The following is a 144,179-nucleotide window of genomic DNA, read 5'->3' as shown; positions in this document are numbered from 1 at the left end:
TTTGTAATATTGTGAAGAGTTCAGTTACTACTTGAAGAAAGGCAGAAATTGGTAAATCAGGACTGAAGACTGGGAGTAAAATCCAGAATTTGGAAGTGAATTGTACCACTCAATCAAGGGCCACATTATCTAGAATATCATGTAATTTGAATATTTTCCGAATCATTAGTTCAGCAGTTTGTTCCGTAGTGGGTATTCCCTTGATTTGAATAGAATAGGCCATCTCTGTGAAACGGTCTACAACATGCAGGATTCTGTTCATTTCTTTGGTAGGAGGTAGGTCTACCAAAATCCGTAGAAACTAAGACCCAAGTGTGAGATGGAATGGAGAGTGACTGTAGCAAACTTAAAGGAGAAGAGTGTGGAGTTTTATTTTGAGCACAAACCACACATGAGGAAACATATTTTTGAATATACTACTGATAGCTTGGCCACCAAAAGTAAGGGAAATAAGTTATTGAGTCTTTTTAATGCCTAAATGTCCAACCAGCCTCGAATCTTAGACTCATTTTAGTTCATCAAGTCATCCTGTTTTTAGTACATACAATTGTTGAAGTTACATCCGAAGAGAATCCATCTTTGAAGAAGAGATTAACATTCCTTGGGGGATGACAGAGCAATGAGTCATTTTCATATCCATCCTTAAAGGGGTTGTACCAGATCAAAAAATTATCACCTATTCAATATAATAATTGTCTGATCCTTGCGTCGGGCCCAATCCTGGGACTTCCACTGATCACAAAATTGGGGTCCCGAACTTCATATTCCTCTTCACTGCTCGACTGCAGCGAGAATGACATTGAATAGAGTGGTGGTTGAGCATGCGTGTTGCTGTTCCATTCAATTTGTACAGGAAGGAGTAAAACAACCAAGCACAGCTTTTTGTACTTAACCACTATTCCGAAAAATTCTCCTAGTCTTCTGGATACCTTACCTGGTCCTGATGCAGACCTTGAAGTTAAGGAGATTCTTGATGTCAAAAGGTCTAGAGGTAAATGTTACTAACTTGTTGATTGGAAGAACTTTGGTCCTAAAGAGAGGTCCTGAAAGCTTCAGGAGAATATTTATGCTACTTCTCTGTTCTGAAAATGTTATCTATGATTTCCTCGCAAGCATAAGAAGAGGGGATACAAGTTAGGACCCTTGCCCCCATCACTCAGTGCCTGAGCATTTAAATTTTTGTGCTATCAGTACTTAGTTAATTGTATCCTTTGGATATTGATCCGACTTGTCTATTGTCTGCTGCCCATCCTGATCTCTGCCCGTCTCCTGTTATTGACACTACTCTACCTGTCCTGACCTTTTTCCCTCCCAACTACGCCTTTTGCCTACTGTCTTTCTCCGGCATCCTGGTGGCGTTCCTTTGGTTTCGTCCATTGTTGCTAACGTAGACTTATCCTGTTGGATAAGAAGAGGTTGCGAACGAGTCCACCTACCCAAGGGAGTGAAGTTAATTACACCAGTGACAGGTCCTCTTTCATTCTGAACCACTGCTTAGCTTACCTGTGTAACCCACATTTACCACAAGAAGGAAACAAATAACTGTTCATCTGAAACCTCTGGAAGAAGACACTGTAATTGAAAAGGTTCTTTCCAAGGAAGGAGATTCAGGGACAGGAAGGAGTTGTGTGAAGTATTTCCAGTCTTTGCACTTGTGAGGAAAATTGTTCCAGAGGTAGCCTGGGTGAGCTGTCTGCAGAGGAGCAGGTCGGTGAGTACCCAGAGTGGAACAAGAGCTGTAGTTGAGGAGACAAGGCAGCCAGACACCCAGAATTTGAGGCGGGGTCAGTCCAGAGTAAGGTCTCCAGGGAAACGGCAGCTGCATTTCAGAATGGCAGTAAGCATCCATCCATACAGAACGGATACCTGCAATTTTACAATGGCTAAGATGAAGGTGGAACAATATTCTGCATGGGCTAAGGCCACAAGGGAGTCCTCTATGCGTGGAGGTGGGTAGGCATCCTGTACAGTGTATGCATTCAGGCATTTATATTCCACACAGAACCGTAAGCTTCCTGTTATGTCGGGGCAGGGAGACAGACAGGTGAGCCCTAATCTACCCGCCACTCAGTCCCTGCCTACTTGCACGGCCCGTCCTAGGCGACGGCATACAACTGGGCGACGATTCCTACGCTCAATATGTGCACGACAGACAAACAGACAAGGGTACACAGAAGCTAAGGGAAATGGGGCAGTTGCCCACGGCAACACCGTGAGCAACAGGAGTAGTGAACGAGCCGAGTCGAACCAGGAGTGTACGAGGTACCAAATGCAGAGCAGGAGCGTAGTCAGTAAAGCCAGAGTCAAAATGAAGCAAGGTCAATAATAATAGCAGGAGCAGCAGAGCCAGGAAAACAGGAAAATCACAGGCAAAGGACAAGCAACAACTGAAGGTATAAATAGACCGAGGGCGGGAGCTAGAACCTTCTGGCCAGGCCGCGATAGGCTCTCCCACTCCTCAGCCTCCCAGCCTGATTGGTGGCAGATGGAGTCACTCTATCAGACCTAGGCACAGATGCAGACTGATTAACCACGGGTGTCGACACAGAAGCTGTGTCTGGCAGATCCTTTACACTTCCATCCTTATTTTTCACTAACATAATAGGGGACACCCAGTGACTCTTGCTCTGTCTGATGAGGTGACAGTCTAGCATTTGTTTCAATAGCACCTTGGCCTCTTGATAAAGCGCTGGAGAGATGTGGTAGTAGCGCTCACAAATAGGTGTGGCATCCCCCTTGTGTTCCATGGTCTGCGTCAACTCCAAATTTGTCTCATTCCAATAGAAAGCGTTCACACATCTCTCCCAGTTCACTAATGTACAACTTCCACCTTTTCCCTTGTATAGGAGCTGTTTCCCCATAGTGGTCGTTGACCCAGTGCTGACTTCGCACACTATATGGTTGTGGCGCCTGTATACGTAGGCTTAATCTGCCAGTGCTATTCTTGTTCAACCCAGTTTTCTCTTATAGGGAACACCTGCTATTAGCTACCCCGGCACAAGGGTCACTTTGTGGTTGGTGACATTTATCATCCTCAGCATCACCTATCTGGCCTCGACAGTGCACAAAGTTCTCGCCACAGTTATTCATTCTCTTTGCAGCACTGGCTCTATCAGGACAGTGGTTTCTCTTAATTCTCAGCTGGTGCTGACTGGCAGGGGCAACAACCCTTCAAGAGCAGCAGGCACTTCTAGTGGTCTGGAGGAAAGCACCATTACCCAACCTACGCTACTGCTCAAGTCAAGAAGCATATGCTGAATCCAGCACTGCTTCAGGGTTCTTTGTAGTGTTACCTGAAATATACTGAAACATACTTCCAGTACTTGGGGCCCCACTAATAGACCATGAGTCCATCTAACTCCCACAATCAATCACACTTACCACCACTACTACTCCATTCTCGCTCAATCTTCCCGTACTGAAATTTACACCTGCATCACCCCTACACTGGGGATGGGCAAGCGGTTATCGACTTTGAGGCACACCCAATTTGCGCTTCAATCTCTTTACAAGAAAGGAAAGTGGGTTTCAAAGAGTGACTTGGCCATGGTGATCATCTTGGATCCTTTGAACTTTGGTAGATTATTTAACAGATCTCCCACAGGTAGCATCGTATGTGCTTGGATGGAGGATGATATAACTCCTACTGTCGCCATATTTGCATCTATCCTGCCGACTACGCCAAGTTTTAAGGTGCAGGAGGAAGGGAGACAAAAAGGCACCCCTGTTGCCAGTCATGTGTGGAGGTGTGAAGGCACCCCTGTTGACAGTGGTTGCAGTTAACTTTCTTTACTTGGAAGAATGCAGTAAACAACTCGGAACAGTGCAACAACACTGGCACACATAATATTAACTTCAAAATGGGAGCTTAGGTAGTCTTTACATTACTGACAGCACCAGATAATAGCCCAACTTACTAGAAGAGTCTGATTGTATGGCAAGGTGTGGGACAGCTTTTGTAGTAGCTGATATATGTATGTCCCTCTACGTTAGTTGAACTGTACACCAGGTGACTTTTCTCTTTGGCGTGGTCGTCACCGACTAGCTCGGGTCTCTGCCTTCATTTTCCCCTTGTACTCACACTACTGAATGTGCACACCACCAGCCTCCTAGGTCTCCACCGCTTCTGCAGCCTGCCTGTACTTTCCTTGGAGCCTGAAAAAGGAATGACGCTCGGCCGTCACATTTCTTTGTACAGACAATTGGACGCTATGTATGTGCTGTAGGTGACGGGGTAGCATAAGGGCTTGTCTTTAGTGAGACAGGGAACCCTGCCAGGGGCACCAAGAGAGCTTGTTCAACCTCTGAGTGTGGGCACCTCCACTTTGGGAATAAGCTCAATTTTCTTTGTTAGTTTTATGAATACAATAAGCCTTCTGGACTCTGAGACTGTTGCCTGATCTATTCACTCACTGCTGTCACTTAGGGTATTGAGTTTAAATATGACCAGGAGAACATCTTCTTGGAGTTTCTTGGTCTTCTCCTGTTATTTTGGTCTTTTGTAGCTTACGCTTGTTTTCTCCAAGACATGCGTATAACAGAGACGGGGCAGTCAGATTGTGAGCCACAATGGGACAAGAACTGATGTGTGCAAAAATAAAAACATAGAAATATAAAGTCGGCCAAACATCTCCTGTTATTTGTGGTACTTAGTTTACTTTTGAGATGTGATAAATCATTATTTCTTGTGTAATCTTTATCCTGATGACTGTACTTGCCAATATTCTTTAGTAAGGTTTTTACATTAACATTGTGCATTTTGTTGTCATTAAATTGTGATTATAGTGGTAGAGGGGTCACCTGATAATTAATTTCAAAACATAAATTCACTATGACATTCAGGAGAATCAATATATAGATGTAGCAGAGTTGAATTTGCCATTTAACTGTTACTTTTATGCATCATAACTAAGTTAAGATAATGCTGTAGGTTCACCTGTAGTCCTATGTGACATTTTCAGAAGGCACATTGTGATACCATGACAGACTCAGTTCTGCTACACTTGACAAACTCATTGGAGAAAGGTGAATGCATGTAGTGTAGCCACATACGGATTTTAGATCTTTTTTGCCCTCTGCTGGTTTTGGTAATTACACATTTCTCTCTCCACACCTGCTGAGTGGGCAGGCTCTTCCAGATGTGCTCAGCCAATCAGATGTCTCCCCACTTCTGCTCTCCTTTCCCTTTTACAGTATGAGTTCTACACACACTGAGAGAGAGGGAACAAGAGTGAAACTGCAGCTGCATCCCCCTCCTACCACTACTCTTTGTCTTCTAGTTGCGGTTTTATACTAGATGGATTTTTTAGGGATTGACCAGATTAACGCATGTCTTTAAGAAGTTGACACAAAGACTACTATCATATATTTCTATTTATTTTCAACTGGATTATAGCAAGTAAATACAACAGACAAAAGTTCCGTCACCCCAACCGAGGATTTAAATCCAAGCGCACAGCCCTCTAGAGTGAGACAACCTTTTATGTTGAGATCTCGTTCTTTACCAGCTGTGAAGACAAATAAATAAATTCATGAATAAGAAAAAAAATAATGTATAAGAATATGTCATTGAGTCTCTCTTTTCATATAAGCTTCAGACAAATTTAGAAATAGGTAACGTATTCTGGGTCACAACCCGAGTGCGACTTCTATCTCTGCATCTATTATAGGTACACCCCTGCTGAATAGAATATAAACCTGCTGTATAGAGTTACATTACTTTTCCCTGCTACCCAGGCTTTGTAACACCTCTTGCACACGACTTAGTTCGGGCCGTGAAAAACGGTCCATCTGTCGGCCGCATTTCTCGGCCCGATCACGGTACAGGTGAATGGGACTCTTGCCATCATAGTCATCTTATGACGCTAGGAGTCTCTGCCTCCCCACGGAATTGCTGTTCCGTACTATATAATTTTGCTCAGTACAGAACAGCAGAGACTTCTAGCGTCATAAATGTCTATGATGGCAGGAGTCCCGTTCACCTATACCGTGGTCGTGCCAGGAAACGCAGCCGACACATGGACCGTTTCTTCATGTCCCGAACTCGTTCGTGTGCAAGAGGTGTAAGGGCACGTCCAGACGTTGCGGATTTTTTCCGCTGCAAATGTTGGTACAGATCGGGGGCAATTACGCAACGAATCTGCACCAACATTTGCATATTTGACAGGTAATTCAGATGTTGCAGAAAAGACAGCGGACTTGCCACAGATTTAAGTTTTTGCATTGCAAAGGCTGAAATCCGCAGTGAAATTCCGCTTCTTCTCCGCAACAGACAGTGCATGCTGCGGAGGGGAAATTCTGCACCGCATCCTATGGTCCGCAGTGGAGTTTTCCGCAACGTCTGAACTAACTTGCCTAAAAATGCATTGAAACAACTGTACAAAACGGCCGCTGGAGAATTCCACAGCAATTCCACCACGTCTGGACGTGCCCTAAGAGTCAGTCTTCACTGCAATATTGACATTTTATTTATGAACCAGAAAGTAGAGAATGAACACAAGTCCCATCTATATTCATTCTGCTCATTCAGCTGTCTCCAACTGTCCCATTCACACTAAACAGGAGAGACAGAAAAAGCTGAGGGAGCGCACAATGTTGTTTCCGGTTGTTTCTCTTTGAAGAGAGACGGCACATGCTCGCACTGCTCTCTGGCCGAGAATGGGTATATTAGGCCCATATTACGGTGCCGATCCCAGAGGTCAGACTTCCAACTAACTTACTTTGAAAACTTGTCTGATGGAAATCATACTAAAATAATAGTTGTGTTACCCATTTAAATGTATCCAACAGCCAAAAGAATATTATAACTAAATGAACAACATAGTTTATATATACAGAAGTTAAACATTTTAATTATTATTATTATTGTATTATTATCATCATCATCATTATTATTATTATTATTAATATTGTTATTATTATTGTCATTATTATTGTTATTAGTAGTATCTTTATATTATAATTGTTGTTATTATTATTATTACTATATTATTATATTATTATTGTTACTATGATTCTATTATTATTAATATTATCATCGTTATTATTATTATTTTATTATTATTATTAGTATATTATTATTATTATTACTATTATTATGATTTTATTATTATTATAACTATTATTTTTTATTATTTTATTATTATTATTATTATTATTATTATTATTATTATCATCATTGTTATCAGTATCATATTATTATTATTATTATTATTATTTTATTATTATTATTATTAGTATATTATTATTATTATTATTATTATTATTATTATTATTATTATTATTATATTATTATTATAACTATTATTTTTTATTATTTTATTATTATTATTATTATTATTATTATTATTATTATTATTATTATGCTTTTTGTATAATATTTTTGTATTATTATGTTATTATTTATTTTTATATGGCCGGCCCCCTGGCTCATCACTAGACATTACATCCACACTTTACATCTGAATTATAAGTACGGTGCGCCATTACCTGGATCTTCTACTTTCCCAATATATTCATAGCATTGATCTTCTTTCTCTTCACACTGGATCATCCGTTTGCTGTTACATTCCCTCAGGCCGTATCCGAGACAAGACGGACAATACTTCCCTTTAAGTTCCATCATCTCAGGAGGCGCTGAAACCAGAAATTATAGTGATAACATCTTCACTGAAATCATCACTTTGTAGAAAATCATATCTATCGCTTTTTATATAATGTGTTACACTAGACGGCCATCTCATAAAAAAAAAAAAGATGGAATGCGGGGGGTAGACATGTGACTTGTCTGGTTAAGGGTAAAATCCAGACGTGGCAGAAAAAATCTGCAGCTGATTTTTATTGCGGATTTTGCTACAAATCCGCAATTAAAATGTGTGACAAATCCATAATGTCTGAATAAACCTTAACACATCATGAAACCGCTTTAAGTGAACAGTCTGGGTAAAACTGATACAGTGGGTAAAGCCTAGTATAGGGCAAGAAGGGGCGGTGCATGACACAGATTTTCAAAGGACACCAAAAAGAGAATCCCTGTGTCATGCTCCGCCCCCTCAGGGCCTAGACTAGGCTTAACACAGTGTATCAGTTTTCAGTGGAGTGTTCCTTTAAACTAGAGCTTCACCTTAAACAGGTTGTCTCATGAAAACAACCCTGTCCTTGTACCCTATTAGCGCATATGAATGTCATAGAGGGTCTTACTCAGGACCACCCTATATGAGTCAGAACAGATACTAGTCGCTCTGGCAGACTGGAGTCGTCCATTTAATACATCTGAATGGCTGTCCATGTAATACTACACTTCCTCCGGCTGGCAAGCTTCCCCCAAAAAGCATGGGTGGCTTCCAAGTGAAAGGGGGTGTCTTTAGTAAGACAACCCTTTTAAAGTCTTTTGAAAAATTATATTTGGGATTTGCTTTACCAGCATTCCCTGTATACATATGTACAGTATTACCCATATTGCCCTGTGTATAAAATAAGGTACACCAGGTAATAGTGGAGGAGAGAAAGTCTTAAAGGTGTTGTACAAGATTACAAAAAATTATCCGATTTTTTTTCCAGAAACAGCGCATCTCTTGTCCACGAGCTGTGTCTGGTATTAGCCCAACCTATTCAAGTGAATGTGGCTAAGCTGCAGTACCATATACAACCAATGGGCAAGGGTGGCGTAGTTTCTGGAATTTTTTATTTTTTTCAAATTCGGGGCAGCCGTATAATGGTAAACTAAATGGCTCCTTCCTATAAAGGGAAAGTTCAGGGTAACAATACATATTACGAAATTGTCGATAATACAATCCCCTAATACTATCAGTCCCTGATGTGATGTCGTTCACTTACTATTATAGTTAAATGTGTTGCAGTTGTCTCCTTCACAGCAGTCTATGTGCGCTTTCATGACTAGTTCAAAATCATTAGATCCATACAGCGTCTTCCCACAAGGATACTGTTCGTTGCAGTCCTTTTTAATGCTGTGATATGTATCTTGGTCTGTGGACAAAAAATACTGTCGTTAAAGTTAAACACCAGCTGAAAATCCAGCTTTTCCACAAAATTAAGTTGCTCACCCTAAAATTATACTTACCTGACCTGTGCCATGGTCTTTTTGCACTTCAGTGCTGCAGCCTGATAGTTCGCTGACATCCCGGACAGTGGTTGTAGTGACCCACCCAGGAACCTGTATAGACAAGAACTCCATGCTTCCGGGTGTAGGAAGAGTTATTTCTTGTGCAGGTTCCTGGGTGGGTCATCACCACCACTGCCCGGCCAGAAAGAAATCCATGGTGTTTTCATCCACCTTGACATAATCCCACACAGATAGATGACATAGTATTACATGTGTGTGAATTTACTGTCTACATAGAGTAAAGAGTAAAAAAAATTGTGAACATTTCTAAATGGGTATCACATGCCGGTGGAAAGCACTAATGGGAAATATTACTTTAGGTATAGAGATGGTCCCCCAACTTTTAGACCCCAAATAACATATTAAATTCCACTAATTTTTAGCATTACATTCTTCCCAAGTACATTCTTCCTATGTGTCAGTGATCACAGTAATTCTGGCATTTTATTCATGATCTAGTCAGCTTTGTATAATCACTGCTATGGGTTTCTTCCAGGTAGGAGAGCGATTTAATGCATATTGCAGAACATAAATCCTATTTTTAATTAAAAAATACTAATTATAATCATCAGTAAGTAATATTTCATCAGGGGTCACTTCTAGAATAGTAAATATAAAAATAGATGAGATGAGTTACCACTTACCAATGTGAAACAATTCAGATATTACCATGCATTCTTTAGCTTTTCTACAAACTATAGAAAGTCCGTCACAAGAATCACTGTTTTTCCCAATACACTGTATACATTCTAACGCAAATGCTGTGAGGAGAGAAGGTCACATGGAAGAAAAATATCAGAAACCTGGAAAATAAATCAGAATGAATCATTTCATATATTTAACCTTTGTTGAGGAGCAGGGAAAAAAGCAAAAGAAGCACTGGCTATGCTAAGCAGCACCACTCAATGCCAATCAGCAGCTAAAAAGCAAGTACAATTTTACGGTATATCTATAAAAAGACAGATAAAAACCTGGAATTTTAATATAATAGTTTCTTATCTTGAATATGAGTACAATTTTGGGCTCCACACTGTGGATAAGATATGGTAGAGCTAGGGAGGGAACTAAAATGGGAAAAAGGATTTATAAATGGGATGTGACTCTAATAAGGCTCCGAAAATTGGGCTTTTTTTTAAGTTAACAACTGAGCGACTTTGCTAACTGTACATGCCCATTTTTTAGCATTTAAAAATACAAATAATTAACTCACCAGTGAATGGTAGGATACAGATGGTACCAAGAAGAGTGATGAGAAGTCTCATGATGAAGAAAGAGATCGGATGTATGGAATTGACATATATTTCTTACTGCGTGAATGATCCCCTTACTTATATACACTGAGAGACTTTGTGACAACCTATAATTAGGGCATGACCCAGTCATTCCAACAGATTTGGCAAACACAACGCCTGTAGGCATTCAGTATAATGCCAAATGTACAGCTGTTTACCCACCCTGATGTAATATTTACCCAACCAACACCAATCCAGATGGTAATATTAATATACTGTCTCCAAGAATTTTTCTAACAGTAATTTGAGGTACATTAACCCTTTCCCGCCACAGCCCTTTTTCAGATTTTCATTTTCGTTTTTTCCTCCCCACCTTCCAAAAGCCATAATGTCTTTATTTTTTCCGTCGATATAGTCCTATGAGGGCTTGATTTTTGCGGGACGAGTTGTAGTTTTTCGTAGCACCATTTTTTTGCCATACAATGTACTAGGAAACGGGAAAAATAATATTTGGGGGGTAGATAATGAAAAAAACAGTGATTCCTCCATGTTTTTTTTGCACAACGTTTTTACAGAATTCACTGTGCAATTAAAACAACATCTTAACTTTGGAAAAACTGGGGGTAAGGGACTAATACTGGTATAAGAAGGCACTCGGCTCAATTGGACTAAAAATATAAATTTATTAGTTTAGCTAAAATATATAATCTTGCATGACTGACAGACCAACAAACAAGTAAACAAACATCACAAGCCCAGCCGGGTAAATATAAACATTTCACCAAGTATGACAAACAATTTGCTCATAATGCCGAGAAAAGGGAGGGAGAGAGCGGGTTATTTCGACTCATGCGACTGTATATGTCATAATAAACACTATAGTATAATACAGCATGGTAACATAGATGAAAATCAGTACTACAAACTAACCACAGTGTCATAGACCAAGAGAAGAGTACTGGTTTAAATAATGATTATTAATTTCAAACATCTCCTGCACATGATAGTAGTAACTCATGCAAATACCACTAGGCTGCACAGATGTAGTTTACAAGTAATGACAATACGGGAACAAATTCGCCCATCAGGTAAGTATGTAATGTGATATACTTATCCAGAGGTTAAATATGCGACAGCCAGGCAGGCAATCGCAGACAGTGAGGGTCTATCGTTCCTCTTTTAGTTAGAGACCACAGTTCACTGGAACTTCCTTCCTAGTTTCAAAAGCAGGTGACGGCAGTACACCCACACCTTCACTACATTCGTCAGTCAGGGATATTCGAACTTGACTTCGGGTATCGTCCGCACAGGTCTTTGGCGGGTATGTGCAGCTGTAGCCAGTAGCTAAAAATCTCAGTTAAGTCTGCACTACATGCCAAGAATGTGTTTCAGTCTCCGGACCAAAACAGCAGGTTCCGGTATGTGAACACTGACGCGTTTCGTCACTTCCGTGACTTCTTCAGAGCGTATGAATTGGCATTAACGTAAGTCCTCTATTTCAGACAAATGCTAACCAATAGCAAGGATCAATATATATATGGAACAATTTGTTAACCCCAGTGCTTCCAAATTAGACTAAGCAAAGTAATAGCTATGTGTCATCCGCTACGGTTTTCAATGCAGATAATAAATAGATTTTAAATTTTTGAGTTTTAAATCCACTGACTGTTCACATAACAGGGACAACAAGGGGAAAGAAAAGTATAGTAAGAAAATAAAGAAAAAGAAGGAAAAAAGGGGGTAAGGGGGGAGGGGAAACCAAAAACAAGAAACGAAAAACAAACAAAAAGAAGGGGGAGGGGTGCGGACCGGGTCCCAAGAGCCAAACCACGCACTGATCACAGTGACGTAAGTAGGGTCTCAGGGCCCAGCCCGCACAGAGGGGCATATGCAACTAGACTCGTCCAATGGAACTGAAGAGAGGCTATTGAAGTTCACCCCAATCATTCCTCGAAGCATCGAGGAATAGTAATGCAGGCCAGGTCCCAGGAGTCGGACCGTGCACTGGATACAGCCGCGCGGGTCGAGTCCCGGGACCCGGGCCGCATCAAAGAAACATATAGAGCTTGAGTTCATTATTCAGTTCAAGGGGGGGGCCAGGGATTTTAGATTGTAAATCCACATGCTCTCCTTTTGTAATAGAGAGCGATCCTGATTGCCACCCTTATTGCTCTTTGGAAGTTGATATATTGCCATAAATTTAAGGCCATCAGGAGACTGTTTGTGATATTTCCTAAAGTGCATTGCTAAGGGGCTCCTTTCATCCCCATTATTTATATCCCTTATATGTTCGGAGATTCTGAGTTGCATTTCCGTTATGGTTTTCCCCACATAGAATTTGTTGCAGGGACAGAAAATCAAATACACCATCATTGATGAACGGCAATTAAGGAAGCTTCGGATATTAAATTTATGACTATTAGATGAGTCGCAAAAAACATTGTCCTTCTTGACAAATTTACACTGCGAACATGTTCCACATTTAAACATCCCTTTTAAATTATGTGTAGGCCAATTGCTGTTTATGACTCTTCTAAATTCGGACCTTATCAAGAGGTCTCGAAGACTTGGGGCTCTTCTAGATGTCATACTCGGATAGTCACCAACCATTTCCTTAATTTCCTCACATAGCGTGAGGTGTGGCCAGTTCTTTATCATTATTTCTCTTATGCCTTCCCAGTGTTGTCCAAATCTGGAGATAAACCTCACCTTATTCTCCCGTTTCACGGCCGGTGGCAATGACCTTACTGTTTTCTTAGCCCTTTCCCCTTGTTTAGTATGGTATAGAAGGGATTCCCTATTGGTACGAAGTGCTCTATTATACCCACGCTTGATACATTTTGAGGAATATCCCCGTTGTTTAAAGCTTATCTTTAGCTTTTTAGCTTCCTTTTTAAAGGCATCCAAATTGGAGCAGTTCCTGCGTAGTCGCAGGAACTGACCCACTGGTATGCCCTGTATCAGGGATTTAGAATGATGGCTCTGTGCCAGCAGTAAAGTGTTGCCAGCTGTTGGTTTCCTAAAAGTGCTTGTCTCCAAGCTGTCTCCATTTCTTGTTATCATAAGGTTCAAAAAGCTAATCTCGTGGCAACTCGATGTATATGTAAGATATATATTATAGTTATTAGTATTGAGTGAACCGACAAACACTTCTAGATCCTCCCTTGTGCCAGTCCATACCATAAAGACATCGTCGATATAGCGTAGCCAGAGAGAGACATATTTGTTGAATAATTCACAAAGATAGACACTCACCATCTCCCAGTATCCCAAGTGGAGGCATTCGTATGAGGGAGCACACGATAATCCCATGGCGGTACCGGTCATTTGTAAATAAAATTTATTATCAAAGCTAAAACAATTATGTGTTAGAACAAGTGTACAATAAATTTGTTCTGATGAGAAAATTCAGCTCTATATCGGTCAAGGTAATACTCCACTGCTTTGAGGTATACAAAGACTCAACGTCTAGTCCTACAAGTAGACTATCAGATGGAATATTAAAATTGTGTAGTTTAGTCAGTACATATGTCCAAGACGAAAGATGGTAGTAGTCTTACAAAGTTCTTGTAAGACTGTCAGTGGGTCCATCAATACCAGAAATGATTGGCCGTCCAGGTGGTGAGTGTCTATCCTTGTGAACCTTAGGTAAAGTATACATTGATGGACCCACTGACAGGGTGGGCAAATTCGTTGATCAAAAATTAAATAACTTTGTAAGAGAATCTGGAGAGGGGCTTTATACGAAAGTCTTCATCCCCGGCCGGAGCCGGGTTTTTCTTTGTCAAAAAGAAGGATGGATCCCTTCGACCCTGCATTGACTACCGGGGTCTCAATCAGATCACAGTGAAGAACAGGTACCCCTTGCCGTTGATTTCTGAGCTCTTTCATCGTTTACGGGGAGCAAAAAATTGTTCCAAGCTTGACCTGCGGGGGGCTTACAATCTAATCCGGATCTGTCAGGGAGATGAGTGGAAGACTGCATTTAACACACGTGATGGACACTACGAATATTTGATCATGCCCTTCGGCCTGTGTAACGGTCCCGCAGTATTTCAAGAATTTGTGAATGACATTTTTCGTGACCTCCTCTATGTCTGTGTTGTGGTGTATCTCGATGATATCTTGATTTTTTCCTTAGATCTTGTGACTCATCAGGGCCATGTCCGCCAGGTGTTGCTTATATTAAGAGAGAATCATCTTTACACCAAGTTGGAGAAGTGCGTGTTCCAAGAGAAGTCTCTACCCTTCCTGGGTTACATCATCTCTGATCAAGGTCTCAAGATGGACCCTGAAAAGGTCAAGGCTGACCTGGAGTGGCCACGTCCCCAAGGCTTAAGGGCCATACAACGCTTCCTGGGATTCGCCAACTTCTACAGACTGTTCATTCCCAACTTCTCTTCTCTGACAGCCCCCATCTCCACCCTCACTAAGAAGGGTATGAATGCCAAGGTATGGACTCCAAAGGCGGAAATCGCATTTGAAAACTTAAAAAAGGCCTTCACGACTGCCTCCATTCTGCACCATCCTGATGTATCCCTACAGTTTTGATTAGAGGTGGACGGCTCCTCTGTTGGTGCCGGTGCACTATTGTTCCAGAGGCGTTTGAAAGGCAAGACTGTGGTATGTGGTTACTACTCCAAGCTGTTTTCTTCTGCAGAGGGCAACTACTCGATTGGAGATCGGGAGTTACTGGCCCTCAAGCTGGCTCTGCAGGAGTGGAGACACCTACTGGAGGGCGCAGCTCATCCTATCCTGGTCTTCACGGACTACAAGAACTTGACCTACCTACAGATGGCTCAACGGCTGAACCCTCGTCAAGCCAGATGGTCATTGTTTTTTGCACGGTTCCGGTTCGAACTCCACTACCGACAAGAATGTGAGGGCTGATGCCTTGTCTAGGTCATTTGAGACAGAGGACACTGTGGAGTCCCCACAGAATATTATTGATCCTTCCTGCATCTACTCTGTTAACCCTCTGCAGGTTAGAGACATTCCTCCAGGAAAAACTTTCGTACGGCTGGCAGACAGAGGAAGAATCCTTTGCTGGGGTCACAGTTCCAAGCTGGCAGAACATGCGGGTGCCCGTAAAACCCGAGACCTAATTGCCCGTCAGTTCTAGTGGCCCACGATGCCCAAAGACATCATGGACTTTGTCTCCTCCTGTATGGTGTGTGCAGCCAACAAAGTTGCCCACTCCAAACCAGACGGTCTGCTCCAACCACTGCCTTTGCCCGATGCCCCCTGGCGGCATATTGCTATGGATTGTGTTACAGATCTTCCTCTCTCTGCGGGATGCAGTGTGATCTGGGTGGTGGTGGATCGTTTTTATAAAATGGCTCATTTTGTTCCCCTGACTGGTCTGCCTTCTGCCACTTGACTAGCTGATCTCTTCATGCAACACATTTTCCGTCTGCATGGATTACCCCTGCATATTGTCTCGGATCGAGGGCTCCAGTACACCTCTAAGTTCTGGAGAGCACTTTGCTGTCTACTCAGTGTAAAGTTGGACTTCTCCTCAGCTTACCACCCTCAGTACAATGGACAAGTTGAGAGGATTAACCAAATTATGGAGAACTACCTGCAGCACTTTGTCTCCAGATGACTGTGTGCAGCTGCTCCCGTGGGCAGAGTTCTCTTATAATAACCAAACCAGTGAGTCCACCACCTCCAGTCCGTTCTCTATAGTCTACTGCCAACATCCTGGAATACACCAGCCCAGCTCTACTATGTCTCAGGTGCCTGCAGCCGACTCTAACTTCAAGAACTTTCTGTAGATATGACAGCAGACACGATCTTCTATTCTGCTGGCGGTGGACCGCATGAAGAGAAAGGCAGACACTAGAAGACGAGTACCTCCCCAGTTTCTTCCAGGTACAAAGGTCTGGCTGTCTTCCAGGAATATCCGGCTCAGGGTGCCATCTTGTAAATTTTCTCCCAGGTTCTTTGGACCCTTCGAGATTTTACTACAGATCAATGCTGTGTCGTACAAGCTTCGACTGCCTTCTACCCTCAAGATCCCTAACTCCTTCCACGTCTCCTTGCTAAAACCTGTGGTTCTGAACTGCTACTCCAAGACTCCTAGTTCCGCACTGGCTCCTGGCGGTTCATCCAGAACTTTCGAAGTGAGGGAGTTCCTGGCCGCCAAGAAAGTAGGAGGCAGGACATTTTACCTGGTGGATTGGAGGGGATTTGGTCCAGAGGAGAGGTCTTGGGAGCCAGAGGAGAACATCGATGCCCCTGTCCTCGTGAATAAGTTTCTTTCCCGCTCTGGTCCCAAGAAGAGGGGGGAAACTGTTACGTCTATGGCTGGGGGTAGTCGTTCTGACTTACCCCTTGATGATCCCGGCCATGGACATCTCTCTTCTCGGCATCAGCTCCCTCCAGAGAGACGCCGGCACTCTCTTCCGGGTCCTCGGACTGTGTCCCTAAGGGCGCGCCCGCGCTTGCACGGCCTTAATGGGCCAGTACGCGTCAAGCTGCCTAACACCAATCATCAGCTCAAGGGGCCCTGCCCACTGGTTCCTTGCCTGAGCGGTGTTGTATACCCTAGTTTGTCTTGCTAAAGGTCTCCCAGTGTTTTCCAGTTCCCAGTGTTACCCGTTCCTGCTGCCTGTACCCTGTAACCCGTGCTATCGTACCTGCTGTGAAAGTCAAGTCGTGTCTTTCCGCTGTATCCGCGGCGTCACTTGCTGTGAAAGTCAAGTTGTGTCTTCCCGCTGCATCCGCGGCATCACCTGCTGTGAAAGTCAAGTCGTGCTCCTGCCACTGTCTACATTTCCTCAGGTACCTGTTCAGAACAATAGACATTGTTTTGTACCTTGTTGGCTAGCTGCTACCCCGCTACGTGATACGGCCCAGTGGGTCCACACCCCGCACTGTGACAGTGACTTTATTAATTTAAGCAGAAATTTTAAATAGTCCAATATCTTTCTGGATCAGTTTTGAAGAAGGTATTTTTAGCCTTAAATTCTTTGTGGAAAGTCACACTTTGTCCACTACTACATAAAAGTTTATTCCCGGTGTTTATCATCAGACTTTTTAAAAATAGTTTTCGAGGATCGTGCAAACTCTCAACAATCTTTTCTTGAACCTTTTGTAATATTGTGAAGAGTTCAAGTTTACAATGGCTAAGATCAAGGTGGAAAAATATTCTGCATGGGCTAAGGCCAAAAGGGTGTCCTCTATGCTTGGAAGTGGGTAGGCATCCTGTACTGTGTATGCATTCAGGCATTTATATACCACACAGAACCGTAAGCTTCCATCCTTATTTTTCACTAACGTAATAGGGGACACAAAGGGACTCATGCTCTGTCTGATGAGGTGACAGTCTAGCATTTGTTTCAATATCACCTTGGCCTCTTGATAAAGCGCTGGAGAGATGTGGTGGTAGCGCTCACAAATAGGTGTGGCATCCCCCCTTGTGTTCCATGGTCTGCGTCAACCCAAAATTAGTCTCATTCCAATACAAAGCGTTCAGACACCTCTCCCAGTTCACTAATGTACATCTTCCACCTTTTCCCTTGCACATGAGCTGCTTCCCCATAGTGGTCGTTGACCCAGTGCTGACTTGGCACACTATATGGTTGTGGCGCCTGTATACATAGGCTTAATCCACCAGTGCTATTCTTGTACATCCCAGTTTTCTCTGATAGGGAACACCTGCTATTAGCTACCTCGGCACAAGGGTCACTTTGTGTTTGGTGACATTCATCATCCTCAGCATCACCTATCTGGCCTCGACAGTGCACAGAGTTCTCGCCACAGTTATTCATTCTCTTTGCAGCACTCGCTCTATCAGGACAGTGGTTTCTCTTAATTCTCGGGTGGTGCCGACTGGCAGGGGCAACAATACTTCATGACCAGCGGGCACTTCTAGTAGTCTGGAGGAAGGCACCATTACCCAACCTACGCTACTGCTCAAGTCAAGAAGCATACGCTGAATCCAGCACTGCTTCAGGGTTCTTTGTAGTGTTACCTGAAATATACTGAAACTTACTTCCAGTACTTTGGGCCCCACTCACAGACTATAAGTCCATCTAACTCCAACAATCGATCACACTGACCACCACTACTACTCTGTTCTCGCTCAACCTTCACATACTGAAATGTACACCTGCATCACCCCTACACTTGGGATGGGCAAGCGGTTATCGGCTTTGAGGCACACCCAATTTGCGCTTTAATCACATTACAAGAAGGGAAAGTGGGTTTCAAAGACTGACTTGGTCATGGTGATCACCTTGGATCCTTTGAACTTTGGTAGATTATTTAACAGAGTTCCCACAGGTAGCATCGTATGTGCTTGGATGGAGGATGATATAATTTCTGTCGCCATATTTGCATCTATCCTGCCGACTACGCCAAGTTTTAAGGTGCAGGAGGAAGGGAGACAAAAAGGCTGAGACAATGGTTGCAGTTAACTTTCTTTACTTGGAAGAATGCAGTAAACAAATCGGAACAGTGCAACAACACTAGCACACAAAATATTAACTTCAAAATGGATGCTTAAGTAGTCTTTATATTATTGACAGCACCAGGTAACAGCCCGACTTACTAGAAGAGTCTGACTGTATGGCAAGGTGTGGCACAGATTTTGTAGTAACTGATATATGTATGTCCTCTACGCTAGTTGATCCGTGCACCAGGTGACTTTTCTCTTTGGCGTGGTCGTCGCCGACTAGCTCGGGTCTCTGCCTTCATTTTCTCCTGGTACCTACATTACTGAATATGCACACCACAAGCCTCCTAGGTCTCCACTGCTTCTGCAGCCTGTCTGTACTTTTCTGGGATCCTGAAAAGGGAATGACGCTCGGCTTTGTACAGACAATTGGACGCTGTGTGTGTGACGGGGTACCATAAGCGCTTGTCTTCAGTGAGACAGGGAACCCTGCCAGGGGCACCAAGAGAGCTTGTCCAACTTCTGAGTGTGGGCACCTCCACTTTGGGAATAACTCAATTTTCTTTGTTAGTTTTATGAATACAATAAGCCTTCCGGACTCTGAGACTGTTACCTGATCTATTCACTCACTTAGGGTATTAAGTTTAAATCTGACCAGGAGAACATCTTCATGGAGTTTCTTGGTCTTCTCCTGTTATTTTGATCTGCTGTAGCTTACGCTTATTTTCTCCAAGACATGCGTATAAGAGAGATAGGGCAATCAGATTGTGAACCACAATGTGACAAGAACTGATGTGTGCAAAAATAAAAACATATCAATATAAAGTCAGCCAAACATCTCCTGTTATTTGTGGTACTTAGTTTACTTTTGGGATGAGATAAATCATAATTTCTTGTGTATTCTTTATCCTGATGACTCTACTTGCACATATTCTATTGGAAGGTTTTTACATTGTGCATTTAGTTGGCATGAAATTGTGATAATAGTGGTAGCGGGATCACTTGGTAATTATCTTCAAATCACAAATTCTCAATGACATTAAGGAAAATCAATATATAGATGTAGCAGAGTTGAATTTGATATTTAACTGTTACTTTTATGCACCACAACGGAGTTAAGATAATGCTGTAGTCTTGTTTGCTGTCCTATGTGAAATTACAGACGGCACATTGTGATACCATGATCGACCTAGTTTTGCTACACTTGACAAACTCAGTGGAGGAAGTTGAATTTTAGATCTTTTCTTGCCCTCTGTTGGTTTTGGTAATTACACATTTCTCTCTCTGCACTTGCTGAGTCGGCGGGCTCTTCCAGATGTGCTCAGTCAATCAGATGTCTCATCACTTCTACTCTCCTTCCCTTTCACAGTATGAGTGCTACACATATACTGAGGCAGAGAACAAGTGTGAAACTGCAGCTGCATCCCCCTCCTCCCACTAGTCTTTTGCTATCTTATACTATATTAATTTTTTAGGGACTGACCAGATTAATGCAGATATTCAAAAAGTTGACACAAAGACTGACATCATATATTAATATTTATTTTAGAAGTTTTCAACTGGATTATAGCAAGTAAATACAACAGACAAAAGTTCCGTCACCCCAACCGAGGATTTAAATCCAAGCGCACAGCCCTCAGGAGCGAGACAACCTTTTATGTTGAGATCTCGTTCTTTACAAGCTGTGAAGACAAATAAATAAATTAATGAATAACAATTAATTTTTTTATAATAATATAAGTCATTGAGTTTCTCTTTTCATTTTAGCTTCAGGCAATTTTAGAAATAGGTAACGTACTTATATTGGGTCACAACCCGAGTGCGACTTCGACCTCTGCATCTATTATAGGTATACCCCTGCTGAATAGAATATAAATCTGCTGAATAGAGTTACATTACTTTTCCCTGCTTCCCAGCCTTTGTTACACCTCTTGCACATGACAGAGTTCGCGCCGTGAAAAACGGTCCGTGTGTCGGCTGCATTTCCCGACCCGACCACGGTACAGGTGAATGGGGCTCCTGCCATCATAGACATTTTATGATGCTAGGAGTCTCTGCCTCCACACAGAACTGCTGTTCCGTACCTTATCATTTTGCTCAGTACAGGACAGCAGTTCCGCGGGGAGGTAGGGACTCCTAGCGTCATTAATGTCTATGATGGCAGGAGTCCCATTCACCTGTACCGTGGAAATGCGGCCGACACCTGGACCGTTTTTCATGGCCCGAACTCGGTCGTGTGCAAGAGGTGTAAGAGTCAGTCTTTACTGAAATACTGACATTTTATTAATGAACGAGAAAGTAGAGAATGAACAGAAGTCTCATCTGTATTCATTCTGCTCATTCAGCTGTTTCTAACTGTCCCATTCACACTAAACAGGAGACAGAAATAGCTGAGTGAGCGCACTAGGTTGTTTCCGACGCTCTTATTAATCTCTTTGGAGAGGAATGGCACATGCTCGTACTGCTCTCCGGCCGAGAATGGTTATATCGGGCCCATTTTTCGGCTACGGTGCCGGTCCCAGAGGTCAGACTTCCAAATAATTTACTTTTAACCTCTTGGCGACATACAACGTACTATTACGTTGTTGTTGCCAAGGTCTTAAGGCAACATAACGTAACTCAGAAACTAAGGCTGCAACATTGCCAGTAGGTATCAGCTGTATATTACAGCCGACACCCTGCTGCATGGCCAGTATTGGAGCTAGCCTCCGATCTGGCCAATTAACCCCTTAAATGCAGCGCTCAAAAGCGAGCGCTGCATCTATGGGGTTTACTAGCAGATTGGAACCCCGCAATGCTAATCGCGGGGTTAAGATGGCCGCTCTGTCAGACTGGAGGCCTAACAATGGCCTCCTGTCTGCCAAGTGCGGAAGCCAATTAGGTCCTGCTTGGAGGCGGGGCCAGAAAAGGCCTTCATACCCAGAAACAAGTTGGCGCAGGCTCAGAAGCTGAGCCTTTGACATAAGCCGTGGGTGTCAGCTGTATGTTACAGCTGACACCGTGCTGTAATGGCATGGAATGGAGCTAGCTCTGATCCCTGCCTTCAATCCCTTACATGCCGCAATCAAGAGCGATTGTGGCATTTTAGTGGTTTGAAGGTGATCGGCATCGCTGCAATGTGAAAGCAGGGTTGCCGATCATTGCTATGGCAACCGGAGGCCTAACAATGGCCTCCTGGTCTGCTACGTATGGAAGCCCATTAGGTCCTGCACTACATGGTTAGTGCAATATATTAGAGTAAATATGCAGGTCTTAAAGTCCCCTAGTGGGACAAAACATAAAGTTAATAAAAATGTTGAATAAAAGTGTAAAAAGAAAAGTTTCAAGTTAATAAAATCAAACACTGCCTTTTTTCCTATAATAAGCATTTTATTATAGGAAAAAATTGAAAACGTTAAAAAAAAGTACACATATTTGGTATCACTGCGTCCGTAACGACCAAAACTGTAAAATTATAATCGTATTTTTCCCGCAGGGTGAACACCGCAAAAAAAAAAAAAAAGTCTATGCCAGAATTACAATTTTTTTTATCACCACCCCTCACAAAGCATAGAATAAAAAGTGATCAAAAAGTCGCATGTACCCCAAAATAGTACCAATAAAAACCTACAGCCTGTCCCGCAATAAACAAGCCCTTACACAGCTTTTTTGATGAAAAATAAAAAAGTTATGGCTCACATAATATCTTGACACAAGTATTTTTATTTTTCTTAAAAAGTGATTTTATTGTGCAAATGCTGCAAAACATAAAAAAAAGATATACATATAGTATTGCCATAATCGTATCAACCCGCAGAATAAAGTAAAATGGTAACATTTTATTAATAGCCCACGGTGAACACTGTAAAAAAAAAAAAAACTGTAAAAAACACTGTCAGAATTTATGGTTTTTGGTCACCTTGCTTGTCAAATAATGGAATAAAAAGTGATAAAAAAATCGCATGTACCCTATAATGGTACCAAGGAAAACTACAGATTGTCCCGCAACAAATAAGCCCTCAAACAGCTCCGGTGGAGAAAAAATAACGAAGTTCTGTCCCTCAGAATATGGTGACGCAAAATGTGCAGAACGTTGCAAAAGCGGTTAAAATCGGGCACTATTTAGCAGTGCGACACGGACCACACATCTATGAATTATTATTTATTTACATATACCCTGATGTACTCTGCACAGCTTACATGTACCCTGATGTACTCCGCACAGATTACATATACCCTGATGTACTCTGCACAGCTTACATATACCCTGATGTACTCCGCACAGATTACATATACCCTGATGTACTCCTCACATATTACATATACCCTGATGTACTCCTCACATATTACATATACCCTGATGTACTCCTCACAGCTTACATATACCCTGATGTACTCCTCACAGCTTACATATACCCTGATGTACTCCGCACAGATTACATATACCCTGATGTACTCCTCACATATTACATATACCCTGATGTACTCCTCACATATTACATATCCTGATGTACTCCGCACATATTACATATACCCTGATGTACTCCTCACATATTACATATACCCTGATGTACTCCTCACATATTACATATACCCTGATGTACTCCTCACATATTACATATACCCTGATGTACTCCTCACATATTACATATACCCTGATGTACTCCTCACATATTACATATACCCTGATGTACTCCACACATATTACATATACCCTGATGTACTCCTCACAGCTTACATATACCCTGATGTACTCCTCACATATTACATATACCCTGATGTACTCCTCACATATTACATATATCCTGATGTACTCCGCACAGCTTACATATACCCTGATGTACTCCGCACAGATTACATATACCCTGATGTACTCCTCACATATTACATATACCCTGATGTACTCCTCACATATTACATATACCCTGATGTACTCCTCACAGCTTACATATACCCTGATGTACTCCTCACAGCTTACATATACCCTGATGTACTCCTCACATATTACATATACCCCGATGTACTCCTCACATATTACATATACCCTGATGTACTCCGCACAGCTTACATATACCCTGATGTACTCCGCACAGATTACATATACCCTGATGTACTCCTCACATATTACATATACCCTGATGTACTCCTCACATATTACATATACCCTGATGTACTCCGCACAGATTACATATACCCTGATGTACTCCGCACATATTACATATACCCTGATGTACTCCTCACATATTACATATACCCTGATGTACTCCTCACATATTACATATACCCTGATGTACTCCTCACACATTACATATATCCTGATGTACTCCTCACATATTACATATACCCTGATGTACTCCTCACATATTACATATACCCTGATGTACTCCGCACAGCTTACATATACCCTGATGTACTCCTCACATATTACATATACCCTGATGTACTCCTCACATATTACATATACCCTGATGTACTCCTCACAGATTACATATACCCTGATGTGCCCCTCACATATTACATATACCCTGATGTATTCCTCACATATTACATATACCCTGATGTACTCCTCCCATATTACATATATCCTGATGTACTCCTCACATATTACATATATCCTGATGTATTCCTCACATATTACATATACCCTGATGTACTCCTCACATATTACATATACCCTGATGTATTCCTCACATATTACATATACCCTGATGCACTCCTCACATATTACATATATCCTGATGTACTCCTCACATATTACATATACCCTGATGTACTCCTCACATATTACATATACCCTGATGTACTCCTCACATATTACATATACCCTGATGTACTCCTCACATATTACATATACCCTGATGTACTCCTCGCATATTACATATACCCTGATGTACTCCTCACAGCTTACATATACCCCGATGTACTCCTCACATATTACACATACCCTGATATACTCCTCACATATTACATATACCCTGATGTACTCCTCACATATTACATATACCCTGATGTACTCCTCACATATTACATATACCCTGATGTACTCCTCACATATTACATATACCCTGATGTACTCCTCACATATTACATATACCCTGATGTACTCCTCACAGCTTACATATACCCTGATGTACTCCTCACATATTACATATACCCTGATGTACTCCTCACATATTACATATACCCTGATGTACTCCTCCCATATTACATATATCCTGATGTACTCCTCACATATTACATATATCCTGATGTATTCCTCACATATTACATATACCCTGATGTACTCCTCACATATTACATATACCCTGATGTACTCCGCACAGATTACATATACCCTGATGTACTCCGCACATATTACATATACCCTGATGTACTCCTCCCATATTACATATATCCTGATGTACTCCTCACATATTACATATATCCTGATGTATTCCTCACATATTACATATACCCTGATGTACTCCTCACATATTACATATACCCTGATGTATTCCTCACATATTACATATACCCTGATGCACTCCTCACATATTACATATATCCTGATGTACTCCTCACATATTACATATACCCTGATGTACTCCTCACATATTACATATACCCTGATGTACTCCTCACATATTACATATACCCTGATGTACTCCTCACATATTACATATACCCTGATGTACTCCTTGCATATTACATATACCCTGATGTACTCCTCACAGCTTACATATACCCCGATGTACTCCTCACATATTACACATACCCTGATATACTCCTCACATATTACATATACCCTGATGTACTCCTCACATATTACATATACCCTGATGTACTCCTCACATATTACATATACCCTGATGTACTCCTCACATATTACATATACCCTGATGTACTCCTCACATATTACATATACCCTGATGTACTCCTCACAGCTTACATATACCCTGATGTACTCCTCACATATTACATATACCCTGATGTACTCCTCACATATTACATATACCCTGATGTACTCCTCCCATATTACATATATCCTGATGTACTCCTCACATATTACATATATCCTGATGTATTCCTCACATATTACATATACCCTGATGTACTCCTCACATATTACATATACCCTGATGTATTCCTCACATATTACATATACCCTGATGCACTCCTCACATATTACATATATCCTGATGTACTCCTCGCATATTACATATACCCTGATGTACTCCTCACATATTACATATACCCTGATGTACTCCTCACATATTACATATACCCTGATGTACTCCTCACAGATTACATATACCCTGATGTACTCCTCACATATTACATATACCCTGATGTACTCCTCACAGATTACATATACCCTGATGTACTCCTCACATATTACATATACCCTGATGTACTCCGCACAGATTACATATACCCTGATGTACTCCTCACATATTACATATACCCTGATGTACTCCTCACATATTACATATACCCTGATGTACTCCTCACAGATTACATATACCCTGATGTACTCCTCACAGATTACATATATCCTGATGTACTCCTCAAATATTACATATACCCTGATGTACTCCGCACAGATTACATATACCCTGATGTACTCCTCACAGATTACATATACCCTGATGTACTCCTCACATATTACATATACCCTGATGTACTCCTCACAGATTACATATACCCTGATGTACTCCTCATATATTACATATACCCTGATGTACTCCTCACAGATTACATATACCCTGATGTACTCCTCACATATTACATATACCCTGATGTATTCCTCACATATTACATATACCCTGATGTACTCCTCACATATTACATATATCCTGATGTACTCCTCACATATTACATATACCCTGATGTACTCCTCACATATTACATATACCCTGATGTACTCCTCACATATTACATATACCCTGATGTACTCCTCACAGATTACATATACCCTGATGTACTCCTCACATATTACATATACCCTGATGTACTCCTCACATATTACATATACCCTGATGTACTCCGCCCAGATTACATATACCCTGATGTACTCCTCACATATTACATATACCCTGATGTACTCCGCACATATTACATATATCCTGATGTACTCCTCACATATTACATATACCCTGATGTACTCCGCACAGCTTACATATACCCTGATGTACTCCGCACAGCTTACATATACCCTGATGTACTCCACACAGCTTACATATACCCTGATGAACTCCGCACTTATGAATAATTAGGGGCTTTGCAAATGCGACATGGCACCGAAAACCATTCCAGCTAAATTTGAGCTCCAAAAGCCAAATGGCGCTCCTTCCTTTCTGAGGGCTATCGTGTGCCCAAACAGCAGATTATTACCACATATGGGGTATTTCCGTAATCAGGAGAATTTGCTTTACAAATGTTTGGGTATTTTTCTTCTTTGCCCCTTGTTAAAATGAAAACATTGTATGTTTTATTTGAAAAAATTTAGATTTTCATTTTTATGGCTATTCAAAGAAATGTAGCAAAAGAACTGTGGTATCAAAATGCTCACTATACCCCTAGATTAATTCCTTGGGGTGCAGTTTCCAAAATGGTGTATTTTTGAGGGTTTTTCCTATGTTTTGGCACCACAAAACCTCTTCAAACCTTACATGGTGCCTAAAATATATTCTAAAAAAATGAGGCCTGAAAATCCACTATGTGCTCCTTTGCTTCTGAGGCCGGTGTTTCAGTCCATTACCACACTAGGGCCACATGTGAGATATTTCTAAAAACGGCAGAATCTGGGCAATAAATATTTAGTTGCGTTTCTCTGTTAAAATCTTCTGTGTTACAGATTTTTTTTTATTACATATGAATTTTGGCAAAAAAACTAATGAAATTTGTAAATTCCATCTTCACTTTGCTTTTATTCCTGTGAAACGCCTAAAGGGTAAGACACTACATAAGGCCCTCAAAGCCACTTCAGAACTGAACTGGTCCCTGAAAAAATAGCCTTTTGACATTTTCTTGCTGTCTTGTAATGTCCTAGAAAAATACAAGGACATTCAAAAAATGATGCAAACATAAGTAGACATATGGGAAATGTTAACTATTAACTATTTTGTGTGGTATTACTATCTGTCTTACAAGCAAATACATCTAAATTTAGAAAAATTCTAATTTTTCAAAATTTTCTCAAAATTTGGGTATCTTTCACAAATAAATATTGAATTTATTGATCAAACTTTTCACTAACATAAAGTACAACATGTCACAAGAAAACAATCTCAAAATCGCTAGGATAAGTAAAAGAATTCCCAAATTCTTATCACATAAAGTGACACATGTCAGATTTGAAAAAAATTGTCTGTCCCCACAAGGCCAAAACAGGCTGCGTCTCCAAGGGGTTAAAACCAGTCTGATGGAAATCATAATAAAATAATAGTTGTGTTATGTATTTAAATGTATCTAATAACCAAAGGCATATTATAACTAAATTAACAACATCATCATATTATTATTATTATTTCTATTACTATTATTATTATTATTATTATTATTATTATATTATTACAATTATTATTATTGTTGTTGTTATTGTTATAATTATTATTATTATTATGCTTTTTTTTAAATAATTATAATTTTTTTTAGTATTTATTATTGATTTATTGTTATATACATGGCCGGCCCCCTGGCTCATCACTAGACTTTACATTTACACTTTACAGCTGAATTATAAGTACGCAGCGCCATTACCTGGGTCTCTCATTTTCCCAATATATTCAAAGCATCGATCTTTTATCTCTTCACACCTGATCATCCGTTTGCTTTTGCATTCCCTCAGACCGCATCCGAAACAGGACGAACAATAATTTTTTTTTTTTACATTTCTGAGCAGCCGTTTTAATAGTAAACTAAATGGCTCCTTCCTATAAAGGAAAAGTTCAGGGTAACCATACATATTATGAAATTGTCGATAGTACAATCCCCTAATACTATAAATCCTTGATGTGATATTAGATCGTTCACTTACTATTATAGTTAAATGTGTTGCAGTTGTCTCCTTCACAGCAGTCTATGTGCACTTTCATGACTAGTTCATAATGATTAGATCCATACAGCGTCTTCCCACAAGTGTACAGCTCGTTGCAGTCCTTTTTAATGCTGTGATATGTATCTTGGTCTGTAGACAAAAAATACTGTAGTTAAAGTTAAACACCAGCTGAAAATCCAGCTTTTCCCCAAAATGAAGGTGCTCACCCCAAAATTATACTTACCTGACCTGTGCCATGGTCTTTTTGCACTTCACTGCTGCAGCCTGATTTCACTGAGATCCTGGGCAGTGGCTGTAATGACCCACCCAGGAACCTGTACAGACAAGAACTCCATGCTTCCGGGTGTAGACAGAGTTATATCTTATACAAGTTCTTGAGTGGGTTATGACAACCACTGCCCGGCCAGAAAGAAATCCATGGTGTTTTCATCCACATTGAAACATTCACACACATATAGATCACATAGATTTACAAGTGTGTGAATTTACTGTCTACATAGAATAAAGAAAATTGTGAACATTCATAAATGGCAGGTGGAAAGCACTACTTTGGGAATAGAGTTTGTCACCCAACTTTCCACAGACCTCAAATAACATATACAATTCCACTAATTTGGAGCGTTACATTCTTTCCAAGCACATTCTTCCTAAATGTCAGTGATCACAGTAATTCTGGCATTTTATTCATGATCTAGTCAGCTTAGTATAATCACTGCTATGGGTTTCTTCCAGGTAGGAGAGTGATTTAATACATATAGGAGGACATAAATCCTATATTTAATGAAAAAAAATGTCATCATTAGTAAGTAATATTTTATCAGGGGCTACTCCTGGAATAGTAAATATAAAAATAGATCAGAAAATTTACCACTTACCAATGTGATACAATTCAGATAGTACCATGCATTCTTTAGCTTTTCTACAAACTACAGAAGGTCCGTCAAGGGAATCACTGTTTTTCCCAATACACTGTATACATTCCAAAGCAAATGCTGTGAGGAGAGAAGGTCACATGGAAGAAAAATATCAGAAACCTGGAAAATAGATCAGAATGAGTAATTTCATATTTTTAACCTTTGTTGAGGAGCTGGAAACAAAGCAAAATAAGCACTGGCTATGCTAAGCAGCACCACTCAATGCCAATCAGCAGCTAAAAAGCAAGTACAATTTTAAGGTATATATAAAAAGACAGATAAAAACCTGGAATTTTAATATAATAGATCTTATCTTGAATATGAGTACAATTTTGGGTTCCACACTGTGGATAAGATATACTAGAGCTAGGGAGGGAACTAACATGGGAAAAAAGGATTTGTAAATGGAATGTGTCTCTAATAATGCTGTGAAAACTTGGCTTCCTCAAGTTAACAACTGAGCAACTTTGCCAACTGTACATGCCCATTTTTTAGCACTCAAAAATATAAGTAATTAACTCACCAGTGAATGGTAGGATACAGATGGAACCAAGAAGAGTGACGAGGAGTTTCATGGTGAATAAAGGGATCAGATGTATGGAATTGACATATATTTATTTCGGCGTGAATGATCCCCTTACTTATATACACTGAGAGACTTTGTGACAACCTATAATTAGGGCATGGACCAGTCATTCAAACAGATTTGGCAAACACAACGCCTGTAGGCATTCAGATATAGAGTATAATGCCAAAAGCACAGCTGTTGACCCAGCCTGATGTAATATTTACCCAACAAACAACAGTCCAGATGGTAATATTAATATACTCTCTACAAAAACTTTTCTAATCGTAATTTGAGGTACATTAAGAACTTGGAGCATCCTCAACTTAAGTTATTATCTTCCCGAGTTCCCATGTGTCACCATTATCTTCATGCATACACTTACCTATTAAAGGCCAGTGCATGGCACACATCTGCACCTATGACCCTTGCCCTTGGTTTGTTCCTACCCAATCTGTCAAGGTCTGTAGCACATTCGGAGTCTAATGGCTGAAACGATTATGCAGGAGGGTGCTAATAGCAAGAGTGGTCAAGTAACAGTTCAGCTTCGGTAGAAAGATAAGCAGCAACAGGTTGTAGAGTGAGGCAGAGTCATGGTCAGGAAACAGTCCAAGCTCGGTACACATATAAGTGCAACAGTTTAAAGCTTGTGGCAGAGACTTGGTCAGGAAGCAGTCCAAGCTCTGTACACAAATGAGCAGCAGCAGTCTGAAGAGAGGCAGCCAGGAGCAAGTCTGCAGACAGAAACCTCAATAGTCTGGCAATGAGGTGCAAGGGCCAGACTTTTATAGTAAACCAATTGGGTGAAACCAATCAAGGTATGGAATCTAGGGAAGACAGGAATAAAGAGATCCTGGACAAAAGATTTAACAGCGGAGCTGACCAACAGCACTAGTAGCTCAGTGAAAAGTGTTGCTGCCTGGGACTCAGGAGTTTCTCAGTTTAAGTATTGACAGTACTCCTCTTATTCCTGGATGTCCTAGGGGCTGACTTGCTAGGATATCTCTGATAAAACTCCTTTGTAAGTTTAGGAGCATGAATATTTTATTCTTGTTCTAAAGAATTCTGTTCAGAGCCAAACCACTTCAAGTAGATAGTTCTGTAGTTTATACCGATGGACTCTGCAGTCCAAGATGTTTTCAACAACATATTCTTCTTCGACATGCACATTAACTGGTGGTGGATTTTCCTGAAATGGCTTAAGAATAGAGCAGTGAAAAATAGGATGCACCTTCATAGTCTCAGAAAGTTTTTAAAAAAAGGGACTTTATTCATTTAAGCAGAAATTTGAAATTGTCCAATATATTTCTTGATCAATTTTGGAGAAGGTATTTTTAGCCTTAAATTCTTTGTGGAAAGTTACACTTTGTCCACTACATAAAAAGCAGAAGGTGCTTTTCGGTGTTTATCATCAGACTGTTTAAAAATAGTTTTCCAGGATTGTGCAAACTCTCAACAATCGTTTCTTGAACCTTTTGTAAAATTGTGAAGAGTTCAGTCATTACTTGAAGAGAGGCAGGAATTGGTAAATCAGGAATCAAGACTGGGTGAAGACCTATATTCGCATAGAAAGAACTTTATGCTGTTTTTTTGTCCATTTGATTGTCCAAGAGCAGAGCAAAAGCTTTTCCAGAATTTGGAAGTGAATTATACCCCTCAATCAGAGGCCACATTATCTGGAATATCATGTAATTGGAATATTTTCCGAATCATTAGTTCAGCAGTCTGTTACATAGTGGGTATTCCCTTGATTGGAATAGAATGGGCCATCTTTGTGAAATGGTCTACAACATGCAGGATGCTGTTCATTTCTCTGGAAGGAGGTAGGTCTACCAAAATCTGTAGAAACTAAGACCCAAGGGCGAAATGGAATGGGGAGTGGTTGTTACAAACCTAAAGAAAAAGAGTGTGGAGTTTTATTTTGAGCACAAACCACACATGAAGAAACATATTTTTGAATATACTACTGATAGCTTGGCCCCAAAAGTAAGGGAAAGAAGTTATTGAGTCTTTTTAATGCCTAAATGTCCAACCAACTTCAAATCATAGACTCATTTTAGATCATCAATTTGTGCTATTTCTGGTACATACAATCATTGAAGTTACATCCAGAGAGAATCCATCTTTGAAGAAGAGATTGACATTCCTTAGAGGATGACAGAGCAATGAGTAATTTTCATATCAATCCTTAAAGGGGTTGTACCAGATCAGTAAATTACAGGATAGGAGATAATTGTCTGATAATTTTCTGATCGTTGAGTCGGGCCCAATCCTGGGACTCCCATCGATCACGAAAATGGGGGTCTCGAATTTCATGTTCCTCCTCACTGTTCGACTGCAGTGAAAATGACATTGAATGGAGTAACGGTTGCGCATGCGCGTTGCCGCTCCATTAAATTTCTATAGGGAGGAGTAAAACAGTCAAACACAGCCTTTAATACTAAACCGCTATTCCAAAAAATTCTTCTAGTCTTCCGGTTACCATGCCTGGTCCTGATGCAGAGATTGAAGTTGAGGAGATTCTTGATGCCAAAAGATCTAGGATTAAACGTTACTAACTTATTGATTGGAAGAACTTTCGTCCTGAAGATAAGTCCTGAAAGCTTCAGGGGAATGTTTATTCTCCTTCTCTGGTCTGAAAATGTTTAGGACCCTTGTCCCATCACTCAGTGCCTGAGCAATTAAGTTTTTGTGCTATTAGTACTTTGTATCCATTGGTTATTGATCCGGCTTGTCTTTTGGCCATGTCTATTGTCTGCTGTCTGTCCTGATCTCTACCCGTTTCCTGTTATTGTCACTACTCTACCTACCCTGACCTTTTCCCGTCTAAATATGACTTCTGACTACTGTCTTTCTCCATCATCCTGGTGGCGTTTTTTCGGTTTCGTCAGTTGTGGCTAAGGGAGACTTATTCTATTGGATAAGAAGAGGTTGCAAATTAATTGATTATAATTTTAGTGCATTTCTTTCCATGAAAGGAGATACAGGGACAGGAAAGTGCTGAGTGAAGTGTTTCCAGCCAGTGTACTTGTAAGAAGAACTGTTCCAGATGTAGCCTGGGTGAGCTGTCTGTAGAGGAGCAGGCCGGTGAGAACCCAGAGTGGAACCACATCTTGAACTGAGGAGACAAGGCAGCTAGACACCCACAATTTGAAATCCAGAATCCAGTGAAACAGCGACTAAATTTAAGAACGGCAGGAAGCATCCATCCCGAACGAGTACATGAAAGTATACACTGGCCAAGACCAAGGTGGAAAAATACTCTGCACGGCCTAAGGCCAAAAGTGAGTCCTCTAAGCGTTGGAGTGGGTAGGCATCCCATACCGTGCATGCATTCAGGCATCTATAATCCACACGGAACCGTAAGCTTCGATCATTATTTTTCACTAACATAATAGGGGAAGACCAGGCACTCTTGCACTGTCTGATGAGGTGACAGTCCAGCATTTGTTTCAATAGCACCTTGGCCTCTTGAGTGCTGGAGAGATGTGTTGGTAGCACTCACAAATAGGTGTGGCATCCCCCATCCCTCTTGTGTTTCCCGGGGTCTGCATTAACCCAAAATTTGTCTCATTCCTATAGAAAGTGTTTAGACACTTCTAGTTCACTAACAGACAGTACACATTTTCCACCTTTTCCCTTCTTCAGGAGTTGCTTTCCCATAGTGGTCGTTGATGCAGTGCTGACTTGGCACACTGTATGGGTAGTGGTGCATGTATACATAGGCATCTACCAGTGTGATTCTTGTTCAACCAAGTCTTCTCTTATAGGGAACACATGCTATTAGCTACCCCGGCACAATGGTCACTTCATTGCTGGTGACATTCATCATCCCCAGCAGCACCTGTCTGGCCTCGACAGTTCACAGTGTTTTTGCCACAGTTATTCATTCTCTTTGCAGCACTGGCTCTATCAGGAAAGTGGTTCCTCTTAACTCTTGGCTGGTACCGACTGGCAAGGGCAACAACACTTCATGACTAGTTGGCACTTCTAGTTGTCTGGAGGGAGGCACCATTACCCAACCTACTCTACTGCTTAAGTCAAGAAGCATACAATGAATCCAACACTGCTTCAGGGTTAATTCTAGTGGTACCTGTGAAGTTTTTTGCCCTGAAACATACTTCCAGTACTTGGTGTAATTAAATCACTTGTTGAGCAATTCCCCAGAGTGCAAGTTATGGAAATGCTCTGTAAGAGACTCCCTAAAGGTAACTGGAGACTGTCTGGATAAAGCGTGCAGGTAATCCGCTACATCATGTGCGTCACTACTCTGATCAGCAGAGTCTAAGGCTATCTATGGTGTTCACCAGAGCCCACCGCAAGGCAGGTTGGATTTTGCTGCATAGAACCCAGGTTGCATTAACAGAATACAGTGTTGGACAGGAGGTGCAATGCAGGCAATACCAGAACAGAAAACCCGCGGACAGAGGGTAAACATCAAACAGAATAACTAACCAGGAGAGGCTGTAAGTCCAAATCAGAAAGTAGAAGAATACCAGGAGTTGCAGAGGTCAAAACCGGGCGAGAGCAGAATGTCCAAATCAAAGAGCAAAGGGTTACTCTAAAGACAAGCCAAGGTCCAGTTCTAAGAATCCAAATAGTCAGGTGATACAGAGTGCAGTCAGGAGCTTAATGAGATGCTTGTATACACAAAGAAATTCACAAGCAACAATGAAAGAACTGACCAGACCTAAATACTCCACCCTAGAATCTGATGGGATGAAAATGAGATTGGCTCTGCAAATCAACCCAGAGCCACCCCTCGAAGCTAGTCTAGTAGTCATGACAATCTTAAAGAAACGTAACTTCTTAACACTTGGGGCCCAACTGACAGACCATGAGTCCATCTAACTCCTGCAATCCATCACACTGACCACCACTACTACTCCTTTCTTGCTCAACTTCCCCATACCGAAATGTCTACCTGCATCACCCCTACACTGGGGATGGGCAAGCGGTTATCGACTTTGAGGCACACTCAAGATGCACTTTCATCGCATAACAAGAAGGGGTAGTGGTACAAAAATTTACTTGGTCATGGTGATCACCTTGGATCCTTTGAACTTTGGTAGATTATTCAACAGAACTCCCACAGGTAGCATTGTATGTGCTTGGATGGAGGATGACATAATGCCTACAGTTGCCATATTTGCATCTATCCTGCCGACTACGCCAAGTTTTAAGGTGCAGGAGGAAGGGAGACAAAATGGCTGAGACAGTGGTTGCAGTTAACTCTTAAATAGTCTTTATATTATTTACAGTATCAGGTTATAGCCCGACTTACTAGAATAGTCAGATTGTATGGCACTGTGTGGGACAGATTTTGTAGTAGCTGATATCTGTATGTGCCTCTACGTTATTTGATCTGTACACCAGGTTTCTTTTCTCTTTGGCCTGGTTGTCACAGACTAGCTCGGGCCTCTGCCTTCATTTCCACCTGGTACTCACGCTACAGTATGTGCACACCATCAGCCTCCTAGGTCTCCACCGCTCCTGGAGCCTTCCTGTACTCTCCTGGGAACCAATGAGAACCTGAATAAGGAATGACGCCTGGCCTTCACATTTCCTTGTATAATCAATTGTACGCTGTGTCCTGTGTACATGCTGTAGGTTTAGGGGACCATAAGCCTTGTCTTCAGTGACACAGGAAACCCTGCCAGTGACACCAAGAAAGCTTTCTTGAGTTTAAATCTGACCAGAAGTAGACCTGCATGGAGTTTCTCTGATCTTCTCCTTTTATTTTGAGTTGCTATAGCTTATACTTGTTTTTTCCAACACATGTAGGTGAGAGAGATGAGGAAATTAGATTGTGGGTTCCAATGAGACAAGCACTGATGTGTACAGAAATAAAAACACACAAATTGATATAAAGTTTCTGGTTGCCTGACCATCTGCTGTTATTTGTGGTTCTTAGTTTACTTTTAAGATGAGATAATTCATAATTTCTTGTATAATCTTTATCCTGATGGCTCAAGTATGTAGTGCAGCCATAAATGTTGTGTGCAACCTGCAGATTTTGGATCTTTACTTTCCTTCTGCTGGTTTTTGTCAATTTCAATTTTTTCTCTCCACACCTGCAGAGTGGATAGGCTCTTCCAGATGTGCTGTGTGCTAATCAGATGTCTCTCCGCTTCTGTTCTTCTTCCCCTTTCACATCAGGAGATGCACACGCGGGTACTAAGGCAAAGAACAAGAGTGAAACTGCAGCTGCATCCCCCTCCTCTCTATCTTCTATTTTCTGTTTTATACAAGATTATTTGTTTGTTTTTTAGGGACTGACTAAGTCAATGAAGATCTTAAAGAAGTTGACACAAAGACTGACATAAACAATTTAATATATAATATTTATTTTATTATTGTTTCAGAAGTTTTCAACTGGATCACTGCAAGTTAATAAAACAGACACAAGTTCCGTCACCCCAACCGAGGATTTAAATCCAAGCGCACAGCACTCTGGAGATAGACAACCTTTTAGGCTGATATCAAGTTCCTTGCCAGCTGCGAAGACAAGAAAACGGATAAAAGGACAAGGAAAATAAAAATAAAATAATATAAGTAATTGAGTTTTCCTCACACCCTCTGACCCTGCCCTATCAGCATTAAGCTGCTGCACACACAGTGTGAGAGAGTGAGGGTGGCGGGAAGGGGGATCACTTCAAATAGCCATATCTCGGCATATACTAAAACATTCTAATCTTTCATATGCCACCCGGATCGCAGTTCTAGCTGTGAATCAACCGGAGGTATCACCAGTTAAAGACACAGTCGGAAATGCGAACTGTATATTCATATAGTATACACCTTTCATTCCCGACTGTGAGATACCTCCGTTCATTTCAAAACTCGAATGCGATCCTGGTGGCATATGAAAGATTAGAATCTCACCTTTCATATGCCACCTGAAGCACTGTTCTAGGTGGGCCACAGCCCGAGACATGGCTATTTGAAGTGATCCCCCTTCCCTCCAGCCTCAGTCTCTCACAGACAACAAATCACCTTCCGGTTGGTCAATAGTCATAACATGCCTCTATCCATGGCGGATAATTGTTACTCAAGGAAACTCTTGGGCACTTTTCGTTGTGACTGTATAGATTGTGACCAAGTTCAAGTCACTAAGTCATTCAGTAGCTTCTCTACTTGAAGTCAATTTAGAATAAGAAAATTCAGTAAATATAAAAGCATGGGGTCGTATATCTGGCAAAGTGTGATTGTCCCTTGGATTATGTGGGAAAAACGAAGCTGGAGTACAGACGAAGAATCCGAGATCATTACAATGACATCTTAAACAAGAGGGACACCCCTATAACCAGACATGCTTTGTCCATACATGGGGGTAATCCTATGGCCTTCGAAATTCGGTGGTATGCAACTTATTACGCCACCATTCAGAGGTGGAGATTGGGACAAGTAGATTTTTCAAACCGAATGTCTCTGGATATATAAAATTAAATCTGTTAATCCTCAAGACCTAAATGAACATATAGTAATAATAATTTATGCATTCATAATATGATGCATTTTGTCAAATCTTATATACGCGACCGTTATACGTTATCTATTTATAGGGTTAACTATAGACATGGATAATAAATATATAGTTCATTAGGCATTATATATGATTTTTAACCTTTAACCCCTCAACGACGTTGCTATTGAGATGCACGCCCACTCTATGATGATTGGTCAATACGGAGGTGTGTTACAGGTCGGAGGGCGGTGCTATGAGTAAATATACAAGGAGGTACCAGCGCTGAACAGCCACTGCTGGAATCAGTTGTGGCATGTAGGTATGACTTGAATAGATGCCCTGATGGGTAAGACTTACGCCTGATGAAGTGCATCGGAGTAGTGAGCAATGCAAATCTAAATTAGGGCCGTTTTAGCCCCGTCAGGATAAGGTTCCAGAGCTGTCCTGGGGTTGTTCTTTTGAGAGCGGTCACCAGCCCCAGTGCAGCATTTAGGGATAGAATCTTCAATGTACTCAAGCCACACATAGGGTCGTATAATAATAAATCCTGAGGACCGGCTTCATTCACCATATGTCACTGTGCTGATTACAGATTCAATCCGAAATAAACAAGAGGTGTTTGCAATTGCGGTCCGGGCTCATTGAAATGAATGCACATCTTGTGTGTGCATGGTCCGTGATTGCGGAGGCCCGCGGACGACACTTTGCTGCCCGTTCGTGCTGTAATCACGGACTGCACATACCGCTATGGCTGTCAATGAGGCCTGACTGTAGATTAACATAATTTACAGTGTTTATGTATATATATATACACAGAAAAGCCAACAAATTAATCAATATATAAATAATAATACAAGTAAGTAAAGAAATACAATTTTACTGTAAAGTTAGTATTAATTAATATTATTTATTATGAGTATTATTCATTATTACTATTTTTATTTAGTATTCATTCATTTTATTATTAATTATAAATTTTTGTTTTTTTATATAGCCCCCTGGCTCATCACTAGACATTACATCCACAATTTACAGCAGAATTTGAAGTTTGGCGCACCCTTACCTGGGTTTTTTAGTTTCCCAATATAGTCATAGCATTGATCTTTTTCCTCTTCACACTGGATCATCCGTTTTATTTTACATTCGCTCAAGCCGCTTTCGAAACAGGACGAACAATAATGCCCTTTTAGTTCAACGTTCTCAGGAGGCACTGAAACCAGAAATTGTAGCGATAACATCTTCACTGAAATCATCACATTGTAGAAAATAATAATCAGCATTATTACGATGTGTGAGTTTAGACTGTCTCCTCTTTAAAAAAAAAATGGGATCAGTGGGGAGTCAGCTGCCAAACCTCCATAGATCTGACTTGATGTAGTGGACAAATTCTGCAGCAAATTTTTCAGTGAATTTGCGGCAAATCCGCATAAAATCAGCTGCAAATATTGTTGACAGAAGGGAGTGCATCTAATTTTTGCGCCTATAAAGTATTTTACTGTGAAGTCTGAATATACACGAACATATCATGAATCTGTTTTAGAGGAACACTGAAGCAGCGTGTTACGCCTCATGTAGACGACCGTGTGCGCGGTCCGAGTCCCGTCAGTCATCCGAGGAAAGATAGGACATGTTCTATCTATCCTCAGATCGGAGACTCGGGCCATTTTTCACGGACCTGATTCACCCGCTAAAGTGAATGGGTCCGTGAAGACTATCGGGTGCCACTCGGATGCCGTCAAAAATGGCCCGAGTGGCACAACGGTCGTGTGCATGAGGCATAATGCCTAGCGCAGGGCATGACGTTGCGAGGCATGACTCAGAAATTCAAAGAAACTAAAGAGAGAATTCGTCCCTTCGGGCCTCTCGCTAAGCTTAACACAATGTAACGGTTTTGCTTCGCGTGTTCTATTAAGTCGAGCTCCACCTTTAGGGCAGAATCACACATGCAGTTTTTTTATTTCATTTTTTTTTTTAGCCAAACACAAGAAAAGACACAAAATAAAGGAGATCTGTCTTTTCTTTATACCTGTTCTTCCTCTTGAATCCACCTCTATCTTTGGCTAAAAAAAACGGAGACAAAATCTGCAGCAAAACTGCGTGTGTGATCCTGGCCTAATGGGGTTGTCTCATTAGGAAAAATCCCTGTCCCTGTGCCCTATTAACGCACATTGAAACCATAGAGGGTGGGACCCCACTCAGGACCACCCTATATGAGTCAAAACGGATACTAGCCGTCCTGGCAGACAGTAGCCGTCCATTTATTACAGCTCAATGGCGGCCATGTGATATTACATTTCCCCTGACTGACTAGCTTCCCCCCAAAATCGTGAATGGCTCCCATGTGTAAGAAGGTATCTCTAGTGAAAATAAATCAACCCCTTTTGAGCCATCTTAAAAGTTATATTAAGGATTTGGTTTACCAGCAATTCCCGTATACATATATACAGTATTACCGATATCACTCTGTGTTTGAGATGATGAACTCCAGGTAATAGTGTAGGGAATTGTTGGAGACAAAGTTTAAAGTCAAGTAAATGAGTCTAAGCTGAAGTACTACATATGGCCTATGGACAAGAGTGGCGCTGTTTCAGGGGGAAAAATATATATATTATTTACATTTTGGGCAAACTTTTAAGGCTATGTTCACACAGGGTGGTTACGCTGTTTATGTATGATATGTGGTTTATGTATGATATGTGGTTTATGTATGATATGTGGTTTATGTATAATATGTGGTTTATGTATAATATGTGGTTTATGTATGATATGTGATTTATGTATGATATGTGGTTTATATATGGTATGTGGTTTATGTATGATATGTGGTTTATGTATAATATGTGGTTTATGTATAATATGTGGTTTATGTAAGATTATGTGGTTTATGTGTGATATGTGGTTTATGTATGATATGTGGTTTATGTATGATATGTGGTTTATGTATAATAGTTTATGTATAATATGTGGTTTATGTAGAATATGTGGTTTATGTAGAATATGTGGTTTATGTAGAATATGTGGTTCATGTATTATATGTGGTTTATGTATGGTATGTTTTTTATGTAGAATATGTGGTTTATGTATTACATGTGGTTTATGTATGATATGTGGTTTATATATGATATGTGGTTTATGTATGATATGTGGTTTATGTATAATATGTGGTTTATGTATGGTATGTGGTTTATGTGTGATATGTGGTTTATGTGTGATATGTGGTTTATGTATGATATGTGGTTTATGTGTGATATGTGGTTTATGTGTGATATGTGGTTTATGTATGATATGTGGTTTATGTATAATGGTTTATGTAGAATATGTGGTTTATGTATGGTATGTGGTTTATGTATAATATGTGGTTTATGTATGATATGTGGTTTATGTATGATATGTGATTTATTTATTGTATGTGGTTTATATATGATATGTGGTTTATGTGTGATATGTGGTTTATGTATGATATGTGGTTTATGTGTGATATGTGGTTTATGTATGATATGTGGTTTATGTATAATATGTGGTTTATGTATAATGGTTTATGTCGAATATGTGGTTTATGTATGATATGTGGTTTATGTATGAGATGTGGTTTATGTATGGTATGTGGTTTATGTGTGATATGTGGTTTATGTGTGATATGTTGTTTATGTATGATATGTGGTTTATGTGTGATATGCGGTTTATGTATGATATGTGGTTTATGTGTGATATGTGGTTTATGTATGATATGTGGTTTTTGTATGAGATGTGGTTTATGTATGGTATGTGGTTTATGTGTGATATGTGGTTTATGTGTGATATGTTGTTTATGTATGATATGTGGTTTATGTGTGATATGCGGTTTATGTATGATATGTGGTTTATGTATAATATGTGGTATATGTATAATGGTTTCTGTATAATATGTGTTTTATGTATAATGGTTTCTGTATAATATGTGGTTTATGTATGATATGTGGTTTATGTATAATATGTGGTTTATGTATAATGGTTTCTGTATAATATGTGGTTTATGTATGGTATGTGGTTTATGTATTATATGTGGTTTATGTATGATATGTGGTTTATGTATTGTATGTGGCTTATGTATGGTATGTGGTTTATGTATGATATGTGGTTTATGTATAATGGTTTATGTATAATATGTGGTTTATGTATAATGGTTTATGTAGAATATGTGTTTTATGTATGATATGTGGTTTATGTATGGTATGTGGTTTTTGTATGATATGTGGTTTATGTATAATATGTGGATTATGTATGATATGTGGTTTATGTATAATATGTGATTTATGTATGATATGTGGTTTATGTATTGCATGAGGTTTATGTATGATATGTGGTTTATGTATTACATGTGGCTTATGTGTGATATGTGGTTTATGTATATGTGGTTTATGTATGATATGTGGTTTATGTGTGATATGTGGTTTATGTATGATATGTGGTTTATGTGTGATATGTGGTTTATGTATGATATGTGGTTTATGTATAATATGTGGTTTATGTATGGTATTTGGTTTATTTATAATATGTGGTTTATGTATGATATGTGGTTTATGTATGGTATGTGGTTTATGTGTGATATTGGGTGTAACGTCTATGGCCACGGCCCGTCGTTCGGTCGTTAACCTCGATGGCCGTGGCCATGGACAGCTTAACTCCCTGCTGCGTCGTCCCCCAGTCAGGCGCCGGCACTCACTTCCGGATTCTGAGTGTCTCCGGCGAGCGCGCGCGCCCGCGCGTGCACGGCCTTAAAAGGCCAGTGCGCACGTTTTTGCAGTAAATCTGCAATCTGGCCCAGGATGCCCTGGGCTATAAAAAGGGCTCTGCCCTCTTGCCCTTTGCCAGAGCGTTGTTAGTTTTCCATTGTTCGTCTTGCTTATGGTCTCCCAGTGTCTTCCAGCCCCCCAGTGTACCTTGCTCCTGTATCCCGTATCCTGTTTCCGTGCTACCTAGTGATATTGCTGTGCTGTGCTACTTGCCGTACTGTGCTACAGCCTACGCCGACCTGCTACGCCTCACCGGACGACTTCCCACCGCCTGGTCCTGGACTTGCCCGCCTCGCCACTGCCTACGATTGCCTCAGGTACTCTCGCTGAACTATCGAACTGTGTACTTACCGGTTTGGCCAGCTGCCATCCCGCTACGCGGTACGGCCCAGTGGGTTCACACCTCGCACTGTGACATTGGGTTTATGTGTGATATGTGGTTTATGTATAATGGTTTATGTATAGTATGTGGTTTATGTATGGTATGTGGTTCATGTAGAATATGTGGTTTATGTATGATATGTGGTTTATGTATGGTATGTCGTTTATGTAGAATATGTGGTTTATGTATGGTATGTGGTTTATGTATGGTATGTGGTTTATGTATGATATGGGGTTTATGTATGATACGGTATGTGGTTTATGTATGATATGTGGTTTATGTACAATATGTATGTTTTGACATTTAAACCCAAATGTGTGTCCCTTTAAGACTGTCGAATATTGTGTATTTAAGTGCACTTAGAGGTGGGTGGGACAAGTTCGGTTCAGAGTGTTTGAGCTGAGGATTAGGGTGCTGCTTGGCACTTAGGGTATGTAACCGTACACCGGATACACTGCAGATTTTCTGCAACAGAAAATTTGCAGCAGAATCTCAAGAAAAATGTTGGTAAATCTGTTACAGAAATCCACACCATATAATGCGTTTTTGCTGAGCATATTGCTGCGGAAACAGTGTTTTTTTTTCTGCACCGGTTTTACCTGCAGATTTACAGTAAGGCCTCAAACACACGAGCGTGTTCCGTCCGTGATATACGGACCGTATGTCGGCAGTATTTCCCAGACCGAACACTGTGCAGTGAAGAACACTACCAGCATCATAGATATGTACGATGCCAGGAGTCACTGCCTCGCTACAAGAAAACTGTCCCGTACTGTAATGATGTAAGCATGTCTTCCTGCAGCGAGGCAGTGACTCCTGGCATTGTACATAACTATGATGCTGGTAGTGTTCTTCCCTGCACTGTGTTCGGTCCGGTAAATAATGCCGACATGCGGACCATATATCACGGACCGAACACGCTCGTGTGTGGGAAGCCTTATACTTTGTTATCATCAATCTGCACCTGCTGATTTCCACAAAATTAATCTGTTGCAGAATTTTTGCTCCCATTGAAATCTATGGGCCAAAGACGCAGCATCTGAACATGCAGCATAAATTGAAATGTCGCACCGCAGAACACATTCCGCACGACTTTTCTGCAGTGATTTTTTCCACAGCATGGACATGAGATTTTCTAGGTCTCATCCACTTTGCTGCTACTGTAAATGCTGCAGAGTTTCCACAAAAAATTTAATTGCGTAAATGACTCCACGTTTATGCTATGTGGGAACCCGGCCTTAGCAAGCTGCAATTTAACCCCTAATTTTCCTGCTTTTTGTTTATGGTTTTACTTTTGTTTTGTATATGCTCAAAATAAATACGATCATTGTTTGCCAAATCCTGAGTGAGGACTATTTATAACGACAAGAATACCCACATCTCAACAGGGAGATTAGGGTATCCGTACATATCGGACATGGTCCATAATACAATCAGTCCCTGATGTGACGTCGTTCACTTACTATTATAGCTAAATGTGTTGCAGTTGTCTCCTTCACAGCAGTCTATGTGCACTTTCATGCCCGCCTCATACTGATTAGTTATATACATTGTTTTCCCACAAGGGTACAGCTCGCTGCAATCCTTTTTAACGGTGTGATATGTATCCGGGTCTATGGACAAAAAAAAACTGTAGTTAAAGTGAAACCCCAGCTCAAAATCCAGCTTTTGCCCGAAGTTGAGGTGCCCATCCCAAAATTATACTTACTTTATTTGTGCCATGGTCTTATTGTACGCTACTTCTGCCGCCTTCATGTACGTAGAGATCCCGGGCAGTGGTGTTCATGACCCACTCAAAACCCTGTACACACAAGAACTCTATGCTACCACGTGTGGGCAGAGTTATTTCTTGTACAGTTTCTTAGGTGGGTCATGACAACCACTGCCCGGTCTGCAAGAAATTCATGGTGTTTTTATGCATACATACACAGATAGATCACATAGCACTATGAATTTACTGTGTATGTCGAGTAAAAATAATTTGGAAAATTACTTAAAGGGTATCACATGCCGGGTGACAAGCACTAATGGTAACCATAACTTTGGGTATAGGGGTTGTCACTGCACTTTCCACATACCCTGAATAACATATACATTTTCACTCATTACAAACTTCCCAATAATTTACCACTTACCCACGTGATACAATTCAGATAGTACCATGCATTTTTTAGCATCTTTACAAACAACAGAAGGTCCGTCACAAGTATCACTGTTTTTCCCAATACACTGTATACATTCCAAGGCAAATGCTGTGAGGAGAGAAGGTCACATAGAAGAAAAATATCAGAATAAGTCATTTCATATTTTAACCTTTGTTGAACAGCTGGGAGCAAAGCAAAAGAAGGACTGAATATGCTAAGCAGCAGTACTCAATGCCAATCAGCAGCTGAAAAAGCAAATACAATTTTAAGGTACATATAATGACAGGTAAAAACCTGGGATTCTAATATAATATATTCTTATCTTGAATATGGCTAAATTTTTTTGGGCACCACCCTGTGAATAAGATATAGTAGAGCGAGGGAGGGTCCTAAGGTGGAAAAAAAATATTCATAAAGGGAATGTCTCTAATATGGCTGGAATTAGACTTTATGAAGTTAACATCTGAGCGACCGTGCCAACTGTACATGCCCATTTTTTCAGTATTCAAACATACAATTAATTAACTCACCAGTGAATCGTAGGCTACAGATGGTACCAAGAAGAGTGATGAGGAGTCTCATGGAAAAGAAAGGGATGGGATGTATGATATTGGCATATATCGCCTCCACTATTACTGCGTGAATGATCCCATTACTTATATACACTGGGAGACTTTGTGACAACCTATAATTAGGGTATGGGCAAGTTGTTCCAACATATTTGGCATACACGATCCTGGAGGCATTCAGATATACAATATAATGCCAAATGCAGAGCTGTTTACCCAGCCTGATGTAATATTTACCCAACAACACATATCCAGATGGTAATATTAATATACTGTCTACAAAAACGTTTCTAACAGTAATGTGAGGCACATTAAGAACTTGGAGCTTCTTTGATTTAAAGCTGTTGCCTACCCTGTGTTCCTATGTGGCACCATGGTCTCTCATGCATACACTTTCCCTTAAATGGCCAGTGCATGGCAAACACCAGCACCTATGACCCTGGCTAATTCCTGACCCAGTCTATCTGTCAAAGACCACAACCTTTTCCTGTTTACTTCACCTCTGGACCCTAACTTCAGCTTGAACTGACTGTGCTTTTCTATTTCTGTCATCTCAGACAAGGATACCCTCCTGCAACTTTGACTACTGCTCTTTATTTTTTTTTAAAAGTCAAAGTCCTCCAAATCCTGTTTTTACCGTCACACAGCCACCACTAGGGGGAGCTTAGGAGCTTACGACATACTATTTTATTATTGAGTTTATTGTATAAACCGTATGCATTATTATCATTACTATTATTATCATTACTCTTATAATTATTTATCTTAAAGCATCTTTCATTCCTGGACGCTGTACATTTAGAAAAGGGTTCAAACACATAACTTTAGACAATAAAACAACAAGTACAATAAACATGAGCTCAATAAATGACAAACTAGTACAAAAGGAGACAGAAAACTGCTGTTGAGGGCTTACAATCTACGAGGGAAGGGGAAGGAGACAGTAGGTGAAGGTAGAAGTTCATCATCAGGTAGAGAATTGGCAGTAGGGTTATTGTAGGTTGTGAGCTTTTCTGGTAAGGTGTTTTTTTTAGGTTGGTTGCTTTTGAAGGTTTGGATGGTGGGAGAGAGTCTGATGTGTTGGGATAGAGAGTTCCAGAGTATGGGGGATGTAAAGGAAATATATTGGAGACAATGATGTAAGGAGAAGTTAAGAGGAGAGCAAAGAAAGGGGTTTGTGAGGACCAGAGATTGTGTGGGCAGTTATCGGGAGATTATAGCAGAGATATAACAATTGGATAGGTTACGTTATATATTAAAATGAATTTACTGGGCAATGGGCTGCCAATGGGATGCCAGTGAAAGATTGGCAGAGGGGAGAGGCAGAGGTGGAATAAGGGTAGTGGTGGATTAATGTGGCAGCAGAGTTTAGGGTACATTGGAGGGGTGTGAGAGTGTTAGATTGGAGGCCACAGAGAAGGATGTTGCAGTATTCCAGGCAGGAGATGATGAGGGCATGTACTAGTGTTTTTGTTGACTCAAGTTATATGAGAAAAGCATTTTTAAGGTGGAGGCGCCAAAAGGTGGTAAGGACTTGGATGTGTGGTTTGAAAGACAGAGCAGAATCAAAGGTTATCCCGCTGCAGTGGACTTGAGAGACTGGGGAAAGTGTGAGGACGTTAATTGTGATTGATAGTTTTACTAAGGGGCTTTAAAGAGATGGGGAAATATGATGAGTTCACTTTTTTCCATGTTGAGTTTTTATAAAGTGGGAGGGGAGAAGATAGCTGATAGTCACTCTGAAACTATTGATAGCAGAGAGGTGAAATCGGGTCCAGAGAGGTAAATTTGGGCATCGTAAGCATATGAGCACTGAAAGCCATGGGGTTCTATAAACTGTAACTGACAAATAGTATAGATGGAGAAGAGTGGGGGTCCCAGGACAGAGCCTTAAGGACTGTAACAAAAAGGTGTTGAGGAGGAGGTGGTGTGCGAGTGGGAGACACTAAATTTATGGTTGGTGAGGTATGAAGAGATCCAGGAGAGGGCCAAATCTCTGATGCCAAGGGACGAGAGAATTTGTAACAGGAGAGAGTGGTTGACTGTCGAAGGCAGAAGACAGGTCTAGAAGTAGAAGCACAGCATAATGTAGAAGGCACAGGACAGGTCTAGAAGGAGAAGCACAGAATAATGTAGAAGGCACAGGACAGATCTAGAAGGAGAAGCACAGAATAATGTAGAAGGCACAGGACAGATCTAGAAGAAGAAGCACAGAGTAATGTAGAAGGCACAGGACAGGTCTAGAAGAAGAAGCACAGAGTAATGTAGACGGCCGAGGACAGGTCTAGAAGAAGGAGGACAGAGTAATGTAGAAGGTAGAGGACAGGTCTAGAAGAAGGAGGACAGCGTAATGTAGAAGGCAGAGGACAGGTCTAGAAGGAGGAGCACAGAGTAATGTAGAAGGCAGAGGACAGGTCTAGAAGGAGGAGCACAGAGTAATATAGATGGCAGAGGACAGGTCTATAAGGAGGAGCACAGAGTAATGTAGAAGGCAGAGGATAGGTCTAGAAGGAGGAGTACAGATTAATGTGGAAAGCACAGGACAGGTCTAGAAGGAGGAGCACAACATAATGTAGAAGGAAGGGGTCAAGTAGGAGGAACACAAAGTAATGTAAAAGGTAGAGGACAGGTCTAGAAAGAGGAGCACAGAATAATGTAGAAGGCAGAGGACAGGTCTAGAAGGAGGAGCACAGGGTAATGTAGAAGGCAGAGGACAGGTCTAGAAGGAGGAGTATAGAGTAATATAGAAGGTAGAGGACAGGTCTAGGAGGAGGAGCACAAAGTAATGTAGGAGGTAGAGGACAGGTCTAGAAGGAGGAGCACAGAGTAATGTAGAAGGTAGAGGACAGGTCTAGAAGGAGGAGCACAGAGTAATGTAGAAGGCAGAGGACAGGTCTAGAAGGAGGAGCAGAGAGTAAAGTAAAAGGCAGAGGACAGGTCTAGAAGGAAGGGCACAGTGTAATGTCATGAGGCTATGGCAGTTTACTGAAATGGCCTTAACCAAAATCTCTAATGATCTGTTGAGCAGTGGGGTCAGAAGCCAGATTGTAGATTGTCGAAGGGAGTTGGATGAAAGTTGAGAGGACAGATCAAGGTGGACATGTTGTTCAAGGAGTTTTGAGTCAAACAGGACTAGTGAGATAGCAGAGGTGTAACTTGTAGCTCTGGGGTCCCAATGCAATATCTAAAACAGGGCCCCCACCTACCAGAAATCATTTATAATACTGATTCCTTATTATGTGGCGGAGGAGCTTTTGGGCCCATCAGGCTGTAGGGCCTGGGCGGGACTGATACCTCTGCACCCCCTATAGCTATGGGCAATGGGTAAAGAAGATGGGTCAAGCGATGGCTTCTTAAGCACTTAGTGACCAGCCTATTTTAGGCCCTAATGACTAAGTAATTTTTTTTTCATTTATCTATAGTCGCATTCAAAGAGCTATAACTTTTTTATTCTTCCGTCGACATAGCTATATGAGGACTTTTGCGGGATTAGTTGTACTTTTTAATAGCTCCATTTTGGTGTGGATATCATTTTTTTATTAACTTTTATTAACTTTTATTTGGGGGGAAAATAAAAAGACCCTGAAATTCCGCCATGTTCTATGCTTTTTAAATTCACGCCGTTCACTGTGCGGCATAAATAACACGTTACCTTTATTCTATCGGTCGGTACAATACCACATATGTAGAGTTTTTTATGTTTTACTACTTTTGCAATATAAAAACTCTTTTGAACTAAAACTATTTGCTTTTTGCATCGTCACTTTCCAAGAGTCGTAATTTATTTTTTTCCCGTCAATGTAGTGATATGAGGGCATGTTTTGATTGGTACAGTTTTGGGGTACATGGGACTTATTGATTAACTTTTATTGTGACTTTTTTGGGGGGCAATGGAAAAAAATAGGAAACATAGAAGCTGTATCTCAAAAAGTTATTTTTTTTTAAATAAAAAAAACAATGAAAAAGTTTAAAATACCATAATACATTGTTTAATTAAAAAAAAAAAAGTGTGCAAAGGTTTACAAAGCCTTTAAGTTCTCATCAAGCCTGATCATTAAGAAGTTATTCTAGCAAGCAGAGTGTGAATAATCACACTCTGTTTCCACTTATCTGGACTCTGGAGCGGCTGCAAAATGTATTCATCATCATTAGTAGTCTGTTTCCAATTGCCACAACTTCTCTGGAGAAACCTCTAGCAGTAGCTTCTGTGAATGGTCCACCAAAGCCAGACTCAATCCTCTCAATCACAGAACCTTTGAGGTTACAAGCGGGTGTTCTACACTCAGAACAAATAGTCTTTTATGTTCTGCCTAATGCTATTAACCCAATCCTGCTGGGACTACCATGGCTTTGCCAACACGCTCCTGTTCTCGACTGGAATTTCGGAGAAATACTCCAGTCGGGATCTCTATGTCTACACCACTGCCTGCCTCAGGTTCGTCCTGTCTAGAGATGAGCGAACCGGGACAACCGAACCTGGTTTCGGTCCGAACTTCCGGAAAAGTTCGGTTCGCAGCGAATCCGAACTTCACCGGGTTCGGCCGAACCCGTTTTGACCGAACCCGGTCAAAAATATTATACAAATCGTCAGCCACTTGTCTCTATCAATCACTGATAGAGAAAAGAGGCTGCTGATTAAAAATAAAATAAAAAGCATTTCATACGTACCTGGTCGTTGTCTTGCGGACGAGTCTCTGTTCTTCCTCCAGTCCGACCTTCTTTTCTGACGCGGCAGCCTGTGATTGGCTGCAGAGGCCTCTGCTGCCCGTGATTGGCTGCAGAGGTCTCTGCAGCCCGTGATTGGCTGCAGAGGTCTCTGCAGCCCGTGATTGGCTGCAGAGGCCTCTGCAGCCCGTGATTGGCTGCAGCGCTCACATGGGCTGCATCGTCATCAAGGAATGTCGGGCCGGATGTCGCGAGGGACGCGTCACCAAGGCAACGGCCAGGAGACCGGACTGGAGGAAGCAGGGAGTTCCCGGTAAGTGTGAACGTCTTTTTTTTTTTACAGGTACTCTATATTGTGATCGGTAGTCACTGTCCAGGGTGCTGAAACAGTTACTGCCGATCAGTTAACTCTTTCAGCACCCTGAAGAGTGACTATTTACTGACGTCGCCTAGCAACGCTGCCGTAATGACGGGTGCACACATGTAGCCACCCGTCATTACGGGGCCTCATGCACACGACCGTAAAAACACCCGTTATTAAGGGTCGTAATTACGACCCGAAATAGCGGGCCCATAGACTTCTGTTAGCCACGGGTACCTTCCCGTTTTCTCACGGGAAGGTGCCCGTGTCGTTAAAAAGATAGAACATGTTCTATTTTTTTATTTTACGGGTCGTGCTCGTAATTACGACTCGTAATTACGAGCACGGCCGGCCGCTTTTACGAGCCGTGCTGTCATTATAAGGGTATGTTCACACGACAGCGTCCGTTACGGCTGAAATTACGGGGATGTTTCCGCCTGAAAACATCCCCGTAATTTCAGCCGTTATGGCATATGCAGGCGCTTGAACGCCGCGTCCATTACGGACGTAATTGGCGCTGCTATTCATTGGAGTCAATGAATAACGGCTCCAATTACGGCCAAAGAAGTGACAGGTCACTTCTTTGACGCGGGCGTCTATTTACGCGCCGTCATTTGACAGCGGCGCGTAAATTACGCCTCGTGTGAACAGACAAACGTCTGCCCATTGCTTTCAATGGGCAGATGTTTGTCCGCGCTATCGAGGCGCTATTTTTGGACGTAATTCGGGGCAAAAACGCCCGAATTACGTCCGTAATTAGTGAGTGTGAACATACCCTGTGTTCACACGCACTAATTACGGATGTAATTCGGGATTTTTTGCCCCGAATTACGCCCGAAAATAGCGCCTCGATAGCGCTGACAAACATCTGCCCATTGAAAGCAATGGGCAGACGTTTGTCTGTTCACACGAGGCGTATATTTACGCGCCGCTGTCAAATGACGGCGCGTAAATAGACGCCCGCGTCAAAGAAGTGACCTGTCACTTCTTTGGCCGTAATTGGAGCCGTTATTCATTGACTCCAATGAATAGCAGCGCCAATTACGTCCGTAATGGACACCGCGTTCAAGCGCCTGCACATGCCGTTACGGCTGAAATGACGGGGATGTTTTCAGACGGAAACATCGCCGTAATTTCAGCCGTTACGGACGCTGTCGTGTGAACATACCCTAAATTTTATAGCAGCACGGCCCGTAAAATAGAAAAATAGAACATGTTCTATTTTTTTAACGGCACGGGCACCTTCCCGTGAGAAAACGGGAAGGTACCCATGGGTAACAGAAGTCTATGAGCCCGTTATTGCGGGTCGTAATTACGACCCACAATAACGGGTGTTTTTACGGTCGTGTGCATAATGGGAGCACGGCTTGGAAAAACGACCGGCTGCCTGTGGCCGGTCGTGCTCCTCTCCTGAAATACTCTGTGCTGCCTTAAACTCTGTGGACAGGTCAGGATCCTGTTTCTTTTAAATGCTGCTAGGGAACCCGCTCGATCCACTATGTAAGGCTGCGCTACAGTGCAGCATTTAAAAGAAACAGGATCCTGACCTGTCCACAGAGTTTAAGGCAGCACAGAGTATTTCAGGAGATGAGCGTGCAGATTCTGTGCTGCTGTGAACTCTGCTCTTACCATTACGTAGCTCTCAGTCTGTTACCTCTTCTCCACTCCTGTCCTCAATAACACCTTCACATGATTGGCAAGTCACCACCCCGCACAAGATCCGCACGCTCATCTCCTGAAATACTCTGTGCTGCTGTGAACTCTACTCTTACCATTACGTGGTGACTTGCCAATCATGTGAAGGTGTTCTTGAGGACAGGAGTGGAGGAGAGGTAACAGACTGAGAGCTACGTAATGGTAAGAGCAGAGTTCACAGCAGCACTGAATCTGCACGCTCATCTCCTGAAATACTCTGTGCTGCCTTAAACTCTATGGACAGGTCAGGATCCTGTTTCTTTTAAATGCTGCACTATAGCGCAGCCTTATATAGTGGATCGAGCGGGTTCCCAAGCAGCATTTAAAAGAAACAGTGTGTGTGTTTGGGTATGTGTCTTTGTCTGTTTTTGTTTTTATATGTGTGTTTGTGTTTATGTGTGTTTGTGTATATATGGGTGTGTTTGTGTATATGTGTTTGTGTATATATATGGGTGTATGTGTATATGTTTGTGTGTAGATGTTTGTGTGTGTGTGTTTTTGTATATGTGTGTTTGTGTATATGTGTGTATATGGGTGTGTTTATGTGTGTTTGTGTATATGTTTGTGTGTAGATGTTTGTGTGTGTGTGTGTGTGTTTATATATGTGTGTGTTTGTGTATATGGGTGTGTGTATATGTGTGTGTTTGTGTATATGTGTGTGTTTGTGTATGGTTGTTTGTGTGTGCGTGCGTGTATATATGTGTGTAGGTGAGTAGAAGTATTGTTATTGTTCACATTGATAACTGTTTTTTTATGTTGTTGCAGATTTTGATGTACCGATTGGACTACATCTTCGATTCGTTGGACTACTGCGTAGATCTACGTTTTTTTTAAATTTAATAAAATGGTTAACGAGGGTTTTGTTGGGGATTTCTTATTTCAATAAAAAAGAATTGTCTTTGTGTTTTTTTTTAAACTTTATTAGTGCCTAGATAATGGCAGTTGGCTGATTGACAGCGTCCATTATTAAGGCGGTACTTAGTGTTAGCCGGTGCAGAGGCTAGCACTAACCACCCATTATTACCCCGGTACCCACCACCACCAGGGGTGCCGGGAAGAGCTTGGTACGATCCAGTACCCGACCATCTGTTGTGATGGTCGGGTACTGGGGCGGCCGTAGGCTGGTATTATGAGGCTGGGAAGGGCCAAAAACAGTGGACCTTCCCACCCTTGTAATGCTAGGCTGCTGCTGCTGTGTTGTATCGGGCTGGTTATAAAAATAGGGGGGACCCTACGTCGTTTTTTTTTTGGAATTTAACAAATTTAACACTAGACGTTGGGTCCCCCACATTTTTAATAACCAGCCATATACGCAGCAGTCTGGCATTACATGGGTGGGAAGGGCCACTGGTTTTGTCCATTCCCAGGCTAATAACACTGTGTTGTATGTGGCTGGTTATGATAAATTGGGTGGAACCCCATGTCTTTTTTAAAAAAAATTAAAAATAAATAAATAATAAAAAAAAAATGACGTGGGGTCCCCCCCACTTTTATAACCAGCCAGATACAACACAGCAGCAGCAGCCTAGCATTACAAGGGTGGGAAGGTCCACTGTTTTTGGCCCTTCCCAGCCTCATAATACCAGCCTGCGGCCGCCCCAGAGCCCGACCATCACAACAGATGGTCGGGTACTGGATCGTACCTGGCTCTTCCCGGCACCACTGGTGGTGGTGGGTACCGGGGTAATAATGGTGGTTAGTGTTAGCCTCTGCACCGGCTAACACTAAGCCTCGCCTTAGTAATGGATGTTGTCACTCAGACAGCGGCCATTACTAAAGTGGTAGTAATAAAATTTGAAAAGAAAAAGACAAAGATATAGATAAAATATTTTATTGAAATAAAGCACCCCCAACACAACCCTCATTAACCATTTTATTGTAGAAAAAAAACCCGTCATCGAAGTAGTCCTCGAAACCGACGTAGTCCAAACACCAAACCTGTAAAAAAAAATAAAATGAAATAAAACATGTCGTAGGCTTAGATTCAGTTTAATGTGTGATACTGACTGTTATACCATGTATAGAAGCCTGCCGCGAAGTTGACTTAGATACAGGGCGCCAGCAGACAGTATCATACATGGCCATACAGACATGTATACAAACAAACATACATACATGCAAACTATCATACATACATGCATACACACACACATGAAACCATACATACAAACATGCAAAGATACATACATATATACAAGCATGCACAAATATACATGCAAACATAAATACATGCAAACATAATTACATACATGCACATATATATAAACATACATGCAAAAATAAAAACATGCAAACATACATGACAACATACATACATACATACAAACATGTATACATACATGACAACATACATACATGACAACATACATACATGCAAATATACATTCATGCAAACATACATACATGCAAATATATACATGCAAATATACATACAAACATGCACATATATACATACATGACAACATACATACATGACAACATACATACATACATACATACATACATAAAATGCAAACATACATACATACATTCATGCAAACATACATGCAAATATATACATGCAAATATACACATGCAAATATACACATGCAAATATACACATACATGCCAACATACATACATGCAAACATACACACATGCAAACATACATACATGCAAATATACATACAAACATACATGCACATATATACATACATACATACATGACAACATACATGCATACATACATACATGACAACATACATACATGCAAACATACATTCATGCAAACATACATTCATGCAAACATACATACATACATTCATGCAAACATACATACATGCAAACATACATGCAAATATATACATGCAAATATACATACACACATGCACATATATACATACATGCCAACATACATGCACATATATACATACATACATGACAACATACATACATACATGCCAACATACATACATGCCAAAAAAAATAATAATACGTTCATACTTACTTTCCTCCTGTCCAGGCTCCAGCGATGACGTTTCATCCATGTCGCCGCTGCAGCCTGTGATTGGCTGCAGAGGCGGTCACGTGGGATGAAGCGTCATTCTGCCGTGCGTGACCGCCACTACAGCCTGTGATTGGCTGCAGCGGCGAAAGGGATGAAACGTCATCGCTGGAGGCCGGACAGGAGGAAAGTAAGTACGAACGTATAATTTTTATTTTTTTATTACATTTAAATTGTATTTTCCGCGCGCCGAGCATGTACTGTCAAGGTTGCTGAAAGAGTTAGTGCAGCCCATTAACTCTATCAGCACCCCGGACAGTAGCATGCTCGGCGCACGTAAGTGACAGGTTCGGTCCGAATCGAACTTTTTTGTGAAATTCGGCGAACTAGCCGAACCGAACTTTTGAAAAGTTCGCTCATCTCTAGTCCTGTCCAATCTCCGATACATCAGTCACTCCCTGGTCTGCCTCCACAGTATGCCTGTTAAACAGATGTCTTCAGCTAAAAGGAGGCTGAGGTCCTGCCTCCCCATTGTCCTTACGAATGTCCGATTAAGTTGCTTCCTGAAACTTCAGCCCCTCCTGGACGGGTTTATCCTCCCTCCCTGCCTGAAACCCAAGCCATGTTGGCATACATCAAGGAGAACCTCGTGAGGGGATTTATCAGGGAATCTACGTCTCCAGCCAGAGCCGGTTTCCTCTTTGTGGAAATGAAAGATAAAGAAAGATGGATCTCTCCGGCCTTGTGTCGATTATCGTGGTTTAAACTAAATCACTGTCAAAAACAAGTACCCCTTACCGCTGATCTCAGAGCTCTTCGACAGAATACGTGGGGCCAAGGTTTTCACAAAGCTGAATCTACGTGGGGCTTATAGCTCGATCATTATCCGCAAAGGTGTCGAATGGAAAACCGCATTCAACACCAGAGACGGTCACTACGAATATCTTGTGATGCCCTTTGAATTAAGTAATGCTCCAGCTGTGTTCCAGGAATTTGTGAACGATGGTAGCGATATTCCCATTATGATGAGTGCAGAGAAATGAGGAAACTGCTCTGCTAGCCTTGTGGGCTAATGCCGTCCGATGTGTGGGTACATCTATTAGTTGTGAAGTGCTATAAGCTTTACTGCTTGCATGCTGAGAGGGGAAGGGCACGTCATTCAGGCTCTGGATGGGATTTATAACGGAGTTCTGGCTGGGTTATTATGAAAGGAGATGATACAGAAATAGGGGTGAAAAATTTGGACTCTTATGATTGCCTATGTGTTTGTCACAGTAATTTGACCGATTTCATGTTGATTGCCTAAACAGTTCCATTTGTATTTCAAGTAAGATTCCAACAATGGATATGGATATGGAAGTGTCAATAAAATAGTACCTATAGCAGCGGGGAGGGAAGGTGCGATCTAGGATTATTGAATTCTATGAAAAGAAGCGATCCATGAATGTACGAATGCAAGAAAACTGTGGAGTGAGTCTCATATTATAGTGTCGAGATTTCATTCAGACCATTTGGTTTAAGAGTGTTTAATTTATATATCCATTAAACGTCTCTTTTACAAAGGGTTTCAAAACTGTCAGTATGTGTGGGGTCAATGTGATCAATCGGTGTAATAGTATAAGGGTATGTTCACACGGCTTATTTTTGGCCTTTTTCGGGCCGAAAAGTGGACAAAAAATCGGAAGCAGAACGCCTCCAAACATTTGCCCATTGATTGCAATGGGAAAAACTGAGTTTTCGGCCGACGGGGCGTTTTTTTACGCGGTCGTTTTGAAAAATGGCTGCGTAAAAAAAACGGCCACAAAAAAGAAGAACATGCCACTTTTTGAGAAGTTTTTGGAGCCATTTTTCATTGACTCTATAGAAAAACAGTGCCAAAAACGTTCGTTAAAAATGCAGCGAAAAACGCGAGTTTGATTAAAAAACGCCTGAAAATCAGGAGCTGTTTTCCCTTGAAAACAGCTCCGTATTTTCAGACTTTTTTTTAGTAAGTGTGTGAACAGAGCCTAAAACAGTTGAAGCAACCTGTGTGTTTGAGTAAGCAGCGTCCGGATACACGGTGTTGTAAGAAGTTGGTGGTACAGTTAGAGTGTAATGGTTGTATGTATTGTACCACATAACATACTAGGAAGTTGAAAAAAATATATTTGTGGAGTGAACTGAGAAAAAAACAACGATTACGCCATTTTTTGGGGGTTTTGTTTTTACGGCACACTTCAGGCGGTAAAAAATACATATTCACTTTATTCTACAGGTTGATACGATTACGGTGATACCAAATGTATATGTTTTTGTTTTATGTTTTGCCACTTTTAAAAAAAAACAATTTGATAAATTAAAAAAATATTTTGTGTAGCCATATTCTGACAGTCGTAACTTTTTCAGTTTTCCATCAATTTAGCGATGCGAGGGCTTAAATTTTGCAGGGTGAGCTGTAGTTTTCACTGATACTATTTTGGGGTATATGCGACTTTTTGATCACTTTCTATTTCATTATTTTTGGAGCGCTAAGGTGACCAAAAAACAGCAATTTGCGTGTTTTATATATATTTTCTTTTACGGCATTCACCGAGCGGGTTAAGCAATGCTATATTGTGATAGTTCGAATTTTTACGGATGCGGCGATACCAGTTATGTTAACTTTTATTTATTTTATCATTGATTTAGGGAAAAAATGTTTTGTTTTTTTTTAAAATTTGGAACATAAAAAAACCCTTTATTTTACTGTTTTTTTACATTTTTTATTAGTCCTCCTAGCAGACTTGAAGCAGCGATCGTTGGATTTCTTGCATGATATACTGCAATACTAATGTATTGCAGTATATATCGTGATACTGACAGTCTCGCTTGAAGCCCTGCCGGAGGCAGAGCTTCAAAGGAGTACAAAGATGGCAGACCTGGGGGCCACGCAAGATGGCTTGTTTCAGGGGGCGCCCCCCTGATTCTAACACTTTAAATGCCACGGTCGCGATTCATTTTCTTTGTTTGTTTTATGAATACAATAAGCCTTCTGGACTCTGAGACTGTTACCTGATCTATTCACTCACTGCTGTCACTTAGGGTATTGAGTTTAAATCTGACCAGGAGAACATCTTCATGGCATTTCTATGTTCTCCTCCTGTTATTTTGAGTTGCTATAGCTTATACTTGTTTTTTCCAACACATATAGGTGAGAGAGATGGGAAAATAAGATTGCGAGACCCAATGGGACAAGGACTGATGTGTGCAAAAAACAACAACAACACACAGATATAGTTTGTCTGACCATCTCCTTTTATTTGTGGTACTTAGTTTAAATTTGGGATGAGCTAAATCATCATTTATTATGTAATCTTTATCCTGATAGCTCTACTTGCACATATTTTATTGGAAGGGTTTTACATTCACATTGTACATTTAGTTGGCATTGAATTGTATTGATATTGGCATCACTTGATAATTATCTTCAAGCCAGAAACTCAGAAATAATAAGCTGGAAAATTAATATATAGATATAGCAGAGTTGAAGTAGCTATTTAACAGTTAATTTTACGCACCACAATTGAGTTAAGATAATTCAGTAGGTTTACCTGCAGTCCTATGTAAAACCACAGACAACACATTGTAATACCATGACAAACTCAGTGGAGGAAGGTGAATGTATGTAGTGCAGCCAGAAATATTGTATGTAACCTGCAGAATTTGGATCTTTTATTTCCCTCTGCTGGTTTTTGTAAATTTACATTTTCTTTCCTTATGCCTGCTGAGTGGTCGGGCTCTTCCAGATGTGCTGTGAGCCAATCAGATGCCTCCCCACTTTTGCTCTCCTTCCCCCTTTACATCATGAGTCACACACACAATGAGGCAGAGATCAAGAGTGAAACTGAAGCTGCATCCCCCTCCTCCCTCTCCTCTCCATCTTCTATTTGCTGTTTTATACAGGATATATATATTTTTTAATATATTTTTTTTCAGGGACTGAGGAGTTTAATGAAGACCTTAAAGAAGTTGACACAAAGACTGACATATGATATATTTTATATTTATTTTAGATGTTTTTATCTGGAGCAGTGCAAACTATAGAAACAGACACAAGTTCCGTCACCCCAACGAAGGATTTATATCCAAGCGCACAGCCCTCTGGAGAGAGACAACCTTTTATGCTGACATCAAGTATCTTTCCAGCTGTGAAGACAAGAAAACAGATAAAAGAACAAGGAAAATAAAAATAAAATGTAATTGAGCAGCTTATTTATTAGTAATAATAAATATTATTATTAGTATAACTTATTAGCATTTATTATTATTTATTGTTATTAATTATTCTTTGTTAATGTTCTAAATAATATTATTATTATTATTAATGTATTTTTTTAGATTTTTTATATGGCCACCCTTTGCCTCATCACTAGACATTACATCCACACTTTACAGCAGAATTAGAAGTACGCAGCACCGTTACCTGGGTTTTTGAGTTTCCCAATATAGTTATAGCATTGATAGTTTTTCTCTTCACACTGGATCATCCGTTTTCCTTTACATTCGCTCAAGCCATTTTCGAAACAGGATGAACAATAATCCCCTTTAAGTTCAATGTTCTCTGGAGGCACTGAAACCAGAAATTGTAGTGATAAGATCTTTACGGAAATCTTCATATTGTAAAAATTCATATCTATTAGCATTATTACGATATGTTATTTTAGATCAGGGGTCTCAAGCACGCGGCCCGCGGGCCACATGCGGCCCCTGGGGCTGTCATCTGCGGCCCGCGGGCCACAGAGCCGCTAGTATCGGCTCTGCTCCGAGACTCTGGAATTCCCTGACATCGCTGTCCACATATGAACAGCGATGTCTGGGGCTTCCCCAGAGCCGGAGTCCCGAGCAGAGCGCTGGTGTCGGCTCTGCTCCGGGACTCTGTGGAATTCCCTGACATCGCTGCCCATATATGGACAGTGTGTCAGGGTCTTGCCCAGAGCGGAGCAGAGCGCTGGTGTCGGCTCTGCTCCTGGACTCTGTGGAATTCCCTGACATTGCTGTCCACATATGAACAGCGATGTCTGGGGCTTCCCCAGAGCCGGAGTCCCGAGCAGAGCGCTGGGGTCGGCTCTGCTCCGGGACTCTGTGGAATTCCCTGACATCGCTGCCCATATATGGACAGTGTGTCAGGGTCTTGCCCAGAGCGGAGCAGAGCGCTGGTGTCGGCTCTGCTCCTGGACTATGTGGAATTCCCTGACATCGCTGTCCACATATGAACAGCGATGTCTGGGGCTTCCCCAGAGCCGGAGTCCCGAGCAGAGCGCTGGTGTCAGCTCTGCTCCGGGACTCTGTGGAATTCCCTGACATCGCTGCCCATATATGGACAATGATGTCAGGAGCTTCCCCAGAGCAGGAGTCCCAGTGATGTCAGGAGCACAGCTGGAGTCCCAGGAAGAGCCTACTAGCGCTCTGCCTGGGACTCCAGCTCTGGGCAAGCCCCTGACATCACTGGGGCAGCCTCTACAGAGGGCACTGGGGCAGCCTCTACAGAGGGGACTGGGGCAGCCTCTACAGAGGGCACTGGGGCAGCCTCTACGGAGGGCACTGGGGCATCCTCTACAGAGGGCACTTTGGCAGCCTCTACAGAGGGCACTTTGGCAGCCTCTACAGAGGGCACTGTGGCAGCCTCTACAGAGGGCACTGTGGCAGCCTCTACAGAGGGCACTGTGGCAGCCTCTACAGTGGGCACTGTGGCAGCCTCTACAGAGCGCACTGTGGCGTTATCTACAAGTGGGTGTGTGACAGTATCTGAAGAGGACACTGGCATTATCTAGGGGTGTGTTGCATTATCTACAGAGGGCACTGTGGCCTTATCTACAGTGGGCACTGTGGCCTTATCTACAGCGGGCACTGTGGCCTTATCTACAGAGGGCACTGTGGCCTTATCTACAGAGGGCACTGTGGCCTTATATACAGAGGGCACTGTGGCCTTATCTACAGAGGGCACTGTGGCCTTATCTAGGCGTGTGTTGCATTATCCACAGAGGGCACTGCGGCAGCATCCACAGAGGGCACTGCGGCAGCATCCACAGAGGGCACTGCGGCAGCATCCACAGAGGGCACTGCGGCAGCATCCACAGAGGGCACTGCGGCACTATCTAAAAAGGGGCTGCCCAATCTTGACATGTGTGCTAACTGAGCCGCCGGACTGCATTTAGCGACACTTAAACTGGAAAGCTGGATTGTTGAAATAAGCACGTGGAGAAATATCTCAAATTTTAAACCTAGCGCTATTATTATAGGAATGTAGTATTATTATTCTAGTAATATACTGTTATAGTAGTTCAAATAACTAATTGATTAACAATAATTTTGTATTGTATCAAATTTGAAAGTAATGCGGCCCGTCAACTTCCCATTTGTTCTATATGCGGCCCACTTACCCGGCCGAGTTTGAGACCCCTGTTTTAGATGGTCTCCTTATTAAAAAAAAAAAAAAAAGATGGGATATGTGGGGGAGTCGGCTGTCAAACCTCCATAGTTCGGACTTGTCTAATTAAGGCTGAGTCCAGACATGGCGGAAAAATTCTGCAGCAAATTTTTCTGTGAATTCACAGCAAATCCGCATCAAATCAGCTTATTGCAGAATTTTTTATGAAAATCCAGTGCATTTCCGTGACCGAATTGGAATGCTGCTTATTTTTGCTCCGATTACGTTTTTACATTTTTTGCATATTTTTGGTGCATAATCGCACCGAAAATCCGCTACAAAATCCATAACATCTGAATATAGACTAACACATCATGAAACTCCTCTAAAGGAACACTCCAGGTGAAACTGATGCAGCCCCCTATGCCTAACACAGGGCATGAGTGGGCAGGGCATGACACCAAAATTCAAAGAAGCTAAAGAGAGAATTCGTCCCTTCAGTATTCTGGTCAGTATTGCGCTTCAGTATTTGGAAGCCAAAACCAGGAGTGGGTCCAAAACACGGAAGAGGTGCAAATCTTTCCATTTTAGGTTTCCTCTGTTTATGTTTCACTACTGGATTTGGCTTCCAAATACTGAAGCAAAATACTGACCAGAATACTGACGTGTGCATGAGTAGAGGCGTAGCTTGGTTCTCCTGCACCCAGGGCAAAGATTCAGATTGGTGCGCACCCCAATTTCTTTCTCAACATTTCCTTACCCCTCGCCAGGTCTGCTTTCTCTACCAATCAATGAACCATTTCTATATTTTACAAGTGATATAGTTTACAAGTGATATAGTTATATAAGGGAGTTTAACATAGCCACACACAGCCCCCTGTAGATAGTACCACACACAGCTCCCTGTAGATAGCACCACACACAGCCCCCTGTAGATAGCGCCACACACAGCCCCCCTCTTGTAGATAATGCCACACAGCCCCCTCTTGTAGATAATGCCACACACCCCCCTCTTGTAGATAGCTCCACACATAGCTCCCTGTAGATAGTGCCACACACATCCCCCCTCTTGTAGATAGTGCCACACACAGCCCCCTGTAGATACCTCCACACATAGCCCCCCTTGTAGATCATGCCACACACAGTCCATATACACAATAACTATATACAATAACAAGGGACGGCGCTGTATATTATGACACAGAATGGTGCTGTACATAGGGACAAGGAACGGCGCTGTAAATAAGAAAAATGGGCAGTGCACTATATAAGGACAAGGGAAATTGCTGTATATAAGGACAACCAGTGCCGATGTATACAATAATAAGGTGTTGAGCTGGTCGTACTTACTCATGTAAGCTGGGGTATTGTGGCTGATGACTGCTTCCTGCTCTAAGAGTCCTCGATTGGAGTTCGACCGATGCAGGTGCTGCTGCTCACTGCTAGGTATCTTTTGGGCAGTTGAGCGAGCGGTACGTTCTAGGTGTACTACAGTCATGGCCTAGGGCAGTCTGCTCTTGCTGGGCTGGCCTTGGCCTGGGCTGAAGCGCTTGCTACTTCCTCTTTCCTGGCACCAAATGTGAAAAGCAAGAGGCGACACAGGATGTTTGTAGGGGCAGGAATGGTGCAGGGCATGGCTGGCACTGGACCTAAAAATTGTTTTAAAAAAAAATCACCCGTCGGTCCTGCCCCTTCTTCCCCGTGTGTGGGTGTGCCCTGCCACAGCCGAGAATTTTTCAGACGCCCCGGGATGGCGGGGAGAAACTATCTTAATAGCGGCAGCTGTCTCAGCGGCACCGCCTCTTCATTACATTCTATTTGTGCATGGGGCACATGCGCCATCTGCACCCCCAGCCACGCCCCTGGCATGAGGCCTAACAGTTCTGCTTTGAGTGTTCTTTTAAATAGAGCTCCACCTTTAGGGCAGGATCACACACACGCAGTTTTTGGTTCAGTTTTTTTATTTTGTGTTTTTAAGCCAAACAGGAATTTGTTTTGTACTCTGTATATAGAGCAGCTGTATCGTGTGCTGAAACCTTAATCCGTCAGGTCAACGGGACTGATGGGTTCAGAGTCGACGGGTTCTGTGTGTCTCTGAACTGTGTTATGAACTGTCAGTGACACTGATGGATACAGCTGCTCTGTATACAGAATACAGAGCAGCTGTATCTCAAAAAGTCTAAATAATATTTATTAAAAACTAATTATAAAGTTGCAGAAAACAAACTGACCTTTTTATTTAAAAAAAATCCCTTTCAAATGTGTGCATAGCCTTTAACCCCTAAGTTCCCTGCTTTTTTGTGTTGTTTCACTTTTATTTTGTATTTGCTCAAAATAAATATGAGTTTTGTTTGCCAAATCCTGAGTGAGGACTATTTATAACGAGAAAATACCCACATCTCAAAAGAGAGATAAGGGTATCAGTACATATTGGACATGACTATAATACAATCCCCTTATACTATCAGTCCCTGATGTGACATTGTTCACTTACTATTATAGTTAAATGTGTTGCAGTTGTCTCCTTCACAGCAGTCTATGTGCACTTTCATGCCTGCCTCATACTGATTAGTTACATACAGTGTTTTCCCACAAGGGTACATCTCATTGCAGTCCTTTTTAATGGTGTGATATGTATCAGGGTCTATGGACAAAAAAAAACTTAGTTAAAGTGACACCCCAACACAAATTATACTTATCTTATTTCTGCCATGGTCTTTCTGCAAGCCACTTCTGTTACCAGCCTGTACGGTGAGATCCTGGGCAGTGGTTGTCATGACCCACTCAGAAACCTGTACAGATAAGATCTCTTTACTACCATGTGTGGGCAGAGTTATTTCTTGTACAGGTTCCTGGGTGGGTCATGACAACACTGCCCGGTCTGTAAGAAATCCATGGTGTTTTATGCAACATTCATACATAGATCACATAGTACTATGAATTTACCGTCCCAATAATTTACTACTTACCAATGTGATACAATTCAGATATTACCATGCATTCTTTAGCGTTCTTACAAACAACAGAAGGTCCGTCACAATAATCACTGTCTTTCTCGAAACACTGTATACATTCCAAGGCAAATGCTGTGAGGAAAGAATAAAAATATCAGAAACCTGGAAAATAAATCAGAATGAGTCATTTCATATTTCAGCCTTTGTTGAGCAGATGGGAGCAAAGAAAATGAAGGACTGGATATGATATGCAGCAGTACACAATGCCAATCAGCAGCTGACAAAGCATATATAATTTTAGGGTACATATAATGACAGATAAAAACCTGGAATACTTATATATATAATATTTTCTTGTCTTAAATATGAGTACAATTTTGGGCTCTACACTGTCAATACGATATAGTAGAGCTAGGAGGGGTTCTAAGGTGGAAAAAAAAAATATTCATTAAGGGGATGTTTCTCTAATAAGGCTGAAAAATTAGACTTCATCAAAATAAACTCTGAGTGACCGTGCCAACTGTACGTGCCCATTTTTTACTATTCAATAATACAATTAATTAACTCACCAGTGAATGGTAAGATACAGATGGTACCAAGAACAGTAATAAAGATTCTCATGGCGAAAAAAAGGGATGTGATGTATGATATTGAAATATATTTCCTCTTCTATTACTGCATGAATGATCCCATTACTTATATACACCGAGAGACTTTGTGACAACCTATAATTAGGGCATCGGTCGGTCTTTCCAACAGATTTGCCAACACAATCCTGTAGGCATTCAGATATACAGTATAATGCCAAATGCACCCGGCTGTTTACCCACCCTGATTTAATATTTACCCAACAATCACCAATCCAGATGGTAATATTAATATACTGTCCACAAAAACTTTTCTAATAGTAATATGAGGCACATTAAGAACTTGGAGCTACTTTGATTTAAAATTGTTGTCTTCCCTGTGTTCCTATGTGGCACCATGTTCTCTCATGCATACACTATCCTATGAGGGGTCAGTGCATGGCAAATACCAGCACCTATGAACTTGGCTAATTCCTAACCCAGTCTATCTGTCAAAAACCACAACCTTTTCATGTTGACTTCACCTGTGGCCCCAGACTTCAGCTTGAACTGACTGTGCTTTTCTATTTCTGTAATCTCAGCCAAGGCTAACAACCCTGCGACTTTGACTACTGTTCGTTATTTTTTTTTGAGAGTCAAAGACCTCAAAATCCTGTGCTTCCCTTCACACAGCCACCACTAGGGGGAGCTTAGGAGCTTAATGAATACTATTTTATTATTGAGTTTATTGTATAAACAGTATGCATTATTATCATTACTATTCTAATTATTCATCTTATAATTATTTATCTTAATGCACCATTAATTCCAGGGCACTGTACATTTGAAAAAGGGTTTAAATACATCACTTTAGACAATAAAACAATAAGTATAATAAACAGAGAATAAGGAGAAGATAACTGATAGACACTCTGGAACTCCTGATAGCAGAGAGGTGACATAGGGCCTGAGAGGTAAATTTGTGCATCATAAGCATAAAAGTGGTACTAAAAGCCATGGGGTTCTATGAACTATCCCTGGCCAAGGGTATAGATGGAGAAGAGTGTGGGCCCCAGGACAGAGCCTTGGGGGACTCCAACAAAGAGATGGTGAGGGGAAATGGTGGTGTGTGAGAGGCAGTCACTAAATGTACGAATGGTGAGGTCAGTACAGGGCCAAATTTCTCATGCAAAGGGACAAGATAATTTGTGTCGAAGGCAAAATACTGGTCCAGAAGGAGAAGCACAGAGTAATGTAGAAGGTAGAGGACTGGTCTAGAAGGAGGAGCACAGAGTAATGTAGAAGGCAGAGGACAGGTCTAGAAGGAGGAAAACAGAGTCTCGTAGAAGGCAGAGGACAGGTCTAGAAGGAGTAGAACAGATTAATGTAGAAGGCAGATGACAGGTCCAGAAGGAGGAGAACAGTAATGTAGAAGGTAGTGAACAGGTCTAGAAGAAGGAGCACAGAGTAATGTAGAGGGTGGTGGAAGGTTCTAGAAAGAGTAGAACAGAGAAGGCAGAGGACAGGTCTAGAAGATGAGCACAGAGTAATATAGAAGGTAGAGGACAGGTCTAGAAGAGGAGCATAGAGAAATGTAGAATGCAGAGGACAGGTCTAGACGAAGGAGCACAGAGTAATGTAGAAGGTAGAGGCAGGGGTGGATTAAGAGTTCCATGGGTCCTGGGCAGTTCACAAAGTGTGCCCCTCCCCAGAATTCTGAAGACACTATATACCATACTTTTACAGATTTCTGTTTAGGCAGTCACAGATCTGGAACAGTTTTGAATTTGTTGTAATAACAGAATGAGCCATACAGAAAAGAGAATCCAGAATGCTTTGACCCTAAAAAGGTAAGGAGCTTTAAATTGTATGTGGTTTGTATGTGGTAAATTGTATGTGGGGAAAAAAATATCTGCTAGTCTCCTTAATATAAGTTAAATATATACAGCCCCACAACAAAGCTCAGTACATAAATACAGCACCGGAACAAATCTCAGTACATAAATACAGCACCAGAACAAATCTCAGTACATAAATTCAGCACCAGAACAAAGCTTACTACATAAAAACAGTACCAGCAGAGATACACCCATCATCTCGCTGCAGATCATACAGTGACTACAGTACTGATTAGAGGCAGAATAAACATTACATTGAGTGATTCACAGGTGACGTCTACTCAGATTATAGTCGTTCTCTTTCTATTTTCTTCTTCATCCGGTCCAGACGTTTCTTCTCCCTGCCACGGCTCATTTCTACAAGTTGGCCCCCAAATGTCTTCAGCTTCTCACTTTTCAAACATTTCCACACCTATGAACGAAGATAAAATTCTCATAGTGCCACACACTACGCCCCTAAATATAATAGTGCCATAATAGTGTAAGTGTAGAGTAATGTAGAAGGTAGATGACAGGTCTAGCAGGAGGAGCACAGAGTTTTATAGAAGGTAGAGGAAAGGTATAGAGGGAGGACCACTGAGTAATGTAGAAGGCAGAGGACAGGTATAGAAGGTGGAGCACAGAGTAATGTAGAAGTCAGAGGATAGGTCTAGAAGGAGGAGCACAGAGTAATGTCATAAGGCTTTGTCAGTTTACTGAAATGGACTTAACCAAAGTCACAAATGATCTGTTGAGCGATGGGGTAGGAAGCCAGATTGTAGATTGTCGAAAAGAGAGTTGGATGAAAGGTGGGAGGACAGTACAAGGTGAACATGTTGTTCAAGGAGTTTTGAGGCAAACAGGAGTAGTAAGATTGTTGGACAAAGAGGATGGGTCAAGCGATGGCTTCTTTAGGATGGGTGTGATGGTTGCATGTTTTAATCATGGAGGGAAGATACCAGTGCATAATGATAGGTTGAAAAGATGGGTTAAGTCTGGGATAAACACAGTAGTAAGGTTAGGGAAGAGGTGGGATACATCATGTGCACATGTGTGATTTGGAGAGTACGGTGGACATATTTTCATCAGTAATTGGGGAGAAGCAGGTAATGCAGGAAGAGCCCTGAGCAGTTGTGGAGAGGGGTTCATGGGGCTGTAGGTTGAAGCTTTGTCTAATGTTGTTGATCTTGTGTTTTAAAAGTATGGCAAAATCCTCACCTGGGATGAGAGAAGTTGGAGGGGCACCGGGGGACAGATTAGTGAGTTAAAAGTTTTTAATAATTGTTTTAGCTTGTGGCACAGAGAAGATATGACAATGGGAAAAAAGTCCTGTTTAGCAGAAGTGAGTGCTGGTTTTTATGCTGAGAAGTGCTTCTTTGTTATGTTTTGAAGTCTTCCTTAGATTACGTTTTCTTCCAACGTCGATCTGTAACACTGGAAGCTTGCCTCAGTTTTTTTCGTCCGATTGGTGTGTTGGGGCTGCCTATTGACTCTTCGAGCACTGTTGTGTGTGAGACTGGCCACTGAGTTGAGAGCTAAAGTAATTGTGGTGTTATGGAATACAGTGGCGGCTTCTGTGTCATGATGTCAGAATATAGTAGAGAGTGGTAGAAGAGAGTTAGAGAGTGTACGAATATCAAGACATTTAAGTTCCCTACGAGGGTGTACTAGTTTCTGGAGCAGGGGGTTAGAAGGGAAAAGGGAATGTAAGTAAAATGTGGTCAGATAGAGGGAGAGGTGAGTTTGAAAGGTTAGATTTGGGTTAGAGGTGGGTGAAATAAGGTCTATTGTGTGGCCCTCCCATTAAGTTTTTAAGCTCCCCATGGTAGTGGCTGAGGGTAGCCAGAACTTTTTGACTATTCAGGTTATTTAGAGCAATGCTTTCACCTAATCTCGATCACATCTAAGTTTATGAACTTAGATGTCATTGATATTAGGTGGATCCCGAGTTTCAGAGACACATAGGACCTGCTCTCAGCCGAGCAGTTATTTCAGCTGAACTGAAGGAATGGACTAAGAGAAAATTATACAGCCTATATGTATGCAGGATTAAAGCTGTATCGTAAAAAGTAAAACAAATAATAAATGTCGATTACAAAAGTGATTAAAACCACAAAAAACATTAATTTAATAAACAAAACAAAATAAATTCAAAAGTGTACTTAGCTTTTTAATAGAAAATAATATCACATTATCTTTACCAGTTCTACTAAATTCGATGGGCAGACTTTCCCACCACGAAGCGTAGCTTGGCCGGATGCCTGGTCTGTCAGTCAGATACCATAATGTCACCATGTAGCTCATTATTAAGGTGCCCGTACACTTTTAACAGCCGACTGCTATTCTTTTTCATTACCCATACACTCACAGGCTCCACCACGCATGCATGTGTTTACATTGGGGAGAAGAGAAATAAGTTTGAACACCTCCTTAACTAGTAGAAAGTCAACCAATCCTGCCAAAAGTGGCGTGTTCAACTAACTTTCCTCAGTGCGTATTTGGATCTTTAGAGAAGTCAAAAATATTTTGAAAAAAAACCCTCCGATGAGTTAAATTGGCAGTAGTTAGTAGGTCGCAAACAAAATGACATAAAGTTTGCCCTGGGATAGAGGCGATCTTGACACACAACAAATCATTTAACAGAAGTAGAGATCCAGCCAAGATTTCAGCATATAAATACAGTAGTCATATGTATCCCACATACAGAGAGTCAGAATTGTGTAACTTCACTTTGTCTCGGCCATGATGAGCTCCTTTATCATCTCTCTTACTATGTTCTGTGCCATCTCATGCACAGGTAAGACAATATCTGTTGTGGTAGGTAGACTCTTCCTGTAGACTCATCCAAGTAGATGACTGTATATGTATAGGATATGTGTTGTATATTACTTTTTATGGATGTATTCTATATGTCCTATCCATAGACAGTCACCAAATATGATGGAGTCCTTTAACACTCAACCGGGTTTTACAAGATTTCACTTAAAGATCAAAATGTAGAACAAAGTCTGTTAGGTAGATTAACGGGAACATCTCAGCAGGTCAGTTTTTATTTGCTTTGTATATTGCGCCCTCTTTGAATGAAAAACTATGGGGCCAGTTCTCTTGGAAGGAGCCATATTGTCTTGAAGCTAATTTCTCGGAGGAGGAGAATCCATCTACATGTTGTTTTCTCTTAGTGTTTTTACTAACTATTTATAAGTTTTCAAGCATAAAAATAATCCCATAATAAGATAATGTTCTGTCTCCTAGGTCTTGCTCTTAAATGTCTTGAATGTTTCCAAAAAAACAGTGACACATGTGAGGGGGTCTCAGTTGAGTGTTCAAACTCTACTGAATGTTTGGTGGTCTCTGAGTTCTATCATGCCGGTGAGTATTACTAAGTTCTCAATCTATTATAAACTATTGATGTTTCTTTAATTCTACACTTCACACTAATAATGGGAGACTTCCGCTTTAATTCTCTGTTAAAGAAGAATTGCAGAAACATTTACATGGTTAATAGTACTCAGACCCAAAGCGAGGAACTCTAATTGGGTACAACTGTGATGAATGCAGAGGGGGCATGATATAATAGAAAGAATAATAATGTCATCTATGCCTTGTATACCACTTCTCTTTGTCCGGTACCATGCTCAAATCCCTCTAAGAAGGAGGTCCCTATAGAGCACAAAACTCCTATTTTTAATCCAATAACCTTTTTAATAATAAACATTTTTTACCGTACCTTATTCCTCTAATTGGACGGTATTGGTCATACAATGTAATATTACATCCTGTCCGTTCAAATGAGCGGCCCATGATATACATGTAAGAGCCGGGACCTCCAAGAGCGAAATAAACTTTTTGTTCGTGGCAATCCTCTCTGATTAATAGAGGGGGGACAACTTCTTTTTATGACAACTGTATTCCCTAAAAACTTGTCTTCAAAGGCAACGGGCATGGAGAGGAAGACAAACGCCTGGCCCTTCTGTCCCTTCTGTCCTGGATGGCAGATACCGGTGGCAATATAGAGGATCCTTTTTGATATTTGCAGAAAGTCCTCGTCTCTTCTATACACGCCACTGTCCTCCTCTGCAATAAAAACTCACTTTGACCTGTTACTTTGACATTGACCTGATCATTCCTGATTATTAACCCTCTTCTTGTGCCAGACAATACCACATATTACTCCATTAGAAAAGGCTTCAATCCAGGCGTACCCTGCAACACGACAGAATACATCTCAAATTTTGCTAATAGAGAAGTAAGAATTAATGTTCAATGCTGTACAGGAGACAACTGCAACACAAATGACTACTACAGTAAGTACTTCATTTCTGATATTTTCACACATGTAGCAGAGATGACTTTGTAATGAAACTCTTTGGGGCTTTTTTGTGATAAATCTCTGGGTTATAATAATGCAGTAGATTTACTTCAGCCTTATGTCAAACCACAAAAAAAAAAACAACACATTGTAATATCATAATAAGTTTTGCCTGATTCTAAACTCAGCTCTGCTACGTCTGAGACAGCTATACTTCAACTGTTTCCTTATTCTCCCAAAAAAAACAAAAAATACAATTATTTGGTTAGAATTTCCACTTTTATAAATGTAAAGTGAAGATCCACCTTTAAATAAACTTTAGACTTAGTGTCAACAAATGTCTAATCTATCATCTTTTCGCTGTTGACACTTACTATATACTTTATTTATTTTTTATCCTTCTATGCTGTATAAAAAAACAATATCCTGTCACTAATTGGAAACCCTCAGTAAACTGCTGTTGATGGATCTATCATTCTAATTATATGTTCCTGTTTAGTACTGACATAGCACATAATGGTGTCCTGCTGTACATAGGCTGTAGATCTCATTTACTCTTTATTTACACCTTAGCACCCCCTGTATAAACACATGAATGAAAAATATCAGTGCTCGGATTATTCATTATTTAATCAAACCATAAAGATGTTAATGTGTTAATAAATATCACTTATTTTTGTGTTAATGATATAGGATGTCCTTGGTATTCTCATAAAGTTATAATAAAATCTGTCAAGAGCAGCCTCGTTATGGTTTCCATGTACTAATTAACTTTTTTTTTTTTTACACAATGATCAGTGACTACATCTTATCTACAGCGCCGTGTAGTCTTGTAGAGTCACTAAGCCACTTTTTTTCACGTTTCTGTTAATATCAGAGACACAGACTGACCTTATCACTTCCCCACCTCTGTCTTCTAGTGCCCCCTGAGCAAATACAGCACAATGGAAGGCTGTGCACCTCTTGTTATGGAGATGAATTGAATGAATGTTTCAGTGACCACACCATTAAGTGTTTAAATGAAGAAGACAAATGTGTTCATTTTATTGGAAGATTTAAAGATCCAGGTATTATATCTATTTTATATACTGTAAAATCTATCATATACTGTATACTGTCTGATTTTATATAAATAACTTGTAGCATCTTGAGAGGTGCCATGATACATTAGATAAGAATGCTAAAGCCCCAGTCATCCGCTGTTTTCTATGAGGGAAAGCAGCAGAAAGTGTAGAATTTGCCTGCAGCGCCTTCACAGGAGAAATTAAGCATTACACGTGTTGGGTCCTCCGGAGTGAGGAATGCTGGTTGTCACTCTCCACTCTAGCTAATAGATAGGGAGCTGAAGGGGGAAATTATTGTTCAGTATTACATAATAGAATATTTAATAAATGATTTTATAAATCAGACAACCCCTTTTAATACAGAAATATTTTATTCACAATTGGTGATCCATGTATTTTTTACAGAAGCAGTTCTAGGTTCTTAATGTAAAATTATTGTTTTTTGATCGCTAATTTCAATCACAGGAGTGATCTCATAATGAAGCACGGGAGCTGAAATGAATTCAATTTCCCTACAATTTATTTTTTTTGCAGCCTCTCAGACATTGCTGTATAACACTCTGTACCCACTATTGCATTGACAGATTACAGGCTTCCATAAATGTCTGCCTCCATTTTGCTGGTAGATTCTCTGGATAGTATTGGGAAATGTAATCTTTTTTTACATTTCCTAGTATATAAGCCAACATTTAGCAATGCATACCTCCCAACAGTCCTGATTTTTGCAGCACTGTCTTGCAAGCAAGACCACAATGAGTCCAGGCTTACTTGTATAAAACGGGTGTTTCTGGGCAGTTTTTGGAGGAGTTTGGGTCAGAACAGGGGCGATGCCTAAAATGTCCTTTTATATCTCCAAATACTGGGAGGTATGTACATAAATGACATCAATGAGTAATTTCTAATGTTCTATATTTACAGGTAATAATATCCAAGAACACAATATAAAGGGGTGCATGTCCTCCTTAGCTTGTGCACTTAAGTTTGAAGGAATAGTTGGCATTGAAGAAATTAAGACTAATACATTTGATTGCAGTGACTAACAAAATGTTGTAAAGGTTGTAACTAAAACCTAATAAAGCATTCAAGTGTGTATCAAGTGTGTATCAAAATATGTCACATATGGGGAAAATATTCATCTAGGTCCTCCCTGCATGTTACAGGTAGAAGGCTTCTTCAGGGCGCAGGTCCTCAGAGTGGATCATGTCAGAAAGATGGTGGAGACCAGGTCCCATCAGTCCAGGGCGAGGACTGATAAAGGAAATGCAAAGTAGGTAGTCGTCTAGGGCACAATAAAGGAAGGGGATTTATGGATTTAAAAAAAATAAAAAAATAAAAAAAAAGCTCTGCCTTAAAATGCTTTCCTAATGCTGCAGGTTCTAGGGTACAATGAGTATTTACCTTTAGTGAGGGAATAGCACCTGTAATATAGGAATAAACGTTCACAGTCTGTCAGAATCCTCTCCCCCTGCAACCAATCAGCATTTCCCTGTAGCTGACAGCGAGCATTGAGTATACAGCTACCAATCCTGCCACTAGAGAGCACTGCATTACCATAAAAAGTTGCCATCTATTCTGCGGCCATTATCTGCTCTGATAACCTATGCTTGTCTCACCATCAATGCCACAAAGGGCATTCAGTGCTGGGGCAGATCCCTTCAGGTCCAAATTGGCCTTTTCAGGTGCCATTGCCCCTTCCAAGTTACAAAAACATTAAGTCAACGAGAGCCAAAAGATTCCAACAAGTACTTCAGTCATGTTATCAATAGGGGCGTCTAACTATGGAGCCCAACTTTTGCTTATGAAAGGCCAGAAAAAACGCTATAAGGTAAAATATGTTGTATCTATCATGTTGACAGAAATAATTTCAGCATTATGGTATAGCAACTCACTTGTGAAGAGAGTACTCAACATCATTTCCCCCTCTCCTTAACATGTTGTCACGTTGGGTATGTGGACCCACTGGGCCGTACCACCTTGACGGTATGGCAGCTGGCCAACAGGACATAGGTCACAGTCTATAGTTTGTATGGTGTACCTGTGGTAACTCAGACAGTAGCAAGACAGGCGTGGAACACAGCACAGCATGACTTCAGCTCAACACGGCACTAGACCAGGATAGCACGGGATACAGGTTGCAGGTAGCAGGAATGGGGAATACTGGGATCTGGAAAACACTTAGGAGACCATTTGCATAGACATACTAGGATAACAACAACAAGGCTCAGGCAAGCCACGAATGGGCAGAGCCCTTCTTATAGTCCAGGCTGCTCTGGGAGCAATCAGCTCAATCTCACACCTGTGTGCGCTCTGGCTCCAAGGCTGGACTGAGCTCGCGAGCGTACCCTGGTGGTCACTGTGGAACAGGACGGCCGCATGTGCAGACATCGCTGGAGAGAAGGGCGTCGACCAGATGGAAGGAGTTCATGGTCAGCGACCACAGCCGTTATACATGTCCTGTTTCATTGCAATGCAGAGGGTTAAAAAAATGGAGCATGTCAACTTTTGGTTTGGGGATAGTGGAGGGATTCAATTGGCTTTGGCATTATCTGGGAGGCAGCTTGCTGCGGCATTAAACTCCCTTTTTGTGCCATGGAGGCCAAGAAAAATAGGCTCTGATTTAAGGTAACTCCTGAATTTCCAGGTGGCCGTCCTTGGAATAGTCACAAATTGGTGGCTGTGGTGGGGGGAACGGCATAACGTCGTCAGAATAGCAAAGATTAATATAAGATGTCAGACAAAGAATGGAACAACTAAACACTAAGTAAAAAAATAAGCCAAGGTCGAAATCCAGAAAAAAGAACTAGACAAGCAACCAAATCAAGAGACGAGTCGGCTATTGTATCCAAAGATAGTTGAGGTCAATATGCAATATAAAAAGGTCGGGAAAGGTTGGACCTCAATCAACTGGCAAAGAGTGTGAGATCTAAATGGGTTTATATAGCACCTGATGACCTCATCAGAAACCGCTGCACTCAGAGCTCAGAACCTCAGAGAATTAACCACTGATCAGATACAACAGCATGGATGGCAGGGAACAAAACCTCACCACTAATGACATATCCTCGGCCACATTCCTTGGCCCCATAGACACATATTTATCTTTAGTGGGTGCGGGTAGACCACAGCATTAATGAATAACTATTTGCAGTAACCAATTAGATTACCAATGGAGTCGTACGCACATAGCCAGTCGCCCAGTGAGGTGCGATGCTTGATGGTCCAACCACTCCAAGACAATACAACTACACACAAACCAAACAGGGTGGGAGTGCGTGACATAACTCTTCCACAGTCCAAAAACGGGAAGGAAAATAATATGTCCGAGGGATGGACACATGATCCTAAGACCACCAATCCCAAAAGATACACCCTTAACCACCTAACATGTGTCCCATTTAAAATATGGCCTGCCCCAGTAAACTAAACATCTTTTTCTCCTGTCCCTACAGTCAGGGAATGCCCCTCCAAAGCAGCACCCCCCTATAGAATGGACAGCGATCTATTTGCTTATATTCTCTGTATTAAATGACATTATGAATTATCAAGCAGGATGCCGAATTACAAAGATATTTATTCTCCATTATTTGAATGACCTTTCCTCTACATAGTTCTGCTCAAGTCTCAAAGAAATGTGTTATCTCTATGTGTTCATCGTGTGGTCTTCATGAATCCATGGCTAGCAGGTTGGCTGAACGCCCAGATATAAAGTGCAACTATTTGTCGTTATCGCAACAAACACCCTCATGGGAAAGAACATCTAACACCACTATACTGTACGCTTGTTTCCAGGTGTTACCTGACGTCAGCATTTTAATTAAGAATCATAATTATATATTTGAAATATTCTTATGGTCTGCTATTGGCTGAATAAGAATTATTGTCACATTGCCTCTGATTGGTTAACCTCAAGCCTACACCCCTTTTGAATGATATTATTGTAATTGAGTTTGGCAATAAACCCTCAGAGGAGTATTTTGAGCATACCAGCAGCATCTGTGTGTTATTTCTCGATATATATCAGTATTAAATCTCCTGATTAGGATGCTGAATAATGTTCCTGGCATGAGTGTCTGTTGGAACAGTCGTCTACATTTCAGTCTAATATATTTTGAGCCATTGACGTCCACAACAGTAATAGTGCCCAAACAACCCGGGAGATTGCTCGTCTGATAGCTGTCGCTGGAGAGGTCTGGCTTTACATCTGTGAATTCAAATACAGCAGTAGGTAAGGAGTTTATTCTTACACCATTCACACATGTATTGCACGAGCCTTGGAATTTAGCTGTCATGACATCACATCTTCTGGACGGTGCACTTTATCCAGTAATGGTATGAAAGGATGGATCCAAAAAGGTATGTTGAATCTTTTTTAGTGTGATGAAAGATTGCAGGTGCGTACGTAATCTTGAACTGTTGATATGAAAGACATGAGAGAATTTTTGTCGGCAATTACATTGTTAACCAGAAAATGTTGTGAGAAGTTATGACCTCCCCCTTTGGATTGCAGTGACGTAGCGCATGGTTGAGAGAAGTTGTAACTCACATGTGAAGTTTTTGAAATTAAAGGATTGTCGTTTGGACAGTGAGAAAAAACTTGTGCTGCTCTGTTGTAGTGTGTCATTTGTTACTTAGTTGTTGCGTAAAATCGTTAAGGATCAATAGTTATCCTGTATGCCTATTAGCAATGAGTGTCTGGCGAGGTCCTGACTGTCTGTAGGTGACAGAAAAGTTAGATATTTGTGAGTAATATCCTGTAGTACCACAAGGGCTTCAATGGTTCAGTCCTGATAATGGAGAATTCAGTGCAATAGGGAAAACTTTGAATGTTGTTTTGAACAATCATTGATGCGTTCTTAGCACACTGCCAGCTTTTAATACTGTGCGTAAGGGTCCTTAAAAACCACGAGTTGTATGCATTGTCAGACTGGCATAAGGTGGGAGTCAGTACAGATTGATTTCTAGCACGCATTTGATAATCCGGTATGGACTTTTGATGTAGTATAGCATCCAAAATCAGTCAGTCTGTATTAATATAACATCAGACCGCCGGCTTGAATACCATTGTAAAATAACATCCTGTATTCAATGAATGACCCTGACACTTACCCCAATTGCCATCTTTGTCATAGTAATATAACTACCTACACAAATTACAATGAAAGACATTGGTATTGGCTCACACCCAGTGCCCCTAAAGAAATTATCACCAAAATATATCATGGGCTGTATAAACCAAAAGCTATACCCCGGCAGTGAGGGGTTTGTAGATGTTTGAAGTTAATGTGACCAACTCCTGCTTGATTCAATGGAGGTTGACGAATGTCGATTGTGTTGAAGAATTTCCTCTTGCAATTGTTGATTGGCAGCATTTTGTCTGTTCTTGATGTTCAAAACAGTGAGGGATAAGAGGAAAGGATGCCCTACTGAAGAAATGTCTGGAGGAACGACTTTTAATATCGTATTGGTAAGACAATTTAGGGGATAGACGGGTCTGGGATATCTGGTGGAAAAAGAGGGCTTCTACCCTCTAGACAATTAGCAGGAATGTCGGAAGGCAGGATGTTTAGCTAAGTGGTGGGACTTAGCCTTGCTTGGTCTCCATAGCAGAAAGAGCACTGGGGGAGGTTTCTGCTGCAGCAATCTGCCTTCCAGTCATTGTCAGAGACACTTGAATTCCTCCACTATCCGAAAACAAAAAGTTTACATGTTCTTGTTTTATAACCCTATTAATTGCAATATGAAACAGAACATTATGAAGAGAGGAGGATATCATGTAAAGTGCTCTCCTATACCGTAATGTTGTAACTAATTCTGTTATGATAAATACAACATGTTCTACAACATGTAAAAGTGCAAAAGTTAAGGTCCGTAGATCGATATCCCTATTCATGACCTGAATGAAGTACTTAGTACAAGCTTGGGCCCCTTTGGCTCTTTTTGACTCGGTGTTTCGGTAACTTTGAAGGGGCAATGTCACCAAAAAAGGCCAATCAGACCTGAAGGGATCTGGTCCAGAACTGAATGGCCAAACAAAAGATCCATTAATTTTTGGCATTGATGGTGGCACAAAATTACGTTATGATAGCCGATAATAATGGCTGCAGAATAGATGGCAAGTGCAATGATTTCTGGTATTGCAGCGATGTCTAGTGACAGGATTGGTAGCTGTAAATATGCTGCCACACAATTCTCGCTGTCAGCCTTAGGCTGCAGGGAAGTGCTGATTGGTTAAAGGGAAAGGAGGCTATTAGTGATAGATTATTTGTATGTGACAGCTACTATTCACTCACTAAAAGCAAACTCAGTACCCCAGCACCTATAGCATAAGGAAAGTGTTGTTGTTTTTTTAATTCCACCCTCCCACCCTCAATGGTACCATAGGTGGTTGCCTACTTTGCCTTCCCCTCATTAGTACTGACGCTGGACTGACGGGACCTGGGCATCCACCATCTTTCTGACATGGCCCACTCTGAAGACCTGTGCCTTGAAGAAGCCTTCTACCTGTAACAAGCACGGAGGACCGTAAAAATGTTCCCAATATGAGATGAATTTTGACACACATTGACTTGAATGCTTCATTAGTTTTATTTACAACCTTTACAACTTTATATTAGTCATTGCATTCAAATTTATCCGTCTGAATTTCTTGCACGCCAATTAATCCTTCAAACTTAAGCATACAAGCTAAAGGTGATATGCACCCCTTCAAATTGTGTTCTTGGATATTGTTACCTGTAAATAAAGAACATTAGAAATTATTCAGTGATGTCATTTATGTTCATACCTCCCGGTAATTGGAGATATGAAACAATACTTTAAGTCTCGCCCCTGTACTGACCCGAAATCCTCACACACCTGAATAGAAACACCCCTTTTTATGCAATTGAGCCCCGTCTCATTGTGGTCCCGCTTGCGGGACAGTTCTACAAAAACCAGGACTGATAGGAGGTACACTTTGGTGAACCTTGACTTACATACTAGAAAACTAAATGGAATTAAAATTTCCCAAAATTATTCCAAAAATGTGCCAGTATTCAGGGAAGCCTGCATTCTGTCCATGCACTAGTGGGTACAGACTGCTGTTAACTGGGGTTAAAATAATAAGTTCCAGGGTAGATTCATTATTTATTTTATTCAACTGGCTCCATCTCTACATTGATTCCAACGGAGATAACAAAAGACTAATAAATCTACTGTTTTACTTATAGTTGATAGATATTTTCTTTGACAACATTTTACTGGTATTGTAAATAAATATATCCTTTCTAGTAACACAGAGATGGCTGATTTAGATCAATTACAATAGTTTTCTTAACTGCAGTCACAGTCATCACAGCGAGGAGAGCGATGGCTGACGGGTGTTATCTCCCAAAGTACCTTTTTTAAAATTCACTCTTAGGCTTCGTTCAAATCTGCGCTAGGGCTCCGTTTCGACTGAGCTTTCCGTCGGAACGGAGCCCTGACAGACACAAACGGAAACCATAGGTTTCCGTTCCCCTCACCATTGATTTTAATGGTGACGGATCCGGTGCCAATGGTTTCCGTTTTTCTCCGTTGTGCAAGGGCTCCGTCGTTTTGACGGAATCAATAGCGTAGTCGACTACTACTACCTATGGTTTACGTTTGTGTCTGTCAGGGCTCCGTTCCGACGGAAAGCTCAGTCGGAACGGAGCCCTAGCGCAGATGTGAACGAAGCCTTAGATTTATTCTTTCCTGAGAAATATGGTATCACCTGAGTGTAATCCAATGTGTCTATAGCATCTGATGTTTTACCTCACAGGCATCTGTACTTTTCTGGGTGATCAGGACTGCAAGGACCCATTATCCACTTTACCTGCCCAGGACCTTAACCATCCTTCTTTGAATTAACACACCAACACCTTCTTTATGCAAATGTGGAAGTGGCCACAGCTTTATTATTATTTACAACCATCGGCATGAAGACATATATATATTTATTTATTTCCTCTCCTCCTGAAATGCCGATGCTCCCTGTCTCCATCAGGCATGTAGGGTGCTACCTCCGTCTTCATCTGCCGTACTTTCCGCCAGCTGTGACATCTACGAAAAACCAGAAAAACGCCAGAACAAGAATATAACCGTAGAAAAATTTTTAAAAAACAAAACCAAAACCACCAGGGGAGGGAGGGCGGGTGTTTCTTCCACTGCAGCTTGAAGGTAAGAGGGCTTCCTGCTCCAAACCTCTGCCTTATATCTTCTTAACCACGCCCCTCTTACCCCTTGTTGACCAATCCTGATCCTGGGCATTATTTTAAACCGTTCCATCCTTTCTTAACCCCTTGCAGTCCCTGACACTCTCCCTAGGCGCTTCAGTGTCTACAAGACTGCAAGGACCCATTATCCACTTTACCTGCCCAGGACCTTAACCATCCTTCTTTGAATTAACACACCAACACCTTCTTTATGCAAATGTGGAAGTGGCCACAGCTTTATTATTATTTACAACCATCGGCATGAAGACATATATATATTTATTTATTTCCTCTCCTCCTGAAATGCCGATGCTCCCTGTCTCCATCAGGCATGTAGGGTGCTACCTCCGTCTTCATCTGCCGTACTTTCCGCCAAGAAGGGGGAACTGAGAAACCTACTCAGTCCCCCGACCACCCCCACCAAGCAACGCCAGCCCTCTCTCGGCACCATCCAAGAGATCCAATAAAAAGATATCGAGCCCGATATCATTCAGATGCACTCCATCCGGTGCCAGCAGATCTGCATTATCCCCCTCCAGGGATTGGTGTCGCAACCCGATCCCCCCTATAGAGCGAATGAACCGCGACACCCGCACATTAATTAACCTGCGCACTCTCTCCAAAGCTGCCATATTCCTCGCTCCTCGCCACACCGTGCGCGCCACTATTTCGGACCAAACTATCACGCAACGGGCGAACAGATCCCGAAAACGCGCCAAATCAGTTCGTATAATTGACAATAACTCAACCATTTTCACTTGGCCGATATCATTTCCACCCGCATGGATGATTAGGACAACAGGTCCGTACGTGTGCCTTGTAACTGCCACTACTTCTGGCAGTAACTGCACCCACCGTAATCCCCGGACACCTCTCCAATGGACGTCGGCCTGTGCGAGGCCCAAATTCGGACCTAATGGCCTTCGACCCGCTCGAACCGCTGCCCAATGCACATACGAATGCCCCAAGATCCACACTTGGGGGCGCCGCAACCCTAACAAAGAAATTAAGCTACATTCCGGTCAAATGAAAATTACAGGCAGGGTTAACATAACACTCCATATAACAGGAAGGAAAACAGGGGGGGGGGGGAAGGGGAGGGGGGGGGAAGGGGAGGGGGCGACCTTTCTTATGAAAACTTCCAGCTTACACCATCTTTAAAACCAGATCAGGTCGCACATATGACTTATAGCTATTAGAGCGCCATCTACCCAGACTCATGATAGCCGCTGAATCCAAACCCAAGGCATCCGCCTCAGTTGCCGCACCTATCCTAAATGAATGTGTACCAAACTCGCCCGGCGGCAAACCTAGATACTTCAAGCCGGCCTTAAAAATCGCCTCAAATTGAAAACGCGACATCGCGGATCCATCCTGATGGATCAAGAATTGCGTCCCGGGCACTCGGACCAACACGAATTCCTGGACCCATTTTACCGGGCAATACTGCCCCCCAATCCTCCCAATCGACAGCCAAGCCCCCTTTCCTACCACATCAGTCTTTGACCTCCGCACACAGACCCTGAGAGAATCTCCCAACGTTACTACATCCGATCCGAGAAGACCACCGCTCGCACTTACTCTGTGCGGAACCAGCTCACTAACTCGCAAAGCGGCAAAGAAAGCCAACGAAAACGCCGCGCCGAACAAGGACACTTCATATTCATCCCGACACACAAAACATAAAACGGCTAGAAGCCGACCCAAAAGTGAAAAAGATACTGGCCGCCTCGTGTCCCTTGAACACGCCTCTTTTTTCCACCCTTTTAAAGACTGCCGAACTACAAATTCTTTTGTAACATCTCTGCATCCCCACAATTTTAACATAAAGGCCACTCCTGCTAAAAACTTGCTCGCCGTGGCCGCACTACCCCCTTCCTGACGTATTTGTACCAAACTTGCTATCGTAACGTCCAGGTGACACCCCTCCTGTGATGGGAAGTCATTCCCCGCAATCTCCAACCACCGATCCCACGCTCTGCAATGACTCTTCCAAGTCGCCGGTACCACCGAACCCCTCAACAGTCTCATAAGTTGTCCTCGACCAGGGCCCATAAGTGAAGGGGGGGGGACACCCCTTCTGCCAAAGCTGCCGGGTGCAATTCCCGAAACCGGGACATCTGTGAACGAGACAAAGCATCAGCCATCACATTACTGACACCCGGAACATGTTTTGCACGAAACCACACATTCAAACGCAAACACTTCAAAACCAACCGTCTTAATAAAGCTAATACCGGCAACGAACTAGACGACAACCCGTTCACCGCATGCACCACCGCCATGTTGTCTGTCCAAAATACAATCCTCTTATTCACCATCACGCTACCCCATAACTCTATTGCAACTATAATAGGAAACAATTCCAATAGCGTTAAATTACGTAAGACTCCCAAATCACTCCAATGCAAGGGCCAAGGGGATCTACACCAACTTCGGCCCAAAATTGCTCCAAAACCATCACTTCCGGCTGCATCCGTAAATAATTCCAAGTCTACATTAGACAACTCAGCGTCCTGACACACCGACCTCCCGTTAAACGAACTCAAAAAGGAATGCCAGACAAACAAATCCTTCCTCATACAAGAGGTTACCCTGATAAAATGATTTGGCTTCGAGATACCTCTAGTGGCTAAAGACAAACGCCTAGAAAAAACACGACCCATTGGAATTATACGACAAGCAAACACCAGCAATCCCATTAACGACTGTAACTGTTTTAACGTCACTTTTTTCGACCCCATGACCTGGTCAACCTGCGTCACTAGCCTTGCCAATTTATCATCCGGCAACCGAAAAATCATCCGCTCGCTATCTATTTCGATACCCAAAAATGACAAAACCGTTACAGGACCTTCCGTCTTATCCTCGGAAATAGGTACCCCGAAACGCGACATCACCTGTCGAAACACTCTCAGCAACGTGCTGCACAACCCAGAGCCCCCCGGGCCCACAAAAAGAAAATCATCCAGATAATGAATGACCGAGTCACAACCAGACTCCAAACGAACTACCCACTCTAAAAATGACGCAAACATCTCAAAGTAACTGCATGATATTGAACAACCCATAGGAAGGCACATATCCACGTAAAACCCTTTGTCTAAACAACAACCCAGCAGGTGAAAACACTCCGGATGAACCGGCAGCAAACGAAAGGCCGCTTCAATATCAGATTTGGCTAACAACGCCCCTTGTCCAGCCGCCTGTACCAACCTTACTGCAACATCAAAAGACGTATACGAAACCGCCGCCTCCGCCCTAGAAATACCGTCATTAACAGAACCACCGCGAGGAAAAGAAAGGTGATGAATCAGCCTAAACTTTCCTCGTTCCTTCTTTGGAACTAAACCAAGGGGGGAAACTCGCAGATTCGTATACGGCGGCTCGCTGAATGGACCTGCCATTCTTCCTAATTCCACTTCTTTAGCTAATTTTAACCGCGCAATGCCCACATTCTCATTGATCGACTTCAAATTGTCAGCCAATGACAATGTCGCAGAATATTCAAAAGGAATCTCAAAACCAAACGAAAACCCGTTAGTGAGCACCTCTGCTTCCCGCCTCCTGTGGTACCGCTCTAACCATGGGCCCATCTCGAGCACGTTCACCGGCGTTCTCCGCTGCGCCGGAAGGAGGTGCCTTGACCGGCTGCTTACCTCTCCGGAAACACCGGAGCGCCGAATGAGCGCCCCCACAGATGGAGCATTCATGTCGAAATTTGCACGTGGCAAAGAAACGACAGTGGCCCTCATTGTAGAGCCAACAGGCACCTGTGGGCCTAGCGGCCGCAACTCCAGGGGCGGGGCCCGGTGCTGCGGCCGCACTGGGAAAGGGGCGTTGTTGCCTACTCCCTTGCGCTAAAATAAGCTGCAACCACACGTCCGTTGCCTTCGTCGCCCAACTAATATCAGGCGACAAAGCCAAACGTCGCCGAAATTCTTCATCATATCGCCACCAGGCCGCACCACCGTGCAGCCTGTGGGCGCTGAAAATTGTGTCAAAATAGACAAACAACTCGGCCCCTTTCCCAGGATAGCGTTGGCAAATAACATGAGCCAGTGTAGCGTAACACTGTACCCAGTTGCCAAATGTTTTCGCTACTTTTGCTTTCCTATCCGAACCTCTCTCAAAGCCCCGCTCCTTGTCGACAGTCACCTGCTCCACCGAGACCAAGGACCAAATATCCACAAATTCATTCCTCCAAATCTTGTCCTTGACCTCAGCTGACAAATGAGTCCCAAGAGGAGCGACTCCACAAAACAATGAATCTCTAAACGTCAAACTAGCTAAAGCATTCTCTTTCTCAGACGGGGGCATAGCTCCCTCTGGTGGCACAGAGGGACACGACGTTCCCTCATTCACTTTCAACCCAGCCACCACGGCTTTTAAAACAGAAATCAAATCCGCACCCGCTGCATTAGGTTTATTAAGCCATGCGTCACCGCAGGCCGACTCACCGCTCCCAGAGGTCCCACCGACTCCAGAGGGTCCTTCAGCCACTTGCCGCGGCACTGGAACCACGGCCTGCACCTCCTCCACCGGCCCGGCGGGAGGTACAACCTGGGACAGCTGCTCCTGATCCACCGACAAGCGCTGCACCTCCCGGCGTCGACTGCGTCTCTGCGGCCGTGAGGATCTCCTCGACGACCTCCTCCATGATCCGGATGATGCGGACGTCGTCGCAGACGAGGAGGAGAAACCATCGCTGGAAGACGAGGAATACCGTCGACCACGCCTCTTCCCGTCACCTGACCTGCGACGTCCATGATGGCCGTGCCGGCGATGTCCACCAGCCCGGCGTTTCCTCCCTCGCCTGGAACGCTCCCTTCTTGGACCTGCAGGAGAGAAAGATGACAAGGCAGGAGAAGGGCAAATAGCATCCAAAACACCCTCACTCCTATCTTTCCTAGCACACTCCCCCCCTGCCCCTGACCCGTGCTGACAGGGGCCCGGGGGGGACCGGGGTGGAGAAGCGACAGGCACCGCAGAAGCCCCCGCCCCCTGGCTGGGCTGCTTGCTCACCGTCCGCCTCCCCGCACCCGCCGCCATCTTCTTTTTTCGTGCGCCGCCATCTTGTGTCCTGGCTGCACTGCGCCTGCCAGGACGTCCCGCCCCTGTTCCCCCCGCCGCCAATTCTGGCTGCGTAGAGAACAGCACGGGGAAAGATGGCGCCGACCCCGGCTGCACACAGACCCCAGAAGCAAGTCCCAGCTCCTGTGAACATGCCGCATGGTAAGCGACCATGTCGGACCAGTCGCCTGAGTCCGCCATATTCACCCCACTGTCACGATAGTCGGCCGCTGCCTCCGCGCCCGCATCAGCAGCTCGAGGCGGGTTGTACCGTGCCCGTGCCGGTTTAACAGCCGCCCTCTTACCGCCATGGGGAAGGACGCCAGCGCGACGAGTGGACGGGGGGGAGGGGGGCACTATGTCGACCGACGAAGCACCCGTCGACATAGGCCTAGGGGACCTGCTGGGACCACCGCATGACTGTGCAGCAGTCACAGCACCCCTCATAGCAACAGGGCTAGGGCTTAGTCTAACCGGAGGGCGTGTAACGCGCTGCGGCCTACCTCGGGTAGCCGCTCCCGACTGTTCCGTGCCCCACTCCGCTCCTCGCCTCTCTCCTTCCTCCAACAGGGATTCCAGCCAGGCAGGCCCTTCTGCCGCTACCCGCTGTGCCACCTTCCGCAACAGTTCTTCTGCCATCTTCTTAACGACCACGCTCTGAAACTCCACAGCAGCAGCAAAGGTGTTTCTTCCACTGCAGCTTGAAGGTAAGAGGGCTTCCTGCTCCAAACCTCTGCCTTATATCTTCTTAACCACGCCCCTCTTACCCCTTGTTGACCAATCCTGATCCTGGGCATTATTTTAAACCGTTCCATCCTTTCTTAACCCCTTGCAGTCCCTGACACTCTCCCTAGGCGCTTCAGTGTCTACAAAGAAATCCTATTCTTGTCAACAGACATGACTTGTCTCTCTTTAGTATTGATATCTCTCTTCTGAACACAATTATTTATTCTTGTCACATTCTACATACTAGTCACATCCCACATACTAGTCACATCACACATACTAGTCACATCCCACATACTAGTCACATCCTACATACTAGTCACATCCCACATACTAGTCACATCCCACATACTAGTCACATCCCACATACTAGTCACATCCCACATACTAGTCACATCCCACATACTAGTCACATCCCACATACTAGTCACATCCCGCATACTAGTCACATCCCACATACTAGTCACATCCCACATACTAGTCACATCCCGCATACTAGTCACATCCCACATACTAGTCACATCCCACATACTAGTCACATCCCACATACTAGTCACATCCCACATACTAGTCGCATGCCACATACTAGTTACATCCCACATACTAGTCACATCCTACATACTAGTCACATCCCACATACTAGTCACATCCTACATACTAGTCACATCCCACATACTAGTCACATCCCAGATACTAGTCACATCCCGCATACTAGTCACATCCCGCATACTAGTCACATCTCACATACTAGTCACATCCCACATACTAGTCACATCCCACATACTAGTCACATCCCACATACTAGTCACATCCCACATACTAGTCACATCCCACATACTAGTCACATCCTACATACTAGTCACATCCCACATACTAGTCACATCCCACATACTAGTCACATCTCACATACTAGTCACATCCCACATACTAGTCACATCCCGCATACTAGTCACATCCCACATACTAGTCACATCCCGCATACTAGTCACATCCCACATACTAGTCACATCCTACATACTAGTCACATCCCGCATACTAGTCACATCCCACATACTAGTCACATCCCACATACTAGTCACATCCCGCATACTAGTCACATCCCACATACTAGTCACATCCCACATACTAGTCACATCCCGCATACTAGTCACATCCCACATACTAGTCACATCCCACATACTAGTCACATCCCACATACTAGTCACATCCCACATACTAGTCACATCCCACATACTAGTCACATCCCACATACTAGTCACATCCCACATACTAGTCACATCCTACAACCCCTATTTCTTGCTATATACCAGCTATTTGGGAGTAATTGCCACATAGCAACATGAGAACATAGTTCTCTGACAGTGCATCTAAACTACTACTTTCCTTTACCTTATACCAGAGATCAATCTTCCCATACATCAGGTAAGTCAATAAAGATTGTTTGCTCTATATAATTATGTGGCTCTGTACTTCTTAAATTCACACTTGTATACACATGTCAGATAAAGTAAACGTAAACATTAATAACAATGAAGTCTCAATATGACATACAGTACATGCACCTACTACACTGCCATAAAGACGTATCTGAGAGGCTGCAAGGAAACTTCAGGGAAAATTGATTCCTTGCAGCTCCCGTACATCATTATGACATCACTCCTGTGACTTAAATTAGCGATCAACAAAATTATTTTGCATTTAGATCCTAGAACTCTTTCTTTTTTTTTTTTTTTCAAATATCATGGCCACAAATTGTAAAAAAATTAAAAATCTTTCTGTATTAAAAAGTATGTCTGATTTAGAAAATCCATTTTCAAATGTCCTATTACAATGAATTCCCCAGTCAGCTCCCTCATTTATTAGCTAGAGAGAGCGACAACCAACATCTCTCATTCTGGAGGACCCAACACGTCCATGTAGAGTCCATTCATTTAAATGGGAACTGTAATGCTTCATTTCTCCTGTGGTCGTGCTGCAGGGAAATTTTACATTTGCTGCTGGGTTCCCCACAGACTACAGCTGATGACTGGGGCTATTGTATCCTTATCTAATGTATCTTGGCACCTGTCAAGATTCTACAAGTCATCTATAAAGTTAAACATATCAGATAATACGGAATATAAATAATATATAAATAATACCTGGATCTAGGAGTCTTCCAATAAAATCAATGCATTTGTCTTCTTCATTCAAACAATTAACCATGTGGTTACTGATACATTCTATCATGCCATCTCCAAAACAAGAGGTGCACTCCCTTCCATTGTGCGCTTTTTGCTCAGGGGGCACTAGAAGACAGAGGTGGGGAAAGAATTAAAGCCATTCTGAGCCTCTGATGTAATCAGAAACGAGAGAGACAGGAAGTGGCTTATTGACTCCTCCGGAATACACTGTGCGCTGAAGCTAAAGGGGGTTTTACACTAGACGAATATCGGGCAGACAAGCATTCTAGGAACACTCGTTGCCGATAATTGCCCTGTGTAAACAGGGGAACGATCAGCAGATGAACGAGCAAACTGCTCGATCATCTGCTGGTCGTATCGTTTTAAAAAAGTGAAACATTATCGTTGTCGGCAGCCCATCTCCCTGTATAAACAGGGAGTTGCGCTGCCGACATGATAATAATGTATGGGGACGAGTGATCGGAGTACCGACTGCTCGTCCCCCCCATAGCTCTGTGTGACAGGAGCAAACGAGCGCCGATCAACTATGTCTCGTTGATAGGTGCTCGCTGCCCCGGCCGCTTATCGGCCAGTGTAAAAGGGCCTTAATATGTAGTCACTGATCATTTTGTCAATAAAAAGTTATTTACTACATGGAAACCATCAAGAGGCTGCTCTTGACAGATTTTATTATAACTATATTTGTATCCTAATTCTTGAGAATACCAAGGGATGTTCATATCATTAAGGCATGAATACCTGTTATTTATTAACGCATTTACATCTAAATGGTCTGATTAAATGATGAATAATCCTGACACTGATATTTGTTATTCTTGTACTAATAACATGACCAATAGGAGGTGCTAAGGTGTTGACTGCTACCCTCTTTGGCCACTTTTGACCTTCCTGACATAGCCTCATTTTTCAAATCGGACATGTTTCACTTTATGTGGTAATAACTTCAGGATGCTTTTACCTATCCAAACGATTCTGAGATTGTTTTCTCATGACACATTGGACTTTATGTTACTGGCAAAATTTGCTCGATAGATTCAGTATTTAATTGTGAAAAACACCAAAATCTAGTGAAAAATTGCAAAAATTAGCATTTTTCTAAATTTAAATGTATCTGCTTGTAAGACAGGCAGTTATACCACAAAAAATAGTTGCTAATTAACATCCCCCATATGTCTACTTTAGATTGGCATCGTTTTTTGAGCATCTTTTTATTTTTCTAGGACTTTAAAAGGCTTAGAACTTTAGCAGCAATTTCTCCCCTTTTCAACAAAATTTCAAAAGGCAATTTTTTTCAGGGACCAGTTCAGATGTGAAGTAGCTTTTAGGGCCTTATATATTAGAAACCCCCAATAAGTCAGACCATTTTAAAAACTGCACCCCTCAAGTATTCAAGACAGCATTTAGAAAGTTTCTTAACCCTTTAGATGTTTCACAAGAATTGAAGCAAAGTAGAGGGGACATTTAAAAATGTCATTTTTTTTTTGTTGCAGAAATTCATTTTTAATACCCCACATGTGGTCATAAACGGCTGTTTGGACACACAGCAGGGCTCAGAAGGGAAAGAGAGCCATTTGGCTTTTGGAGTTTACATTTAGCAGGAATGGTTTGCGGAGTCCATGTCACATTTACAAAGCCCCTGAAGGACCAAAACACCAAAAAGTGACTCCATGTAGGAAACTACACCCCTTGAGGAACTGATCTAGGGGTGTAGTGAGCATTTTGACCCCACAGGTGTTTCATAGATTTTATTAGAATTGGGCAGTGAAAATAAAAAAAATCCTTTTTCTTCAATAAGAGGTAGATTTAGCTCAATATTTTTTATTTTCTCAACAAATGAAGGACAAAAAGAACCACACAATTTGTAAAGCAATTTCTCCTGAGTACGGCAATACCCCACATGTGGTCATAAACTGCTGTTTGGGCACACAGTAGGGCTCAGAAGGGAAGGAGCGTCATTTGGCTTTTGGAGTGCAGATTTTGCTGGATTGGTTTCTGGTCGCATTTGCAAAGCCCCTGTGGGACTAAAACAGTGAAAAACCACCAGAAGTGACCACATTTTGGAAACTACACCCCTCAAGGTATTCACCTAGGGGTGTAGTGAGCATGTTACCTCCGCAGGTTAAGTGAAAATGGGATTTTTTTCCATAGATATGCCAATATGTGGTGCCCAGCTTGTGCCAACATGACAAGACAGCTCTCTAATAATTATGCTGTGTTTCCCAGTTTTATAAACACCATACACGTGATGCTAATCTTTTGCCTGGACATTCAACCAGGCTCAGGAGTGAAAGAGTGCCATGCAAAATTGAAGCCTAATTTGGCGATTTACAAAGTATTGGTTCACAATTTCAGAGACTCTGATGTGAAATAATAAAATAAAACCCTGAGAAGTGACCCCTCAAGGCATTTATTAAGGGGTGTAGTGAGCATTTTCACCCCACAGGTCTTTTCCATAAATGATTGTGCTGCAGATGGTGCAAAGTAAAAAAGTTTTTTTCCCTTGATGTGACATTTCAGTGGCAAATATGTCATTCCCAGCTTGAACCACTGGAGACACACGCCAAAAAAAATGTTAAAATGGTTCTCCCGGGTATATATGTGGAAGTAAACAACTGTTTGGGCACACTGTAGGGCTCAAAAGGGAGGGAGCACCATTTGGCTTTTGGAGCATGGATTTTGCTTGGTAGTAGTTTTGTTTGGAGTTTTGCTGGTATTTCAGTTTATAATGTGGAGGCATATGTAATCCGAAGCAGAGTACAGATGTAGCCATCATTAACTTGATTCTGATAACTTGCTAGAGCGTGATATCACACAACAAAAGCAATGGAAAAGTCATTGAAAAAGTCAAGATAATAGATCTAGCCACTGTTTATTTAATGCGTTAAAAGTCAAAGTAAAGACGGCTACATCTGTACATCAGGGGCATAGTCAGGGGGTATAATAATGGGGTAAAAAATAATAATAATCCATAGATGTGTGTTACGCTGTGAAGCAATCCTTTCTGCACAGGCTGATAAATGGTGTCTTTACTTATCCCCCTTTTGGTCCACACTCCGCACCATTGCAGTTTGGGGAATTTTGCTGGAAAGCGTTGTCCTGGTATAATACGGGCACCCTCGCTTCCAGCAGATATATTTGAGTCCTCCCCTTCCTGGTTCCCTTATTTTACGGTCTTGATGAATCGCCTCTTGAAACAGAAGAAATGTTCCCCTCGGGCTGCACAACTGCATATTTTTTAAGACTTAATGGAGCCTTAACTAATTTTATTTTTTCATAGACGTAGTGTTATGAGGGCTGTTTTTTTGCGGGACGAGCTGTAGTTATTATTGGTACCATTTTGGGGTACATGCGACTTTTTGATCACTTTTTATCCTATTTTTTGTGAGGCAAGGTGACCAAAAAACTGCAATTCTGCCACAGTTTTTTTAGGTTTTTTTATACAGCGTTCACCATGCGTTATAAATTACATGTTAACTTTATTCTGCGGGTCAGTCCAATTCCGGCGATACCTAATTTATAGAACTTTTTTATGTTTTACAATGTTTTGCACAATAAAATTACTTTTGTAAAAAGAATGTATTTTTTCTGTCGCCAAGTTGTGAGAACCATAACTTTGTAATTTTTTCATCGACTGAGCTGTATGAGGGCTGTTTTTTTGCGAGACGAGCTATAGTTTTTATAGGTACCATTTTTGGATACATGCAACTTTTTGATCACTTTTTATTTCAATTTTTGTAGGGCAAAGTGACCAAAACCCAGAAATGTTGGCATTGTTTTTAAAATTTTTGTTTTTACGCCGTTCACCGTGTGGAATAAGTAATATAATATTAATATATTTTTTACAACCTTTTTTACACTTTTCTTTACACTTTTTATTAGTCCCACTAGGGGACTTGAAGGTCAAACTGTCAGATTTTTTTTTCTAATACATTGCACTACCTATGTAGTGCAATGTATTAGATCTTTCAGTCACTCACTGACAGCAAGCCAATTAGGCTTCACCTCTGGGCGGGGCCTAATCAGCTTTCATAATGGCAGAGCAAGAGGCCATTGTTTGGCAGCCTGTTGCCGTAGCAGCAGCAGGGCAGAGCTGCCGATCTGCTGCCAACCACTAAGATGCAGTGATCGCTTTTGATAGCTGTATCTAAGGGGTTGATGGCAGGGATCGGCACTAGCTCTGGTTCCTGCTGTTACAGGTGGATGTCAGCTGTAACATACAGCTGACGTCCATTGCTGATGACGCCGGCTCATCTCCTAAGCCGGCGCCATCCTGCCGACGACTGTGGAGGCCTTTTAGGCCCCGCCTCCAGGTGGGGCCTGGAAGGTTTCCATACTAGGCAGACCGGGAGGTCACTATTAGGCCTTCAGTTACCATTGCAGCCACCGGCACCCCGGCAATTTCATTGCTCGGGTGCCGATGAGCTGCAAACACCTTAAATGCAGCGATCACTTTTGACCGCTGCATTTAAGGGTTTAATAGCGGGGATCTAAGCTAACTTCGGTCCCTGCCATTACAGCAGGGTGTCAGCTGTAAGATAGAGCTGACATCCGGGGATGATGGCACCGACTCAGCTTCTGAGCTGGTGTCATCCATTTGTCGTAAGTATACAACAATTTGCAGGAAGTACTGGCTTTTCATGATGTATACTTACGACAAATGTCGGGAAGAGGTTAATGATAAGTGTGATAATATAAATGATCATAGATTTAGGGTATGTTCACACGTAACCTCAAAAACGTCTGAAAATACGGAGCTGTTTTCAAGGGATTTTCGCTGCGTTTTTCGTGGTGTTTTTTACGGCCGTTTTTGGAGCTGTTTTTAATAGAGTCTATGAAAAATGGCTCCAATAACATCCCAAGAAGTGACCTGCACTTCTTTTTCGTGGCCGTTTTTTTCGGAACAGAACACAATTTTTCCATTGCAATCAATGGGCAGATGTTTGGAGGCGTTCTGCTTCCGAAAATAGGCCATGTTAACATACCCTTACTCTTAATAAAGAGTAAATCTGTCCTACAGCCCATTCACAGCAGGACACCATTATGTACTATATAAGTACCAAATAGGTGTGTAAAATCCATCAACAGCAGTTTACTGATGGTTTCCAATTTGCAACATTAAGTAGATTTTATATACTGCACAGAAAATAAAAAAATATGTATATATATGAATACATAGCAAAAAGGTTAAACATTTTTCATTTGCTGACTTTATATACAAAGTTATATAAAGCTTCACTTTAAAATTTCTGAAGTGGAATTATTTTAGGATAGATTTAAAAATAGAATTATAATAGTTTTCCCTGCAGTCTTCAATTTGAGAATATGTAACCAGTTGGAGTTCAGCTGTCTCCAATAATCACCATTCGCTTCTTATAGTCCACAAAGTGCCGATATAGCAGCGTTAAATATGAAGTTGTCAGATGTAGCAGAGCTGAGTTTATAATTAGGCAAAAACATATTATGATATAAAAATGAGATTTGTGGATTGAGATAGGCCTGTGTGTAAATTTACTGCATTAATATAACACAGATATTATCACAATACAGCCCCAAAGAGTTACATGACAAATTTATCTCCTCTACTACATCTATAAAAATATCAGAAATGAAGTACTTACTTTGGTAGTCATCTGTGTTGCAGTTGTCTCCTGTACAGCAGTGCATATAAGATACTAATTTTTTATCAACAAAATTTGACATGTACTGCGATGTGTTGCAGGGTACCCCGGGATTGCAGCTCCTTTTAATGGAGTGATATAAAGAATCACCTGGGGTGAGAAGGGTTAATTATCAGGAATCATCAGGTCAATATCAAAATAAAAGGTCAGAATACAATACTCATAGGGTATGTGCACACACAAACTCTAAAACTTCTCAAAATACGGAGCTGTTTTCAAGGGAAAACAGCTCCTGATTTTCAGAAGTTTTTTGAGCAACTCGCGTTTTTCGCTGCGTTTTGTTATGGCCATTTTTGGAGCTGTTTTTCTATAGAGTCTATAAAAAACAGCTCCAAAAACGACTGAAGAAGTGACATGCACTTCTTTTTCGCGGCCGCGTAAAAAAAGGCCCCGTCGGACCAGAACGCCATTTTTCCCATTGAAATCAAAGGGCAGATGTTTGGAGGCGTTCTGCTTCCGATTTTTTGGCCATTTTTCGGCCGTTTACAGCCCGAAAAACGGCCGAAAATAAGCCATGTGAACATACCCATAGATACTAGTATAGAAGAGAGGTGGTCCCAAAGCAAAGATCTAAATGAGCTCCATTATGTCACCGGCTTTCAGCATACGACATTGGGGAAAGTTTTTTGTTTCCCTCTCAATTTGTTTTTAATAAAAAATGGGTCAAAGAGAAATGTCTCATGAAGACAACCCGTTTCCATATGCCCCTATTTAGTCATAATTGTAAAACATAAAAAATAGGACCATCGGCGCTGCATGGATGAACAAAAAGATGGAAGACTTACATAACCATCATGGCAAAGTTTTAATGGAAGGGCTACGCGTTTCAACACCGGACTGGTGTCTTCATCAGGCCAGTAAGACACCAGTCCGGTGTTGAAACGCGTAGCCCTTCCATTAAAACTTTGCCATGATGGTTATCTAAGTCTTCCATCTTTTTGTTCATCCGTGCAGCGCCGATGGTCCTATTTTTTATGTTTTACAATTATCTTCTGGACAACAAACTTCGTTTGATGTGATTTGGACCTGGCAGCAGCAGCCCTACTACCTTTTTGACACTCATTGGTGTCCCTTGGGCTAGGTGAGCTTATTCCTAACAAAATTTTCTCCCTTGCCCTATCTTACTTTTACTTTGCACCATGTGGCGCTGTGTCTCTTTTTATTTCCTATTTAGTCATATCCATGTCAGAGGTTCCCCACTAGGGACCTTCCCCATATTAATCAGATTGGAATGCCCAAGGATGTCATTATTATGCTTACTTTTGTAATGTGCCCCCTCTGCATTCATCACAGTCGCACCCAATAAAAACCCCTCTTTCTGGGTCTGAGTTCTTTAAACCATATCATAGAATGATATAAATCTGTTATAAAACTGAATCAAAGTGGAAGTTTTTATTTTATTAGTATCAAGTATAGAACTAAAACAAAGTAGCATATAATAAATTGAGAACTTAGTAATACTCACGGGCATGATAGAGCTGGGAGACCACCAAACATTCAGTAGAGTCCGGACACTCAACTGAGACCCCCTCACATGTGTCACTGTCTTTTTGGATACATTCAAGACATTTAAGAGCAAGACCTAGGAGACGGAACAATATCTTATTATGGGATTATTTTTATGTTTTTTTAAATGTATTCATTGTTAGTAAAAATGTAGATGGATTGTCCTCCTCCGAGTGACCAGCTTCAAGGCAAAATGGTTCCTCCCAAGAGAACAGGATCCATAGTTTTATATTCAAAGAGGGCACAATATACAAAGGAAATCAAGTAGAATATGGGACCTGCTGAGATGTTCCCTTTAATCTACATGACATACATAGAGTTACATGTTGAGTGTTGAAGGAGTTCATCATACTGGTGACTGTCTTTAGATTGGACATAAATAATTCATCTATAAAGAGTAATATACAGCACATATCCTATACATATACAGTCATCTACTTGGATGAGTCTACAGGAAGAGTCTACCTACCACAACAGATATTGTCTTACCTGTGTATGAGATGGCACAGAAGATAGTAAGAGAGATGATGAAGGATCTCATCATGGCGGAGACAATGTGAAGTTACACAATTCTGACTCTCTGTATGTGGGATACATATGACTATTGTATTTATATGCTGAAATCTTGGCTGGGTCGCTACTGCTGTTAAATCAATTATCATGTGTCAATATTGTCTCCATTATTCCAGGGCAAACTTCATGTCATGTGTTTAAGAGCTGATAACAACTGGCAAGTTAAATCATCCGAGGGCTATTTTTTCTAAAAGTTTCTAACTTCTCTAAAGGTGCAAATTCACATTAGAGGAAAATCATTTGAACCCGCAATTTTCAACATGAGCAGCTGACTAATGTGTATGGAGTATCCCGACTCGCCCTCAATGAAGATGTTGGAGCAAAGAAGGATCAGGCATGTTGGAGTCCAATTTCCTCAATACTTTGTCCCCACAGGACTTAGGAGTAGTCTGGCAGTGGCTATACCCCTCCTACAGTCTTAATACAACACAAGTAGATCTCTATTTATTTTTTTATATCTATTATTTCTGGAAAGATTTAAATTGTCAGTAAATCTAAGGTCTATCAGGCAGGGTAATTTATGAAAGAAAAATAAGAAATGCACGGCGCCACCGCAGTACATAGATATTTTGGGTGAGAAGAAAATGGACCCTATGATGGCGCTGCTGTTAGTGAATAAAATCTGAGTAAAAGTATTGAATGAAATAAATACTCGTTTTATTAAGGCTACGCGTTTCGACGCTGAACTAGCGCCTTCATCAGGTCGAAAGAGTAACAATAAAAGAGGCACCTTAAATGGAGTGTGCTGGTAAACAAAACTGCCAAACACAGGTCAGAGAATAGCACTGACGCCATATGGTGGTCATAGTGATGCAAAGAGAAAAGGTGACGTAACAATCACAAAATTAATAAAAGGTACAATAATTGCAGATCATTATGAGCATTTTTTACAGAGTAAGGACAACAGAAAGAGTATCAATAATTTAAAAAGTGAAAATGAAATATAATATACAATAATGGTAGGAACGGGGGAGAGGGACCCCCCGATATACGGCATATAAATATGAAGGGACGCATTCAAAAGAATTATGTGCCGGCAACATAATAGGGATGGGAGAAGAAAACATCGGAGGTAGAACACGATCCGCTGGAAGCTAAGCGGGAATACACAGGCAAACGCTAGAAGAGCGTCCCTGGCGTCAAAGCAACCAAATGAAGATAATGAGGGCTACGGAAGCCGAGGAGGGACATATCAAAAGAACATAGAGTAGGTGAGTGCTCTGATGCCGGAGTGCAAAGAGATAGAGGGAGAATTGCATTAGGATGCAGGATACATGTGTAATAAAACCTACCCGGCAAAAAATTTATGGAATAAAAGAATGATATACATAAATTAAAACCATGAAGGTGCACATTAGAGTTATCAAAGATTGATTAAATAAAATAAAATCACAGTATCTAATATGGATATGTCATAACAATTGGAACATATCTGATTGCGAAAAATTGACATTCATTACAAAATGTTTAGAGTCAGAACAGTTTTTTCTGACTTCTAAATTCACCAAACGGTATATTTTTGAGACAGGGTGGATAATGGGCAATTTTAAAATCAAGATAACTATTAACATCAACTGATTTAAAATGTGTGCGAGTGATAAAATTACCATTATCATCTCTATTTGAAGTGAGCAAACCAAAAACGAAAAAAGATGCAATGCGCAATTGTAAAGTATCAAATATAATATGTAATCTTTATTGAAAATACTGAAACAAAGTATATAAAAGAGGTCCACAGACACACTAAAAGAGGGACGCACATCACAAGCTCATGGACGTAAAGAGATGAAAAAGCATATACATGGATCAGATAATAAAATATATAATGAAAAATACAGACAAAAAAGTGTACAAGTAATTGTATATAAGGACATATTCAGTAATAATCTGTATCAACCAGACAACAATGATCTGAAAAATATATATATAACCATACTGACCCATAAAGTGCTAGAGCAACAGAAGGCGTCCACCCCAATGCGCGTTTTGACGTGCTTGCCTTTGTCTGGGACCCCAGATAACAAAACTGTTATTAAGAAACTCCATAAAAGCGATGGCCCCCGACTGGTCCCCTTTCCATATAAAAAATAGGTCATCAATATAACGCCGATATAATAACATTTTATTTTTAAAAGGGTGATTACCTAAAATATGTGAATCCTCAAAGGTCCCCATATAGAGGTTATCATAAGTGAGTGCCAAGCGTGACCCCATGGCGCAGCCCCTAATTTGTTTATAAAATTTCTCCATGACAAAGGTATACAAGCGACTGAATTTGATCTACTCTCTGACCCTAACATACCGAACACCCAAGCACTCTTTTTAATCAACTATACTAATTTTATCTTTCAACACAATGTTTTTAGCTTCGACAGCAAATTTTTTAAACAAATTACTCCAATAGAACAAATCTCAGCAGACACTGCTAATAGATTCTCTAAACTAAAACAGCGTGAACATTTCTGGATTTATAAATTATCCTGCTTACATAATGGGGGATTGAACGACATTACTGAAAACTCCTGAGATTAAAGTTTACCACAATTATAGACACTGTTTTTATTGTTGTCTTATGTTTCGATATATGTTTACATTTTAAATATTTATATATTTCCATATACTGTTTTATATATGCATTCCTCTCTGTATGTGGAGTTCCCTTCATATTTACACTGTGTGCACAATTATTAGGCAAGTGAGTATTTTAACCATATCATTTATGCATATTTTCTAACTCCAAGGTGTATAAACTTGACTGTTTATTGGATGAAGCATATCAGGTGATGTGTATTTGTGTAATGAGGGAGGGTGTGGCCTAAGGAGATCAAGACCTTATATCAAGGTGCGCAGAATTGTTAGGCAGCTTGTTTTCCTCTGGCAAAATGGCCCAAAAAAAAAAGAGATTTAACTCACTCTGAGAAATCAAAAGTTGTTAAAACATCTTATAGAGGGAGGCAGCACTCTTGAAATTGCTAAGAATTTGGGGCGTGATCTCAGAACCATCAAACGTTTGTTGCAAATAGTCAACAGGTTCGCCAGAAACGTGTTGAGAAAAAAAAAAGCAAATTAACTGCCAAAAATGTTAGAAGAATCAAACATGAAGCGACCAAGAACCCATTATCCTCCAGTGCTGTCATATTCCAGAACTGCTACCTCCCTTGAGTACCCAGAAGTACAAGGTGTTCAGTGCTCAGAGACATGGCCAAGGTAAGGAAGCCTGAAATCCAACCACCACTGAACAAGACACATAAGTTGAAACGTCAAGACTGGGCCAAGAAATATCTGAATACAGATTTTTCCAAGGTTTTACGGACTGATGACATGAGAGTGACTCTTGATGGACCAGATGGATGGGTCCGTGACTTAATCAGTAACCGGCACAGAGCTCCACTTCAACTCAGACGCCAGCAAGGTGGTGGTGGGGTACTGCTATGGGCTGGTATTATTAAAGATGAGCTAGTTGGACCTTTCGTGATAAAGATGGACTAAAAATTAACTCCCAAATCTACTGCCAGTATTTAGAAGACACTTTTATCAAGCTGTATATATACAAGAACTCGACACTCAGGTATGTGGGGAAATAACTTGTAATTTTTATTATGCATTCCACTTATATTTATGAAAGTTTTCGGCCACGTTAGGCCTTCATCAGATAATTCGGATTGCTCAGGAACTAAACGAAAAAAACAAGACTTTAAGACTCGGTGAATCGCTTTCATACACAATACCCATTGCTGTAGTAAATGGCGCCATAGTGTTAGAAAAAGTTCTTGTACCTTATTTCAAACGCATTTGTTGGTCTGGAAGAGATATATCGATGATGTCTTTTGCATATGGGGTGCCCATTGGATACCCTTCTTGCCCTTCAATCATATATAAATAGCATATGGCCTGAGCTGCAGTTCACAGTACAAATGACTAATTTAAAATAGATTTTTTTAGACACCACTGTCATCAAAGATGAACATGGGTCTCTCTATTGATGTATTTGTGAAACTGACAGACACAATCTGCTACATTTTAAGAGTTGTTACCCCACTGCTACTAAAAAATCTTTACCTATCTAGAAGTTTCAGCGTATTGACCGCATAGTTACGGTTGATGATACCAAAACGCTATTAAATTCATAAAAAGTTTAGTGATAGAGGATATCCACAAACTATTTTGGAGGAATGTAGACGTCCTAGAGATTCTAGACCCAAGATGATTAATGCTAGGATTCCTTTTGTTCAATCTTTCCATGCCCTTTGCTTATAAATTACACAAAATGATTGGCCAATTTTGCAGAAGAGTTATCCTACAGTAGAATCCTTTAAACAACCTTTCTTACCTTGTTTTCGCCATCCTCAAAATTTACGAGACAAATTGGTACGTGCAGATGAGGGTTCAAAATCTGTGGTTTCTCGCCAATAATTCTTGAAAACCAATAAAATGGGCACTTTCCCATGTATACAATGTGCTCAATGCACTAATGTCACAAAAGGAGATCAGGTCTTCCATCCATTATCAGGGAAAGGATTTCCCATTAAGTGTTATTTCACATGTGATTCCTCATACGTGGTTTATGTTGTGAAGTGTCCGTGCGGTCTCGTGTATGTTGGGGAGACAACCCATCATATACGGGACCGTTTTATGCAGCATGTCAACCATTAGATGCAAAATCATTTCCAGTTTTTAGGTTATAATGTATCTCAATTAAAGTTCCAAATATTGGAACAAGTGTCCGTTCCTAGGAGAGGTGGCGATCATAGGAAGAAACTGAAATTGAGGGAGGCCTTTTGGATCTATGATTTACATAGCTTTATTTGAGTAGTGATAGTTTTCGTGCTGTGAATTGCAGTTTCCGCAGATTCAGTAATTCATGGATTAATCTATTTGATGAATTTACTGGACACTATCTTATATTTTATAAATATGGTAGAATATGATATTTTTTATATATTCAACAGGCACGCGAAGGATTTATATCCTGTAAATCTTGGAGGATGCCCCCTTCATCACGCCGCATTGTTGAAAGGCAAAAAATCTCAATTGACCTCATTCAGCATAGTACTATAATTCACGCATTTGCATCATGTTTACATCATGTGATCCACCACACCCAGGTGTCGTAATCGTATATCCAGGCTACATACTGGATGATCACATGGCCGGCCCAAGTAATGACGCTGAGTGTCAGCACCGTCAATGATCATATGAAGTGAAGTAGTCTTAAATGCACGCTGCATGCATCCTGACTTGGCGCCATTTACTACAGCAACGCATGTTGCGGATGAGAGTGATTCACCGAGTCTTGGGGTCTTGTTTTTTTCATTTAGTTCCCAAGCAATCCGGTAGGATGATTTTCCTTCTCCTTTGTATTATGTACAATGGGACACTCTTCTTGATAAACTTTTGCTGATATCTCTGTCTTATACAGAGGCCAGGGCATGTGGACTAGTCTGTTCAAACACTTCATAGAACTAACAAGTTATTTGTAATTTTTTGGCTATTACACTTGAAACAGTGAGTATGTATGTCACAGTTACTACCCCTATGTATACTATGTGGTTTATAACATTTATACTATGTGTATGCTATATGTGGTCTTTAACATGAAAAGGAATGTTACGGATATAAGGTGGTGATGTTTTTGCCCTATTTTTCTTAGTCCTTATTTTTGTATTATTTTTGGATAACGCTGTTATTTGTCTTTATAAAATTATAATGTGACATAAAGATGATGTTGTACTATTATATTTTGTATAGAATTATCTGATAAAGGCCTAATTTGTCCGAAAACTTTCATAAATATAAGTCGATTGCATAATAAAAATGACAAGTTATTTCACCACATACCTGAGTGCCGAGTTCTTGTATTTATACTGTTAAGGAGTGGAGTTCTGCTCGGGCACTACCAAACATCGGAGTGCCATACATTTCCTAGGAAAAAGTCTGCATCTTTCAAGAAAACCATGATTTTGATGCAGGACAATGCTCCATCGAATGCATCGATGTACTCCACTGCATGGCTATCCAGTAAAGGCCTTAAAGATGAAAGAATAATGAAATGGCCCCCTTCCTCATCTGACCTAAACCCTATTGAGAACTTGGGGCCTTCTTAAATGGTAGATTTACGGTGAAGGAAAACAGTACACCGCTCCGCACAGTGTCTGGGAGGCTGTGGTTGCTGCTGCACAAAAAATTGATTGTCAACAAATTAAGAAACTGACAGACTCCATGGATGGAAGGTTTATGACTGTTATTGTAAAGAAGGGAGGCTATATTGGTCACTGATTTTTTTTAAAAATAAATAAAAGTTTAAAATAAGTGTAAACAGCCAAAGATGCTAGATTTTACATTTGCTAACAATATATCAAAAGGTATTTAAAAGTGGAGCTTCACTTTACATTTTGAAAAAGTGCAAATATTGTGGGATAATGATTAAACAATAGAATAATAACAGGGTGTTTTTTTTTGTAGTTGAGAATAAGGAACCAGTTGGAATATAGCTGTCTAGTTTCTCAGATGTAGGAAAGCTGAGTTTAGAATTAGGCAAAACTTATGATATCGCAAAATATTTTTTGTGGTTTAATATACTGTAAGTCTGAAGAAAAACCTACTGCATTATTATAAATTTTTTATTACAAAGTCACCTCTGCTACATTGTAAAAATATCAAAAATAAAGTACTTTTTTTGTTGTTGTTATTAATATTATTATTATTATTATAATTATTATTATTACTATTATTATTATTATTATTATTATTATTATTACTATTATTATTATTATCATCATTATTATTATTATTATTATTATTATTATTATTATTATTATTACTATTATTATTATTATTACTTTTATTATTATTATTACTATTATTATTATTATTATTATTATTACTTTTATTATTATTATTATTATTATTATTATTATTATTATTACTATTATTATTATTATTACTTTTATTATTATTATTACTATTATTATTATTATTTATTTATTTATTTAGTTAAAAGCTCCATTAATTCCTGGTGCTGTACATATAGTATGAGTAGGGGGTTAAGTACATGAAACAATACAATAAAAACAACAACTACAATAAACATGAGCTTAACCCCTTAATAACCAGCCTATTTTAAACCTTAATGACCAAGCCATTTTTTACATTTTTACATTGTCGCATTCCAAGAGCTATAACGTTTTTATTTTTGCATCGACATAGCTGTATAAGGTCTTGTTTTTTGCGGGACAAGTTGTATTTTTTAATAGCACCATTTTGGGGGACATATTATTTATTGATTAACTTTTATTAACTTTTATTTGGGGGGAAATAGAAAAAACCTGAAATTTCACCACTCTTTTTCGCGTCTTAAATATACGCCGTTTACCGTGTGATATAAATAACACAATAACTTTATTCAGCGGGTTGTTACGATTGCAACGATACCAAATGTGTATAGTTTTTGTATGTTTTACCACTTTTACACAGTAAAAATGCTTTTTTTTCAAAATTATTTGTTTTTGTGTCTCCATATTTGAAGAGCCGTAACGTTTTTATTTTTTCGCCGATGCGGTTGTATGAGGGCTTTTTTTTTGCGGGAAGACTTGTAGTTTTTATTGGTACCATTTTGGAGTAGATGCGACTTTTTGATCACTTTTTATCACATTTTTTTAAAGTCAGGATTCACAGAAAACAGCAATTTTTCCATAGTTTTTTATTACATTTTTTACGGCATTCACCGTGCGGGTTAAATAATGTAATCGATTTATAGTCGGGGTCGTTACGGACGCGGCAATACCAAATATGTGTAACTTTTTAACTTTATTTTGTTTTTTTAATAGTAAAGCAGTTTGTAAGTGGAAAAGCTGAGTTTTTAATTTTTTTTCACATTTTTTTATTAAACTTTTTTTTTACTTTTTTACTAGTCCCACTAGGGGACTATAATATGCGATTCTGCGATCGCTATTATAATACACTGCAATACTTTTGTATTGCAGTGTATTACTGCCTGTCCGTTTAACACGGACAGGCATCTGCTAGGTCATGCCTGCGGCATGATCTAGCAGGCATTCACTCCAGGCAGACCTGGGGGCCTTTATTAGGCCCCCGGCTGCCATTGGAGGCACAGACACTCGGCGATCATATCGCCGGGTGTCAGTGAGATGAGAGGGAGCTCCCTCCCTCTCTCCAAAACCCCTCAAATGCGGTGCGCGCTATTGTGCACCGCATCTGAGGGGTTAAACGGGTGAGATCGATACTAATATCGATCTCACCCGGCAGAGCAGGGACGCTCCCAGCCCTCAGCTGCCTCTAGCAGCTGAGAGCAGGGAGATTTGACAGCTCCCTGCTCTGTTTACTTATTCCGATGCCGCGACGTAAAAAGTCTATGGCATCGGAATAAGGCCCGTTAGTGACCAACGTAAAAAGACTATGGGCCCGTCACTAATGGGTTAATAATTGACCGACTAGTACAGAAAGGGAGGACCCTGCTCACAAGGGCTTACAATCTACAATAGAAGGAGAAAGGAGATAGAGTTTGATGGTAGAAGCTGTTCTTCCGGTAGAGTGGTGGCAGCAGGGTTATTGTAGGTTGTAAGCTTTTCTGAAGAGGGTGCCTTTAGGTTAGTTTTGAAAGTTTGGATGGTGGGAGAGAGACTGATGTGTTGGGGTAGGGAGCTCCAAAGTATGGGGTATATACGGGTGAAATCTTGGAGACGAAGATGTGAGTCGCAGGTAAGAGGATGGTCTTGTGAGGAGGTATCAGGAGAGTAGGGCAGAGACGTATGGAGGGGACAGGGTGTGGACAGTCTGGTATGTCATTGTTAATATTTTGAACTAAATTTGCTGGGCAATGGGTAGCCAGTGAAGGGATTGGCAGAGGGAAGAAGCAGAGGTGGAATTAGAAAAGAGGTGGATTTACCTGGCAGAGGAGTTGAGGATGGAATGGAGGGGTGCAAGAGTGTTAGATAGGAGGCCAAAGAGAAGAATGTTGCAGTAATCTGGGCTGGAGATAATGACGGCCAGTACTAGCATTTTTGTTGACTCAAGGTTGAGGAAAGAGCAGAATCGACAAATGATTTTGTTGAAGGCGGCGGGAGTTGGTTAGGGCTTGGATGTGCGGTTTGAAAGACACAGCGCGTTGCTCTGCAACCCTGGAAGATTGCCTCAGTTTTTTCGTCCAATTGGTGTGCCAGGGCTGCCTATTGACTCGTCGAGCTCTGTTGTGTGTGTTAGAGAGGTAGTTGAAATGAGAGCTGAGGTAATTGTGGTGTTATAGAAAACAGTGGCTGCTTCTGTATTGTAAAGTAAAGATATGGTATAAAGTAGTAGAAGAGAGTCAGAGTGTATGAATATCATGAGATTTAGGGTTCCTATGAGGTTGTGCTAGTTTCTGGACTGAGGGGTAGTTGAAGAGAAAAGGAAGAAGAATAAGTAGATTGTGGTGAGATAGAGGGAGAGGTGAGATTAAAAGCCTTCTTGCAAACGCTGATGTCTTGCTGCTGGGAGTGTACTCGATGGAACCAGGAGGTGGAGGTCCCTTTTTTCCTTTTTTTGTAATCCAGCCCTGTGTCACACTGTAGAGCTGATTTAACCATCCTGGTAATATGGAGAGAACACAATGGTCATAAAATAGCAGCAATGCAGCTTATAGAGCTGATATGTCATTAGTCAGAGAAAGAAAATCCCCAGTGACCACAGTGTTCCCTTCATGACTGCCAAAACAGATCAACGCATTGCCTCTATATTCCTACAGTGCACCCTCCGCCAATTGGTGACTACTCTGCAATTCCCACAACCTGGGAATCTGACCATGAAAGACCATACCCAAGGGTTATCGTGAGAAGAACGAGGAGATTCCTTCGACTCCCCACCCCAGTGTAGCCAGTGTCAAACCAATTGTTGTTAAGTACTTTACTTTCCAATGGGAACTGTAACAACCCATCAAATAGCTCCTCATATCTCAGCTTCCTAGACCTCTATAAGTGTGATAAGGATGGAGTGGGATATTAGGATTAACTGCAGTCACACCTGAATTTTCGTGTGCAAAAAAGCGCTTGAGTGCTGATTTGTTTGTATTTGTATTCAGAAATATTTGTTTTCGAGTTAGTGACTTCAAATTGTATCTCCAGGAACACCCGAGGATGCAGAGCACAAGGATGATTATAAATCTTGTCAAGAAGGTTTTGCTTCCAGACATTGTCATATGATGGATAAAGTCAATGTGGTTCCTTCAGAATCTGATGTATTTCTTAAAGAGCTAGTCTGATGAAGACAACCCCATTTCATATGATTTATTAGGGTACACATATGTTATACAAAGCCCCCCTCTGTTAGCCAGAGTGGCTAATTAGACAACTTAAAGGGGTTGTCCACCTTCTGACAACTGATGACCTATACACCGGATGGGTCATCAGTATATCATCGGTGCGGGTCTGACACCCGGACCCCGCACCTTTAAGCCGCTCTGGTGGCCTGCGGGAACTGGATGTTATGGCACATAATGCTATGTACGGAGCCAGAAGCAGTTGGCTCCGTACATAGCATAGCGACCGTGCTGCAAAACTGCAGGTCTGCTCCTATTCAATTGAATGGGAGCAGAGCTGCAGTACTGCAGCTCGGTCGCTATTCCGTGGCTGGAGCCTACTGCTTCCGGTATGTACGTCCGGTGCATGGAGGCTCTGAACCAGCTGATCGGTGCGGGGTCCGGGTGTCGGACACCCACAGGTCATGTACTGATGACTTATCCAGTGGATAGGTCATCAGTTGTCAGAAGGTGGGAAACCCCTTGAATGAATTAGGATTTGAAATTTGGACATTAAAATTGTCCAATGGGTCATTTGTTTGTCAGGGATTTCTACCTGTCCCAAACTTACCACACTATTACAAGTTTTCTCTCTTGAGTAATCTCTCAACATTGCTTTGTTTAAATGGTTCCTTTGTTCCTTTCCACATCCTGCCACCCTACAACTTCAGATCACCATCACATTTCCACTAGATGCCACAAGTTTAGAAAGCTAGTATAACGGTTATATGAGGTCCATTGGTTGGGGGTGGAGATTGGCGAATCTTGACACGTGGCAGACATCTAGGGAGGTTTCAACTCTGGTGTACATAATCTCACAATTGGTTTGGATTCTTAAAGTCTCCACTGAATTGGAATATTAGATAATCTGAGACATTGGTCATAAACGTCCAAGCTTTTCACTCCTTAAATCTCATTTAAACTATGTCCAAAGTTCCATAGTTAAAGGGTTATTCCTATTTAAGATATTTATTTATATTCTGTGAAAATGTCATAAATATCTTAGATGGGAATACCCCTTTAACCATGTTTCCACCACCACCACCACCAGTCACTGGTATCATGGTCGTATGTGTTACGTTTTTTCTATATTCGAATTCTTCTTTTAGTAAAAAAAAAAGTTCAAAAATAGATTCATTAGTTCTAGAAGTTTTTTTTTTTTTTTAACTAGGACATAGTACTGGCCGGAGGAATTGGAGTTTGACTGTAAGTATCAAGAACTTGACCCAGCCTCCTTCCATTCATCTCTATGGAATCATTGGGTGGTTTCACTATTCCAGTTATAAGCTGGACTTCAATGTGTAAATGTTCCGCCTCAGATCCAGTGATATGTGACAAAGTCTGGGCCTACTGTCAGTCATCCCACTGGAGAGCACAATAGAAGATATTTTTATATTGACTATAGAGTGCCAACATATTCGGCAGTGCTGAACAGAAGTTCTCATTATTCACCTTTCCTAGTGGAGTTAACAAATATTCTCTGTATGTTTTTGGAGTAAACCCATGCAAAAAAACATACAAACCCCATGCAGATGTTGTCCTTGGTCAGATTCGAACCCTGGGCCAGCACTACAAGCCGATAATGCTAACCACTAAACCCCCCTACTGGATAGACCTTAGATTTAGTGCACCTTTAAATCTTCAACAGAAACTAATATATATATATACAGTATATATATATATAAAAAATAATGAGCAGACGTCTCCTTGTGTTGGATCAGAGCTGTAGCATCCCATTCCTTTCCCTTGAGCCACACATTATCGTTACCAGATCTACTCCATTCGATGGGCAGACTTTCCCACCTCGCAGCGTAGCTTGGCCGGATGCCTGGTCTGTCAGTCAGGTACCATAATGTAACCATGTAGCTCATTATTATGGTACCCATACACTATTAACAACCGACTGCTATTCTTTCCCATTTCCTATACACATGCAGGCTCTGCTAAGCCTCAGGCTTATCAGGAGATAAGCAGAGGCTTATCTCCTGTGGAACAAAAAATTAGGCATATTGAAATCCAACACGCCCGATCCTTTTTTCCTCTGATGTCTGGGGTAAAAGTTGGGACACCCCCTTAACTATTAGACAGTCAACCAGTCCGGCCAAAAGTGGGGGGGGGGGGGGTTCAACCATCTTTTGCCGGTGTGTATTTGCATCTTTAGAGAAGTCAAACATTTTTTTAAACATAACACTCCAATGAGTTAACTTGGCAGTACTTAGTAGGTCGCAAATACATGACATGAAGTTTGCCCTGGGATAGAGTAGATCTTAACACACAACAAATCATTTAACAGAAGTAGCGATTCAGCCCAGATTTCAGCATATAAATACGATAGTCATATGTATCCCACATACAGAGAATCAGAATTGTATAACTTTACTTTGTCTCAGCCATGATGAGATTCTCCATCATCTCTCTTACTATATTCTGTGCCATCTCATGGACAGGTAAGACAATATCTGTTGTGGTAGGTAGACTCTTCCTGTAGACTCATCCAAGTAGATGACAGTATATGTATAGGATATGTGTTGTATATTACTCTTTATGGATGTATTCCATATGTCCGATCCATAGACCGTCACCAATATGATGGACACTCTCAACACTCATCCGGGGTCTACAAGATTTCATTCAAAGATCAAAATGTAGAACAAAGTCTGTTAGGTAGATTAAAGGGAACATCTCAGTAGGTCACTTTTTTTTTTTGCTTTGTATATTGTGGCCTCTTTGACTGTAAAACTATGGAGCCAGTTTTTTTGGAAGAAGCCATATTGTCTTGAAGCTAGTTTCTCGGAGGAGGACAATCTATCTACATGTTGTTTTCTCTCATTGTCTTAACTTGCCAGTTGTTATCAGCTCTTAAACACATGACATGAAGCTTGCCCTGGCATATTGGAGACAATATTGACACATGATAATTGATTTAACAGAAGTAGGGACCCAGCCAAGATTTCAGCATATAAATACAATAGTCATATGTATCCCACATACAGAGAGTCAGAATTGTGTAACTTCTCTTTGCCTCCGCCATGATGAGATCCTTCATCATCTCTCTTACTATATTCTGTGCCATCTCATGCACAGGTAAGACAATATCTGTGGTGGCAGGTAGACTCTTCATGTAGACTCATCCAAGTAGATGACTGTATATGTATAGTATAGGTGCTGTATATTACTCTTTATGGATGTATTCCATGTGTCCGATCCATAGACCGTCACCAATATGATGGACTCTCTAAACACTCATCCGGGGTCTACAAGATTTCACTTAAAGACCAAAATGTAGAAGAAAGTCTGTTAGGTAGATTAAAGGGAACATCTCAGTAGGTCAGGTTTTTTTTTTTATTTGCTTTTGTATATTGCGCCCTTTTTGAATAAAAAACTATGGGGCCAGTTCTCTTGAAAGGAGCCATATTGTCTTGAAGCTAATTTCTCGGAGGAGGAGAATCCATCTACATGTTGTTTTCTCTCAGTGTTTTTACTAACTGTTAATAAGTTTTGAAACATAAAAATAATCCCATAAAAAGATAATGTTCCGTCTCCTAGGTCTTGCTCTTAAATGTCTTGAATGTATCCAAAAAAACAGTGACACATGTGAGGGGGTCTCAGTTGAGTGTTCAGACTCTGCAGAATGTTTGGTGGTCTCCGAGTTCTATCATGCCGGTGAGTATTACTTTGTTCTCAATCTATTATAAACTATTGATGTTTCTTTAATTCTACACTTCACACTAATAATGGGAGACTTCCGCTTTAATTCTCTTTTAAAGAAGAATTGCAGAAACATTTACATGGTTAATAGTACTCAGACACAAAGCGAGGAACTCTAATTTTGTACAACTGTGATAAATCTATAGCGGGCATGTTGCAATAGAATGAATAATAATGTCATCTATGCCTTGTATGCCAACTCTCTTTGTCCGGTACCATGCTCAAATCCCTCTAAGAAGGGGATCCCTATAGAGCACAAAACTCCTATTTTTAATCCAATAGCCGCATCTTTTTATTAATGAACATTTTTTAATTTTTTTTGCCGTACATTATTCCTCTAGTTGGACGGAATTGGCCATACAATGTAATATTACATCCTGGAGATTAAAATGAGCGGCCCACCATGTTATACATGTAAGAGCCAGGTCCTCCAAGTGCGAAAGCGACTCTTTGTTAGTGGTAATCCTCTCTGATTACTAGAGGGGGGTCCCGAGTGGGGGGACTTCTTTTTATGACATCTGTATGCTCTAAAAGGTTGTCTTCAAAGGCAACGGGCATGGAGAGGAATACAAACACCTGGCCCTTCTGTCCCTTCTGTCCTGGATGGAAAATACCGGAGGCAATATAGGGGATCCATTTTGATCTTTGCGGAGAGTCCTCGTCTCTTCTATACACGCCACTGTCCTCCTCTGCAGTAAAAAATTTCACATTGACCTGTTACTTTGACATTGACCTGATCATTCCTGATTATTAACCCTTTTCTTATCCCAGACAATGCCATATAACACTCCATTAAAAAAGGCTGCAATCCAGGCGTATCCTGCAACAAGATAGAGTACATCTCAAATTTTGCTAATAAAGAAATAATAAATTATGTTCAATGCTGTACAGGGGACAACTGCAACACAAATAACTACTACAGTAAGTACTTTCTGATATTTTTACACATATAGCAGAGATGACTTTGTAATGAAACTCTTTGGGGCTTTTTTGTGATAAATCTCTGGTTTATAATAATGCAGTAGATTTATTTCAGTCTTATGTCAAACCACAAAAAAAACATATTGTAATATCATAATAAGTTTTGCCTGATTCTAAACTCAGCTCTGACAAACTACATTGGAGACAACTATACACCAACTGTTTCCTTCCTCTCAAAAAAATAAATGCAATTATTCTGTTAGAATTTCCACTTTTAAAAATGTAAAGTGAAGATCCACTTTTAAATAAACTTTAAATTTAGTGTCAGCAAATGTCTAATCTATCATCTTTTTGCTGTTTACACATACTATGTACTTTATTTTTTTTAACCTTCTATGCAGTATAGAAAAACAATATCCTGTCACTAATTGGAAACCCTCAGTAAACTGCTGTTGATGGATCTATCATTCTAATTATATGTTCCTTTTTAGTACTGACATTGCACATAATGGTGTCCTGCTGTACATAGGCTGTAGGTCTCATTTACTCTTTATTAACACCTTAGCACTCCCTGTAGCTCATGTTATTAACACATGAATGAAAAATATCACTGCTAGGATTATTCATTATTTAATCAGACCATAAAAATTATAATGTGTTAATAAATATCAGGTATTCATGAGTTAACGATCTCGGCTGTCATTGGTATACTCAAAAATTAGGATAGAAATAAAGTTATAATAAAATCTGTCAAGAGCAGCCTCATTATGGTTTCCATGTAGTAATAAACGTTTTGTTTTTAGTGACTACATCTTATCTACAGCGCAGTGTAGTCTTGTAGAGTCACTAAGGCACTTCTTTTCTCATTTCTGTGAACATCAGAGTCTCAGACTGACCTTATCCCTTCCCCACCTCTGTCTTCTAGTGCCCCCTGAGCAAATACAGCACAATGGAAGGGTGTGCACCTCTTGTAATGGAAATGGTTTGAAAGAATGTTTCAGTGACCACACCATTAAGTGTTTAAATGAAGAAGACAAATGTATTAATTTTATTGGAAGATTTAAAGATCCTGGTATTATGTCTATTTTATTATCTATATACTGTATAATGTCTGATTTATATAGATGACTTGTAGCATCTTGACTTGAGATACAATAGATAAGAATGCAAAAGCCCCAGACATCAGCTGTTTTCTATGAGGGGAATCAGCAGCAAGTGTAGAATTTGCCTGCAGCGCCTTCACAGGAGAAATTAAGCATTACACTTGTTGCGTGGTCCAGCGTGAGGAAGGCTGGTTGTCACTCTCCGCTCTAGCTAATAGATGAGGGAGCTGACGGGGGAATTCATTGTTCAGTATTACCTAGTAGGATATTCAATAAAAGATTTTATAAATCAGACAACCCTTTTTAATACAGAAATTTTTTATTCATAATTGGTGGCAAATGTATTTTATTACAGAAGCACTTCTAGGTTCTAAATGTAACATTACTGTTTTTTGATCACTAATTTCAATCATAGGAGTGATCTCATAATGAAGTACGGGAGCTGCAAGGAATTACATTTCCCTACAGGTTGCCTGTCAGACATTGCTGTATTGAGAAAGAGAGCAAAAACCACGGCGCCACATGGTGCAGGTCAATAGGATAGGCAGGTGAAAGAATGTAAAACCATGCTCACCAGATCCTGGCAGACATTGCTGTATGACACGCTGTATCCGCTATTGCATGAACAGAATACAGGCTTCCATAAATATCTGCCTGCATTTTGCTAACAGATTCTCTGGATAGTATTGGGAAATGTAAATACTTTTAAATTTCCTAGTATACAAGTCAAGATTTAGCAATGCATACCTCCCAACAGTCCAGGTTTTTCAGCACTGCTTTGCAAGCAAGACCACAATGATTCCGGACTTACTTGTTTCTGGGCAGTTTTTGGAGGAGTTCGGGTCAGAACAGGGGCAAGGCCTGAAATGTTCTTTTAGATCTCCAAATACCGGGAGGTATGTACATAAATGACATCAATGAGTAATTTCCAATGTTCTTTATTTACAGGTAATAATATCCAAGAACACAATTTAAAGGGATGCATGTCCTCCTTAGCTTGTGTACTTAAGTTTAAAGGAATGACTGGCATTCAAGAAATTAAGACTAATACATTTGAATGCAGTGACTAACAAAATGTTGTAAAGGTTGTAACTAAAACCAAATAAAGCATTCAAGTCAATGTGTGTCGAAATATGTCACATATGGGGAAAATATTTATCTAGGTCCATGTTGCAGGTAGAAAGCTTCTTCAGGGCGCAGGTCCTCGGAGTGGGTCATGTCAGAAAGATGGTGGAGGCCAGGCCCTATCAGTCCAGGGCTAGAACTGATAAAGGAAATGCAGAGTTGGTTAGCCACCTAGGGCACCATTAATGGGGGGGGGGGATTTATGGATTTAAAAATAAATAAATAAATAAGCTCTGCCTTAAATCGCTTCCCTAATGCTGTAGGTTCTGGGGCCAAAGGATTCCAACAGGTACTTTATTCAGGTTATCAATAGAGGCGTCTATTTGTGGACCCCAACTTTTGCTTATGAAAGGACCAAAGAACCACTGTAAGGTAAAATATGTTGTATCTATGATGTCGACAAAAATAGTTTCAGCATTACGGCATAGTAACTCACTTGTGAAGAGAGTACCCAACATCATATCCTCCTCCTTATCATGTTCTGTTTTGTTGCAATGCAGAGGGTTATAAAACTGGAGCATGTAAACTTTTGGTTTGGAGATAGTGGATGGATTCAAGTAGTGTTGGCATTGTCTGGAAGGCAGCTTGCTGCAGGAGAAATCTCCCTCAGTAATTTTTGTGCCATGGATGCCAAGCAAAATAAGCTCTGATTTAAGGTAACTCCTGATATTCACATTTTAAGCTCCATACAAAGATGTGGACTGCCGCAGGGGAATTCCCAGGTGGCCGTCCTTGGAATAGTCTCAAACTGGTGTCTATGCAGCGAGGAACTGTATAACGTGGTCAGTATAGCAAGATTAATATAAGGTGTCAGTTAAAGAATGGAAGAACTAAAGACAAACTAAAAAAATAAACCGAGGTCGAAATCCTGAAAGAAGAACTGCAAGTAACCAAGTCAAGACGGAGATTGTATCCAAAACTAGTTGAGGCCAATATGCAATACAAACAGAGTAGGAAAGTTTGGACCTCAATCACCAGGCAATGAGTATGAGATCTGATTGGGTTTATATAGCACCTCATGACCTCATCAGAAACCGCTGCAAAGCAACAGAGCTGAGAACCTCAGAGAATTAACCACTGATTAGACAACAGCAGGGACGGCAGGGAACAAAACCTCACCACTAATGACATATCCTCGGGCCCATTCCTTGGCCCCATGGACACAAATTTATCTTTAGTGGGTGCAGGTTGACCAAAGCATTAATGAATAACTAGTTGCAGTAACCAGACAGAATACCAACGGAGTCGTACGACCATAGCCGGTCACCCAGTGAGGTGAGACGCTTCATGGTCCAACCACTCCAATACAATGCAACTCCACACAAACCAGACAGGGTGGGAGAGAACGGGACACAACAATTCCACAGTCCAAAAATGGAAGGAATACGATATGCCCGAGGGATGGACACATGGTCCTAAGTCCACCAATTCCAAAAGGTCTCCCCTAACTATCTAACATGTGTCCCATTTAAAATATGGCCTGCCCCTGTAACATTAACACCTTTTTATCCTGTCCCTACAGTCAAGGAATGCCCCTCCTAAGCAGCAAAGCCCCCTATAGAATGGCAGCAAAAGAGCAGAACTACACAGGAACCTGGTGAGGTGTATAACAGCTGCAACATTAAAAACATAACAAATATATAACTTCTGTAAGATAAGCCTGAAATAAGACAAGGATATTGAAGATTAAGGATCGCGCCGCCCCGGTCAGGCTGATTACCGTGTACAATAGAGGATCAAATGTCTCCAACATTTCCTTAGTGCCAATATAATTTGATTTGAACTAATTAAAGCTGATGGTCTGAGCGGCATGGAAACATAACCCTTTCACTGTCAGTGTAGAGATCACTGACTAATTAAAAAATATTTTACAGAGTACAGAGTCAGAAGAGAAGGGTTTTGTGGTCATGGAAATGGTTGTGCTTTGCAGCGGCTCTCTGTTCTGGCTAATAGAGGGGGGACCCAAGCAGGAGACACCCCTCTATGATGTATATATGTCATAATAGTACATATGGACAGGGGGCTCTCACCTAGTCAGCAAGTTCTGTGCTGATCTTTCCTAAGATTAGTGTCTCAAATTAGCTAATGACCATCATGGTAGCCATACATCTTAGATAGCGGTCTATCCCGACCCCCATACACATGCACGCTAACTAATCATGCATGTCTTCTCAAGGGGAGAAGGAAATACGTCAGTGTCAGAGATGTCTTATCTTCCATGAGAACAAAGGATCGGGGATGTTGAAATTTAACATACCTAATCCTTTTTTCCCCGGCATCTGCCATTGGGGGACAGTCGGAATACCCCCATACACATTAGATGGTGGGCTGACGTTAATCTAATGTGTATTGGCACCTTAATACTCCTTCAAGGTATCAATAAGTTGTGGTGAAGTGAGATTTTGTTTTTTTTGCAGAACAATGTGCACCATCTAATTTCTAATTTTCTTACCAAAGAATTTTGTGTGGGATTCGAACCAATGGCTAATCTTGGTGGAACCCACTATCTAAGATATCACTGGTTAGACAGGGAAACCACATTAATGCAGTGCAACCTTAGATCTGGTTATGGACTAGTAAGACTAAAGGTCCTCTCACACCTTTAACCATTGGGAGATAACACCCGTCAGCCATCGCTCTCCTCGCTGTGATGACTGTGACTGCATTTAAGAAAACTATTGTAATGGATCTAAATCAGCCATCTCTGTGTTACTACAATGAATATATTTCTTTACAATACCAGTAAATATCTCTCAACTATAAGTAAAACAGTAGATTTATTGGTCAGTTGATCCATGTTATCTCTGTTGCAATCAAATGTAGTGAAAGAGCCCGTTGAGTAAAATAAATAATTAATGGAAATTATTATTTAACCCCAGTTTACATTTGGCGTTATGAACAGGATGAGCCTAGATATTCCTGAAGCAACAAAAGCTGTGTTTGTTCTCCCTCCTGAACAATGAAAATATTTAGATGATATAATATACAGATTAGGGACATTATATGGTGATGCTACACCAGCTACTGAGCTAAGAAATAAATTCTTTAGTTGATGTCAACGTGATGGTGAAAATGTACAGACATTTTCTGTAGGTTTACAGGGTCTTTGGAGTAGACTCATTAAGAAAAATAAGGAAGGTTGTGAAACTGTTCCAGATGCCGATAAATTGATGAAGGATCAGTTTATTGCTGGATTGCGAAGCCATACTATAAAGAGAGCATTAAAAAATATGCTTAGGATGGATGAACATATTACCTTTGTCAATGTAATAAATGAAGCCATTGAACTTCAAAGAGATGAAGATGAGAGTATTAAAGTCTCTGTACAAATCTTAGATAAATAAATACCAGAGCAAACACTGATAAAACACCTGTCAATTTTAATGAGTTTGCCAGAGATTTTAAAGAGTCAATTAGAGAGTCAATAAGAGAGATTAAAAATGAGATTAAAGATTAGATTGTACTATGCCATACAGAGAAAACCTTCCGTGTATACCGAGGAAGAGGGGGTCGATTTTCTGGGGAAAGACAATGTAATCAGCCCGGACACTATGCTAGAGAATGTCGATCAAGCCGACAAGATAGAAATGGCCCGGCACTGTTAAAGTAGTTTCTCCCGCGACTGTAGGCCAAGCCACAGGAAATCATAATGAAGGCCCTGAGTATGATACAAACAAAATTGCTGGACCATGTCTATTAGTAAGTGCTTGCATAAAAGGACATTTAATAAGATGCCATGTAGACACAGGTTCAGAAGTTACCACAATAAAGCAGCAATTGTATATGGATTATTTTCAGGATATAATACAATTGACAGCTATGGTTTCCCTGACATCTGCTAACAACTTGCCCATTAATGTAGTTGGGATTACATGGTTGGACATTGAAGTGTTAGCTCGAAGCTTCTTAAATACATCTGTAGTAGTAGTAAAGGAAAAAGCGCGACTGGGAATTCCTATGTTATTAGGGGTGAATTTATTACAAAAATCAGATGGACTACTATTAAGTGAGATGGGAATTAACTATTGGCAACAGTTGAATGAGAACTCCATGGTCAAACAGACTTTACAACAGTTACAAATAATCTGTAGACAGCAACAAATTTTGTCTCAACTAACTAGAGGAGCTGGAGTATCCGAGCCTTAAGTAAAGGTAATCTACGAATGCCACCACGACAACAGACCACCTTGCCGCTCATGGTGGGCACCTATCATTTCTTACAAAATGCTTTAGTGATGGTTGAATCAGCACCAATTTTTCATGAAACTACCACATGGACTATAGGTAGAACTTTGTGTCGAGAATCTAAGGGATGGGTCACGGTAAGCTTCATTAACTGTGGAGATCAACCCGTCACAATTCCATCATGTCAATTGTTAGCTGAGGTCTACGACGTACAAGCTCATGAAGTAGAGAATATACCTAAACTTGATGAAGAGAGCTCTACAACAGGACCATCTTCTGTGGATATCGCTAGGTTGTGGGAATTGTTACAATTTGATGGAGTAGCCCCTACTCCCATGTTAGAAAAATAATTGAAGAGACTAATACAAAAACATAGAACCTACAGAGTGTGGAGTACAATTAACACACAGTAATATTTTTTTGAAAAAATGCAAACTTTATTCAGAATACAAAAATGATTAAAAGATGAGTCATGCAGAGCATGAACAAGACGTTCCTTATTGCAGGGAACATGCATGGACAGCAGTATAACACATGGACATGGATTAGATAGAGATGGGTAAATACAGGATATAACACGTATGTATCCTGAAGTCACTATGTATCCTTAAATATATTAGCTGAACAGCTGGCAAAAAGATGCAAGTATGCAGCTGGTCATTAGATGCAATGATCAATGTTATATTATATGGAACAACATTTCATTAGACTTGAATGCACAAAGTGCGTTTGAATTACATACCCATGTAACTTGCCCTGCAGGAGAAAGACGTCAGACCCGACGCGCGTTTCGGCGAGATGCCTTCGTCCGGGGGACAAAAACATGAGAATGCCTTCACACGTCATGATGAAGATTATGGGTATACAGAAACAATTGAACATCAGATATATACCGGAGATGCCATACCGGTACGAGAATGATAAAGGCATATACCACCTGCATTATATCCAGAAGTTAAAGTATCAAGGTATACTTCCTTTTCCCTGTTATTTCACATTGAATAACCACCTCCGTAAGTTGGAAACTGAGTGCATGCATGGAAGAAATATACCAGGCAGACAAGTTGGTACACATCCTCCCTCAGTGAAGCAGGAAGTAAGATTAAACTTTATTGAACAAATAATTCACAAATCTCCTCCCTAGAGTTGTGGGACGTGCTTAAGCCCTATTGGCTCTATTCAGCTGCAAGTTCATCTGTACACTCCTCTTGCATTCCAGGGCGGTGTCTCCATAGGCGTGTTCCTGATACAGGCTCCATTTTGTTACATTCGAGTTCTTTGTGGAATATACTGATGTAAATTAATAATGTTTTTGCAAGCAATATACAGGCTAATGATCCCTGACAAAAGAACTGAACACGTTAGATGGAAAAGTCACACAGGAAAGTAATAGTCCATGGGCAGCCCCAATTGTATTGGTTAAAAAGAAAGATGTGACATTACGATTTTGTGTTGATTATAGGCATCTAAATGCCTGTACACTTTGAGATGCATTTCCACTGCCTAGAGCAGCAGAATCACTCACCATTATATGGGAAGCAACATTTTTTACAACATTAGATTTGGCTAGCGGATATTGGCAGATATCTGTTAGACCTGAAGATAAGGAGAAAACTGCTTTCATTAGCCTAATGGGACTATTTGAATTCAATCGTATGCCATTTGGACAAAAGAATGCCCCTAGCACTTTTCAGCGATTGATGGAACGTTGTTTGAGTGATTTAAATTTTGAAGTGACTATGATCTATCTGGATGACATAATTGTGTTTTCCAACACCTTTGAAGAACACCTTGATCATCTAGATGTAGTGTTGAGCCGTTTACGAAAATTCGGACTAAAGCTAAAACCAGGCAAATGTTATATTGCTCGAACTGAAATCTGTTATCTGGGACATATCATAAATAGTCAAGGTGTATCCCCTGATCCAGACAAAAATTTAGGCCATAATGGATTGGCCTGCACCTCAAACAGTCAAGGAATTAAGAGCTTTCCTCGGATTAGTGTTGATGACGCCTTGCCAGTATTCTGTTTTGCTCTGTTTATTTTGCATGTCCATAAAGGAGGCAGGCCGCAATACTTTGCAGCACTTCCGGTCCTGCGGTACCGTTCTCAGTGAAGGGAGGTTGCATATAGCGGTGACAGAGGAGACTTGAGGGACTGGCAGGCCATAAACGAGCCTGGTACTGGCAAGTAGAGCATGGTGATGCTGATACGCTACTTCACCATGCTGGTAGGTGGAGAGACCCGAGGGAGGAATATAAGGGAGTGTTTTGATGCTCAAAGGGGGAGTAAGCGGTTGAACCACGTGAGGTGCAGAGATAGCTGCTGATGTTGTTCTGTGGTGGAGATATCCGGGGAAAAGACCAGACTTGTCTTTCTGCAGGAGAGCAGTGGAAGGCTGGAGGCTGCAGCTTCTATGGTTAAAGACTAGAGGGTGGTGTGGTGTGGAATACAGTTGGAGAACTGAGTCACAGAAGAGATGGTGAACTATCAAACTACACCTATAGTCTAGAGTGGAAAGAGGTAGGCCGTGGTGGAGGGTCACATGGCAAGAACAAGAGGGCAATTGCTGAAGCGTTGCCAGTGATAGAGTATTTTGCATTGCTGGAATTGTAGCTCTGGGGGAGTTTTCTGGAGGCTGTGGAAATAGTCAGCTCAAGAGTGGGGACCAGATTGGAATGAGTGGTAAAGTGTCAGATTCTGGAGAAGTTTGTGTTTGGTCTAGTAGGGGTTTTTAGAAATTCCCTTAACAGATTGGTCTAGTAGAAAGATACAGTGGGTTGGGTTGCCCTGGAGGTCTGGAGTAAGGTAGCGTCTTTAGAGTAGGCAGTGGTAGAAGACCCTTAAGAGCATGGCCCTAGTAGTATGGCTACCTGGATCCTTTAGTGACTGGAAGTGTGTGGGACCTGGGAGGGTATGTAAACCTTGTGGTGGAAGTGCCTGTTGGGCGAGATTAGTAGAACATGAAATTACAGTTTCCAGGAGTGAATTGCCCCAAGGGGTTGGATAGAAGCTACTGGGTAGCAAGAGCCTGAATAGGTAGAGTCGGAAACTGTGGAGAGGCACCTAAAGGGCGCAGATAAAGGGAGAGTGATGCCTGACGAAAAGGTGGAATACCGTTTTTCGCTGCGTTTTTTACGGCTGTTTTGGAGCTGTTTTTCTATAGAGTCAATGAAAAACAGCTCCAAAAACGGCTCAAGAAGTGACATGCACATTTCAAAACGGCCACGCAAAAAAACGCCCCGTCGGAACAGAACTCCTGGACACTGTAATTTCATGTTCTAGAGATGTTTGGAGGCATTCTACTTCCGATTTCTCTGCCGTTTTTCGGCTGTTTACGGCGTGTGAACATACCCTTAGAATAATTTTTAAAAGACTGTGCTACCTAAAGTGTTGTAAGCAATAACCTTGCCATGTCGCTTAAAGAGAAAGTTACCCTAGACTGGCAGTGAAAGGGTTATGTCTCAATGCTGTTCAGACCATGAACTTTTAATTCACCCATTCCAGCTGCAGCCATTTTTTTTCTTTTTCTTTTTTCTTTTTTTCTTCCTACCTTCTAAAAGCCATATCTTTTTTTATTTTTCCATCGATATAAATGTATGAGGGCTTGTTTTTTTCGGGACTTGTCATAGTTTTTCCAGATACCATTTATTGTACTATATAATGTGCTGGAAAACTGGAAATCAATTCTTTGTGGGGTGGAATGGGAAAAAAAACTGTACTTAGCGTCTAGCACAATGGGCCAATGGGCCATCCTTCACTTGTATTACTAGCCTGCTGCTGCTATGTTGTATCTGACTGGTTATAAAAGATGGGGGGATCCCATGTAATTTATTTATTTTTTAAAGAAATAATTAGAAAAATTGATGTGGGGGTCCCCCACATTTTGTATAACCAGTTAGATACAACACAGCAGCCACAGCCTAGTATTTTCAGGGTGGGAAGGGCCACGGTTCGGGTAGACGCCCGGGGCCCAAGGCACCCAGGGGGCCTATGGCCACTGGAACCGCACATGACCGCAAGCCCCCTCATGCCCGTTGGTGTCGCTAGCACTGGAGGGGGCCCCAGTGCCAGGGCCCCACCTATCATGAAGCGAGGTGAGCTTCTGTCCTACTCCCAGCTATTAGCAGCCGTGGTCTGTGCTGCAATCTTAAAACTCCGTCTGGTGCTTTATAAGCTCACCCTCCAGCCCCCCTTCCCTGCTCTACACACCTCTCCTCCTCCTGCTGCTGTTACCAGTCGGGACGTAAAGGAAGGGAAGACTGTCTGCGGCACTGTGTCGGGCCATCAAGCTGCTAAGTGCATGTGTGTTTACAATGTGTACTTTATATGTGTATAATGTTCATATTCATCTGTGTCTGTAATGTGTACATGTGTGTGTATGTATATATATATATATATATACGGTATGTATGTATGTATGTATGTATGTATGTATAGTGTGTATATAAATGTATATATAGTGTATGTATGTATATATAGTGTGTGTATGTGTATATATAGTGTTTGCATGTATATATAGTGGTTATATGTGTATATATATAGATATAGTGTGTGTATGCATGTATATATAGTGTGTGTCTTTGTGTATGTATATATAGTGTGTGTATGTTTGTATGTATGTATTTATGTATGTATGTACACTACCGTTCAAAAGTTTAGGGTCACTTAGAAATTTCCTTATTTTTGAAAGAAAAACACAGTTTTTTTTAATGAAGTTAACATTAAATTAATCAGAAATACACTCTATACATTGTTAATGTGCTAAATGGCTATTCTAGCTGCAAACATCTAGTTTTTAATGCAATATCTACATCGGTGTATAGAGGCCCATTTCCAGCAACCATCACTCCAGTGTTCTAATGGTACATTGTGTTTGCTAACTGTGTTAAAAGGCTAATGGATGATTAGAAAACACTTGAAAACCCTTGTGCAATTATGTTAGCACCGCTGTAAACAGTTTTGCTGTTTAGAGGAGCAATAAAACTGACCTTCCTTTGAGCTAGTTGAGAATCTGGAGCATTACATTTGTGGGTTTGATTAAACTCTCAAAATGGCTAGAAAAAGAGAGCTTTCATGTGAAACTCGACAGTCTATTCTTATTCTTAGAAATGAAGGCTATTCCATGCGAGAAATTGCCAAGAAACTGAAGATTTGCTACAACGGTGTGTACTACTCCCTTCAGAGGACAGCACACACAGGCTCTAACCAGAGTAGAAAGAGAAGTGGGAGGCCCCGCTGCACAACTGAGCAACAAGACAAGTACATTAGAGTCTCTAGTTTGAGAAATAGACGCCTCACAGGTCCTCAACTGGCAGCTTCATTAAATAGTACCCGCAAAACGCAAGTGTCAACGTCTACAGTTAAGAGGCGACTCCGGGATGCTGGCCTTCAGGGAAGAGTGGCAAAGAAAAAGCCATATCTGAGACTGGCTAATAAAAGGAAAAGATTAATATGGGCAAAAGCACACAGACATTGGACAGAGGAAGATTGGAAAAAAGTGTTATGGACAGACGAATCGAAGTTTGAGGTGTTTGGATCACACAGAAGAACATTTGTGGGATGCAGAACAACTGAAAAGATGCTGGAAGAGTGCCTGACGCCATCTGTCAAGCATGGTGGAGGTAATGTGATGGTCTGGGGTTGCTTTGGTGCTTGTAAAGTGGGAGATTTGTACAAGGTAAAAGGGATTTTGAATAAGGAAGGCTATCACTCCATTTTTCAACGCCATGCCATACCCTGTGGACAGCGCTTGATTGGAGCCAATTTCATCCTACAACAGGACAATGACCCAAAGCACACCTCCAAATTATGCAAGAACTATTTAGGGAAGAAGCAGGCAGCTGGTATTCTTTCTGTAATGGAGTGGCCGGCGCAGTCACCAGATCTCAACGCCATAGAGCTGTTGTGGGAGCAGCTTGACCGTATGGTACGCAAGAAGTGCCCATCAAGCCAATCCAACTTGTGGGAGGGGCTTCTGGAAGCATGGGGTGAAATTTCTCCCGATTACCTCAGCAAATTAACAGCTAGAATACCAAAGATCTGCAATGCTGTAATTGCTGCAAATGGAGCATTCTTTGATGAAAGCAAAGTGTGAAGGAGAAAATTATTATTTCAAATAAAAATCATTATTTCTAACCTTGTCAATGTCTTGACTATATTTTCTAGTCATTTTGCAACTCATTTGATAAATATAAGTGTGAGTTTTCATGGAAAACACAAAATCGTCTGGGTGACCCCAAACTTTTGAACGGTAGTGTATGTATCTATGTATGCATGAATATCTAGTGTGTGTATGTATGTATATCTAGTGTGTGTGTGTATATAGCATATATAGTGTGTGTCTGTGTGTGTATGTATATATAGTGTGTGTATGTAAATATAGTGTGTATGTATATATAGTGTTTGTGTGTATAAGACACTGGATGTAGCAGAAAACACTGGACGTGGCAAACGACACTGGACATGGCAAACGACACTGGACATGGCAAACGACAGCAGGTGCAATAGACTCTAGCACTGGTAGGCACAGGAGCAAGAACAGTACGGGATACAGGAACAGGTAACAGGGCACGGGTAACAACTGGAAACACTAAGGGACCATTTAAAAGACAGACTGGGATAAACAAACAATGCTCAGGCAAGGATCAGGAGGGCTGGGGCCTTCTTATAGACCAGGAAATCATGGCAGTTGATGAAGATGACGATTTCCTTTGTGCGCGTGCTGGCCCTTTAAGGCCGGGCACGAGCGTGCGCGCGCACCCTACCGGACACAGCAGAACGGAGCAGGAGTGAGCACTGGTGTCTCCTAGGAAAGAGATGGGGACCAGCGCTCACGGATCCATGGCTGCGGGCGTCGGGAGGTGAGTAAACCCGATGGCCCGTGGCCATGGACGCTACAGTATCCCACCTCTTACGCCCACTCTTCTTGGGGCCAGAGCAAGAGAGGAACTTTTTAATAAGGGCCGGAGCACTGAGGTTCTCTTTTGGCTCCCAGGACCTCTCCTCAGGACCAAACCCTCTCCAGTCCACCAATTAGAGAGTCCTTCATTCTACCCTTTTGCAGTCTAGGATCTCTCTTACCTCAAATACATCAGAAGGACCGCTGGGAGCAACTGTGGAACTAGAAGTCAGGACCACTGGTTTCAGGAGGGACACATGGAAGTAGTTGGGGATTTTGAGAGTAGGAGGCAGCCGCAGATTATAGGAGACAGGGTTTATCTGTCACAGAATCTCGAAATGGCCAAGGAACCTGGGAGCAAACTTGTATGAGGGTACCTTCAAGCAAATTTTCCGAGAGGACAGCCAGACTTTAGTACTCTTCTCTTAGTATCTGCCTTTCGCTTCATGCGATTGACTGCCAGCAAGATAGGGGAACGGGTCTGTTGCCAGATTTGCAGAAACTCCCCATATGCAGAGTCAGCAGCGGGTACCTGAGATGAAGTTGACACCGGAAGAGGGGCTCTAGGATGTTGACTGTATACAATGTGAAATGGAGTGGAAGTGGTGGACTCACTTGTGTGGTTGTTGTATGAGAACTCGGCAGATGGAAGAAGCGGTACCCAGTTATCGTGCTGTGAAGAAATGAAGTGGCGGAGATAATTTTCCATGTTCTGTTTGATCCTCTCAACTTGCCCATTGGACTGGGGGTGATAAGCTCAGGAAAAGTCCAAACTCACATCCAGGAGTTTACAGAGGGCTCTCTAGAACTTTGAGGTAAACTGAACCCCCCGGTCAGACACAATGTGAAGAGGCAAGCCATGCAAGCGAAAGATGTGTTGAATGAAGAGACTCGCCAGTCGGGGAGCAGAAGGTAGGCCGGTCAGCAGGATAAAATGTGCCATCTTAAAGAACTGGTCCACCATCTAAGCCTTTTATGAGTTATACTGTCTGCTGAACCACTGTATCTAATCCAATCATGTGTGATACTGTATGCTGGACCTTATATCTAATCCTATCATACGTGATAAAGTCTGCTGAGACAATGCATCCAATTCTATCCTGTGGTGTATCTATAGGGGCCAATAGTTTTATAGATATGCTATCTCCAATATGTTTGTAGAAATTCTTTTTGGGGGGTACAAATACTGTGTCCCGGGGCTTGTGCCACTGATCTTTTAAGACCCTAGCAACACCCTTGGTAACAGTAGCTATTTACTGTTTATTTTTCACAAAATTCCCTATTGGCGACCATACTCAAGACATACAGTTCCTTCAAGTATAGGCCGTGCATCTGGGTGTCTGCTTTATGGCAGCTGCACAGCTGCAATAAATTGAGTTAATGGACAGAAATGTGTCCATAGACCAATATACTCTCCAGTTAGTGATGGAGTACATCCCCTTCCTCTAGAGACCAGAGAGGGACAGGGGATTTGGAAAGAGTTTTTATTAGTGTGTGGTGTTCCTACTCTGCTTTATCTAGGCATCTTTCAGTATAATAGAGCTGTCTTTAAAAGTGTATTCCTATCTTCTACACATTGACGGCATATCGACAGAATGTGTTTGATAGGTGCGAGTAGCACTTCTGGGACCTGCACTTATCTGGAGTATGTGAACTTGGCTATTTCTGCAACTCCAACAATAAAGGAATGTACAGAGCTGCACACATGTGCGTTGGCTTTTACATTCATTCTTTGTCTGGATGTGGCAGTCATGCCCCCCCCCCCTCACCAAGCTAGACAGTGGGGTCGGGAGATCGCGTTCTCCACATAGATGTGGGACCCGCATCTATCAGATACTTCTGGGATCTCCTGTGGATATGCCCTAAATGGCTGGGATGGAAATTTTTGTTTTTAGAAATGGATAGGTAAAAAATATGTTTATAAAAATCTTGAAATTAATATATAATTTTCTGACGTTACACTTCGTTAAAATAAATATTTCACAAGCAACTACTACTTACATTACCAGCAGGTAATGTGCCCATCACTAGGTCTCCTCTGTTTGCTACGAGAGGTTACAAAATGAGGACAACTGCTTTGGACGCCATGTAACCCTTAGGGTATGTTCACACGCAGTGGTTTCAGACGTAATTCGGGTGTTTTACGCCTCGAATTACGTCTGAAAAAATGCCCCTAATACGCCTACAAACATCTGCCCTTTGGGAATTACGATGGGAATTACGATATTCTGTTCCCACGAGCCTTTATTGTACGCGTCGCTGTCAAAATATGGCGCGTAAAACGACGGCTCGTCAAAAGAAGTGCATGTCACTTCTTGGGATGTTTTTGGAGGCGTTTTTCATTGACTCCATTGAAAAACAGCTCCAAAAACGGGCGTAAAAAACGCTGTGAAAAACGCGAGTTGTTAAAAAACGTCTGAAAATCAGGAGCTGTTTTCACCTGAAAACAGCTCCGTATTTTCAGACGTTTTTGGTCACTACGTGTGAGCATACCCTTATAGTGGTTCTCAAAAGCCTTCACACATCGATGTATTTGAAAAAGTTGCGGATACTGATCCAAACATATACTGTATAAATTACTTAAATGAGGTTCTTTGAACATTGAGTATTTTTCTCCAAATGTGGTTGTATTTACTGCCTTCTGTAATATATCAGATTTACATTTCACTCACTCCCATAGTCAGCGACTATCACAATATATATATATATATATATATATATATATATATATATATATATATAAATGGGCCACTAAACCAAGAGGTTCCTGAGATCTGGTGCAAAAACAAGGCTTCTTCCCTTCTTGGTCCCCTACACAATTAGCAGGAATGTTGGAAGGCAGGATGTTTAACTAAGGTGGTGGGTCAGCAATGCTTGGTCTCTATAGCTGTAAGAGCACGGCGGGAGGTTTCTGCTGCAGCAAGCTGCCTTCCAGTCTTTGTCAAAGACACTTGAATTCCTCCACTATCCCCAAGCCAAACGTTTACATGCTCTTGTTGTATATACCTATTAATTGCAGTGTGAAACATAACATAAAGAAGAGAGGAGGATATCATGTAAAGTGGTCTACTATATCGTAAAGCTGCAACAATTTCTGTCGTCGTGAAAAATACAACATGTTCTACCTTATAGGCAGTTTTTCTGTCCTTTATCTAGTATGCAAACTTTGACATGTAAAAGTGCAAAAGTTAAGAGTGCAAAAGTTAGGGTCCTTACATAGACGTCCCTATTGATGACCTGAATGAAGTACTTAGTACAGGTTTGGGCCCCTTTGGCTCTCATTGACTTGGTGTTTCGGTAACTTGAAACGGTCAATTTCACCAGAAAAGGCCAATCAGACTTGAAGGGATCTGGCCCAGAACTGAATGGCCAAACAAAAGATCTATTTACTTATGGCATTGATGGTGGAACTAACTTACGTTATAATAGCCGATAATAATGGCTGCGTTGTCTAGTGACAGCATTTGTAGCTGTATATATGCTGCCACTCAATGCTAGGCTGCAGGGAAGTGAAAATTGGTTACAGTAGTGGGGGGGGGGGGGCTATCAGACAGTGAATAATTATTCCAGCTATCCCCTCACTAAAGGTGAACACTCATTGTACCCCAGCACCTATAGCATTAGGAAAGTGATTTTGTTTTTTAATCCAGAAATTGCTCCCTCCTCCCCTCAATGGTGCCCTAGGCGGCTACCTACTCTGCCTTCCCCTCATTAGTTCTAGCTCTGGACTACCGAGACCTGGGCATCCACCATCTTTCTGACATGACCCACTCTTAGCACCTGTGCCTTGGAGATTAGACTGTAGGAAGCCTTGGACCAGAGACCTGCAGGGAGGACCTAAGTGAATATTTTCCCTATTTGCGACATATTTTGACACACATTGGCTTGAATGCTTTATTAGGTTTTAGTTACAACCTTTACAACATTTTGTAATGGACTGCACTTCCATTTGGGTGTCGTAACTTGTTGAGGTCCAATCAGCATATTAAACTTTAATAAACAAGCCATAGGAGACATGCACCCCTTTGCATTTTGTTCTCGGATAATATTACCTGTAAATAAAGAATATTAGAGATTATTCAGTGATGTCATTTATGTTCATACCTCCCGGTAATTGGAGATATGAAAGAACAGTTCAAGCCATGCCCCTGTTCTGAACAGAATTCCTCCAAAAACGGAAACACCCTTTTATATGCAAATAAGACCGGACTCATTGTGGTCCCACTTGCAGGACAGTTCTGCAAAAACCTGGACTGTCAGGAGGTACGCTTTGCCGAATCTTGACCTTTATACTAGGAAAATTTAAGACATTTAAAATTCCAAATATTATCCTGAAAATTTACCAGCAAAACACAGGCGACCATTTATGAAAGCCTGTATTCTGTCCATGCAATAGAGGGTAAAGACTGCCATAAAGCAATGTCTGAGAGGCTGCAAAAAAATAAATAAACTGTAGGTAAATTGAATTCCTTGCATATCCCGTATATCATTATGAGATCACTCCTGTGATTGAAATAAGTGATCAACAAAATTATCTTGCATTTAGAACCTAAAACTGCTTCAGTAAAAAAAACATTGACCGCTAATTGCGAATAAAATTTTTATGTATTAAAGGGTTGTCTAAATTAGAAAATCTTTTATTGAATATCCTATTAGGTAATACTGAACAATGAATTCCCCCATCAGCTCCGTCATCTATTAGCTAGAGCAGAAAGTGACAACCAGCATCTCTCACTCTGGAGGACCCAACACATGTAATGCTTAATTTCTCCTGTGAAGGCGCTGCATGGAAATTCTACACTTGCTGCTGCTTTCCCTCATAGAAAACAGCTGATGACTGGGGCTTTAGCATTCTCATCTAATGTATCTTGGCACCTCTCAGGATGCTACAAGTCATCGATATAAATCAGACATTAGACAATATATGATAGCTAATACAGTATATAGATAATAAAATAGATATAATACCTGGATCTTTAAATACTCCAATATAATCAAAACATTGGTCTTCTTGATTTAAACATGTAACGGTGCGGTTACTTTCACATTCTTGCAATCCATATCCAGAACAAGAGGTGCACTCCTTTCCATTGCGCTGTATTTGCTCAGGGGGCACTAGAAGACAGAGGTGGGGAAGGGATAAGGTCAGTCTGAGTCTCTGATATTAAACAGAAATGAGACATGAAGTGGCTTAGTGACTCTACAAGACTACACTGCGCTGTAGATGAGATGTAGTCACTGATCATTGTGTAAAAAAAGTTTATTACTACATGGAAACCATAACGAGGCTGCTCTTGACAGATTTTATTATAACTTTATTTGTATCCTAATTATTGAGTATACCAATGACAGCCGAGATCATTAATTCATGAATACCTGATATTTATTAACACATTAATATCTTAATGGTCTGATTAAATAACGAAGAATCCTAGCAGTGATATTTTGTCCATGTGTTAATAACATGAGCTACAGGGGGTGCTAAGGTGTTAATAAAGACTAAATCAAATCTATAGCCCATATACAGCAGCATGCAGTTATGTACTATATAAGCACCGAAAAAGAACATATCATTAGAATGATAGATCTGTCAACAGCAGTTTACTGATAGATTCGAATTAGCAACAGGCTATTGTTTTTCTATATTGCATAGAAGGATAAAAAAACATATATAGTAAGTGTAAACAACAAAAAGATGATAGATTAGACATTTGCTGACAATATATCTAAAGTTTATTTGAAGTTGGAGAAATTTTATCAACAGAATAATGGCATTGTTGTTGTTTTTTTATTTTATTATTATTATTATTACAATTTGAGAATAACCAGTTGGAGTATCGCTGTCTCCAATGTACTTTGTCAGATGTAGCAGAGCTGAGATTAGAATTAGGCAAAACTTAGTATGATATCAAAATATGTAATTTGTGGTCTGACGTAAGACTGAAGAAATCCTACTGCATTATTATAACTTAATATCTCTGCGACATGTGTAAAAATATCAGAAAGTACTTACTGTAGTAGTCATTTGTGTTGCAGTTGTCTCCTGTACAGCATTGATAATTAGTTCTTACTTCTCTATTATACAAATTTGAGATGTATTCTGTCCTGTCGTAGGATACGAAGAGATTGCAGCCTTTTCTAATGGAGTAATATATGGTATTGTCTGGCACAAGAAGAGGGTTAGTAATCAGAAATGATCAGGTCAATGTCAAAGTAACAGGTCAAAGTGAAATTTTTTACTGCAGAGGAGGACAGTGGCGTGTATAGAAGAGACGAGGACTCTCCGCAAATATCAAAATGGATCCCCTATATTGCCACCGGTATCTGCCATACAGGACAGAAGGGACAGAAGGGCCAGGTGTTTGTCTTTCTCTCCATGCCCGTTGCTTTTGAAGACAAGCTTTTAGGGCATGCAGATGTCATAAAAAGAAGTCCCCGCACTCGGGTCCCCCCTCTCGTAATCAGAGAGGATTACCACTAACAAAAAGTGTCTTTCGCTCTTGTAGGACCTGGCTCTTACATGTAAAACATGGTGGGCGGCTCCTTTGAATGGCTGGGATGTAATGTTACAAAGTATGGGCAATACCGTCCAACTAGAGGAATAATGTAAGGTAGATAATGTCTAAAATGTTCATAAATAAAAAAGTGCGGCTATCGGATTAAAAATAATGTTTTTTTTGCTCTGTAGGGCCCCTCTTCTGTGGGAATTGGTGGTATTTGAGCATGGTACAGCACAAGGAGAATTGGCATACAAGGCATAGATGACATTATTATGCTTTTTAGTCTAACATGCCCCCTTTGCATTCATCACAGTTGTACCCAATGCTTTGCCTTCAAACACTATTAAGCATGTAAAAGTTTTTGCAATTCTTCTTTAAAAGAGAATTAAAGCGGAAGTGACCCTTTATTAGTGTGAAGTGTAGAACTAAAAAAAAAGAAATAACATATGATATATTGAGAACTTAGTATGACTCACCGACATTATAGTACTCGGAGACCACCAAACATTGAGTACAGTTTGGACACAATACTGAGACCCCCACACATGTTTTACCGTCTTGTTTGATACATTGAAGACATTTAAGATCAAGAAGACCTAGGAGACAGAACATTATCTTATTATGGGATTATTTTAATTTTTAAAAACGTATTATAAGTTAGTAAAGAGAGTGAAACCCAATGGAGAGAAAACAACATAAAGTCGGATTGTCCTCCTCCGAGTGACCAGCTTCAAGGTGAAATGATTCCTCCCATGGGAACAGGATCCATAGACTTATATTCAAAGAGGGAGCAATATACAAAGCAAATAAATTAGAATATGAGACCTGCTGAGATGTTCCCTTTAATCTACATAACATACTTAGAGTTACATTTTGGCCTTTAAGTAAAATCTTTTAGACCCCAGTTGAGTGTTGAAGGACTCCATCATACTGGTGACTGTCTTTAGATAGGACATATAGAATACATCTATAAGGAGTAATATACAACACCTATACTATGCATATACAGTCATCTACTTGGATGAGTCTACAGGAAGAGTCTACCTACCACAACAGATATTGTCTTACCTGTGCATGAGATGGCAGAGAAGAAGGTAAGAGAGATGATGAAGGATCTCATCATGGCCGAGGCAAAGTGAAGTTACACAATTCTGATTCTCTGTATGTGGGATACATGTGACTATTGTATTTATATGCTGAAATCTTGGCTGGGTCCCTACTTGTATTAAATGAGTTATCATGTGTCAAGTTCTCCTCTATGCAAGAGCAAGCTTCATGTCATTGTGTTTTCGACCTACTAACTACTGCCAAGTTAACTCATTGGAGGGTTATTTTTCAAAATGTTTTTGACTTCTCTAAAGATGCAAATAAACACCGGGGAAGGTTGGTTGAATCCGCCACTTTCGGCAAGATTGGTGGACTGTGTAATAGATAAGGGGGTGTCCCAACTTTTATCCCAGATATCAGAGGAAAAGAATATCGGGCGTATTGGATTTAATATGCCTATTTTTTGTTCCACAGGAGATAATCCTGTGCTAGAGGAGTCTTGCAGTGGCTTATGTTCCTTCTCCCCAATGTAAACACATGCATGCTTGGTTGAGCCTGCGAGTGCATGGGAAATGGAAAAGAATAGCAGTCGGCTGTTAAAAGTGTATGGGCACGTTAATAATGAGCTACATGTTGACATTATGGTACCTGACTGACAGACCAGGCATCCGGCTAAGCTACATTTCGTGTTGGGCAAGTTAAATTGAATAGATCTGGAAATGATTATGTGTGGCTCAAGGGAAAGGAATGGGATGCTACAGCTCTGATCCAACACAAGGAGATGTCTACTCATTTTATATATATATATATATATATATACATATATATATATATATATATATATATATATAATTACTTTCTGTTGAAGATTTAACCCCTTAGCGATCAGCCTATTTTAGGCTTTAATGACCAAGCAATTTTTTTTTTGTTTTTCCATAGTCTCATTCAAAGAGTCATACCTTTCTTATTTTTCCATTGACATGGCTGTATAAGGACTTTTTTTTTTTTTTTGGAACAAGTTGTATTTTTTAATGCCACCATTTTGTGGTACATATAATTTATTGATTAACTTTTTTATCAACTCTTTTAACCTGTTCCCGTACCTTGACGTAACTGCACGTCAAGGTGAGCGGTAACTTTGCGCACCTTGATGTGTGTGTGTGTGTGTGTGTGTGTGTGTGTGTGTATGTATATACAGTATGTGTGTATGTATATACAGTGTGTGTGTATGTATGTATGTATGTATGTATGTATAGTGTGTGTATGTATATATATATATAGTGTGTATGAATGTATATATAGTGTGTGTATGTATGTATGTATATATAGTGTGTATATGTACATATATATATATATATATATATATATATATAGTGTGTGTATGCATGTATATATAGTGTGTGTCTGTGTGTATGTATAAACTACAGTTCAAAAGTTTAGGGTATGTGCACACGATGAGTGGCTTTTACGTCTGAAAAGACAGACTGTTTTCAGGAGAAAACAGCTGCCTCGTTTCAGACGTAAATGCTGCTCCTCGTATTATGCGAGGCGTCTGTGACGCTCGTAAATCTTGAGCTGCTCTTAATTGACTTCAATGAAGAACGGCTCAAATTACGTTGCAAAGAAGTGTCCTGCACTTCTTTGCCGAGGCAATCAATTTACAGGTCGTCTGCACAGTACATCGGCAAACCCATTCAAATGAATGGGCAGATGTTTGCCGACGTATTGTAGCCCTATTTACAGGCGTAAATAGAGACATAATACGCCTCATTTACGCCTGCAAATAGGTTGTGTGAACCCAGCCTGAGGGTCACTTAGAAATGTCCTTATTTTTAAAATAAAAGCACTGTTTTTTTCAATGAAGATAACATTAAATGAATCATAAATACACTCTATACATTGTTAATGTGCTAAATGACTATTCTAGCTGCAAACGTCTGGATTTTAATTCAATATCTACATAGGTGTACAGAGGCCCATTTCCAGCAACCATCACTCCAGTGTTCTAATGTTACATTGTGTTTGCTAACTGTGTTAGAAGGCTAATGGACGATTAGAAAACACTTGAAAACCCTTGTGCAATTATGTTAGCACCGCTGTAAACAGTTTTGCTGTTTAGAGGAGCTATAAAACTGACCTTCCTTTGAACTAGTTGAGAATCTGGAGCATTACATTTGTGGGTTCGATTAAACTCTCAAAATGGCTAGAAAAAGAGAGCTTTCATCTAAAACTGGACAGTCTATTCTTGTTCTTAGAAATGAAGGCTATTCCATGCGAGAAATTGCAAAGAAACTGAAGATTTCCTACAACGGTGTGTACTACTCCCTTCAGAGGACAGCACAAACAGGCTCTAACCAAAGTAGAAAGAGAAGTGGGAGGCCCCGCTGCACAACTGAGCAACAAGACAAGTACATTAGAGTCTCTAGTCTGAGAAATAGACGCCTCACAGGTCCTCAACTGGCAGCTTCATTAAAAAGTACACGCAAAACATCAGTGTCAACATCTACAGTGAAGAGGCGACTCCGGGATGCTGGCCTTCAGGGCAGAGTGGCAAAGAAAAAGCCATATCTGAGACTGGCTAATAAAAGGAAAAGATTAATATGGGCAAAAGCACACAGACATTGGACAGAGGAAGATTGGAAAAAAGTGTTATGGACAGACGAATCGAAGTTTGAGGTATTTGGATCACACAGAAGAACATTTGTGAGACGCAGAACAACTGAATAGATGCTGGAAGAGTGCCTGACGCCATCTGTCAAGCATGGTGGAGGTAATGTGATAGTCTGGGGTTGCTTTTGTGCTGGTAAAGTGGGAGATTTGTACAAGGTAAAAGGGATTTTGAATAAGGAAGGCTATCACTCCATTTTGCAACGCCATGCCATACCCTGTGGACAGCGCCTGATTGGAGCCAATTTCATCCTACAACAGGACAATGACCCAAAGCACACCTCCAAATGATGCAAGAACTATTTAGGGAAGAAGCAGGCATCTGGTATTCTATCTGTAATGGAGTGGCCAGCGCAGTCACCAGATCTCAACCCCATAGAGCTGTTGTGGGAGCAGCTTGACTGTATGGTACGCAAGAAGTGCCCATCAAGCCAATCCAACTTGTGGGAGGGGCTTCTGGAAGCATGGGGTGAAATTTCTCCCGATTACCTCAGCAAATTAACAGCTAGAATGCCAAAGGTCTGCAATGCTGGAATTGCTGCAAATGGAGCATTCCAAGACCAAAGCAAAGTCTGAAGGAGAAAATTATTATTTGAAATAAAAATCATTATTTCTAACCTTGTCAATGTCTTGGCTATATTTTCTAGTCATTTTGCAACTCATTTGATAAATATAAGTGTGAGTTTTCATGGAAAACATAAAATTGTCTGGGTGACTGTTATGGAATAAATATATGTATAATGTATCTGGGACCTCAATGAGTGCAATGCTGAAGAGTAGAACATGTATTAGAATATATGTTGGGTATGTGATGGTATAGAACAACCTATAATCAATGATATAAGTGTAATGTATGCACTACTTCAAGGTAGAAGGATAAACGAGTCTATATTTTGGGTATTATTGAAAGGTTATGGAATGTAATAATCTGCAGATGTTCTGCAGAAACTGGAAATTGCGAATTCATTATGTTATGAGGGTACTACCAGGAACTAGGGGGTTTGTTTGCAGGATGGTTTGTTTCTGGGCGTACAGCCAAGATAGATATGGGTAGAACACCGGATTAAAAACTAGATGTAAGGAATAAGAATAATGTACGTAGAGATAAGAATAATGAGGAAAGAAACCACAAGAATGTATATGTGTCTGCACGTAATTATATGATATTTTTACTATATAAACTCTGTGTCTCTGCAAATAAAGTCAGAAGTATTTTTGCCTTGAGAAACGTCTCAGTGTGTCTTTGCTTCTCCGAGCTCGCACCCCCCCCACCTGATTTGAACCTGCATGGAGATCAAGGCGTAACGTGACCTCATTGCGATCACAGAAATTGGCGCCCGAAACAGGGACTTGACCAGAAGGACGGCACCCCACCTAGGGGATCTCCCGGGACTAGAGTGGCGACTCTCCAGACTAAGGAACGTGCAGACCACTGCTGCAGCAAGGTAAGAAGACTTAATTCTTACAAACTCTGCTCTGCACCTTCCTGTCTGGTAGGTCACCTTCCCGGTAGTACTCCTGAGGAATAGAGGGGCCACATGAGGGTATTTTTAGTGTAAAAATCTGGTCAAGTCTATATGTAATCCTACCCTCAGGATAAAGTGCCTGATCTCCATGACAGTATTTGTATGAATGTTGTAGAAACCCAGTTTTGTGTCACAAATGCATTTTAGAATAAGGAAATTGTTTTTGGAAAAAACTTCCGATAATCCGGCAAATTACCAGAAACATGTGTACATGCTTCAGGTGACTACGGGGATTATGATAGGCTAAATTTAAGCCCGGAAATCGAAAATTTTGTGCAATCTGATAATCCGGAAAAATGCCGAAAATGTGTGTACAGCATTGAGGTACTTGCGGGGATTATCATGCACTGATTTTCAGCTCAAAATTCCAGAATTTTCTGCAATCCGATAATCCGGCATGTCAAATGAACAGCTTGATTTTACGTTTGCCTTATTATTTGGATCAGGAATATTTGTCATATTACTGTTATGGTGTGGAGGATATCTCCTTGAGTGGTGTTTAAAGTGAATAAGAAGAAAGTAAGCTAGTTATAAAAGGAATTTAATTCTCTGGCCAGAGTAGAAGAAGGTTTAAAAGGGTTTTGAGGGGATAAGTAACTGTATAAAATAGGTGAGAAAGGTAGTGTGGGACTTTCCCTAACAGCCAATAGCCATAGTGTTTGTTAGTGAAGATAAAAACTGAGAGAGAAGGGTAAGAGTCCCCTCCATCATAGCAGGGCTATGGGAAACAGTCACGGCAAACGAGAGTTTGAGGTATGGCATATGGGTGAGCAAGCACCTGTTAAAAGGGTGTAAGCTTACTAGGGGATCGTAAATCCAGAAATTCACCTATCAGGAAAACTACCCCCTACATAACTTAGGGTCTGCCTATAGGCGACCACTTATAACTAGACAATGGGGAACTGGTGTCCCTATTAAGTACGGAAATTAGAAACTGTCTAAAACAGATGAGAATGGAATTCGTCTGTCAGCTAAAATCTGTAACAAGAGTAAGTACGGAAGCTAGAAACTGTCTAAAATAGATGAGAATGGAATTCGTCTGTCAGCTAAAATCTGTAACAGGAGTAAGTACGGAAACTAGAAACTGTATAAAACAGATGAGAATGGAATTCATCTGTCAGTAGCTAGAATCTGTAACAAGAGTACGAGATGAGCACCCCAAAGGACAAACCGCCAAACAGGTAGTAGCAGAAAGAGAAGGTAAAAAGGCAACGCAGGGAACGAAGAAAAAATAAATAAAAAAAAATAAATAATGAAAGCATGTGGTCTAGAATCCCATGGACGGTTAGACGCAGAAAAATGGAATGAATGTTGTGACACAAAACGTGGATGGTTGAAAGATAAAAAGTTACAGGGGAAAGCAGAAGCATGGAGAAAAGTGTCAGAAGTAGTAGTTGTTTTAATGTTGCAAATGACCTTATAGTAAATTCCCATACGATATAATTTAGAATCAACTAGTGTGACAAGAGAAGGGGGAGGTGAAGAACAGCTGCTAGTGAGATAAGAAATGTAATCTTGTTCTTGAAATGAATGGACACAACATTAAATGCTGATATAGATATTTTGTATGACTTTGTGTCATTTTGTAGATTGAATCAGGAAAAGTGATAAATGTAATAATGTATAAGCAGTCCTTCACAGCCAAACCACCAGACACCTCTGTCTTATATTATGAGACCCTTGATCCTGTCATACATTCTGCACAGAGTGCAGAGTTGCTTGCCCTGATCAAGGCATGAAAACTGGCAGAGGGAAAAAGAGGAGGGCGGCTCCAAGCCGCAGATTGGGCAAAAGGTATTCTGGAGAACAAAGGGAAGTTGGAAGGTAGAAAGTTGATGAAAAGTGCTTTAGAGAGATTTGCAGAAGAGGAAGTTAGGAATAAGAAATGTATTGTATGTATTAGAGAACAGGACCAGCAGACGCCCGGTAATGGCGTCCGTACCTCATGTTGAGTGTGTCCTCATTGTTGGTGGGAAACCCCCTGCGCACTGTTTCCAATGGGAGAGGCTGCCCCCCCCCTGCCCCTGATGTGGCCACGCCCGGCCCAACCAAATCAGTATGAAATAATCACCTTGTTAATTTTGTCATTTGTAGTGTCTTTTCTATTTACAGAAGTTCCAGTTTTAGTTCACTGATGAAACAACACGTCATCATAATATAGAGATGGTGGCCGTCAGATTGTACTGTTAAACATTAACGTAGATAATTCTTATACAATGGTGTGATGAATGATTGCAGATACGTATGTTGTTTTGCCGGCATTGAAAGTGTTAAGATTGTGAGAAGTTGTGAGAAATGAGTTTGTGACCCCCCTCCCTCCCCCCTAAAGTGTGCTGTGTTTGGGAGGAGGAGGAGGGGGGCTGACTGGGTGCAGTCTGCAGGGCTGATGAGACCAAGGGATTTCAATATGCACTGCTGAGATATATATATATCAGTAATGTGTACAAACTGAAATACATTTCTTCTCTTTTGCGCAAGCGCTGTTGGTTATAAAAGTTACGATATTTATGTGTTATGATGTGATCAGATTTCATGTGTTTTGATGTTAATTCAGATGTATTAAACTACAGATACGGTGAGACACGGGGGTTTGAAAATGTATGTGCCCCCACCGTTATACTGTTTATTGGTTTGCAGTAATTAATGTTATCAGAGATAATATTTTCTGTTTTATTGAATAACTAACTACAATTGTTTTATTTTTGATTTCACACATGAGTTATGTTATTGTAAAGATTAAATGTTTGTCAGGAAAAAGTTATTTTTGTTTCAGGCTGTTGTACATTACAAGGGGTTAAATTAGTGTTATGTTGAGATGTAGTTTTGAACTCTGCTACATCACTCTCGCAGAGTCCACAAAGGGGGGAAGGGTGAAGGAACTGATCAGGTACAATTTTGGTTTATGTGTAAGAGACCATCCCCCTCCAGCAAAGTTACACAGGAGGCGATGTGACGTCACTCACACGAGTTTTTATGGATTTAGATGAGGGAGAAGGCAAAACAAAATTTGTCTGGACATTGTTAATTTGATGTAAAGTTTTTGGGAATGTTTTATTTTTATTAATCAAGTATTTGCAGAACCTGATAAAAGTGAGATTCTCAAAGTATTCTGCATTATCAGCTGAATGAGGAGGAGTTGTGTTTGGTAGCGGCTTGTGACACCAATCCATGGAGTACCTCTACGCAAGCATATACTTTGTACTGTACTGAACAAAATGGACATGACACTGCGGTTCTCACACAAAGTCATGGACCACAGCAGCGCCCGGTAGCATATTATTCAGCTAGACTAGACCCTGGGGCCCGAGGTTCCCCATCATGTGTGAGAGCTATCATTGCTGTAAATTCAATGTTAAACAAGGCCTCAGATTTGGTCCTGGCATTTCCACCACATGATATTACTGCTATTCTAACTCAAGTACAACCGAAGCATTTGTCCACTGCAAGACATTTGAGATTAACCTGTGCTCTTCTTCTTCCTGAGCAGGTTACTTTACACCGCTGTACTACATTGAACCCAGCTACCTTACTGCCTTTGGAGCAAGGGGGAGAAGACGTAGGTAAAGTATGGTCACAATTTTTGCCTGAAACTGATGAACATGATTGTATGGCCCTTATGGCCCAGGAAACAGTGGGCTTTGCACATATGAAAGATACCCCACTCCAAAACCCAGACCTAAGACTCTTTGTGGATGGTTCAAGGTATTGTGTAGAAGGATCTTTTCTTACAGGATATGCAGTAACCACCGAAGATGTAGTCCTAGAAGCAGCCTCCTTACCAGCGTCCCGCTCAGCACAAGAAGCGGAGCTTAAGGCCCTGGCAGCAGCATGCCAACATGCAGAAGGAAAGACAGCAAATATATACACTGACTCTCGATATGCTTTTGGGATTGCACACGATTATGGCCCCATATGGAAGGCTAGACAGTTTTTGACCTCTGCAGGTACACCTGTAAAGAATGCAGACTTTGTAAAATACTTGATGGCGACCCTGATGTTACCTACAGAAGTAGCAGTAGTAAAAATTAAAGCTCACACTAAGGTGAGTTCACCAGAGACAAAAGGGGAAATGCCCTGGCAGACGAAGCAGCAAAGCAAGCAGCACAGAAGCTACCCGTGTTAGCAGCCGTATGTCAGATAAAAGATCCAGAGGAAACAAGACCAGCTGTAAGCCCGGAACTACTGCAAAAACTTCAAGGACAAGCAACAGAAGAAGAAAAAGACAAGTGGACGGCCCAAGGAGCAACGCTACGAAAAGATGGCCTCTGGCAATGCAAGAATAAACTGTGCCTGCCTAAGACAATGTTCCCAATGATGGCCCAGATAACACATGGAGAGACACACCAGTCAAAAACGGCAATGATGGGCTTGGTAAACAAGGTGTGGTATGCCCCAGGGTTTAGTGTGATGGCCAGCAGTTTTACACAAGGATGCATGATCTGTGCAACACATAATATTGGAAGAACTGTAAAAGTACCACAGAAGCACACACCCAGACCTATATATCCGTTCCAGAGACTGCAGATAGACTATATTCAATTACCAAAAGTCGGTACCTATGAGTATGTGCTTGTTTGTATTGATCTCTTTTCAGGATGGCCAGAAGCTTTTCCAATAACCAAAGCTACAGCCGTAGCCACAGCAAAGAAACTGATCAACGAGGTGGTGTGCAGATATGGAGTTCCAGAGATGATCGAGAGCGACAGAGGAACTCATTTTACGGGTGAAATCATGAACTATGTGTTGTCAGCTCTAGGCATAAGTCAAGCCCTACATACACCATACCATCCACAAAGTAGTGGGAAGGTTGAGAGACTAAATGGGACTCTCAAATTGAAAATCCAAAAAGCAATGGTAGAAACCGGGAAACCATGGACCGAGTGTCTACCATTAGCCTTGTTCTCAGTAAGATACACGCCCACAAAAAGAACAGGTCTCAGCCCATATGAGATCTTATTTGGGTCGGCTCCCAGATTAGGATGTTATTTTCCACAGGTGCTCCAAATGCAGTATGGTAGACTAACAGATTATGTATCAACGTTGAACAAACAATTGACCAAGGTGCATGCACAAGTTTTTGTTTCCATTCCAGATCCTGATTCAGTTGAAGGGACGCATAAGCTAGAACCAGGAGATTGGGTCGTTGTCAAAAGACACGTGAGGAAAAGTCTAGACCCAAGATTTGACGGACCGTTTCAAGTCCTTTTCAAGTTTTACTCGTTACAAGCACCTCAGTGAAGCTCGAAGGAAAGGCAAGCTGGATTCACGCCAGTCATTGTAAAAAGGTTCTTCAGCCAGAAGAATGAAGATCTTTGCGGTTGTTGCGGCGGTTGTTGCGTGTGCTCTTATACAAAAAGGCAGAACTGCTACTCCTGTACACGTAATCAGTACAGAATCACTGGAACAGTTCAGGACAGGGTGGGCGAATGCCACAGTGGATAGAAAGCAGGGTAACTACACCTGTAAGGCCAATGCCCCGTGTTATACTACAAATGTGACTACAACCGAAGGGACTTGGAAAAAAGGACCACATGGAGGGACTGTGTACCTTCACATAGACAAAACAGCCAACATTAGCATACAAGAAGAGACGCCGGGGCTGTTGCTTTGTTGTTATGAACCAGATTTACAGTATCGACAGAAATATACAACCAGTAAAAATAGAAACAAAATGATAAATAAGACTTATGAAAGATGCAACAAGGAGAGGCTCAACTCTACGATTGTAATAAAAGAAACTGATGGGATGATATTATGTATGAATAATAGCGAAATAAGAAATAGAAGATATTTTGTATTCTTGATAACAATTTTAAGAGATAGTTTTAAGCCACATATAACAGTACAAAGTCTGGAAAGAATCGCACACACTTGTAAGAGCGCTGTAACCCAACAGCAGAAAAAGAATGTACACTTCAATATTTCCTTCCCTGAATCCCCCTGCTGTCATAGACAAAAAAGAGAATGGCATGACCCGCTATTAGGAGGGGTAGGAACGGGATTAGGAGTATTGAATGGTATACAGTTAGAAACAGTTATGAACAAATGAAACTCAGTGGGAGACGACACATCTACTGCATTAAGGAGAGGTGCCTCATGGTTACCTACTACCTTTGCCATACAACAGAAAGGGTTAACTATAGATGAACTGTTTCTAAATGTTTTTAATGAAAGTATGCTAACCGAATATAGAACATTACAGAATGTATCAACTTTAGTAAATTGGACAGTATGTACGCTTAAAACGATGTGGCAACAAGAACAGATGAATAAATTGTTTAGTAGTCATGTTAGGCAATGGACAGACATTCTGCCCATAGGAAAGAGAAATGATACGTGGTTATTGTTACAGCCTGAGTATACTGAGTGTACACCTAAATGGTGTGCAGGAAGACTAATAGCATTTCATGTGAAAAATCCTACTCTATTATGCAAATTTATTGTTATGCCAATGGTAATGATTGATCCGGTGACATTATTAGGACAATATTGGATGCCGGAAATGAAAGGAACACACATAGATTCTCAAAATAAGACAAGGAATATAGATTTGTGCCAGTTATCAGAGCAAGGATATGTATGTAATCAGCAGTCAGGGATATATGAACCCTGTCTAATGCAGCACCAGGATAATGTATGCGCACTCACTATAATCCCAGAAGCTAACCTACAGGTATATATTGAAGTAGGTCCACAGCATGTATGTTTAATAACTAACAACAAGCAGACCCTTAGCCAGTTTAATCTCATGGGACCATTTTCAGGATGTCTATACAATGTGACGCATTTGACTTGGGGGAACCAAACTATAGTGTTCCTGCCTACTTTAGAAGAAATAATGTCCACTGTATGGGTACCTGAACCTTTGCCCTATGGAAATTTTAGTTTGCCACTGGAAGAGTTAAAACAAGTGTTACAAAAGTCTAAAGACGTAAAGAAATTGATAGCAGCCCATAATGTAACTCTAAGTAAAGTGAAAGTATTGGCTACAATAGCAGCTAAGGAAGTAATAAATTTATCGTCAGCAATAAAAGATGCCAGTGCCCATCACTGGTATGACATATTTACAGGATTTTCCCCCACTGCCACTAAGATACTGCATGTGTTATTCCAACCCTTGATATGTTTCATAATATTGTTTATATTGCTTACATGTTTCAATTGTTATACATTTTGCAAAATAAGGGAAGCATTCAATCAGAGGCCTATACATTATGATGAAAGAGTGTTGTGAGATTACCCCACCTACATACCTGTGTGAATCAAGTGAAGAAATGGATCGAAGCCTTGCTATCAGGAGATAGAAGTAGCATTGGAATTTAGGTGTTGGTAAAATCACAAAAGGAGGGATTGTTATGGAATAAATATATGTATAATGTATCTGGGACCTCAATGAGTGCAATGCTGAAGAGTAGAACATGTATTAGAATATATGTTGGGTATGTGATGGTATAGAACAACCTATAATCAATGATATAAGTGTAATGTATGCACTACTTCAAGGTAGAAGGATAAACGAGTCTATATTTTGGGTATTATTGAAAGGTTATGGAATGTAATAATCTGCAGATGTTCTGCAGAAACTGGAAATTGCGAATTCATTATGTTATGAGGGTACTACCAGGAACTAGGGGGTTTGTTTGCAGGATGGTTTGTTTCTGGGCGTACAGCCAAGATAGATATGGGTAGAACACCGGATTAAAAACTAGATGTAAGGAATAAGAATAATGTACGTAGAGATAAGAATAATGAGGAAAGAAACCACAAGAATGTATATGTGTCTGCACGTAATTATATGATATTTTTACTA

The sequence above is a fragment of the Rhinoderma darwinii genome, chromosome 10 (genome assembly GCF_050947455.1).
Source record: "Rhinoderma darwinii isolate aRhiDar2 chromosome 10, aRhiDar2.hap1, whole genome shotgun sequence".
Lineage (NCBI taxonomy): Eukaryota > Metazoa > Chordata > Amphibia > Anura > Rhinodermatidae > Rhinoderma > Rhinoderma darwinii.
Note: the sequence above shows the minus strand (reverse complement) of the source record.